The sequence below is a fragment of the Anguilla rostrata genome, chromosome 11 (assembly GCF_018555375.3).
Source record: "Anguilla rostrata isolate EN2019 chromosome 11, ASM1855537v3, whole genome shotgun sequence".
Lineage (NCBI taxonomy): Eukaryota > Metazoa > Chordata > Actinopteri > Anguilliformes > Anguillidae > Anguilla > Anguilla rostrata.
In genome coordinates, this window is record NC_057943.1 from 30,900,803 (window position 1) to 31,001,804 (window position 101,002).

Here is a 101,002-nt window from a genome sequence, read left to right on the forward strand (position 1 = left end):
GATGAAAATGGACACAGCACAGGCTGTGCAACATGTGTCAGTACTCCGTGAGCAATCCAATAGGGATTTGGGTGTGTAGGTCATGTGACCAAAAAGCTATTGAAATTCCTAACTTTGACATATTCATATAATATTGCATGAGATGAAAATGGACAGAGCAAAGGCTGTGCAACCTGTGTCCATTGTTTGTGAACAATTTAAAAGTGGTTTGAAGTTACCCATTTTAACTTACCCACTGTGCTACACTCCATAGGACGGAGTGCACAGTGTGTAAGGAACTGGGCTTGTAACCAAAAGGTCGTAGGTTCGATTCCCTGGTAAGGACACTGCCGTTGTACCCTTGAGCAAGGTACTTAACCGGAATTGCTTCAGTATATATCCAGCTGTATAAATGGATACAATGTAAAATGCTATGTAAAAGTTGTGTAAGTAGCTCTGGATAAGAGCATCTGCTAAATGCCTGTAATGTAATGTAATGTAATAAAGTTTCTAGGTCCTTTTGTCTAGGAGCTATTGAAATTGAAAGAATTTGTAATCTGTAATTTGTGGACGGTCCCTAACAACTTGCACTGACTAAACGGAAAGTAGGGAAGAGTCGGTGAAATAAGACGATACGAGACTGGGTGTCTGAATATCTGTCTGAATGTCTGTGTCTCTAAACCCCGGGACAAAGCGGGAAAGGGTCGGAGAGACGGGGTGTCCGAATATCTGTTGAATAGCCTATTCAACTTGAAACAAACTTCACCTCGGTCGACTTTCCGGTTTTCCACGCAGTGGATAATATGATGAGAATTCCTTGATAATTGTGTATTTCGTCCCATATTCACTGTACTGACGCAATAGCTGCGACTGGAGTAACACGGACTTGACGTGCGGAACACTGTGAGGTTTAAGGAAGCAGGGAATCAGTGGTCATAGCGACAAGTACCCCACAGTTGACAAGAAAGCTTTAATGGACCATATCGTCATCGGACTGGATTATAACCGTACTACTGATTCAGTCTTGTCCTGTATAAGCACATGGATATTAATGTACGATTTTTCTATTTGGTGACGAAACTGACCACGAATCCACATTGCTTGGTTTTTGGCGTTTTTTGTTAATGATAAAACCAAACATGCTTGTAATTCTGGAACAGGCTACCATAATAATGTGTTGTGCAATAATTCTTATTGAATAAATCTCTGAAGCTTATTACATCATTCATATTTAATTTTACGTGTACAGCTGAAATTATATAAGTGCAGCCTACGGCTAGGTAGTAATACATACGACCGACGATAAGCAAAATTTAGTTTATCGTAAGCGACTCCTTAGAATTCCTCAGGTTTCTTGCGCACATCGGTGAAGTTGTTAGTTTGGTACTTCCTTAAAGTTTTATCACCTAAATCTGTGCTTGTACCGCTCAGAATATACGTATCAGATGGCGGCGCCGTTGAGTATATCTCCGCTATATTTAATCTATCAAAACAAGAAATGGTTAATAGCCTAGACGACCCTCTTTGACCACACGACATATGTGTAGGAAACCGGTTATACGTGAAACGTGCAATCGTACCACGTCAGGTAATGCTCAGTGCTTGTTAACCACCTTAAACGCTCACTGCTGTTTTGTTACATTGTAGCGGAAAGAATGTCGGAAAGGGCCGATGATGACGTCAAACGGGAGCAGCGCAAAGCGACCAGGCAGTCAAGGCAGCAGCAGATCCAGCAGGGAGAGAGTGTCACAGCAATGGCGACTGTAGGGGAGCGCAGATCTCTGCCCAGTCCAGAAATACTGTTGGGACAGCCCTGGAGCAACTGGGTCGATGCTGCCAAACTCAACGGGAACGTCGGTGAGGAGTTAACATTTCAAAAGAATTAAATGACGTGTGTTGAGATTTACGGAAACGGAAGATCTCGACGTTTTTTTTCTCCATGCATGCAGTTTTGGAATATGAGGATTGCTACTAGTAGCACAGCTCCTGCAAGTGTAGCTAACTATTTATGTGGCTTTATCCGATCGCTTCTTTAGGTACAGAATCGGAGGAAAGTTTGAAAGAGTGCGGGAAAAATCGGGAAGCCATGCGGCTTTGCAGAGACGGTGAGTGCTTTTCATTGGGGAAGGTGTGTTTTGTTTTGGGGGATTTGCACAGCTAGACTTCGTGCACCGGCAGTTATCTGCGTTCCCTTTGAAGCAAGTGTATTTGGTGGATTTTCAGTTGCTAGGGTAAGGAGGCAGATCCAAATGTGTACACAAATGCAAAAATGTACACAGCATGGACAGTAATTGTATCTTGAGAAATGGTTGGTTTATTTTTTAACAAGAGTGAAATTGAACTGGGGCAAAGAAATGCGAAGTAGTTTTCGCAGCTATTAATTGTTGTACTGTTTACTTCATGGGAGGGGTAGATCATTATCAGATCATTATAAACACATAGGCTGTGCTGCTATGAACAGCTATTCATTTTACATCTGTAATGCACTTCTCAGAGTCATGTTGCTTTGCAAGTTTGCCTGTGTTCACTGTACAGCTTAATCAATCACCTTACTTTTACACAAGAAATACTTCATGACTTTTTTTGTATTTCTGGGAAATTTCAAAATATTTTCATACTTATGAGGCAAGTAATATTTTACTAATTTAATGACATCAGTTTTTTTCTTTTGTTGTAGCATGCCTAGTACCCTTGTTCCCAAGCAGCTTCTAAGCAACACAAGTGAACTGTAAAATGTTCAAAAGTTTTGGTGCAAATATTCGGTCTGTATTATTCAATAACATAATTCCTTTCACCAGCAGAAAATTAATGACTGCTGATGTGATAATATAAAGTATTAGAAATGCGTTTACTGGACAAACTGTAGCGTGAAAATTAAATATAAAAAGAACTGTTTTGATATTGAGGTGCCAGCTCTTTTCTTCGTGTAAGAATACTTAATTTAATTTACATTATTTCTTTGCATTATTTAATGTAGCCTTAAAATTAATAGTCTAATTATATCATAATTACTTTTTAAAATTTTGCACAATTCTTCATATGTTCTGTACAGTCCGATGTATGCATGCCTTGATCACTTTAAATGGTGCCTTGACAAAAACGTGCTGGTTTCAGCAATAATAAAGCCTATTTCAAAAACAATGAGCACATTACATTACTACAATTTGAGCATGCAACGGCGGCACTACTCCAGAGTGGTGCTGTAGCATAGTCAACACTGACGCACCTCAGGGACAAGGCGATGACAAGGAAGAAGAAACCTGTGCTGCTGTAAAGCTCATAGCTACGCATATTTAACAAGTCAGGAAAGCACGCCCTCAGCCAACCTAGGCTGTGAAGCCTCAGAAGTAAGCCTGAACTGTCTGCACTGTGAGGGCCGAAAATGAGGAATATCAGACATTTGAAGGCCGAATAATACTTCCCTGAGGTATGCTGAACCTCAATTAATGATTATAACTTTTCATATGAAAAGCAGACCTTGAAAATGTTAAACATTTTAGGCAAGTTTACAGCAGCTAAATATGTTGTATGTCTTTCCTCACGTATGAAGTAGATGGAGTGCCAAGCTCTAGAAATTTCCAAGTTGTGGTGGGATTATACGATCACCTGGACCGCAACGACTCTGAAATACGACTTTAGAACTTTGGAAATACAACTTTAAAATCTCGTAAACACACCTTTTAAATTATCGGAGTAATCTCACAAATACGACTTTACTGTAAAAACTCATATTTTCTATTTTAAAATCTTGGATATTGGGGGTGGGGGGGAATACTGTGGAATACCAGGGCATGTGCAAACGATACACAACAAGTAGTAGGGCCTATTAATTCTCACCAAAAATATATAAATGTCCTCTGTAGTTACAGTAGGATAAAACGGGAATAGTCAATTAAAGCTAAATTAAGCAAGTTAAGTGATGTACTATGAACAATCATGGCTGAACTCAGTAAAGAAAAGCATTTATGTAATTCCCATATGTGCCTATTGACTGGATAATTCAATATATAAAAAAAACACAGGTACTACATAAATAAATAGTGTTGTGGTGAATCTGTTTATTATAAATGTCTTGTTTCTAAATCAGTAGGTTTCACATCACTGTGTTATTCAGATTGCTCCTGGTGTATAATTATTGCATAGACAGCCAAACTTAGGGTCATTCGAAAATAAGGAAATGCAAATCTCCATGCAATTCTTTTTCTCCTGCTAAAGCAAAGGATTCTAACTCTAAAAGTGGGTGGGAATGGATTCCTCAGAATGTGTTCAGTATAAATGTGATGCGTTTCAGTTAATTCATTTGCCCTATGAATTGTGGCTAGGGTTTAACTACCATATAACTACATCCACCCTTATGTGTATATTGGGGATCACAAATTTCTCTTGTGAGGGAAAAGGATTCTAACACAGTAACGCTAGGGTGAAACGGCTTCCTCAGAATGTCTGCTACATGAATCATAGGAGCTTCAAGACCTCGCCCTAGGAATTGTGGCTTAGGTTTAACCCCTGTTCAGTTTTGGTTGAGATGGCCACCTTTGCCTGATTTTTGGCCAAGAAAAACTCTAACTTCTCTCTCCTTCTGCTTTTTTATACAAAATCACAGGCATAATAACATAAAAGAGGTAATAAAAGGCCAAGTCATATACAGCATGTTTGAAGTGGGAGCTGCTCATTATTTTACGCAGTAGCCTATTTATTTCTGGTTCTCTCCTCTCTGGTCAAGATTCCTTCTTGGCACTTATCAACTATATTAAACTACATTTAAATTGTTCTGCATTGCAAAGTATAAATTGTGTTTTGCTCTGCTTGGTATCTGTATGCATGTGCAGTTGTTTGTACATGAAGCTAAACAACTCCTTTCTGATTACTTGTCAAACAACATGTATATCTTGGAATAATTATGGAGGATCAGCATTGCATTCCCGTTCATCTGAGTCAGAGTGACATTTATTTACAAATTGATGAATGCTATGGCTGTGTCATCATTCAGAGAATGCAGAGTATACTTCTAGGCAGTGTTTCTAGAACTGCCGTTCTGCTGAAATTATTCACGGTTTCAGTTGATAACACATCGAGTTTCTATTTAATAGTTTTCAGAGAAGTTTAAAACTGCCATGTTATATTTTGCCTGTATTTTGATGAGGGTGATGTAAAAATATTTTTTGTTTTTGCTCCAGTTGTGAAAACTTCAAATTTTTCCTTGTAAACTGTGTGGATCTGTCATTGTTTACATGTACTTATTTGACTTCAAGTTAAATGAAAACTATGGAAATAAGGAAAGTTTGCACAAATTGCTTTCACTAACTTTGGAGTAGAATCCACAGCCATCTAAAAGGTGTAACGACCCTCAGTGGCATAATGTCTGTTCAGGTTGGTATACCAATTAGATTTTATTTATTTATTTATTTATTTATTTATTTATTTATTTATTTATTTATTTATTTATTTATTTGGCCTGCCTGGCATTTAAGAGATAATTGATGCCACAGGTAGATAACACCAAAACATTCAACATTCAAACATTAAAAATTGTTAACACTTTCTATGCCGTGTTCCTCTTGATGGATGCTGCTGGAGGCAAATAAAATTGGCCGATAAACTAGCTAAAAAGCAGCTTGGGGTGTGTTGTTAATTTATTAAATATATACTCCAGCATTGTAGAAGTCACAGCAGATTGCAAAGAAATGGGATGTATAAATATATTTGATTTGATTTTAAAATTTGCAGAATTTAGAATTTTTATTTTTGAGTTTTTTTTTTTTTTTGCATCCTCTAATGCCAACAATGCTCAAATTATAAAGCAAATATCTTGGAAGGTGGTGGTGAATTTTTTTAAAAGCCCATGAAAGTCCTTGACAATCGGTTAATGTTGGCAGGAATGGTTTGGGAGATAGACTAAGACTTGTTTCCTTGCATCCTTTGCAGTTTTTACCAAGTACAGTATATTGACTGAGAGCTGGGAGCACTGCGTATGCTTGTTTCAGCTTTGAATGAAGAACTGCATGCAAAGTGGGTATTAAGGGCCCCTTGCTATGTTTGTATGGGCTTTATTGTGTGCTCATGATGAAAGTGGAAGAGGTGACTCCACACTCTCCCACATAATGAAATAATTCAGCCAGCCTACCAAGTGATGCCGTCCAGATCTACCATTCTCACATTCACCCACATCTCCATAAGCAAAAAGGGTGCCAAGTTGACCTCCATTTCTTTGCTCACTTATTGATGTACATTCTTGATTGGTGAACAAAACATGTGCCTTCTAGAGCACTGGTGATCCCTCCTGATAGGACTCGTACACTGTTGTGGCGGTAGTTCATCGCTTGGTGCTTTTTGTCTTCGGTAATGAAAATAGCTGATCCCTGTTGCTAACACGGCTGCTCATCTTTTGTAACGTCAGTAGTGTATCCTTTTTGATAGCATTCCTGCTTGGCTTTTGTAATGACGAGCAGAATTGTCCTGAGTAATACGTTCTGTGAATATACTACTTCAGGATCAGTGATTATGTCTTCCACTTACTCAACAGTGTCAGAGTCATCTGAGTCACTGATAATTTGATTCGGAATTAAATATTTCAGTGCTGTCCATTTCTGTCATCCTTTCAACCAAATGCTGTCCATTTGTGTCATCTTGTCAACCCAAAGGTCTAATTGCAGAGCTGCTTCTGTTCTCCAAAATTACGTCACACATCAAAGAAGCAATTTTCCAGGGTGACTTCAGGTGTTTCTGTCAAGAGTGATCAGTTTGTCGAAGCCGTACTAAGAACAATTTCAGCTTAATGTAATGGAAAAACCTCGAGACTAAAAAGAATCGGGCCAATATCTTTGGGGGAAGCCGTTATGTGGTGCTTGCCCTTTAAGTATATTTCACTCGGCAGCAGAAAGCGCCATTAACGTGAGGCTGGGGATGGTCACGTCTGAATCATGACCCTGGTGTCTCGGCTCCCCTCGGAATGACTCAGAATAATGGTTTCCCTCAACTTCACCTCAGCTATGACTCACGGGCTCCTGTCTCGGAACACATGGAGGGTGCAGCCGCATCAGGACTCATCAGCATCACGGTTCCCCGACTAATTTAACTCTTTCAGACACTGGAATTCTCATTCTTCTTGAGTACTGCTTGTTACTGAGTGTAGTTCATTTATGTAATGTTGCTGTTTCTTGTTTTAAACGCTTGCCATTGTTACTATTTGGAATACTGTACAATTATTATTGCCTAAGCCACATTAGACTACTTGAATTGAATCCTTGATCATAGCTTTAAGGAAGTAGTAGTGGCAGTCAGACAAAGGAACTTTGATTGCATATGTATGGCTCTGTTCACAACAGTACAGTGCATCAGGTGGGAGTCAGAGGGAATCCAGGAAATCACATTAAATTCAATTAATGTATTGGAGACATCCACGTAAGATCATTCATGTAATGCATTAAATTTAATTTCTTTGTCTGAAACCCTCTGAATAGAAATTAAATGAACCCCCCTCCCTGCTGAGCGCTGAGTGAGACCTACCAATTCATAACCCTGTATACCTCTAGAAAGACTCATTATTTTTAATTGTGGGGATATTTACTGAAATTAATATGCTCTGAAGTCAGAGCATTGTATTGTTAGAGAAATTAGCATTTGAATCTTGACATAAATTGTACACCATACAATGTATGTGAAGTAAATTTCACTTCCTGGAAATGAAGAAACCCTTCATGGTTAAATGTATTTTGATATCACACAGTATATTAAGTAAAGCATTTCTGTGGTAGTACGCTGTCGGAAAGCACCTCCCGATACGTGTGCTGCATCAGGTCCTGGGAGGAGGGGCTGCTTACCCACTTCACTCACTAGTAGCGTAATTGTAGGATTCTTGATTGTGCAGTGAAACTGTGTCAAACAAATTTCATAATGACCTAAAACCACAAAATGCATGTCACCACCACAGCCCGTCTCATTTCTTTTTGTACGTGCGTACACACTCAAGGTTGTGAGCGTTAAGAACAATGGAAATTATTTTTAACGCTCTCAATAATGTTGACAGGCAGCGGTGTTATTTTGGGGCATATTTACTAATGATTTGCGGTGCTTTTATAGACATTAATGAGACAAAAAACATTTGTCCATATTTACTAAGGTGCCACACCAGAGGTTTGCACTGGTAAAATGAGAGAGTCCCTACATCCCAGGCATCCCTAAAATTTGGGATTGAGGGAGATTGGAGACAGAAGCATGCAGAAGTGATTGGCAATTTTTTATTTATTTAAGTTTTTCACCCTTTTTCCTGTGCCAAAGTAAGTCCAATTTAAAGTGATAGTTTACCCAAATGACCTAATTCTATAATAATTGCTAATGGGCAGTGGTTTCCATAAACTAGCCCTTCTGCTGCTACACTGCAGTTAATAATGGATAACTCCAATTCCACTATTAGCTATTAACTATTAACTATTTGCCAGCAGCCATACCTCCATGCGCTCTGCTCCTGCTGAATGGCTGAAGCTAAGCAGGTGTGGGCTTGGTTAGTACTTGGATCGGAGACCACCAGGAAATACTGAGTTGCTTCTGGAAGTGGTGTTGGTGGGCTAGCAGGGGGCAATCTTCCCTCTGGTCAAATAAACCCCAATGAGCAAGAGGAAACGAGAGTTGGTGCCCTGGGAGATCATGGACAGGGCTTCAGATTTGGAGATTAGGGACACTAGATGGTTTTGAAAACCCTTCTACATGTAGTGTCCTTTTGTCTTTTTCCTTTATTAACTTTAGTGCGTACGCACATTATCTGGTGTTTTCATTTACTATTACAATTATTCCGCATCTCTGTTACATTCATACTGACTAGGAGGTATGAATGTAACATTGGACTGCGTGTACATAATCCGACTGGATTACTGTATGGATGTAATTGAAACGCCTATTGACGACTGACTTGTCCGAGCTGTTTGAATTAAAATTTCATAGTACGGGGCTGAATATGTAATCGTAAATGCACAAAACCCAAAAACTTTGACATTTATAGAAAATCTCTCCTACATTAGCTGCGATTTCCTTCCATAAAGTTTTTCTCCTCGGTGGAACAACATAAATACCGGGAACTCGCTGAGGCTATGCTCATTTACATAACCAGTCTTAGTAAATACCGCGCTAAATTGAGAACATGCGGCGACGCGGAATTTTTCAGCCCTGACGGTAATATGCGGCATGCTTAGTAAATATGGCCCTTTGTCTCGTTCAATTTAGAAAGTAGTAAGTCTGGGATTCAGAAGTGTTCGAGTCCTGTTTTTCCCCATTATTTATTTTTTATGGGTTTAAAGCTGCTCATGAAGCTTTGATTCGGTTCCTGCTGTGCAGAGCTGTTTCAACCCCAAGAGTGTGGGTCACTGTGGACTTCTTTTCCGAGCATCAACAAGAAGCAAAAACCGAACGTTCTTTAAAGTGTTTAAAGCCTGCGAGCGTTACTTTCATTTTGCAGTGTCTTATTTCAAACAAATAATCAGCGCTTCCGCGTTGTTAAGTGACTGAAAACCCTCTACGATTTTTCAGAAGTTGCAAACATCTTCTGCTCTGATGTGTGGATGAGATTCATTTTGTTTGTCCTTTGTTGTAATCTCTTAATTAGCCTGTTTAATTAGCTCTATCTTTGAGACATAGTGTGACTGTACATTGTTTCTATCTGCTTTGTTTTTATCAGTTTTCTCCTTCACTTCTCTTCACTCAGTTTCGTCCTCTGTTGTATGTGACAGTGATGATTTTATATTTGATTCATTATTCATGTGTGAGTTAAGTGTTAATTTGGCAAACAGGCATTTACTGTGTTCTTCTGCATTGTCTATATTGTATTACCCAGAGCAACCTAGGACATAGGATGAGAGCATCTGCTAAATGAATGTGGTGTATAAACAGAAGGTTCCACTGCTTTGGACAAGGACGAAAATGTTTCACGGATATGAAAATTCCATGATTCAGATCTCACCAGTGCCAATTATGAGATAAGTGATGCGAGTCACGCACGTAATGTATGCAATGTTGCAAAAATGCGTGCTCCTGATTGACAACCCACCAAGCCAATTAATTTCATAATAAACTCTTAGTCCTTGTCAATTGTGAAATTTCAAATCTGGAATGTATCGTCACTCCCTCCCCCCCAAAAAACATTGAATCCACACAAATGTGACAGCTGTTGCTTGTAATCTCTGAAATATGGAAATCTAAGTAGCTACACGCATCCCTGTTTTGAAAACTGCAGTGAAGAATACTGAGTTTGTATTTCAGTTTGTACTTGATTGAATGGGGAACAGCCACAATTGTCCACTGTGAGGAAAAGAGTAGGTTCACAGTCATCCCCTGCCTACGCCTTGCTATATTTAAATGGCCTGCCTATTTATTCTGTCTAACTGTTCACCTTCATGGCTGATGCTTATGTACTGAGATAAGTTGAGAACTTCTGAGGTCATGCAAAAAATAAAACTGGGCATTAAATAACATTTGGCTCGGATTGACTGCTCTTTGAGTACAGAGAGATCCGTTTCTAACAACCCCAATCAACAGAGGCATGTACTGTACTGTGTAACTTTGTTGCATTGGCTTGCCAACTGAGCGTCCTTACAGTACTCAGGAACTCAGCTCACCCGTCACCCCAGGCCCATTTCACGCAGACTTCAGGCTGGCTGCTGTCGTAAAGGTGCGCGTGCTGACCCCTCCTCAGCGGGCATCGCATCGTTATTGGCCCGCTGAACTGCGCTGACCGCACGCAGCTGGCCTCGCTTCACATTCAGAGCCCCGCGTTCATAAAAACGTCTCAAGTAATTAAGACGTCTCGAGCGCTGATCTGGGGTCAGTTTTGCCGGTTTAGTTGGTAATGGAAAAGGTAAGGATATGGGCGTGGGAACCCTGATCCTAGGCCAGCCGCTCCTACTCTGAGACATTGTTTATAAAGGTTGTGTGCGATGCTGACATTGTAGCATCACACACGCTAGTTAATGCAGTCACTGCCGCCTGGGTGAACACATATAGTGTTACGTTTAACAGATCCCATAATTTCCAGAATTTCCACTATGCAAAGAAAATATTCAAATTTTATAGAAATGTTGATTGCATTTTTTACTGTTGCATAAATATGTTTTCAGTCGCTCAGAGACAAGCATATCGATGCAGTATAAAGTTTGTTGTGATACGCGGGCACAGTCAGGATTCGATGCTCACTGAAACACTTGGCAGGAGGACATACTCCCTCCTGAGTCATTTTCTGGGCTTTAAATGGAGGATGTGGTCCTTTATTTCAGCATTGGAATCATGCATGAAGATATAAGCGCACATAATGAACAGGCCACTCAAACCATCCGGACTCATAATTTACTTACAGACTGAAGGATGCCCAGCGACTGTTGTAGAAACACCTTTCAGAATACCTGTAGATTTTGGGAGGCCGTTCGCCTGTTGCTTGGACTTCCCTGGCCATACTGGTATTACACGTTTGTGTGAAGTGTCTTTAATGCTCGTGTGGTGTTGGAATCAGCCCTGGGTGAAAGCTATGTAGGTACAATGCTATTGCAATGGACCTACATTCTATACAGCTCTAAGAACAGGATTAACTTTTAATAAGCCCAGGAATGCTGGCTTGAGCAACCTACATATATTTCACATAGAGATCAGACAAAGATGAGCGCATGTAAATCACAGCAGTTCCTATTAGCCAGGCTGCTTGTTGACTTTATTGTGCCAGGAGTTTTTTCATAAACAGTGGGTAGCTGGTGTTCTGGGTGACTCATGGTTCGGTACGGAATCCAGACCGCATCCTCTGTGGCCGTCAGCCCCCCCACGGTGGGGAAAAAAGATGAATTTAGTGAAGCCCTCAGGGGGGAGGGACTTCTGTTGGTGGGATTGACTCGTCTCAGTGCGCACCAGCTCCCCCTGCTGGTTAATGGGACTCCCACAGTCTGCCTGCAAAAAGTGCACAGGAAGTGTCCTCCTCTGACTCAGGGTTTAACTGGAATTTGAGTAAGAAGAAGCAGCGATTTGACATTGCATGTTTCAGTGGAGGGCGTGTGCTTGTCTGCTCTCTCCCTGATTGACAAGGGGGTTTCACTGATGAGCAAGAAGACGCACAAAGTCAGTCAAAATGTAGAGAAGATAGGGGTAGAATTAACAGTAGTTAACTGCAGTTTGCTAATTTTGGGAGAGGTTGCGGTCCCCCAGGTGCTACCGAATGGCCTAATATATTACTATATTATTATATAGTACTATATTACCTGTATTTGTCTGACTGGTAGGAATTTTCAATAAGTTTATGTGTGGTGATCCACAGTGTGATTTTAAGTAGTAAGATTAGTTTAGAGGTTTGACTGCATCTCAAACAGTGTGGTACAGTGTTGTATGTACATGGTGCGCTTGCCGAACCTACCAGAAACCTGAAGTATTTGACTTTTGACAAATTAGAAATGGATGTTGAATACTCATATCCATAAATCTGGTCTATCCTATGTATCTACCTGTCTTTTAACATGTTTGCTGTGTTCTCTCTCCATGCAGACATGCCCATATTTGGACAGTGCCCAGCGCAAGACGACTTCTACCTGGTGATGTGCAGTTGCTGCAGTCAGGTGGTCAAACCACAGGCCTTTCAAGCACATTACGGTAAGCCAGAAGGAACATTTCTAATTTGCCCCAGCGCTGGCTAGCTCTTGTCCACCTTATTTTTTTTTTGGCAGAAACTAGGGTGCAGCCATGTTTATTGAATCAGCAGGATCATTTCTGGTTCTGCGCAGTTGCCAGTGGGAACGTGTTTTCTGTTAAACCAGACTGCTCACCACTAAGATTACTTGCTATTGCCCAAAAAGCAATGCATTCACAATGGGAATAGCTGAAGCTCAAACCAGTTATGCAAGATATTAGACAATGACACAAGCGGGTAAGATAATAATGATACTACAGGAGCCCTCATTGGCTGGATGCAGATATTGTTCAGTGCATAACAAACCCGTATGCCATGCCATGGCAAGGTGATGCTTCTTTTGGGTAAGAGCTGTTGGAAACTGTGCCGTGAGCTGAAAGTGGATTGGATGTTTGACTGGTGGTTCTCTCCCTTCACGGGACGTAACTTGTACACATCCGCCCAGCTTCTCAAATCTGGCTGTAACATACCATATGGATAGGTAGTTCGCTAGCTGGATAGGTGTAGATGGTGACGCTTATGTCTCTTAGCACTGCGTTGGCGCTTTTGAGGTTTTGCATAATTGCGCCATTGTTGCAGGGGCAGTAGGGAATATAATTAGAAATGTCCTTTTAGATTATTTCTGACTGCTGCCCACATTATACTCCCAGTCCTGAATCCCAAAGCTCCTCCAGACTGGCTGCTGGTAGATAATGTGGTGGTTAACAGCACAGGGCAGTGATAACCTGTACCTGTCCATAGGCCAATAGTGTGAATAATAATGCAAATGATCATTATTATTCTTATCTTTCATTATTATTCACAATCAAAATAACTTGTAAAACGTTGTTAATCTATACATACAAAAATGATGATAATGATAATAATGATGATGATTATTATTATAATATATTTTTATTATTATAAATTTTTTATGAGTAGTAGTAAGTGTAACAGTAGTATTAAAAAGCATTCCATTTTTTAAAATTATTTGAGTATCATACATATGTTCTGAATGAAGTTGCTTGTGTTTTGGATGGGTGTTTGTCATTATTAGCATGTGACCTCTCGTATAAACTGAGTCGATTCATTCCGCCGGGTCTTGACTCACGAATCGCAGTGATGGCAACACATAATCCTCTTCTGGCGGAGACGGACGAACCGTGTTTATATTTCCAACGCAAACAGAAACGCAATACGCACCCGGGCAAAGGCTCTCGTATGGATTGTGTTTGGCAATAGAAAGCCGCGCGTGTGATGTGCGTTACGGGACAGGAATGCGCTCCAGACACACGCCAGCAGGCAGGGGAGCGCCGGGACGGCCTTTGTCCCACATACCCGAAGGGAACGGCCGAATCGGAGCCGGGGGCCCGGGGGGAGTTCCGCGCCGTGGAGCTCGGCTGAGGGTCGTTCCGGCCCGTGACCCGCGAGCGTCCGGCCCCGGCGCGACACCCCCGCGTCTTCCGGGTGCTCTGCGGGATGTGGCGGGCGTGTGTGGTCTGATGAGCTTTCAACAGAGCCGACGCTTTAGCCGCCCAATAGGCTAGCGCCAAGGTTTTGGGTTTAGCGCGAGCTGATGCTGGTGGCCAGTGGAGGGTCTTGCACGAGCTGCGGAGGGTCTGTTGGAGGAGGCTGGGAGGCCAGCAGGGAGGGAGTTGCAGCGGTCCGGGTGGGAGATGATCAGTGGCAGGACTAAGAGCTGGGTTGAGAAGGTGGTGAGGAAGGGGCAGATTGCCTCAGTGTAGTACTATAAGAGTCTGCATGGCCAACAGATTGCCATAATGTTCTCAGAGAGGCCAGATTTGTTCTCCAATAGGGTTGCTGCAGCATCACGGTTTCACCACGGTAGGTCACAGTGAATGATCTGTCGGTTGCTGCACCATTGACATTTTTAGACAAGCACTTAACCGTCCAGGCCCATGATGCAGCTCACTTCCGCAGACACATTTTAGCTGGCACCACCTGCGCATGCGTCCCACAAAATGTTCCTCAAAGGTCGTTCGTGAATGAGTGAGTGAGTGACCACAATTTGCCATGCATAGCCCATGGCGGCAGTTCCTGCCCGCCCTGGGAAAAAAACGATTAAAATAAACCTCCATGGGTATATATGCTATACTTTTTTCCTGCTTCCATAACAGGTGATCTGTTCATAAGAGTTTTTATTTCATGTGGTGCACGAACGAATTATTTCTTTAACTATGCATTTATTCGACACGTATTCTACTTTTGAGGTCGGTAAAAACAGACCATGCCTACGTACTACGTAATTTTCTCTAGCGCGTCTGGGATATTCCATTATTTTTGTAGCTATAAGCTAATTGCTGGTTAAATTATAAGTTAACTGTATCGCCCGATTCCTTGGTACACCTGTTTAACAAGCTGATGACCACCATTTGCTTACAAATGATTTCTTTTGTTCTTCTTCTCCTAAGTATTTACTATCCCTATTGCAGCAGTAATCATCGCAGCCCTGTATGTGTTATCTGACAGGGTTGCCACTATAAATATAATTTTTCTTTCAGTTTTCACCACCCTCTTGTGTTCTTTGTAAATGTATTGTACTGTGATACTGTAAAACCGTGATATTTTTGGACACGCTGAAAATTTCACGCTGTGACACCCCTATTTTCCAGTACCTCTTTATAATTCCTGGTGGATGAAGAGGGTGACGCTGTGGTGCCATGTGGGATGAAGGGATAGCTCCAGCCGGTGGGAGGACTTAGCTGGGAGGAGAATCTCAAATTTAGCCGAGATGAGCTCGATGATTTGTCATCCAGCTTCAGATGTCTTGTAGGCAAGCTGAGAGTAACGTATCGGGGGGGGGGGGGGTGTAGTGTGTCATCAGCGTAGGAATGATAAGACGGGACATGGCAGGTGATGACATCCAAGTGCTAACAGAGCCCAGGCCTGCTCAGCTGCAGCAGCGTGACATCAGAAAAGTACAAGGCAGAATGACACATCAGACACATCGTGCAGAAGCTCAAATGTGACGGCTGGAAGTGTCCTTGGATCCGTCTGCCTGCTTTCTGATTGGCTGGGTTTGTAGCGGTGGATGCTAACAGGTTTCGGAGATTTCTGCAGAAATGAGGAACACTGTTTACAGTCAGAGCAGAATCTGACCTAAAGGCTTAAACCTTAAATCATTACTGGAGGCAGTCCCTGGGCACCAGTGGGCACATACCCTGGCACTGCCCTCTCAATGTGTGGTTTTGATAGTAAGCTGTGTAGACTCCTACTGGGTCGCTGTGTGAACGCTTCTTTATTTAGGGATGGATGATGCCCACGTCCCATCAGTAGCTTGTGCTGTACGTTTACCAAGTCAAAGCTAATTTCTTACTCTACTGTATAAAGTGTGTTGAGGGAAGTAGCACTGAGGTGCACTGAGACTTTGTGCATTTTGTGTTTGTGATGTTTTTCTGTGCGAGGACTGGTCGAGGACTGCTCATGTTTTTTTTTGAGCTGTATCCATTTGGTTTAAGTTATCCTATTACTGCCTCGTGTTCCTTCAGGAGCTTTTATGTAGTCCCCTGTTACTGAAACCATGGCACTTGAGGTCGAAGTACTGCTGGATTTCCACCATCCCTTTACCTGGGAGTCAGGTGTGAATACCTGTGGCCAATCAAATGCACTAATTGTTCAGTTGATTACCAGGGGGAAAAGTAAACCAGGGCCGGATTTGGATTTGAGGTCCAGATTTGAGTAGCCACGGTGTAGACCATTTCAAACCACTGTCTGTCAGTAGGGAACTCAGTCAAACAGGACTGCAGGTGAGTGACGGTTCCTTCTTGGAACATATGATTGTTTTGTTAAAGTTTTGAATATAAATTTTGTGTCCCCTTTGTAGTGTGTCTGACTGGTTCCCGAATATGTAAATATAATTAGGGTGTGGTAACACCCATTACCATGAATCTTGACAGAATAATATGCTGAAATCAACAGTATTAATGTATTGTACATATCTGGCATAACCAACAGCATGGCCTAAAAGTGAAGCAGTTGAAGTGGATGATGATTTTTACATTGTTAGGCATGCGTGTATTACTCATTAATATTAATTTGCATGACGCTACAGAAGGTTTTTCTTCCAGTTGGATTGCTGTATTATTTATAATATGATCTATGTTTATGGGGATCAGTGTAGTTTCGCCGTTCATATCATTGGCTCCTTGTCCTTCTCTATAGGCAAGCACAGGCATTCAGAGCAGTGCGTTTTATTGTTCTGTTTCATTGGTCCTTCGGGATTAGAATGTTGGCTTATTGAAAGAGTGTCAGGGCGAATCACCCATTAAAGCAGAGTTAGGAGGATATTTGAGTGCTTACTGAACTCTCATGTGTATTACCGGTTCTGGATATCGGGTTATATTTTTGCTGTTGAATTGGCATTGCACATAGGCCTGCAAATGCTGAAAAATAATCTCTCAGGTTTCCATATCCCAAATGAGCCTCAGACTATCGTTAATGTCGGAAAGGAGTTTGGCCCAACTCCACGAAAGAACGTTTCCAACGACTGGCGACGCAGCCGGATCGCCCCGGATGTTTCTGGGACGTTGTTTCCCGTGGGAAGAGTTTGGCCTGCACACGTGCGCGCTCGGCGGGAAACGGGAGGTCGTCCGGCCGGTAAAACGCTCTTCCCACCCGCCGTTACGTTCCCTCGGGCGGTCATTACCGACGGTTCCCCCAGGACGAGCGCCGCCCGCCTCACGGCTTCGTCCGGCAGGGCCCTGCGACGCTGCCATTTTAGAAAACTGACGTGCGCTAACTGGAGAGATCATTTAGGCGCACCTCAGCTAATTGGGATGCATAGTGTGCTCCTGAATTTTTCAACTGAGGTACACGTGTGCTTCTTGGAGAAAAAAATGTTAGCGTGGAGCCCCCTGTCCAAGATGCTGAAATGGGTTTAATTCTGCAGTGTATTTAAGTAGCATTTCGGTCTTCATCCCTGTGAATATGATTTCAAGGGCACCAAGCTGCTGTATAAAAAAGTGAGGAGCGGTTGATCTATAATTGGAGCTGGAGATTTCTGCAGATGAGGCCCAGAGGGCCGTCTGGGGCTCCTGTGAGCCTGGCGTCTCAGACTTGGAACAGCACGTACAGTCAAACACTTCCTTGTTGTCTTTTTAATTTTTATATCCCTTTGACGATGATGTCACATATATACGCATGTGTCGGCATAAGCGTGATTGCAGTGCGGTGGGACGGGGACCTTTTTCCTGAAGGACTAATGACGCCGAAGGGTGATATGCAAATTATTCACAAAATGTTTCTGTTTTATACAGTACCAGGAGCGTGCACGTGGGGGGATTTTGGCTCCTGTGTTGGTTCTCTGGCATACCAGGTCCTCTGGTGACACCTACTGTCCTGTCCGAGGATTACACGCTGCTACAGTTGTTGCAGTTGAAACCTTTGCTTTCTGCCATATCGCGTGCTGTAAGATGCTTACACGTTTATATTAGAATCTCTGGTATTGTTTGCTCACCTGTATAGAGAGCTGATGGATGTTCTACCAGGTGTATATGATTTAATAATTCAAATTCAATTCATGAGTGTAAAAAAAAAAAGAAAAAGTTATGCTGAATGCGATCTGTGGCTTGTATGAATATCAACACATTCTTTGAAAAGGCGTTGCTCTAAAAAAAACCTCAATAATAATATTGTTATGTGCATTAATGGGTTTTTTGCATGTTGGAGGCTGTGGAAATGAGCCTTTGGCAGGTCCAGACAGCGAAACTATCCAAATCAGCTCTCCAGTGGGCAGTTTAGATATATATATATATATATATAAATGTGTAAATAAATAAATAAATAGTTAATGCACAAAAAAATATCAGTTTCAGGAAAAAAATTAATATTACAGACTGTGACATCATTGATTAAAGAACAGAACAGGATTTTGTCAGACTTCCTCCCGGCGCATACCTTCACAGCTCTAATTAATGGGCTAGCAACACCGACATGCCAAGCTTCCCTGCGTGTGATTGGCCCGCCCACAGAGCCCATGAGTGTGCTGTCATGTTTCTCTCTCTCTCTCTTTGCCTTTCTCCAATTTTCAAGAGGGCTGTATTTTGCCAACAAAAAACCATATTCTAACAAGTTTTAATTGTTTGTTTCCCTTTTTTCTCAACTTCGATGTTCACCGAATATTTCTCTGTGCAGGAAAATCCTGTGTGTGTGCGTGTGCGCATGAATGTATGCATGCGTGTATGTGTGTGCGTGCGTGCGTGCGTGCGTGCGTGCGTGTGGTGTCCTTCAGTTTTCTCTCTACATCTCTTTCCTTTCTGTATTCCTCAAGCAGCTCACTCGCTATAAAGCTTCTCCCTGTGCTTCTCCCCTGTTGCGCTTGAAGCAGCCCTCTTCCTCTCGTCTGACCTTCATGTTAATAGCTACAAATTATATTAAATAAACGTATGTATGATTACATGCAATGATGTAAGATTCTCAATGAAATTACATTATCCACAGCTAACTGGATTATGTCCATTACCATAACTACTTTATATATTTCCGTAACAACCTCTTATATGACATGGGAATGAGTGATAAGCATTACGGTAATGATGACCTTGGCCTTAGCTAGCATAAATTGGTGGATGCAATGATGCCTCATTTGAAATCTTATCATTTTGGTTATATAACACTATCTTCTTTGTAAGTTATCAAAATAATGACTTTAAAAACATTTTTTTTTTTTAATCAAAGGTGTAAACTTGGCTGCAACCTCTTTTTGTTTCCTCTGATTGTGTCTCTTCTCTCCCTCTTTCTTCTCTAATGCCACGGATGCCTTTCGTCCATTTTCACGGTCTTTGTGCTGTAAGGATTTTGTCCAAAGCGTGTAAAACCCTTTGCCCAGAATGTTGTTTCAGGAGTGGTGCTTGTATGGATTTAGAGTGAGTTTTTTAAATGTTGTTCTCGTACAGTCAGGTAACAGAAAACTTTGAATTTGCTCTTCTTGCTCAAAAGTCAGTGGTCGGTAGAAGTCTGTTTTCATAGTAAAAAACGGGGAATGGAATTGGAATTGGATCCCATATAAATCTGCAGTGACCCGCCTCCCCTGGTGTGGCCTTTTGTTTAGATTCAAGATTATCCAACTGGGGACCCACTGTTTATGGTTGTTTTTGCTCTCCCCACTTTCCTTGACCAGAGAGAAGACACGGCTCGTCCAGCAAGCACCCGTCGGCCGCGTTCCCCGTGCCCACGTTGGTGTCCCGCCGCAACGGCTCTGCCCCCAACGCCAAAATACTCAAAACGGCCAAAGAGAAGCTGCCCGCACACCTCAGGGTGCTCCACCACAAACTGTAAGTGACCCACCCTCCCCTCCACCTCCACCCCCAACCCGCTGGCCTGGACTGGAGTGGTGACCCATGGGAAAACCCAGGAATGTGATTTCTTTACTGATTGGAAGTGTTACTTGCATTACTGCAGCCGTCTGTTTTTACAGACTGCTGTCATCGTGCAGCCATAAAGCTTTTCTGTAAGTTTTCTTTTTCAGTGGCCTGTCATCTTCGACTCTTTAAAAAACTGTTTGTTCTGGTCCTTTTTCAAATGAGACTTGGTTAATTTTCCCCTCACTGTATTCTTTACCAACTGTGATGGCGGAAAAGAGTTTTGATATCGCTAAGGCGCTAGCACATGGACCTTCAATGTTCATACACTTTCAGTCCATGAGGTTCTGCTGTGTTAGATGTGAGGGGCTTCTCCTGTGGATGGCCAGAGAGGGGATCCTCTTGGGGGCGATTTGATTGATATCTGGGCTCCCTCCCCAGCCTATCTCCGTCGGTGAAAGTGGAGAAGATCCCTCTGAAGGCGTCGGACGGCCACGCCCCCTCAGCCTCGATCGCCGTAAGCTCGTCGCTGAGGCCCAGCCTTAATTGCCCCTCCATACCAAAGGCCCCCCTCCTGCCCCCCGGGCACATCCCCAACGGGAAAACCCTCCACACCTCTCTGGAGAAGAAACAGGACAACGGCTCCGGCAGCAGGAGGCACCTGCACAAGAAACTGTCCGGTGAGCCGGCCTCTCGCTGTCTGCTGTTCTCACCCCTCCCCAGCCTCCATCAAACTCAAGCTTAAACTCAAACTCAAACTCAAATGTGCTTTAAATGTGCACCTATGCAATGTTTAAAATAAACATTTAGTAGGTGAAGTATATCTGGCGGAGGTAGCAGATATCAGCTCTGAGAACCCCAAACCCCTTTAATTTAATGCCTGTTTGGGTTTGTAGTTCAGCGCCCTCGATGTACTTGTTCTGGTTTGTTAGTTTTTCGTTTTTCTTGCTTCAGGTCCCTGTCTGTATTTCTGACAGGCTATCGGCTAGAAGGCTTCTGTCTTTGAATTAAATGCACTGTTATATGTAAAACAAGCAGCAATTGGAAATGATTTCACAGTGTCCTATTTTGCATGCAGCTGCCTATGTATGCACTGTTACTTATATTCCTCACCTCCTTTAAGCTGCTAAAGTCTGATCAGGTTCGCACTCACTTGTGAGAAGAGTCTTCCAATCTCCCAGGCATGTGCCAGTAGTTCATTACTTAGTATATCTGTTAGGACGAACTGAAATGAATCTATAAATGTGGTAATTCAAAATATTTCCCACAAAGAAATTGCCCATTCGTAACAATGGTTTAGTGTTACTGATTCATTTTTACAATATGTTTATTAATTTTATATTTATTTTTCACAAGCTAAGTAAATGCAATTGAATTGTTATGTGAATCTGAGTGTTTTGTGACTGAGGGTTTTCCTTTGCAACAGAGCGCGAATTCAATGCAGATTTCCACTGTGGAGTGTTGGACCTGACTACACGGAAGCCATGCACAAGATCACTGACATGCAAGGTGGGTGAAGTGGCCTCCTTCATACTCTGTGTGTTTGTGCTCAGTCTGTAAGGTGTGTGGTTGGATCCAGGTTTATTTTTGAGTGTGATTGATACCAAATATTTTTTATACTGAAACTGGAGTGTGATTCTATTTAAGCGTGAAAATTCTTCATTTACCCCTGAATAAGCAGACAGAAGTGACCCAGATGTGGGGAACCCCATTCTCAAGACATTTTTGTCTAAAAACTCTGCTGCTAGGCTTTTAACAAAAACCAAGAGGTATGACCATATCTAGGGCCTCATATTTTCTGGAAATCGGGATGGAATCACAGAGTCAGGGTTAAAAGCTAAAAGAACTTGCACATAAACGCGGAATGCTCGGAATTGTGAGGTTTTTTTGGTAAATTATTTCGCAAATAGCATTTTGTGCTGTTTGAGCAATGGGGATACCGTCTGCGTATGCCTGAGCGTGAATGAACATGCCTGTGCATCGTCATCCTCGGACGCAAAACAGACGTTTGCGAGAGGATTTTGTAGCGGCACGTGCTACAATCCAACATCCCACTGGAGAAGATGAAGCTGCTGCTCCCTTTCCTCCTGGATGGAATAAACTTGATATTTGCGATACTGATGGGGACTGCTTCCTCCACAGACGCATTCCTTAACCCAGCGGAGGGCGGTCCTGGGCCGGAGGAAACGCTTCGACGCGCTGTTGGCGGATCACAAGGGCCGAGCGAGGGAGAAGGAGCTGCAGTGCAGCGCCGACCCCTCTCGGCAGACCCCGCCTCTCAGGGACGCTAACCCTGCCCCCTGCCCCTCCCCCGTCTCCCACGGCAACAGCACCGCCGACGCCAAGCCTTCTGCGCCGAGCAAACCCAGACCTCACAATCCAAGTCTTCCACGGTGAGTGTTCCCCGCTGCGTGCTAATGTTCCTCGCTACCTGCTAGTCTTCCTCAACTCCACGCAAGTCTTCTTCACCAAGCTCTAATCGTCCTCACTGCCCCCTGGTCTTTCTTCCTACATACTAGACTTTGTCACTGCACACTAATCTTTCAGTGACTTCCCCTTTTCGTCTTCACTGTGTGCTAGCTGTGCGTGAGTCTTCCTCACTATGTCGGCTCTGCATTGAGTGTTTCACGTTAGGTAGGTTGAGTAGGTTTGGACTGACTGTGCAGCTTCTTCAATTGCCTCTTTCCTATTTCTGCCATTAACCTCAGGAACCTCAGGCAGTACTCCAAGTGCATGTATTCGAAATATATGTTACATATATGTATTTCATGTAATGGGTCAGGCCACTAATTTATCATGTGACCCACGGAGACTTAAACTTGTATTTCAGTCGTTCTCCTCCAGGGGTTCTTGCAGGCATCTGAATGGTACACTCAAATTAGTTATACAATTGTGGCTAATTGTGATGTTTTACAATTAGTTGACTTAACAGAGGGAGGGCAAAAGGCCGGGAGGTGAACAAGGATGGAATGGCAAATGTGCAAACTAGTAAAAGCATGTCTTTGAGCAAACAAGTGTAATCATGTCTGTCATACACTATGCCAAGTCACTAAAAGAATATAAAGATTGACCAACAATTAGAAATTAATACATTAATTAATCATGTCATTCAGCATTCAGTACTTAAGTGCACGTATTCCTTTGGGAATTAATTAATGGTGGGGCAGTGTCAACAACTACATTGCTTTGACAGTATGCACTTATGCATCAAATCAAAATTAAAGAACTGATCGAAGCAACTGACAGAATACCTGACTCAACAGATAGGGCAGAGAGTCATGTTTTGCATATTTTAACTGTGGGAAATTTGTCACAGCTGAGCTGAAAGTTTTATCGCCGATACACGGTCTCTTACTGTCGCAGTTTTTTTTATAATGTGTTATTAAAAAAAAAAAAAATTGCCACGTTTCAGTCCGCCAGCTCACGAACTCCTTAGGCTGTGAGGATCCCAAGCAAACGTGTGCAACGTGATAATTGAGTGCACGTGGTAAACCTCTCACTAGACTCAATTGCAAATCTCCACAGAAAGTGTTGGTTGTAAGGGGAATTACAAATTATATTCACTTGAAAAGGGCACTGCAGTGTCCCTGCACGAATTCTGGGAAACGGCTGAGGAGATTTTTCCGGATCTTTCTCAAAAGGCAAAATGATGCTTTCCATTGTAACTGCTGATGCAGAATGATACGTCTCTTCATATGGACGTGTTTTACGAAGCATGGCAACAAAAGAGAATCTTAAGCACCTGACCATTATCAAATTGAATTGCAGTTTACAATATATAGTTTTTTTTTTTTTGCTTAAGATAAATGACATTTTCCACTTTCATTTAACATATTTTTTTAAATTCCTCTGATCTAAACTACTTTATTATTAAGTAATAGTATTACAATCAGAACATTAAGTGATACTGCTTATTGAACTATTTCTGTGCTTGCTAATGGTTCAGTAAACAGTATTTTTAAGTAGCAATACTGTTTCTTGAACAATTTCTGTGCAGTTTTTATGGTTACATAAATATTCTCATTTTTAATGTGAGAATTTACCACAGCTTCAAACAAAAAGTAACATCCCTCTACAACGATTTCAGAATACTGCCACATGTCAAGGGTTGTAAAATGAATTGCACTGAATTTACCATCTGAATGCTGCTTGTAAAGATTACTGTAATATTCTGTGCCTAATTAGTGGTAATTCGTTTATCAGTGTAGATGATTGAAGTGGTGCCGTCAGTCAAATCTCTTGACACATGGTCTGACAGAAAGGCTGTCGAGCTCAGGTCTGTGGAGGACTGCAATACTGTACTTCTGAGAAAACAAGAACAGGCAAACTGGGGCTTTAGTAATCAGGTTATTCCGCCCATTTTGATTGTGGATTTTAGATGCATTTATCTGGCAGGTATCTTGAAATTTGTAAAAAAAAAAAAAAAAAAAAAAGCATTTTCGTGTGTGTTTTTTCATTCTTGGTTAGGCTGTGTGTCGCACCAATCATTCCTCGGCTTGGCTATCGTAATATGTTGTGTATGGAAACCAAAACGGCGCTTTGTTTAACAATCCTTTGAATCGCAGACCGAACAGCTATCCCGCACACCTAGGGGGGAACAGTCACACCCAGGAGGACCCCGCCCCGCTCCAGGAGTCTTCCCTCCAATCCGCACCCACCCCGGACGGGACGTCCCGTCTGTCCAGCGACGAGGGGGAGAATGAGGAGAGGGAGGAGGACTGCCACTATTCGGGCTACCACCCTCGGCCTGCTGCTGTAAGTCTGTCACTTGCTCTTTCCTGAGGGTAATAGGAATATATATATATATATATATATATATATATAATTTATTAATATAATAGGAACGTTTTAGTGAGTTTTGGAGGTCCTCACAGGACCCTTATTAGCTTGATTTGGAGCTGCAATCATGCACTTGATCATGACGTTTGGTGAAGGATGTGATTATAGCAGCCAAATCAACCCTGTAGTACTCTCATGTCAATCTACTGAAGCTAATCAAGAGTGGGCTTGGGTTGTCAGCAGTCATGGTTTAATCTAAGTGGGCCTATGATTTGGTAGTACGGTCAGCAGTCGTCTGGTTGAAGCTAAGCGATGCTGGGATTGGTTAGTGCTGTGAGCAGTCATGTGGCTGAGGCTAAGCAGGACTAGGATTGGTTAGTTCTGTCAGCAGTCATATGGCTGAAGTTAAGAAGGACTAGTTTTGGCTAATGCTGTCAGCAGTCATATGGCTGAAGCTAAGCAGGACTAGGATTGGTTAGTTCTGTTGGCTGAAGCTAAACAGGACTGGATTGGTTAGTACTGTCAGCAGTCATGTGGCTGAAAGTAAGCACTGCTAGGATTAGTTAGTACTTGGATGAGAGACCTCCTGGGAAATTATGTTGATTCTGGTACACGCTGATTTTTCTTTACGATTACTTGAGTACTCAAGCATTTTCTCCAGCTTTACACAGAACACCAGGACAGAAATAAGTGAATAAGCACCTGACAACTGTTTTTTCCAATTATTAACGGCCTTTAATAGACTGATATACTACAGATATTGTTTCATAAACATTCTATTTAGCTATTCCGGGAAACAAAGACATAAAGATAGACAAAGATTTAAGGTTGTGTTATACAATAAATGAAAAATAAGGGCCTATGAGATTATATATGTTAGCCAGCATGTTGCTTTGACTCTCTGGGATTGCCTCTCATTCCCTGCAGTCTAAGTGAAGGGCCTTTAAACTGTAACTTATCTGTTGAGAATGAATCAGTGGAGTTTATAGTACTCACAGGAAGTGCACTAATTGGGAACCTTTGTGTTAGTGTGGCCCGTGCGATGTGACTGTTTCCTGTTTTCAGTTCTGCACCTTCGGGAGCCGTCAGTTTGGGAGAAGCTGCTACATGTTCAGCCGACGATGGGATCGGGTTCGACACACCCTCAGCGCCATGGTAGAGAAGCACATCAGCTCTCAGATGTGGAAGTGAGTCCCCAGACATGAAGCATACTCTCATTCATCCAGACTGAATCTGCTGACATCACTTCCTGTGCGAATGTAGACGTGGAAAGGAAATTACATATTAATGCATAACAAATTTAGCTTTTTAACAGTTGTAAACATTTAGCAATTCATTTTGCCATTGGATATTTGTTGGATTCATATTTATCTCTCAAACTAATTTTTTACTCTGAATTCATATTGTAAAATTGGAAATCAAAGACAGGTAGTACTGCTATTTGGTGCTGTAGTGGTTGAATTTATCTCTGAGATCAAGTAGATCTTGAAGAAAGAAATCTCATGTAGCACTTTGGCCTTCACTTGTGCTCGTTATCAGTGAAGGTAAGTTGTGACATTTTTTAGCCTTTGAGCACTATCACCATGGCAACAGAACGACTTCCTATTAGCAGGCAGAGATCGACTGTTCAGAACAGAAGGCTGGCTTTTCTAAGTTAGCAGTATGATATGGTCACATCATTAATTTATAAGTTAATAATGTTATGATACATGCATACATATAGTTATGTAGTTGTTATAAGACCATGAAAATTATGATGGGGAGTTTTTCTGAAGCGTTTTAAATGGTTTTATTTTCCATAACTGTCCAAGACTGGGTAGTGTCACTGCCAGGTGCTTTGTCTTCTCCAGATTTTTCATGTCCGTATGAATCCTGCTGGTAGTTTTAAAGCTGTTATCCTTTCAGAGAGAGAATGTTGTCTGTGCTATCAGCTTCTTTTCCAGCTTTTTTTTTTTGTTACTTTACTCTCACACGCTGTGACAGATGGATCTAGCCAACCTGAATGGACACTTGAGTGGCACAGGTTTTCTGGGCCTTGAAATCCTGCCTATTGATTTGCTATTTCTGCTATTTCTAACAAGAAAATTGACGAGCCTCTCTTGAGTTCATTTGTCTCGGGTCTTGTAAGGGCAAAACATTTTTAAAAATAGATTCATATTCTAAAACGGAAAACCCACTGTGGTGAAATATGTACAGGACAGTTGTTTCTGGCTCTGTAGGAATTAAGCAAGATGTGCCACACAATGCAGTTTTTTCCCTTTGGAGGGCAGGCAGTAATCACTGTAAAGCTTGCCTAATTCCAAAAGTGTAAAAAGGATTACATTTCTTCTTGGTGACAGAGATCTCTAGCCAAATAGCATACACACCAGGGTGAGGCTGATTGGTTTGGGCTTTGCCATTCCCAAAGTCTTTTCATTCTCATTACTGTACTTTTAAAAATTTAAATCTACTCAAATGTACTACGTCAATTCAAACCGTTTCGAAGAAGGAACATCAGCAGTGAAAATTTCCCATTAAAAAAACAAAGCTAAAATAAAGAATCATCGATGAACTAACAATGGAAAATTCAGCCTGTGAACACCAATACAATAAGTATACTCATGAATAGCACAGCATTTGGGGAAATTCGTTGAATGGCTGTTTTCTACATCCTTTCCAAGAGGGGCACCCCTAATTCCTTTGGTAACAATTTCCACTACCTTTTTTGATTTAAAAAAATGCACTAGCTTCACTGGACTTGATGTCTAAATGCCTTAATATGCTGCAAAACAATCATTAATTTGTTCCGTTTCTGGTGCTGCAGTGGTGGCTGGCAATGAAAAAAAATGAATAATATGAAACATGACTTTTCAAAACCTTTTATAGCTTTTTTTATTTTCCAGAACCCATTTAGGCCTGGAAATATCACTGTCAATTTCAGTGACTTTTTTTATATCTGTATGAACTTTGCTGGCTTGAGAGTGAAAAGCCTCAGACAGCACTGGCCTTTCATTAACAGCCAGCTTGTTTTCCAGGAAAATCCCGCCCGCTACGCAGAACTCCACGCACTCGATGCCCCACAGAACGAACGCAAACTCGCTGGCCCCGCCCCACCCGAGCACCAGCGGGGGCGGGTTCCTCCCACCCGCCCCCCAGCCGCTGCCTTCATCCCCCTACTCTCAGTCCCTGGACAGCCGGGCGGTGCTCTCGTACGGGACGACCCTGAGCGCGCGGCCGGACCGCCCCCCCTACAACAGCGCCCAGCCCCGCCCGGGCCCCTCCTGGACCCAGGTCCCTTCCCTGGCCTCCAGCAGGCCCCTGAAGACCAGGCCCAGCGCGAAGCCCTTCAGACCCAGGGAGCCGCCGCCCGCCAACTCTACCGCCAGCCTGGGCGTGGCCAAGAAGAGGAAGAGCAGCTCGCCCACGCACCCCACCGAATCCTCCTCATCATCCACCTCCTCCTCTTCCTTCGTTTCACCAGTGCCGAGGAAGAACTGCGCTCTGAACCCCAGGGGCCCGGGGAGCGCCCGCCCCCTCTCGCTCATGGCCCCACCCCCCCATGCCGGGGTCCACCATGGCCCGGGGCTTGGCTCCGCCCTCAGCCTCAGGCTCGACCAATCGGGGAGGGGCCCTCCAATGGGCAGTCCCGCGGAACCAATCAAGCGCATGAGCGTGGTGATGAACAGCAGCGACTCCACCCTCTCTCTGGGGCCCTTCGTGGCGCACGCGCCTGTGGACAGCCTCGAGGGGAAGAGGCGCAAGGGGCCAGGGGCCCCGGGCCCCGGGAGGCCCCTCAAAATGGCCAAGCTCCCCACACTCAACAACGTCCATGGCAAGCACAGCCGAAGCATTCCAGGGTCACAGGGGCTTCCCAACAATGCCATTTTACAGCAGGTGGGCCTTCATACCCGTCGTAACAGCTGTGCTGATGAAACATGAAAAAGCATGACCGTGTAGTGTCATGTGGTCCTGAGACTAAGGAGTTGAATGAATGAATGAATCATTGCATTTATATAGCTCTTTTTCCGAACGCTCAAAATGCTTTACAGTGATGAGTACGAACTCACCTCACCTGTCACCAATGTGCAGCACCCACCTGGGTGATGCACAGCAGCCATTTTGCACCAGAACTCTCTCCACACATTAGCTAAGGTGGAGAGAGAGAGAACAGCCTCCAGCCAGGCCCCTGAAGACGTTAAAATTATTCAACACTCAAACACAACTAAACATTTTTTGTTTAATTCACAAGGTTCTTACAGTACCTACTATAGGGGAATTTGGTATCAGTCTCTTGGTGACGGATTTACATTCTCATCAATCAGCAGTGCAAATGTTTAGTTGGCTGTCCGTCAGAAGTGAACTTGTGAGGAATGTCTACATGGAACACACAATATCAGACCCCACCAGCTTATATAGGGGCGACATAGCTCAGGAGGTAAGACCGATTGTCTGGCAGTCGGAGGGTTGCCGGTTCAAACCCCGCCCTGTGCATGTCGAAGTGTCCTTGAGCAGACACTAACCTAACTGCTCTGGCAAATGAGGCATCAATGTAAGCGCTTGGATAAAGCGCTATAATCAGTCATTTACCATTACCATTTATAAATAATGTTCAGATATTACATACTTTTCATCAAAAGGAAATTCTGTTTTCCGGCTTATAAATTTGTGAAAAGTACATTTACCTTAATTAACACTTTTTAAATGGAAGAAAAAAGGGTCTTTAACCTCTGCTCTTCATTTCCTCCAGCCAAAGGCTCGTCCCTGACAGGGGGTTGTGTGGTTTCCCACAATTCCGGCCAAATGACCGCACTGGTTCTCCCTGCTACTCCAAACCAGAGGAGGCCTTGCCTTGCTGTCCCATGATCCTCAGGGGCAGAGACCTGTCGGGACAGAGTTGGTAACCGCGGAATTCCCCGAACAAAGCCATTCACGTCCACGGCCGGGCAGGTTGCCTTGACAACGGAGACACTACACGTGGGGTCGTCGTCGCCCTTGTCGCAGTAGACTGGATCGGCTGGCTGGTCTTCCTTTAGAAGGGGATTGTGTTGTGTGACCTTGCACAGAAGGTGTAATGGTACAGACTACGAGGCCAGGCAAATACACACGTGCGCGCGTGCGCACACACACGCACACGCACAGACACACTATCACACTGGTGATGAAACACTACCTTCCTTGTAGCACGGACGCAGAATCACAGAATCTGTGTTTTAGCAGGTCAGGTTCTGCCGAGCTGAGATTTTAAAGAGGCTCAACCATCACTTGAACTCAAGCCTTAGAAAACTGGCTCAAACTAACAGCTAATTCCCCATTTTCTACTGGGTCTTACGGTTTAAGCATATTTTATTGCTTAACTTCAACTATGAATCTATGAGTGTCTGTTTGTCTAAGAACACCAAGCTGACTACAGCAGGTTTTTAGGTCAAGTTATGAAGTTTTAACTAGCACCTGTCTGAATTAACACCTGTTCAAAGGTTTTCTGAGACCTGTGGTGTTTTAAGGGATGTTGTGAGACGGATCTAGAGTGATTATATAAGGGCATATGTAGTAGGAGAAAATGAAAGCCATCAATGTAGAATTTTAGATTCCACATGAGTTTTATGCCTTTGATAGTGATGAGTTGCAGTGCTTATTCCATCAAACACACACACTCACTGTAACACACACATACTCACTCACTGACACACACAGGCACACACGCTCCCTCACCATAGCACGTGCACACAAACACACATACACACGCTGACGCACGCACACTCTCACTCACCATAACACACACATATACACACACACAGCTCTGAAGACCAAACCAAACTTTTGAAATAATGAACATAGGACCACATTTGCTGTTTAATTATTTTCTGTTCTGAGAGAAGCCCTTTCTTGGCTTGTCTTTACAAACTCTGCCTAACGGTGAATGTCAGATCAAATAAATATGAATATAGGTACATTTTTTTTTAACTAGCTAAAATTAATTGAAGGCCATTGATTTGCTATAGATTGTGTCATCTGGAAACCAACGCCACCCTTATCGACTACCAGATATATTACTGTGAATAGTATTGCCTAAACAAAACACTATTTTGTACACAGATTATGCAAGTTTGTTTAGCTTTTGTTCCTTGCAGCAGGTGATGTGTAATGACTGCTGTGGACAGGTCAGGAATACATGCATATGACCAGTTCAGCTATACCACATGTTTTTGCGATCCAATCAAAAGCTATTGCCAGTAATTAATCTCAGTTATTACAATGCCCTCCAAGATACCTCTGTCATACCTTTGACAATGATGAGCAAAGAAGGCTGTAAAATAGAAAATACAAGTGATTTTATGCAAAATGTACATAGGGTAAGGAAAATTATTTTAAAATAATACAATTCCTCAGAAAAAAAATATTGTGCCGAACAAATAATATCTTCTCCCTAAAAGATGTCACAATTATTCATGCCCTACTAATTATTTGAAATAAAATCCAACAAAAATAAATCTGCATTCATATGCTGCTTTTGACTGTTAACCAGAATTCTTAAGGAACTGTATTGTAGCCTCCTGTTTTCCTGGGGTATGAAAATGAGGTAACACATGTAAACCTCATGTGTCATCACCATGTGGAAAGAGGAACATCGTTCAGCAAGATAGCGAGTTTGAGAATACTTTAAAAATGACCAAAAAAAAGACCTTAAAAAACCACAAAAAGACACTTTTGCAATGGCCATGTCAGAAACCAGACTTGAATGCAATATAAAAAATTGTGGTTTTAATTGAAGAGGTCAGTCCATAGAGCACTGACTGATAGATCTGAAGGATCCTGAAATATTCTGTATGGAGGAATGGTCAAATACACCCCCTCCCCCCAAATATGTTCACCAGTCTCATCAAATAAAATCCTGTAGAAGATGACTCATTAGGGACAGTCCACAATGTACTGAAAACAGGAGTGTGAATATTTCTGACAATTTATTGGAAATAAATTCATCATTTCAGAAGTGATAGTTTGGTTGTTAAAGTAGAATATATTTCAAATGTAAGAAGATAAATATATCTCAATACTTTGATAAATTATTTTATACTGGCTTTGCTTCTCGTTCATCATTATCAATGGTGTGAATAATTTTGGAGGGCACTGTATTTGAGAATTAAATATGGGAAGAAATAGTGTGATATGAGAAAGGTATGAGAAAGGTGCGTGGATATGTGGATTTCTGAATTTCTGAACTCATAAGCAACAACTGAGAGATTCATGTAGATTCCATATTTTCCTATTTTATGACAGTCTGTGCTCAAAATGTCTCAGTCCACACTTGCCAAGTAATAATAAATAACTCTTATTGTCTCAGTGGGTCATCAATCACCTAAATAGATTTTTTAGCTTTCTTGTGCAGTCACTCATCGATGATGTCATAATCAGTACCGGTGAGCTCTGAAATGAGGAAATCCGCATATCTGCTGAACTCTTATTTTTGATGAAATTACCAGTAGATAGTTGTTTACCATGTTTACCATTTTAAGGAATATTAATTTCAGTGCTGAGTGCGACTACTGTTCGCTACTAAGTGCGACTAATTACCCTCTATTGTCAGTCACGGAAAAACAAAAGTATCCAAAACATGTTTTCTTGGAAAAATACCTGCAAAACATGTCCCCTCAGTCAGTCCGAGTATAGTTATGGTGGCTGCACATCGTTAATGGATATGAACGCCACTTTCAAACTTCACTTGTCTTTTGACCTGAAACCCAGACCGAATTCACATTTGGTTTTGTCGTTCAGCATGTTGCTCTCCGGTGGCTGTTGCTGTAGAAATTGTGAATCATTTGCCAAATAATACCAAGAATACAACCCTCTCCCATTCCCCTGTGAGGAGTCGAGTGTTAGGGCGGTCCATAGTGCTGAAAGGCGAGGCAGGCAATACCGTGTAAAACTCTTAATCTTAAGTCTTAATTAGTGAGTCTTAATAAGAACTGACCTTGGGATAAGTCCACTTCTTCCTCCACTTGAAACATATTTTGAGGACTGTTGAATTTGAAACATTAGTGGCAAACTTTTAAGGTGGAACCAAAGTTCAGGGGCAGGTATGATCCTGCTTCTCTTGTCATTTCTGTAGATTTTTCACCCCCTATTGATGTCAGGCAGTCAATGTAGCCACAAAGAGTCAGATTTCTACCCGTTATTTTGGCATTTTCTTCTGTGTATTACGAAATATTGAAATTTCCCTATTTCAGATGACATATTTTGTTAAAAATTTACATATTTAAATATGTATTTTTGCACAGGCATTCTTTTATATCCATGTTTGGTACAATTGATCATATGTATTTATTTACTAAAAATTAGTAAGTTAAATTACTTTTACTGAGTGGTTCACTGCCAGTAATGCAATATACCTACTTAAAAAAACTGATGGGCTGTCTCAGGTCCTTTAAAAGTGAAGCGTTGTCTTCGAGGTGCAACCAATGAAAAATGAACATGTTAAATGGGGGATGTCCCTGCAGCATGCCTGCGGTTGATTGGTCCTTTTAGACCAAAAAAGCAAAGCCACGTCAAAGCAAAGAATGTCAGAGCTGACCCAGTCACTGGATTTTCTGGCCTGGCCCAAGTATACCATTCATACTGCTGGTCTGTTAACATTTCATAAGCTCAACACTTGACTTTTAAAGTTGTAGGGAGCAGGGAAATTCCTAAAATGAACAATAAGTCATCTGCAGTACAGCTGTTCACATCGTGGTTGCCAAACCTTTGTGTTATAACACTGCTTTTTTTTAGGGTTTTTATTTTTGCTGCTTCTACAATAATTGAAAAAAGAAAGTGCCTAACAATACTTTCACACTGACTGTTTAAGTATAGCTTCTGTCTTCTTCTTCTGGGAGCTCGCTTTCTCACATCTGTTTCTGGGTCTTTACTGTAGAATTAAACACAGTGTTAGCCAGTTTCAGTGACTCCAGCATAGAGGACCTGCTCTTGAAAACCTGAAGTGAATTTTTACTTTTTTTATCTTATATTTTATTTTATTGTGGGTCCTGGTCGATCAGTCAAATTAACTACTGTTGTATTGTAACTCAGCCCCCACAAGCCCACACCCCTCCCCCAAAAATGAAAATGTGTTATGTACTGAACCTGTGTGTTCGTGCATTGAACAACAGCCCACAGTGGAAAGACTCATTTACCTTTAACAATCTTGAAAATTCTGCCAGTGTTTCAGTGATAGAACTACACAGAGACTTAATTTAGCACTATGAACATGTAATGTGAATTTATGACAGAAAGCAGCTCGTAAGGGAATTGTTCTAAATGCAAAACCCAGCTTATAATTGTGTATAGTTGATTTTTGTATACATAATCAAATGCATTGGATCAGCTGGACTTGTGTTGGCTGCTACTTAATTCATGAACAAATGTCATAGGATAGAGATTTTAAAATATTTAAAATGAGATTGTATAGTCTATTTGTTTTGTATCAGGTTTCTGTAAATAATAATACAATTATTTATACTGTTATTTATACATTAAAAAAAAAAAAAAAAAAACAGCTTGGTTTACTTTTTCTGAAATTGTGGCCAAAACGTTGGGGCACATTATTCACATGGGAACTTTGTATCCTAAATAACTAATTTAGAATAACATTAGAATAAAAATATTAAGATTTTAAAAAATGACATCCAGAAATTCATATGAGATATGAGACATTAAATTTACACATTCTTAACCTTTAAGGATCTTTGTTGAGCTTTCACCCTGGAGGGATGGTATGCATGCTGGCTTTTGATTCCATAATTATCTGCCAATTCACTCATACATTTGATCACAGTAAAGTGTTCATATACTATAGGGAGAGAAGTACAGTATACCCTTCAACTGTCATTTATGAGCTTATAAAGAACTTCAGATAAAATGCCAGATCAAGTAAATGATTGTGCTAATCCTGAAAATCTTTATAATCGCGGTGGGGTGAATCGCATAGGTGCCTGCACCTTCTCACCTCTTCAGCCAGTCTCTCTTCAAATGTCCACTCCATGTCCATTTTATGTATTCCGCATCACCGCGTGTTTCCGGTGCCACATGAAATGCATGTTGATGTGAAACAGTTTCATACCGAGCCATGATTTGTGTGACACAGGTACGCGTACGCTAGGCACGCGCGGTCACAAAAATTGAGCTTCGCGCGGACATGCCAAGGCGGACGTACACTGAGGTCCGCTATTTCGTCATTTTGACCGCGCGGACCCCAGCAGAGTCCGGTCCGTGTATGCTACGTCTGGACCATGAATTGGCCTTTAGCCTACTTGAGCACCTGCCTGTGTGCAGCAGTCACTGGGTCCCTGTATGCAAAGAAATGCACGCTTATGAAGGTCTGATAGCGATCTCCAATCTGACAAGCTTATGCAACCTGTATGGGCGTTTCCACCTGTGAAAATAAAGAATAATATTTACACCACCAGGCAAACCAGAAATTAATATTTTAACGGCTCAATGGTACGCTATAGTAGGTAGCCTTTTCTTCCCCTCTTGCTACAATTATATTTGTACTTACTATAATTTCGCAACCGACCAGTATTAAGTATAGCCGACTGAAGCTGCAAACATTGCATTTAAACAATTTGTGGACATTCTAGATTTAAATAATATAGATATCATTCTATATTGATTTCTAAATATGTGCAGCTGAAAGTGCAAACTAGGAAGATCTAACCGAAAATGAAAGTAAATTTTGATTCTTCCTGGTCTTTCAGATCGTCTTGGTGTCGTTTACCTGAAAGGGGAATCGGTGGAGCTAGCATAACATTCGGAAAAGCAAAATGGTATGCATCAGCCACTTTTAATATCTAGCGTATGTCGCTTAGATTTAAACAATCGACTGGAATAAACTGTTGGCTAACCTGCCAATGGCAGCCTGCTCCTACCTGTATATGGCTATCAAAACTATCATTTGAATTTCAGTTTGTTTTCCACTGTTGCAGCAAATGTAGGCTAAAATGTTAAAAGTAAAAATCATCTGAATACTTGGATCGATTTGAAATTTAACCACATGAATTTATTCCGTAACTGATCTACAGGTATTGTGCACGTTTCCTAAATCGCTGTCGTGCTCGCCTCTGTTACTCAAATATTGTTTTTTTTTCATGACTCAGCCAGCCTTGTGTTCTGTGTAGGCCGGCAGGTTGATGGAAACTTTAGTTCCTTTTGGCGAGCCGCATCTTTTGACTCCGTTCGTTCAATTATAAATATTTGAAATGTCAGATACGTGTCTTTTAAGCGCTTCTAACAATTCTGCAATTCTGAAAAGATCAAGATTATCAAATGACATGGTCGTGAACTCTCAACATAACATCTCATGCAAATGATGTAGCCTATGTCACAAACAACATTATTACTTAACACAAATGCTAAATGCATCTATGAATAACATTAGGTTTCATACGAAATTATATGAGAAGTTGTTGTCAACGTTGTTGGACAAATATTTCAAAAGTACCAAGATTACATTACATATAGGCTAAAATGCAGTCTGTATTTGGACAGTGAGACAGTCCGTGTTTGGCTCTGTACTCCAGCATCTTGGATGCACTGCATTGTCTGGCTAAAAGAATATGAGGATAAAGTGCAGTCTGTAATTTCCAGGTATTTACATCCCTATCGAGTGAACAATGTAAGAATTGCAGTTCTTTTTTATAGATAGTCCCGATTTGCGAGGATTTATAGGGTACTGAATATTAGACCTTTATGGAGTGGTTGATCTTTGCAGGAAGAGAGAAGTCCTTTTAGAAGACCCAGAAGTCTGTCACTCCAAAGAAACCCTTTGAAGCCAAGGTAGGTTCAAGTGGGGCATTCATATGAGATGTCTAACTTGTAAGCAATCTCTTGTGTTTATTATTATGACAGCTCCTATATGGTTAAATATATATATATATATATATATATATATATCAATTTATATACTTTTGAAGTATTATTCTTCACGTGGACACTCGGCTAATTATCACGGTTATATTCACTGATTAAATATCAGTTGTTCCTAAATATTTGTGTTTATTGTTTATTTTTTATTTGGGACAGAGCCCAATTAAAAACATGAATGATTACGTTAATTAGAATGGGTTTTCTACTTGCTGCATCTATTTTCAGTAATCCTGCCTCCAGATTGAAGCCAAATGTCACGGGTTCCTCATTTAAATTTTAGCTTAATGAAGACTGCTTTCTGAAGAGTATTTATGCATGTGTGTTTGCATGTGTATGTTTGTGTGTGCTTTATATGTGTGTATATGTGTGTGTTTGTGTGGTTCGTGTGTGTGTTATTTATGATTTTCCAGATTTATGAATAATGAAATGTTTTTAAGGAGGTCAAGCACCAGTTTCAGTTTCCAGAGATATCACACTACTGAAAGTTATCCCAGAAGGCACCCTACAGGCTTATATCTGCGCCCCCTATCGAACCACTATGATGATGTGAGAAACCACAGCAAACATTCTCCTGGGTCATCAAAGGGACACAAAGGTATGCTAGGTTCCAACATTGTTCTGAGAAATATATTTTAGTACTCCAGGGGTGGACAACACCATTCCTAGATGGCCGTTGATGTCTGTTCTAGCTAACTACTCTGGCTTAATTTTCTAAATTACTATAAACACCAGTGCTGGTTCACTGCTATATCAGTCTAGAGTGAAAAAAAATATATGATTGGGCTTAGGTAAATAATTGAGAGCAGAAGTTAGCACAAAATCTTAAAACTGTTCAGCCATCCTTGTGCATCCTTATGCCTATACAGTGTCTCGATCTGAGTAAAGTCAATGTGAGGGCATGTCTGACCACCAGATGGCAATCTTGTTCAGTCTTGTAACATTGATGAGGTAAACGGAGTAGATGCATTTACAGTGGCCCACTCCTCACCAATATAGCCATATGCATTAAAATAAACCAAAATGTTTAATTTTAGTAGCATATGGGTAATTCCATGCCAGATGAGACCAAAAGACCCACATTTTACCAAAATGAAATTGAATTTAAGAATGAAAATTAAAATGATGGTTTGTCAGACCAAAAAAAAGGAAAGAAAGAAAAATTAGTGACATAGACTTTTCTACAAAAATACTGAAAACAGTTAATATTACCAAATTAATGACTGTGAATGTTACATATGGTAGAACTGTGTTATATAAAGGAAGTCGTTTATGAATTGTTAATCATTCTTTAATACCTTAGGCCTTTTATGAATTTTTATTTGTGAGCAACCTATTCAGCAAATATCATCAGTTCGTGGAGTTCATCCATCAAGAAGTCCATTATTCGGAAGCTGAATCATTATAATTGCCTTAATTGTATCAACAAAAAAAATCTAACTGTAGCAAACGATTATATTTTCCCACTGATACACCGTGGATAATTTATTCTATGGAGTATTTGGAATTTGAACATCATTTTCTGGCCATGTGAGCGGTGTTCTCACAGGGAACTGTGTACTCTGAGCTCTGAACAGGTTTTTGTGTGTTTTTCCGAGATGTGTGAGAGTGACTCACTGCTTGTGTGAGAGAGCTGGGCCTGAACACTGCAGCATATAATGAACCATAACAATTCTATTCCCACGCATCAGAACGCTGCTTTCAAAAACCTCACCAGGCAGATTTTATAAACTCTACCCCATGATTTCCCTTAAAGGAGCATATTTTATTTTCTGCAGATCATTTTCTTACTGACTAGGGAATGATCTGATGTTTGGAGGCGCCTTTGAAAATGAAACAAACTAGCTGCTAACCATTGTGATTATTGTCGTACAATTTGTGCACGTCATACACACGTCCCCCGAAATGCAAGTTTTTCATTTATCCATGTCTTGGAAGTTACTTGCTATTGATGATCTGTCTGTTATTTTGTGCATTTTTCAGATGCTCCAGGGTCAGCTCACCGCACAGACAGAGAGAGGGAAATAAAACCTCTTTCCGTCATGGTAGGCTTCGATTTCCTTCAGATAAAAACACACAAGATTGTACCATGCAATATAGCACTGTGCAGTACTGTAACACAGTACATTGGTCTGCCACAAACGGTTTTTGTGAATTGCTGGTTTGACATGCAGCATTCACTTTCACTGAGTTGACGTGATTGGTTAGAAATGATTTATGTCATGTCCTGAAAAGGGGGTGGGTATATCAGATTACAGATTTGTGTCCCATGAACATAAATGTCATGCTGCTCCAGATGTTGGCAAACTAATTTTTATATGAGAATCAGTGATACAGCTTTGCAAGAACCTGTATTGGATATCGTGTTTTTTTATTTCTTTATATTTTCGTGTCATTTATAACTGTGCACATGGATCTGTGCGTTATGGGTCTGTAGCAAAATAAAAGTATGTTCATCATCATGAAGGCATAAAGTGGACTTTCATTTGAAATATGTGCATATATGGGAAATTCTGATTATTGACAATTAAATGGGGTTGTGCTTATAGCAAAATAATGAGCGATATTCACCAGTCAGGACCCATTCTGTGCGAACGGAATGTTCAGTTGAGAACAGGCGTTGCCATTGAAACAACGTTCCAAGCACATGCTTTGCAAGATACGCTTGTGAAATAAAATAGCTAATTTTGAAATAATATAATCTTTTTTTTTTGGGAAACGCTTAACAGAGCTAAACAGAGATGGAAAGTGGTTCACAGGTATTAGGTTGCATGTCACATGTATTCTGAAATGGACCCCTGAACGGCACCGCTTCCAGCAGGTTTATAACAGAGAGCCACAGGCTTAGCATGTGAGGCTGCTTGCAGTGAGTCATTTTCTCCCCTGCGCACCACCCACAGATCTCTCAGGAAAGGGAGAATGCCTCCAGCAGAGGGCTCCCATCTTCCGTAACGAGGGCCGCGGCTCGAAATCGAGCCATTCAGCAGAAGAGGAGGGAAATCGAGGAGGTGGGTACCAGCACAATCACCACAGAGCAAGAAAGCAATTTTCCAGCAAGGAAAAAAAAAAAACATCTTACTCAGTTCATTTATAACAGAAAAAAAGAATATAGATCATTGATTCTCATTTCTCTGGCGGCCATTTTCTCCAGGATATTGTGGTTTTTTTGTTTTGTTTGTTGTTCATTAAGAGCTGTGCTTTGTGCTTGTCTTTGCGAGGAAAACAAATTGGTTCTCTTAGTTTTTCTCATGGTAAGATAAGATCAAGGAAAATGAGTCCAGTATGTTCTTAGGATAATATTTATCCGATTTTGTTTTCTTAACGGTGGGTAGAGTAGGTTTTTTTTACCGAGTTGGGCGTAGCGAGTGGGATGGAAAAGTCTGGAAGCCTAGTGTACTGCTGCCCACCACTGATCGGCAATATGCCCAGCAGGCCATAAGCACACTGAGTTATGCTACAAAACATCCAGCCAGTCAGGCTTGATTCCACTATTACAAAAAGACTACCGTTTAGTACAGCTGGTCACAAATCTAAAATATAAACATTTTGCTGCTGGTCTGGCTACCTGTTAATCCATTAGATTGTGAATATCAGTCATTCTATTAGCTTTTCCTATGATGCAATATTACTAGGGCTGTCAACGGTAAATGCCTTAACTTAAATTCGTTTTGAATGATTACCTGTTTTTAAACATATGGGCGGTTCTATGACCAGATTTACCTTCTGCCATCCTGTCTTAAACTGTTGTAAGGTAAACCTGACCATGGGTATGCTCAGATGGATCTGTCACTGAGAAAAACATCCTCCAGAATCTGTTGTGACCCTGGCATGCAGCTTGTAGATGAGTTGGGTACTCTGACAGCAATGACCGAAGGTCTAGGTCAATGTACTGTCACGGTATCAGCTGAAGCAGATTCAGTAGCACTAGAGACAAAAAATAAAATTAGAAAGGTTCCTTTTGTTATAAAATGCTTTTGTATGGCTCACTTGATAAAGCTAAAGTCATATGGACTTTATGTCAAGGAGGGTTTGGATATCACAGAAATACTTTGAGTTTGTACTGACCTGTACGTTACCCTCGCAAGATACAGTTGTTTCATGTATACACAGTGCCGTCAGATGCCAGAATTCACTGGGGGGACCAATCAGTTTTTTTTTTTTTTTCCCAAAGGCATTTTCCTCTGGCTGAAGTTTTAATGCATTTAAAAAACATAATTTTATGTTGATTTTAAAAATTAAAGGCTATTTTATATGGAAAATATAAGTTTGGGTAAGCATTTGGATGTCCAATCGTTTGTGCATACCACAGCTATTTTACAGTGAAAAGAAACTGTTTTACACAAACAAACAAGCTCACGTTGGACTCTTTCAGGCAGACTGATCTCTTGCCTGCGTAACCCATTTATTTATCAACTGTCCATCACAGCAAAAGATAGATGTGCTGCTTGAACAACATGGCTGCTTTGTTCTGTCTGTCATCATTATCCAACACCATAATCTTTACCCTAGCTGCTAGGGCCTAGCACTTTGTCCTCAGCTTTGTTTTTGCAAGCCTTCCAGAATCCTCTGTCAACTGTACTGGCTCTGTAGACTACAGAGAACTGTTGTGTTTTTTGTTTTCAATTTGGACATTCATTTTAGTCAAACAGAAATTTTAATTTAGCTGCCGTTTCATAGATGTTATACGTGAACTTAGCTTTGATTTAGAGATGATATTTAGAATGAATAGAATGGTATTTACAACTCGATTTTCCAGCCGGCACTTAGCATGTGGCGAACCGTGTTTTTATCATGGATTTTGACGCGCCGAAGCCTGTTTGGCAATTTGGTGACTCACCATGCACCGAAGTGGGAGGAGAGGCGCTGCTGGGAGTGTGCCAGCCAATGCGGTACCTCAGTTCACTTCAGTGATTAAGTGATTTGTTTCAATAATTCAGCTTTAATGTGACTTTCATTTGGCACTGCATTTTGTGCAGTGCCTTATCCTGATATAGCAGACCATTTTGAAGAAGACCATTTTTCTCATCGTGATCCTCGGTCCTTTAGTATATACTTCAAGACTAATAACGGTCATTTGCTAAAGCATACTTCACATTCATCTTTGCTCTCTGTGAGCTTAGCTGTAGTCTGCGGTGTGAAAAGAAGCAGCTGGTGACACCGTGTGTTTTGGAGGAGAGCGATGGATGTGTACACTGTCTTGAATCGGCAGCGGGGTTCCCGTATGAACGCGGCTGCTTCGGATGCACATCATTGGACGTTCCAAATTAGGGTGGAAATTGGATATGTTCAGCCCCACATTGCATGCCAATTTTATTTTTATTTTTTAAACTGCCAATTTAATTTGCATTCCATTTTGAAACGGCTGCTGATGCTGTGAGTGCACTGACAACATTACAAGGTGGGAAGGGGTATCATAAAAAAAAGATGTGAATCATCCTGGCTTGTTTGTGCTTACATCCAGTCCAATCTTACTTACTTACTTACTGTACTTAAAGCAATATATAATGCTGAGAAAAATTTCGTTCCAATGTGAGATCAATCGTGATTAAGAAGTGCAATCTATTGTCAGCACTAAGAAATACACACAGCACATATTTAATATTTAAGCATAATTTCTGTTTAGTCTTTTATTTTTCATTCTTGTTTAATTAGCATGGAGTTGAAAAAGTCTGAGCAGCATGAGATTGGAACTGAAAGATATGTTTGAATAAAGGTATTTCAGGTTTATAAAAGGAGGGAAGGCTGACACTATCAAAATAATACATGCTATGAGTTCAGAAGGTACAGAAGTTAATGTTCTTAAGGAGAGCAACAATCCATAGTATGCGTAATTCTGTGCTTGATAAGATAGGATAGCACCCATAGGATTTAGACAAATGACTCCTGATGCAAAGCACTCCACAGCAGTTTAATTAGAAATATTTTTGTAAATCAGCATTCCTGCTGCTTCTCTATTATCAGCTATTTCAAAATAAATCATTCATACATGTGCAGCTACTTTTCCTCTGTGAATTCGAAAATTGGACATCTCCAATTTGATGTTCCCAAATTTTGAAATGTATCTTGAATTTCATGCACTCACTACCTTGTTTCCCTTGTTGCGAAGCAAATGTTTGTGATGCCTATGATATGTTAGAGAAACACTTGGTCTGAATTGTATTACAATGCAAAACAGATTTATTTTCAAATATCTAAATCAGAAGCACCTTTTGTAATTAATGCAGTGTGGTGAATTTTTATCGTGATATGATGGCACAATACAAACCTTTCAACAGACTCGTTGCACTACCTGAAGTTTCCAGAAACATTTTAAATGTAAACACTGTTGGCTCATCAGAGATTCACTATTCTTCCTGGTTCCATTCCTTGGAGCTCCAATGGAGAAATAAAGTGTTTCATTGTTTAAGCATGACATGCAGCTCTAGCAGGCGAGAGCATTGTGCAGCATTTTATTTTTCCTGATATTGAAGGGCAGGCCTTTTTTGCACCTCTTACAACATCTCCATGGTTACTGCAGGCAGAAGAGGCCATTAGCAAGCAATCTGGCATCAGGCAGCCTGCAGCAGGCAGAACATAAATGTCTAACTGTAGCACTATCACTGAAACACTGTAGCGTTGTCTAAATCTGTTACACTGTCTAAACCATTGTAATATTGTAACACTGCAACAGTCTATAACAGTAACATTAATAATAACATAGGCACACTGTCTAACACTACAATGCCATAGAATTATCTAAAACTGTAATACTCTGACACTGCAATCAGCAGCACTGTCTTAATACTGCAACGCTGTAGCGTCTAAAATTGTACCACTAACGCTGTAACTTTGAAAAACTCTGCAACGTACAGCAATGTGTAACACTGCCTAATATTCCAAAACTGTAACAACAACAATGAATAATAATAATGATGCATTTTTATTTATCAGGCACCTCTCCGAATACTCAAGGTCACCTTACTGGTATTAAAAATGGGAATAATATAAATATGAACAGACATGGCATCGCTAGTTAGTTACAAATAACACATACTGTACAATTACAGACAGCATATAGTCAGACAAATGAGGATGTCTATGTCCTGTTTAGGTGAATCCTAGTGGGAAGAGGCCAGTTTCCAGATGTTTCTTAAAAATGGAGAGTGTCTCAGCATTACAGAAGTGGGGAGAGAGTGAGTACCAGAGTTTGGGTGCTGTACAGGAGAAAGTTCGATCACCAAGAATGGAATGGTGGGATAAGAGGATAGTTGAAAGACTTGCAGAGGAGGAGCAGAGTGAGTGGGTGAATAGGTCAGGAGAAGGTCAATCAGGTAATAAAGCTGGAACTAAACCATAAAGTGCATTGTAGGTCAGCAGGAGGGTTTTGAATTGTATCCGATATTTTCCTGGCAGCCAGTGCAGTTAATCATTTTGAGATATATCATCGTGTGATTTTGTGTGGGTCAATCTTTGCTGCTACATTTTGGATTATTTGAAGTTTGCTGATTGATATGATTGGAATACCAGGGAGAATGGCCAGTAATCCAGCCGAGATGTAACAAAGGCATGAATTAGAGTTTCTGTGGTGGCGTAAGGTAGGATGGGCCTGAGTTTTCATATGAAGAAGGGAGAACTGGTGACATATTTTATGTGAGGTTCAAATGAGAGTGTAGTCAAGGATGGTTACCAAGGAACACAAAAAATCAAATCCGCTGTCAAGGAAACATTGAATAGAGCACATTCTAGGTTTCGAAAACCAAGGAACACATTCAAGAAATTTGTAGCGAAAAAACATCTGAACTAAAAAATTTCCAAAACTAAAACCAAACTTGCCAGAGTGTATGAGGCCTCAGTGACAGCAGTAAAGTCAGTTCTGTGGTTCCTAATAGACATGTATTGCTGCCTGTCAGAGAGGTAAGATTAAAATCAAGCAAGAGCAAGATGGATGATACCAAGGCTAGCCATGCACTCAAGCAAAATGTGACAGGGTGTGTCAAGTGCAGCACTCAAATGCGTTAGCACTAAGATATTTAAGATCCTGTTGTCAGCTGCATGGAGAAGATCATTGGCCTCTTTGACTAAAGCTGTCTCAATGCTATGTTTTTCACTGAAACCAGATTGGATAGGTTGAAGTGGTTGATTTGTGGAAAGGTATTCGTGAAATTGAACAGCTACTATTTGCTCCAGTGTTTTGGCTCAAATTTGAAATGGGTCTGGAGTTGTGTAGGTTTCGAAGGTCAGCACCTTTTTGAGAATTGGTGTGACTGCTGCCACCTTCAGACTGCTAGGTGGAGTGCCACAGGTGACAGAGTAGTTGATAATAACCAGCAACAGAGAAGAGGGATCAGGGAGGCAAACATTGACCAGTGAGGTGGGCATTGGCTGGCTCAAGCTGACATGTGGAGGTCCTAGATTTAGAGATGACTTCAGATAAATTAGAATCCTTGACATGGAGGAACTGAGCTAGCTCTGAAGTGAGGAAGAAGGACATCAGGTTCAGTTCTAGAAAAGGGGAGCTGTAAAATTGTCACACTGTCTAACACTGCAACAATGCAGCGCTATCAGAAACTGTAAGACTTATGAATATTCAGCGTTAAAAACTGATGACTTGGTTGACATTGGTCAGCCAATTAAACCTTGGGCTCTAGGTCGGCCCTGGAAAGGAACAGGTTCACTGAGGTTTTGGTAACTGCACTGTGGCAGTGTTCTATATTACGGCATTGCATTATATTGTAATATTGAATCGGACTGCATTGCATACGCTGTGTCATATGTGAGTGTGGTGCTTTACATTTGGCGTGAAATGCACCAGCTGAAGGGAGGCTTAGCAGACTGTGATAATTCCAGAGAGGCTTACAAAAGCTTCACAATTAACATGATAGCGACAGCAGAGAAAATCCGTTGACATCCCCATTCGCGGGAGTTTATGTGTTAAAATAATTAGAAGGAATCTGCTTCCCTTTGCTGTCCCCTCTGTATGAGGATTACATGTGATTAAGGCTATCACCACCACAGCATGTGCCTCTCCCTGGGGACACGAGAGGCATGGCGGAACATTAGGATGAGGCTAACTGTAGCATTTCTTCAGGTTATGTGAAACAGAAAGGTTATATGAAGGTTAAAACATTTGTGCTGAAGGTGACAGGGACTTGGCAAACACCTTGATCAGTGTAAACTTAGCAAACTTAGTGTGTTAGCATGCACGCATGCATGTAGACGTGCATATGAATGTGTGTACGATGTTTGCATGCGTGTGTGGTTGTGTGCTTGTAAGTGCATGTTTGCATGTGTGTGTATGTGTGTATATGAGTGTACAGTGTATGTACTGTACATGTGCGTCCATGCTTGTGCATGCATTGTGCTATTGCATGTATGTGCATGTTTCATGGTGCTCCACTTGAGTATGAATTAAAGGTCAGATATTATATTGCATGAGCAGCAGATGTAAAGTCTTGTATGGGGGCTATAGTGCTGACTGAGGCTAATCCTGCCTGTGCTAATTGAACACACGATGGACGGCCAACGAGTCAGCAACTCTTCCTCCCTCATGCATCGGTGTGGCAGGTGTGCCATCAGTCAAGTTGCGGCTTGGCGGGGCATGCCCCATACCTATACAGCACCTTGAGTGTGGTACTTTTTAAGGTTTCCTACTGAAATAACCACAATGACTACAGACTCTCAGCCCTTAAGAACATTAACTTCTGTGCCTTCCGACCTCATGTAAAAACACAGAACTCTGATATAACTTTGCACGTCCACACAATAAAACCCCAAACTTGGGTTATTTCGCATTTCCTCCTTTTTCCTGCCGATTTCGGCATCACAGATGCTGGAGTCCCACAATCAATAATTTCCCCCCTGGACATTTTGGTACACCTGCCAATAGCAACATCTGATCAAAGTTGTCTGATGAAAGTAGCCATTAGCAAATTATGATTGACACTGCAGTTCCCAAATCCCTGCTTAGAAACGGTTGCTATGTACAACTTCCTCCGACATCTAGCTCCAACACTGTTTGCAACATCATTGTAGCTGATATTGGAGAAAAAGTTACAAAGCTTCTTCTGGAGGTGTTGTTGGGGTGTTGTGTATGTGTCATCTTCAAGTGACACAAAGTTTGAATGACTGCATTCTCTTCAGATGGTAAGATGAAACACAGGGTCATGTTACATAAAATAATTTAGGAAACATTGGGTTGCCTTGCTTTGGAATAGTATGCTGGTGGTATGTACTGTATGCCATTGAAGCAATAAAAGACCCTCGGAACCATGTCTACAACCATCAGTGGATGTTTGGGGTTGTGTAGCAACATCTGGAGTTGGTGATTTGGTTTGGAACGGCATGAATGCATCATGAATGCTGATAAATACAAACAAATCTTAACATGTCATGCAATAGCCTCTGGACAATGTTTGATTGGGAGAAAATTCATTCTACAGCAAGATTATGACTCCTAAGCAGGCTGCTAAGAAGATCAAGCTGCTGGTGTTCTTAGAACAATGGACTGGCCACCCCATAATTTAATGTGTTCGGGGTATACTTGAATCGAGAGAAGCCGAAAATGCAACAAACTTTTAAAACTGAGCTGGACTCACTAAATACTGAAATATTTAATATTGTACATATTGTACTGTATTGGAGATTTTTGTGTAATTTTGTGTTAAATATATGCTTGCTGCATTATTTCCCGACACTGAAAAAAGCAAGGATGGTCTCTTTTGCACAGTACTATACTACATTTCCAAAAGGTTTTATGGGCACTGATTGTGACACCATAAGTGCCTCCCACAAACTCACCAAAATATATACCTTGCTCTGTGCACAGAGGCATTGTCATGCTGAAACAGTTCACTAGAATGTCAAATTGTCTGCTGTAGCGTAACCTTCTCTGGAAGTAAGGGGCCTCGCCCAAAGCATGGATAACAGTTATACGGTTGGCACTGTATATACATAGCATTAGGTCACAAACTCTCATTTGTATGCACAGTTACATATGTACCCAGGTGCTTCCTAATTGTACGTGTGTGTGCGTGTGTGCACCTGTGTGGGTGTATGTGTATGTGTATGTGTGTGTGTGTGTGTGCATCTGTGTGTGTGCTTATTTCTTCAGGTGTACAAGCAGGACTGTAACACAGTGGGCATTGTAGTGAAAATGCTGATAGATAAGGACCCGTCTCTGGAATGGCTGATCCAAGCGTCGCTGCAGGAGAACCTGAGAGAGATCGGCCTACGCTGTGTGGAAGCCATGGAGCGCTTTATCCAGGACTACGACTCCCAAGATTCCTGCACTGCAACCTCTCAACAGTACTGAAACCTGTATTTTCTTCTCTGTGGCTATCAAAGAGTATGACTCCCAAGATTGCCCTCATATGGGACGAGATTTATTTATTTTATTATTATTTTTTTATTTATTTATCAGGAAATACTGACATCGTTTGATAAATTACTCTGATTTGCTTGGGTATGTCATGCGATAGCAGGAGACAATGTTCAACAAACAAACGAAATGCTAGTGGCCTCAGAGAAATTTAGGATTTGAAAAATATTTTTAAAATATTCTCATTAAACAAGAAATAATTCACCACCCCTGCGATCAGCCCAGTTTACAAAACCGGCAGTCTGACTGTGTGTCCAGCCTCGTGCGGTTAAGGTCGTTCTTTCTGGTGGAAATCGTACCTGAAAATTTTGCCTGTCATTCTAACTTTTCCCGAAAGAGATTCTCTGTCCTTGGTAAATCTCAGGCTGTATATTTTATCTGGTTTTATATATAAGAATTGGCTTCTCGTTACATTATGTCATAAGATGCCCTCATGGCCGTCTTAGTTTTAAATGCATTCATCCACACTCAACACAAAAAACGAAGTAAAAATAAATAGTAAATATAATCACAGGTTTATGTATCAGCTGTACAGTGCAACTTTGGAAAAAACTGGCCTTTATATCCTGTGGTGTTCTCTTCATTTCAGATCTAAGATCGGAAAAGGTGAAACACCTAGATGAAAGGTGTCCATTTCCTGATCTGCTGCCTCCTTCCAAAAGAAGCAATGGATCCTTTAATTAAATGTCATCAACACAACAAAACACAAGATTGAAGTCTTAATTTGGTTATTTACATTGCGTGAGATATTTGGCCTGGTCTTCAGACAGTTCCCCTGAAACATGCTCATGCAAAAGCATTTTGACAACAGGGATAAAGGACTGGAGGGCCAGATTTACTAAGACCAATAGCACGTGCAAAACCTATAAGCACGCGCAAAACCGATAACATCGCCGATGATTGGTCGTGGTATTTGTTTTGCATCGGTCATTGGCTGTGTTATTAGTTTTGCATGCGCTAAAAGGTATGAAATTCCAAGTTTGCCTGTTAGCCATTTTGTATATAAATACCTCTTCTGACCACTGGACAACTCTATAAACTTCAAATCATCCATTCTATGAAATTTCCATGGAGAGGAGTCAATAAGTTATTTTTATTGAAATACTTTTTAAAGTTTTAACACAACACCAGATCAGCACACAGACGTGCATGCATATCTATTACTACACTAATATGGTACATGACTACAGTGTATGGTACATTATATTAATACAAAATATAAAAATATGTGGGGCCTCATTTGCACAATATTTACATTAATACATCAACTTACCGGATTTACATACAGTTTACAGAGTTTAATTTGACGGTAACTTCCAGAACCAAGAACAATGCATTAATCCAGAACTATACAGAACTTTACAGTGCTTCACTGGGAAAAGGAAAGTCGCTAGCATCCACAGCCTAACAGAACAAGTACATAATGCAAAAAGCAGGGAAATACCTGCTCATAACCAGTGATATAAGGAGATGACAGCAAACAGTACAACAAAAGGCTTTATTTGTCTACTGATGCAGGTAAATCAGTGTCCATCCGATGTTCATCTGGTGCGCAACCACATGGTCAGCCTCAGCCAATGGCAGATATCCTGAAAGAGGAGCCCGTATATGGGTGTCTTCCACCATGTTGCCATTCACTCTGTCATTGGAAGTGCATTCATTTTTTTTTGTTGTTGTTGTTTGCCACTCATTAACAGGATGCAAGAGCTCCAGGAGACATAATACTCTCAAGAAAAGGTATATAGTAATACACAGTACATATGCAGAACATTTGTTGCCGCCAATGGTCACCACACTGTACACCACACACTGCAGACTTTACAACATTAAAAAATGTTCCACGTTTCAAGTTAGAATGAAATTAACTTTGCAAATGTTTACAAGGGCCTGTTTGATGTTGCCGTTATCCCAGGGAGCCCTTTAATCCATTTCAGATCAAAAAGTCATTGGCCGACAAGATGGTTTTTGAAGTTAACTAAAGTTTCAAAAGTCTGCAAAAAACTGTCATTTTATGTAATTTCACACAGTAACATTCTAATATTTTTTTTTTTCATGAAAATGGGTCATTCTTTTTTCATCATCTACTCTCATGCACTTTTTGATCTGAACTGGACTTCAGTTATAATTTGGCACTATGAAATGATGCAGTTCTTGCTCTTCCTGTGCTTGCGGCTGCTCAGCGGAGCCCCGCCCATCCCTGAGGCCCCGTACTTGTGCAGGAGCTCCTCATTGGTCAGGTAGCAAAGCTGGACGGGGCGGGGGATAGGTTGGCCCAGGAAGTAGCCCTCGTTGTCAGATTCCGAGGAGGAGGAGCAGGTGGAGCACCAGTCAGCTTTGTCCTCGCGGTCGTCCAGGAAGGCCCCCAGGCGGCGGCCCACGGGGTTCTGCAGGGAGAGGTCGGAGGTCGTCCGCGGGCAGGGCCGGTAGAACTCCCGGCGGAACCCGCCGCTGCCTCCCGGGGGGTGGGGGTGGTACTGCAGCTGGGTGAAGTCGTGGTCGTGCCGCTCGGCTGCCAGGTGCAGGGCGTTGTCGGAGCGCGATCGGCGGGAATGGCGGGACAAGCGGCGGCGGTGGTGTCGGGGGTGCGGCGCCCCGAGGGCCTCAGCTCGGCGCCGCGTTCTCTCGCTGGTGGGGGCCATTCGCATGTCGCCATGGCAACCCGCGGAGGCACCCTCGAACGCGAAGCCCTGAGGGGAGCCGCGGTAACCCAGCGGGTACTGCAGCCGGACCGGGACCTCCAGGCCCGGGTACCGCCGGCCCGAGCTCAAGCTCTGCAGCGACTCCGTGCTCCGGAACGGGACCGAGGAGTCCAGGGTTCCCATGGGGCTCCTCTCGGACACGTTCACACCTGAGTCTTTGCTCAAATCCGGCATGGAAAACCGTGACAAATGCTCCTGCCTCTTACCACCTCCATCCATCGATGTGCCTGAAAGAGTTATCATAAAAGGACAAGGCTATGTCAAACATCACATAATCAAATGATTACATTTTTTTCCTGTAGCAGAACGTTACTGCCTGTTAACATGTTATTGGGGTCATTAAAAAACCTTTCATCTGAAAGAAAATGCAATTTTCAGGGACAGTGAACAAACCTTTTCTCCCCATTTACTAATACCGAATTATGGATAAATAAAGAGTACTTGTTTCATATTTCAAAACCCCACATGACTAAGCACAGTACAGAACAGTCTTTGGGGAGCTGAAAATTCTATTATTTTGAAGAGGCAAGGATTTTTCGCAACACTGGCATCAGAAATACAAGAGTCAAATAAAGCTGAAAGACCTTGCAAAATTCCACTAGTCAAATGTGTGGTTGTAAACTAACACTTGTCATTAAGTGTCACAAGCATGCAATCATATTTTTATTTATTAATAAATAGTATTTTTTTAAGTGAATTTACCTGTTGCATTGGATAGAGCAAGAGACTCCATCGAGCCCCTTGGCGTTTGTTCCAGGGGGCTTAGTTGCTCGGGGAAACTAAGACCACTGATGGGGTTCCTGGTTCTGCCCAGCTGGGGCCCGGCATCTCTGTGGAACCCATGCAGACTGATGCTCCTTTTCCCTGAGAATCCGTTGCTAGAGGTCTCGTTGAAGCTCATCTGCATTTTGAGCTTGGGAGGGCCGAAGTCTTCTGGGCTACGGCGGATCCAGTTGTCGTTAAATGACTGCCCCTTGAAGGCAGCCATGGAGGTCCTCTTGGTCTCGCTGGGCTCCTTGGCCCAAGAGCCAGGGCGAGGCGGACCCTGGCTGGAGCGGTTTGCGGCGGTCGGCGGGGTGGGGCTGTAGGCCGTCCGGACGCTGCACTGGCTGAGGAGCTGCAGGGGCGTGGGCGAGGTTTCCAGCTGGTCGCGGGGCGGGCCCAGGCTCATGCGGTCCATCTGCAGCGACAGCGGGTCGGCGTCGCCGGGGAAGTGGTCGGGCGCCGCCGACAGCGCCGCCTCCAGCTCGTTCCCGCCGTTGCCCCTGGAGCGGCCGCTCTGGAAGGCGGAGTCCGAGGAGTCGGAGTCGGCAGGCTCCTCCCCCATGCTGCAGGAGCGCGAGCAGAAGATCTGGCCTTGCTTGGGCAGGAAGGGACGCCCCAGGAGGGACCGCTTACAGCACGCGCAGCAGAAACACTCCTCGCTCGCGTGCCAGTGCTGACCGTCATACGTCATCTGACCCTGGTCAATACCTGCAACGCAGGTAGATACCTGGTCAATACCTCTAGCACAATGCAGTCAGGTTCAGTAACATGATCAATACTTAGAATACAACAGGTCTGGCCCATGCAGCTCCACAGAAACTTCAAACTATATGTGCCAATTTATTTATTCTATTTGAGCATCATTTCCCACAAAAAATCTAAATAAACAGACCTTGTCAGTCAGACCTTGCTTTTTTGATGTTGGATAATAAGAACATTCTCATTATGTTTCGATAAATAAAATACTGGACTGTACATTCCTGTCAGATGACTCATGGTAATGAATGTATAATGGAGGCATACAAGATGATAAATTGCTTTGAGCTTGTTTTGCTGTGGTGCAGCAAATCTTCCATCCTTTAAAAAATATATTTTCTTCTGGGTTAGTTTTTTCATCAATATTGCACATGATATTCCAGATTTATGTGCCAAACACAGCTGGCTCCAGCTAATAAAAACATTCTGCCAGTGCTTCATGACGGATTTATTAAACAAAGGAGGCTGCATTCACACACATCTTTATTTTTAATGTGTTTAATCAGCATTCTGAATGTCAAAAGCATAAAGTGTGGTGTTGTGGCTTAAGGAGGCAGGACCCAAGGCACAAAGCTGGTATTTAAAAGAAGCTGCAAATTTTATTGTGAAGCCATACGTGAAAGCACACACCAACAAAATAAGCGAAAAACAACACTGACAAATCAAAACCAGACCAAATAAGGCAAATGCTAGCTTTGGACCTACAGGCCCTGATACTGGCACCACAAGGCGACCAGTATACTTTTAAATACTCTCCTGCCACAATAGAGCCACACCTAGCCACCATGACGGTCTCCCGAAAATGAACACCTATCGCCCTTATAAGGGGTAAGAATCCCTATCCCACCCCATGGCACAATCCATGTGTGGGCAATTTTAGGGAAAACCTAATATAATACCATTAACATAAACAACAATGACAATAATAATGTCCCGCAATAACTATTGCAGGACATTATTAATACACATGCACCTTCTACCCTCAGACAGAAAATGCAACGCATTTCAGTATTTTCATATTTATACTTAGATAATTTACGAATACAAAAACGTAATTCATAAACACAATGCTGTCTCTGAAACAATCCCCCACTCAGAATGATAGATTGCTAGTAGCTATGCGGGCCCAAGAAGAAAGGAAAACCCAGAACAAAGCACGCAGTTTCCCCCCAAAATATATTATTCCCCACCGCTGCTAAATTCACTACTATTTGGATTATACAAGCAATAGTGGCCATGCATTATTCGATGGTGAAAGGAAACTGGCATTTTAGACACAATCAATGCCTGCAAAGGCACAAGACACAATCTGTTTCACATTTTATACAATGTCCTACCCATATAATACAAAACGTGAAGCGGGAACATTATTGCAGAGCACGTGTGAATGGAAAAATGTGCATGAGAGTACTGTGCATGGGACGATATATACATTAATACATTTTGTGTTAAGAATACAAAATTTTCCTTGAAAACTACATTGCTCTTAAAAAAGTTGTCTTTGGTATTTTACTCAGATTCAAACATTGTCTCTTATTCTGAGGCCCAATTAGAGTATTTTTGAGGCATAAACCATGCTGTGTAGCAAAATGTATATAAACCATAGATTAAATATAGTGTTATGTCACTCAGGTTAAGAAGTTTGCAAATTGCTGGAGGTTGGCATCAGCCTGGACTCGCAATGAACTGTCCATCGGTCTTTTTACCAGAAACAGAAATGACAGTAGGCTAAACCCCAGATCAATGCTCATTAAATGCTTATTAATTTCCAGCCATTGCCACGAGAAACTTAAGTGTATATTTGGCACTCACACTGCAAACTGTCTCTGTAATTACTTCAGAATGCTAAGAATGGCATCTCCTCCTCTGAGCAGACAAGGTCAGAGATGACTGTTGAGAATCGCTCTCTGTCTGGGCCGGTAAGATGCTTGGCTTTAATATGATTATGCACGGAAGCTGTTGCAGTCATACATTTTAGTGCCATGGCACACAACTTTCACATTACAGTTCTCATTGTTAGCACTGGGGTTGTCACTTTTTTGTTTGATGATCAAATTTGTTTGAATCTCAGGAAAATGGAGAATTTTTAATATGTACTTAAGGGTTAAAACTACCGTTGCCTAGACAAAATAAGGAGCCCAGTGGCACTCTGCACTTATCCATGTGGTGCTCATGGCAGGGCTCAATATCAAAGAGACCAATAACAACAAGCCATGTTATTGTTTTGTCAGCAGGGTATACCAATAGGCAGAGTAAAGTTCATGTGTGGGTCATGCTATCTGCATAGCCTGCAGGCTATAAATGTCAAATAAAGAAACTTAGGAAAAGTGTAATTCCACTGCAACTGCATCATTTGGACACATAACATGTTTTATGCCACTGGGGACAAAACAATAACCAAAGAGAAAGTCTCCTAGAAAGTATGCAAATGGCAACTGCCTTACTAATGCTCCAAATACTGACATTTTTTCCCCTCTAAAAGAAATTGGTCAGTTCAATTTAGTGTAAGCCGTGCCATTGTTGTGAATTAATGATGGACTTCTTTGGTTTGAGTAACAGTTGATCTACTGAGTCATTTATTGCTGTGAACGGCCTCATTAACATTGCTATGATTTTACCTAGTCGTATTTTGTTTAATAAAACTGCAAGATACTGTTGTCATTATTTCTTATTAATGCATAGTGCGTTTAAGCTATTTAGCTTTAATGGTAAATTAAACCTATGCCATAATAATTATACATTTAGGCAATGTTTTATTGAAATTATCCAAGTTTAAAAATTCAAACACTTAAACATTTGGACATTAAACCTCTAGTACTGTTTTTTTCCCAATGTGGCCCATTTGAAAGTGACACATTAACAAAAACTGCTCTAATCTTTCTCAGTGCTTTCAGATGTTTGAGAGCACTATGTGTCATATGAGGTAATGATGCCCCTCACCTATTTGTTGGCCACAGGCATCGCAGTACTCTGCAAACAGAGACTGGAAGCAGTCACAGCAGTAGGGCCGGCCTTCCTTCATGATGTAGCGCTGGCCCCCCAGCACTGTCTCGCACTCGAAGCAGCAGAAGTGCTTCATGTGCCAGTGCCGGCCCTCTGCTTCTGTGCATTCGTCTGCAAAAATGATCTGGAGGGAAAAAGACCACCAGTCAGTGCATGCAGTGACATCAGTGTGGGAGGAGTTATGCAGTCACTGTATGCAGTGAAAGCAGTGTGCGTACAGCTACGCAGTCAGTACAAGCAAAAAAAGCAGTGTAGATAGAGTTATAGTCACTGTATGCAGTGAAAGCATTTTGGGTAGAGCTATGCAGTCACTGTGCACAGTGAAATCATTTTGGGTAGAGTTATGCAGTCATTGTACACAGTGAAAGCATTTTGGGTAGAGTTATGCAGTCACTGTACACAGTGAAATCAGTTTGGGTGGAGTTATATAGTACAGTCACAGTACACAGTGAAAGCAGTTTGGGTGGAGTTATACAGTCACTGTAGTATGTAGTGAAAGCAGCGTGGGCAGAGAACATCTGTTCACCTCGTCACAGGCGGAGCAGCGAGGCTTGAGGCGCTCGGCGTGGTGGCGGCCGCAGTAGATCTTCCCGTCCTGGTAGAAGTAGATGAGGTCCACCAGCAGCTCGTCGCACATGCTGCACACAAAGCAGTGCGGGTGCCAGCACATTCCGTGCCCAGCGCGGGATGCGAACACCGCGATGTCTCCCCCGTTGATCTGGCCTCCGCACTGCCAGAGACAGGACACATCATTTCCCCCTTAAAATGGAGCCTCTCACTTCTGCATAACCTTCCCATGATCCTCACCTCACACAACCTCATTAAAATCAAATAACTTTATGGGCTAAAGCCTCCTGCCTGGTCAGTCTCCTTCCTGCTCACATCCTACTGGTCAAGGAGGTCTGCCGGCACCTGAAATTGCACACCTGACTGATGACATCACTGAGGCCCAGTCACTGTTACTAAGCATTGCCTAATGTCACCCTGAGCGGTGATAATTAAGTACTCTTCTGTCAGTTATAATAAGCTGCCAGTTTGCTTCCCCAAAATGCCTTGACTCCGGGTGAATATCGAGGAATTTACTTATCAATGTCAGTGGCACAGTGGAACATAAGAAATTTGTGCTTTGTGAAAATCAATTCATCTAGGGTCAATGGCTTCTCCACTTTGACACTCTCCCAACAAAATTATATTTTCACGTTGGCTAATGTTAACTATTTAACCTTATCATTGTTAGCTAGCTGGCAGGCACTAACTACCACATACACATATTACATTATAGGTTTTATGGTCCAATTACTTCCTTTACATTTCACTCACAACAACTGGCTCCATATAGTTCCTTGTCAGTCTCCACTGTGTTGCTGTGTATTTTAAGAAGCACAGCAAATTATCAGTGCCTTATGTTGAAAAAGCACTCATTCTCATTCTTTTTTTCTGGTGAGTTCTGTGCTCAGATTCCACACATGCTTTTAGTAAGATTTATCACTCTTGGCTTGGTGGGCTGTCAATCACATGAATAGGTTTCTGCTGAAATGTCCAGGTTAAGAAAGAGAGTATTTAATGACAGGCCACAGTTACACAGTATGACTGATTTCAGTAGTGTATAATGTTGACTAGGATGCCGACGAGGCTGAAACATGGCAATCACTATTTTGTTTTTTAGAAAATATAAGCCACCTTTTTTGATGAAACCACTTACCAGCAGCTTGATTTCAAACCATACTTCATGACCTCAAAAGTCCTCTCATACAATCCCTGAACCATAATGTGCGCAGACAAACTGAACACTTTTTGTACTGTGCACTTGGTGTATTGGATGGGCAATTCTAAGTATAAGATGAAACATCCTTCATTTTTTTGAAATAAGCTCTGCATATATTCCCACAGATAAATTTGGGGCAAGGGCTCTGTCCAACAGATGGAAGCCAAGCAATCTGGGGCAAGGCCTACTAGTCAAGTAGGCACACACACCTGGGTTGCATTAATTAATCAGCCCAGGGCTTAAAAGTGTGCATCTTTCCTCAGTAGGTGTCTGAAACCGGGGAAACTCTGCACAGAGAGAGAGCAAAACCAAGAGGAAGAGATAAATACGAGAGAAAGCAAAATGTTTCTGAAAAGTTTCTGTAGTGTTTTTGTTTCATTTGTCTTCCTCATTTTAGTCAATTATTTTACCAGTGTAACAATCCCCACAGACACACCAACCAGTGGAAGTATTAGAGTGGGGAAGGAACATGTGTAGTCTTACCTGGTGCTATTAACACAATTAATTGAATGTTATCTCAGATATTTGACTCAAAAATAATGCTTTAACCTTTCCTCAGTGCTAAGAACTGTGCAGAGAAGGAGACTGCTATAGCCTCTTTCTACCAATAGTGGGGCTCTATACGAAATAAGGATCGCTATCTATCTTAGTAGACATGGACATCCCTCTGGCTTGTATAGCATACAAGGATACAATGGGCATCTAGTGTATAGGCGAGTGACTATGGGTAGATGTATACTGTTTAGAGTCAAAGAGAAATGAGAGGTTAAAGTGAATGCAATTTATTATGCAGTATGTTCAATAATGGCAATATGCAATGGTGCAAAAGGTGTGTATAGTGAAATGGCTATACGTGAATGGAACACAGGAGGTTGTATGGACGAGTCTCCTTGAACCATTCCACTTTTCCGTTTATACACCCAAAGATCAAAGAAAACTCCAAATCATCAAAGAAAGACATAATTGGCAGTAACAACAAAGGTCCCTGTGTTATCTCTGTACACCCATCAAAACACATTAACCATTTGTAGTGCAGCTGGCTGGTGACTCATTTGCATTACTGTACCCACTGTTCCCTTTTGAATGGTGCTCTAAGATCTTAATTCAGCACTCACCATCAATAACACCAACTTGTTCCCCATGACATTGGCTTTCCAACAACACCAAACACAATTACACTGTTTTGTGGAACGGTAATGTAATGTTATGTCAGCTCAGTAGTTTTGGGAGTATTCCACTAAGGTGGTAGAATGATTGCAATAGTGCTAATGGGGTAATAGTACTGTCTCTTTATCAAACCTTTCTGATTCCCAGCCAGCACTGCAAACACAGTCTGTTCTTCTTTGGGGGTGTGATAAGGGGCACACTTCTGTAAACCACCCTACACCTCTGCCAAATTTTACCATACCATATTTGATTTTTTTGTTCAAAAACTTGCTCTCTCAATAAACCACCAGTGAAAACCAGAATTACCGCATTTTCCTGTGTCCAGCCATTCTGACGCTCCTAAGGGTGGTCACCCGGTGTGCAACTAGATACCAACCAGATACTCCATGCTCAACACTGATAGTTCTCTCTCCCTTTTGATGATGTCAAAACATTCCAATTTGAGACGTCTTATGGAAATTAATTTAGGGCCGTGTCCAAGTACAATGCAGTTGTAATGAAAAATCATGTTACCTCTTGTACTCATCAAGAAGAAGGGATGGAAATGATTGGCACTCTGGCTAGCCTATAATAAAATCAGAGGTTTCTGACATGACGCTGCCCTAAAGGGTTCCCATACTGCGGAGGAGTTACCTTCTCACAGACAGCTCCAGTCATGGTCAGGGGGAAGGGTCTAATGTTGCCCCGCCCCAGGTTCTCCCTCTTGCGCTGGTTACTGAAGAGCTTCAATTCCCTCTTCTCCTCATCGTCCAGAGTGTTACAGTACCGCACCTGCAGTAGCACATGGCCATCCTCACCATCACCATCATAATCATCATAATCATTACCAACAGAGGTTTAATGGTACATTTATACCGTCAACAACATCAACTTGCATAATCATCATCATCATCAACCTGCATTATCAAGACCAGTCTAATCATCATTAGAATTTGAGTGGTGGCTCATAAAGTAGGGGTCTTTAACCAAATTTATCTATTTCAGAGCTCAATTCACATATTTCTGTGGCTTTTGGGAGGTAAAAAAACCCCATTACATTTATGAACCAGATCAATATGCAGCTAACCAGAAGGTCAAAGAAATAATAAATACAATTTTCACAATGATTAAGCATCTGCATTTTATTTGGATTAAAAAATTATCTTGATTATCCCCATGTGATAGCTAATTACAGCCAATAGCAAAATTAAATGAACATGAACAGAAATTAACATTAATCAAGTTAATCTACCTAGCTAGCTAACTTTAACCTTCATCTCATTACGTAACTAATCTATCCAGTAAAACATTAATTTAAACAAGAAAATTAAACCCTCTGAGATTTCGTTCTCGTTCAACAGCTTGGAAACAACAACAGCTAGCGCTTGGCAATGAAGCTCAAACAGTACATTATGGTGAGTCAATGGTATCAAAGCTTAAAGTTCCAGAAGCAAAAAATACATGCATACTAAGGGCCCTATTTTTACAGTTGAGGCGCTGCAAAACACTAGTGGTAATGCAAGGTGCTGGCAAATTGGGGAGAGTCCAACTCAATTTAGGTAATTTTTATGACCTCAGGCATTAGCGCAACTGCAGTGTAGTCATAAAAGAGGTTGGTTCAATAAGAATAAATTGACTGTGGGCGTGGTGGGGGTTTGATTTCATCATTACCAATCAGTTCGGCCCGTTTCTTTCGATTTAAAAAACACTGCGTTAGCGCAGAGGCCAACTGCTAATTTTGTCATGGCCGAAGAGCAAGCACACTATGAAAGGCTCGATTACAAGCATCTCCATGAAACATTACTCGAGATTTCAAAAGCACACATTAAGACTGAATATTTTTAATTTCATATTTATTTTCCCCCTCAAAATATATTTTCCATTTATATGCCAGTGCTAAACTGCAATATATGGTTCTCGTGAACATTTTCGCAGGGTGAATATTCCCAGAATGGCCAGGAGCAGGAGGCAGCTGGCAGAGACAGCCTCCAGTCGGCTGCTCCATCGTACTGCTGCTGCCACTGTTTCAACTTGGCAGGCATCGCATTTTGCAGGCATCGCACTTGCCAGGAGGGGGAAGAAGATAGCGCATTAGCTAGAATTTTCTATAGCTTTTTTGTTTCTCTGCTGTCAATTTTTTTGTTTAATGCCATAGATTAATGTACACTCACTAAGGAAACAGGTCTGCAGCCAACCAGGCCCTGCTCTCTTGTGGACTCTGTGCCTCTGTAATCTCCATCACGATTGTCAAATGCAACACTGACTCTCTCCACATGAAAGTCTTGTCCTCTCTTAGGTCTGCGTCACATCAAAGGCATATGGCTATGTAGTGTAGAACACAGCATGCCGCTAAGAATACAGAGAGCTGTATTGTAATGTACCAGCCAACCTATGCAAACATCTGAAGTGCATTGTTAACATTCCAAAGATTCACTCAATCATTGACCTAGCCCTGACAAATGTATTGTTGTTGGCGTGCACTGGGCTCAAGTAGCCTTGATGTCAAGCAATGCGTATCTACAGTACACTATTTGATGGGTGTAGAGCCAGTCTTGCACCTTCCTTGCATCTCTCATACAACTAGCTTACACTGTTAACTCCATACTGATGCACTGCCTAAATAGCCTAAATTAGACTGCATAACAAAATAGAGCTTGCATTTCAAATATTTAAACTGAAACAAGAAAAATATTCCCTACAGCTGTGTTGTGTTCACGGTGCATTCATAATGCTATAAAAATGCACAATGCATCACTGTTTGAGTTAAAACCTGGTCTGAGCTGGTTTACGTGGAAATGCATTATTCAAGACCAAACTTGCTACACAAATGCGTTTACTGCAGACGTACCAAACCTGGAAGCAGGCAAAGAATATTCAGCCTGCACATGAAAATAGCAATTCCGCTAGTGCCCAGCCAGGTTTGTGCTTACATTGTCACCAAAATAGAGCCCTACAGTGCCATTTGAGTAACATATTGAGTAGCAGGTTTCTAAATTGAAACAAATCATCGTCATCAGCATCGTCATCATCACAAATTACGTGCAATACTCCAACAAATAGGCTTTATTAATCATCATGATAACCTGCTTCATCTTCATCATCACAATGTGTGCACAACTTTGCAGGATACTTGATGGAGATGGAGGCTGAAGGAGGCAGGGTCATACAGAGGTGGAGGGTGAGAGGGCGGGGTCTCATGGAGATGGAAGGTGAGAGGGTGGGGTCACATCAAGGTGGAGGGGGAGAGGGCGGGGTCAACAGAGAGAAGGAGGGTAGCAGGGTCACATGGAGATGGAAGGTGAGAGGTGGGTCCATCAGGTGGAGGGGAGAGGGCGGGGTCACAGAGAGAGGGGTAGCAGGGTCACATGGAGATGGAAGGTGAGAGGGTGGGGTCACATCAAGGTGGAGGGGGAGAGGGCGGGGTCAACAGAGAGAAGGAGGGTAGCAGGGTCACATGGAGATGGAAGGTGAGAGGGTGGGGTCACATCAAGGTGGAGGGGGAGAGGGCGGGGTCAACAGAGAGAAGAAGGGTAGCAGGGTCACATGGAGATGGAGGTTGAGAGTAAAGGTCTGCATCAGGGCGGGATTCATAATTTCCGGGGTAGCGGGAGATATTTAGAGTACTGCGGGTGGGAGCGGGCAGTCAGTAAAAAAGCTAAGTCAGCAAGGTCCCAAACTTATTTCGTAATTAATTCATATAAAAATGTACGAAGCTATGCTTTGACCATCTAAAGGATTAGATAAAGGACATTCATTCATGGATTCCCCAGAACGATGCATTCTCACACTTACTTTTCAGCCAATGAATTAAAGGCACGCGTGACTCAGGCGGCCAGTTATCGCTCGGTTATATGCCACTCACTTCACTCGCTTTAGTTTAATCAAAGTCATCCATTGTCATTGCTGAGTATGCCTACCTCAAGCGTACAATGATGAGTAGCCCCATACAGTTACCAAAATTCCAAAGGGAAAGTCTGACCTTTGAAAATACTTTTCTATTGTTGTCAATAGTGATAGAAAGCAACTTTGACAAATGTTCCAACACAAAAGTGCTAACATAGCCTACAGTGGTCTTAAGTCGGGCATATCGGGAATCAAATGGACTATTATAAATGGTCAAGCTAAACTGTGTTTCAAATGACCAGACCCATTGCAGTTGCCTGATACTAGAAAAAAGAAAGCCTCGTTAAAAAAATAAATAAAAATTAGTTGTATAGCAGGCTAGTATGAGCATGTCAAAATTCTAAATAATAGAATTTAAAAATTATCATACGAGCCTGCTATACATACATCCTCAATTAACTTTGGCTGTTTTAAAACATGTAGAGGTCCGTTTTTTATAGCCTATCGAGGTCTGTTTTTATTTGTACACCAGATAGCCTGTTTTCTTTCGTTTAATAGGCAATAGCCTAATACATTATGCTGAATAAAGGAATTTTCATGTTTGAAATAATGTCGTATTAGGCTCAGTTGGTATGTAGAATAGAACCATGTTATCGGAATGACTGCGAATAGATTTTATAGGGCAGGAATGATTAAGGCTATGGGCGGACGTTAGAGTAAGTGGCGCGGGTGAGAGCAAAATTTAATGTTGCAGTTTTGGGCGGGTGTGGGATGTGAAAAACAGTCTCGCGTAGACCTCTGTGGGAGAGCGTGGGGTCACAAGGAAATGGAGGGTGAGAAGGCGGGGTCACATGGGAATGACAGGGCAGGGGAGTCACTCACCTCATTATCATGGGGGGGCAGCTGGTGCAGAAGCTGCTTGATTCGGTGCTTCTCTCCTGGGCTGTTCACATATGGAACCTTGTCCTCTGGGAGCGAGTTATAATACTGATGGACCTTAGAGGGAGCAGGGGGGTAAGTACAGGTTTTAACAACAAAAACACATCCTCCCTATGTGATGGCAGATGGTTCTTTGACATTCCAGAAGTTATTCCGAACAATTATCCTCATCATCCGGTACACTGCCAAAAGCTGGCGCGAATGGAATTATTTTGGATTCTGTTGGTTTTCAAATGCAACAGACCATTGTAATTCTGAATGCAGAGCCCAGCCTGATCACTGATATTATTTATGGATTTCCATTATGGAGTTATTTGAATCTGGTCTTTCTCAGAATACAGAATTCAAGTGATTGCTTTGTTTTCCAAATCAAATACCTCACATAATAAAAAATAGTTAAAATGAAATGTTAAATGTCTGACATTCAGATGATACAAAATTAAAATTTCAGTCTTCCTGATCATTCTCATAGTGTTTTTTGGCTGAGACACTTTCCCAATCTTTGGGTCCTGTGAATTATTTCTGCAGAGGTAAGATGGTCTCTGCAAAGCAGCAACTGGAGAACTGTAAGCCGTTCATGGTGCCCCAGCAACGGCTGTTGCTAAGCAGAAACACTTACTAAATTAAGAGGTGAGATTTTGCTTGATGTAAAAAAAAGAAAGAAAAGAAAACAGGCTAAGGAAAGAAGTAGCTCGAACAGAGATCCCCAGAAAGATGTTATAAACCACAGAGTCATGGATGACCCTGGATAACTATGTACCCTGGGCTTACTCCTGACCACAAAATGGTTCTCCGAAACCCAGAAACCTCTGTAAGTCACTAGGCTAATGAGTATACTGTGTGTAATGTGGGAAATGCAGTCTGACGTTCACATTCTAGTACAGAATAACCTGATGTGCCCCTTCATTTTGTATGCATGCACACTGCTGGGCTGAAATGTGTTCTAGTTTTTCCAAGCTGGCTTCCATATTTCACACTTACTGAGTAGGCTGCTATATTACGCTGTATGCAATGTTCTTGCCTCCTGTAACACTGGCTTTGTATATGTCTATAAGGAATGGCCCCAAACACAAAAAACTCATTGGAAAACCTAGTGTTGAGATTTATGAACATGACATGAAACATCAACTATGCTTCATGATAATAAATTAGAGAGAAAATGCCCAAAGGCCTCTGTGTTCCACAGATCTCCAGCAAACTGACAGCTCTGAAATAAGTGTAATCAGGACCCGATCCTGGCCTTTACTGGAAAGCAGGCTGTAAGCACATTGCAATAATATAATTTTATACATGCAGATTTTTCAATTTCAGCAAAATAGTTTTTTTTTAAAACAGCCCACAAAAATAGATAGCTATGACGTCAATGGTAAAAGGGAAGAAAACACATGCGTGCATACACATACACATACACATACACATACACATACACACACACAGTGGCAGACACTGAAACATTCATTTTACCAAAGAAAACAGCACAGGCAAGAAAACAGGAGTGAACGCCACAGTAGCTTATAAAAGACAGCACGTTAGCATTTCGAGTGCTATTGAGACAAAAGCCCATTCCACTCGGTCGCACAATTCGCCTCTGCAGTAATTGAGACCTCCGCATCCAACCAGAGGCTAGGTCTTCAAAATAAAAGTCATAATTCATGGCTGATTGGGAGCGAGTATTATGTGATCTCGCTGTATCCCGGCAACACGCCTCATGCAGGGTCATTAAGGTGCGGATTATTGGCTGGGACTTCAACACAGGAGCTGATGAAAGCTCTTTAACAGAGCTGCCGGCTCTGACATCTACAGGCAATAGGATATTAATCAGTAAAAACTCCAAACCATAACCAAAAAAATTATGTTTACCCTTGTTGAGAGTATGAGAGGCCTGACAGGAACTCTCATTGAATGGGTGCTCTCTCTAAAAATGAAAAAGGACTTGAGGGTTTGGGAGGCCACATTTTCCAAATTCACAGATAATAAAGATTCTTGTTTTTGCTGCACTTCAAAATGCTTTAAAATAAAGAGGCTGACACCTCCAGAAATCCTGGTATCTTTGAATACTTGCATACTTCAGTGACTCTGCTTTTGTCATGGTATGGTTTATTTCTGAATCCAAAGCATATGGTACAGTTTCAACCACAAGACAAGAGAAAACTAATCAAATTAGTTTCTTATAGTCATACAGTACATTCAACAAATCTTCTCTGGTTAACATACTGTAGATATACAGCAACATAAACATATGTTTAAACATATAAACATACAGTATGTTAACCGGAGAAGATTTGTTGGATGTACTGTATGATTCAAATAAACTAATGTGATTAGTTTACTTATGTCTTGTGGTTGCAACTGTACCATACATTTTGGAAAAATACAGACACACAGGACACCAAATTTGGTCATAAATCTTGGATAGAAACATACACATAGTTGTCTTTACAGCCAGGCATACGTGAGAGTGAGGAAGGTACTGTGAAATCTGGGAAATTTTAGAAAGGCTAGGAATGCACAGTAAAATGTTGGGTACCTGTTCAGGTTTCAGTCCGGGGGGCACCCAGGCGTACTCCTCCAGGGCGCAACCAGAGTCGTCGTCAGAGGTGGAGTTCCTCTGGAAGTCGTACATCAGCTTGCTGACAGTTTTCTCCATCTCCCGGGGCATCACCCCCGCTGCATGCTCCACCCGCGGGCACTTACGATGGAGACAGATCCTCCTGCAGGGGGGACAGACAGGCCCGGCTTCACCTCATCTATCCATACTCAGGCTAACTCGGCTGACTGCTTGGACACAGAGTAGCCCTATCTCTTCTGCCCCCTAGGGGTGTAGGCAGTCCCACCCACAGAATGGGGACAAAGCATAGATCCACAGTTCAAACTCAGCACCGGCAACAGACTCTTTTCTGGGCAACAACACCACTCATTCCCATTTTCAGTGCTCTAGACAGTAAAACAAAAGGATTCCCCTTATGGCAATCACTTATTATACCCTAAACCCCATCATAAATCTTATTTTTAATAATTTCTAGTTATGTTGCCTCATTTATCTTTGCATGAAAAATCACATACTCTCTCAGCTTTCTGAACAACGCCTCAGATCACCTAATAAATCATTTAGAAATAAAGTTTTAAATGTCCATATGTAAAGCATTTACATTGTACTTATTTTCAGTGTGTCCAGTACTTTAAATTACACCCATTCATATCGCAATCATGAATTTCAAAGCTGTTGTGTGCTTTAATATAGTAAGCTGCTAACAAGTTGCTATATTGGGACTACAACAAAAGGTTGCATGTCCGCGAACATCATGACACAATGGGGTTAAGGGGTAACCTTTATGAGAAATGCTGCTCATCTTCTTATCCAACTATTTTAATTGTATTTGAAATTTTTTTACAAAAATGTAATCTATGTTACTTGATACAGTAACTAATAGTACTGAGTTGGAAATAAAAATAATCTATTGGCCATAAAAAAAAGTGCAATGCATTGTGGTTTAATAAATGTACAACTATTTTAAAATTTAATTTAACTTAAATTTCTTTTATATTTGGAAATGTCATTTTTGGATCTCCCAAATCACATTTGGGTCTCTCAAATCGCATGTGAGCCATCATCTTGCTTAAACCAGTGGTTCTCAATGCCTAGTTCTGGAAAACTGATGGCTTTTGATGGATTCCATTTCACTAAGCAGTTACAGTAAGTGATCAATTAAAGCTGTTAAACGAATGGATATCATCTCACACACCAGGACCAGGTTTGAGTACTACAGGCTTAAGAGTCAGTCTAACACAGTGATCTTCGATCCTAATCCTGGAGAGCCACAGGGTTTCCTGGTATTTGTTGTTATTCAGTACTTGAGTAGCACATGACTGAGGATCACTGGTCTAACAGGTTACTGTGTGCTACTACTGGCTTTATGATAGATTTCAGCTGCTTTATGCTTGAGGATATTTCAGCCTAATTATGCAAGTGCATGCACTCAGTGATACTTTCATTGTTCCAAATTATGGGTAGAAACGGCAGCTCCCACAGAAACTGAATGGGTTTATTATACCTTCATACCAATATGTGACAAGTGATGAAAATCAGCAACCACAGTGGGACTTCAAATGAAGTTACCAACCTCCATATAAAAGCCTATCTGCACTGGAGTGTAAAGGTCCATCCTAATGGCAGAAACGAACAGGAGCTCTATGGCATCCTGGAAAAGGTCAGTCCCTTGGGAGACCACACAGCTGTACCAGTACTGCACAGGGTATAACTACTGCACTGTTACATGACTGACAGGAGAAGATGTTTTCTGCCTTTTACAAGTAAGAACTGTGGACGATGATTCAGACGGTAAACAGGTCACCATAAAAGCTGAGTCATCAACTCCCCCTTTCCCTTCCACTTATTATATAGTGCCTTCACCGCTTTTAAAAGGAAACTGCATGAGTAATCCTGCCAGGGATTCAAAATTAGTCTGTACATAACCCTAAATGAATTCAATAGGAATTCAATTCACACTGAATTCAATAGGATAGTGGCATTGGCACTAAAATGACCTTGGGTTACCCAAAATGCACAGTGGGCGGAGGCAGAATAAGCTGGGGAGGCAAGCCGTGGGAACAGGATCAGGGCGGGTACATGGGTAAACCCAGAGTCCAGACACAGATTCTTTAGACTCAACAGATACTCAGCTCCTGATAAAGGTTTGCCTGAGGACTGCAGGATAGCTCTGGATCAGCTGACTTGTAAGTTTTAAATGGGACGTTCCTGCTTACTAAGCTGCCTGCTTATTAAAAATAAATAAATAATGAAGCCCCGGTTACTCCCTGGTACCCCTAAGGAAGAACATGTACTAGTACAAGTGAAATAGGGAGAAATACATTTTTCATTTAGTTTTTTGCATTATCCGATACCCCTCCATACACATAACATTGCTTGTATCTCAAAAAGTACCAAAGATCCCACTCAAAGATTTATACAATACAGGTTACAGAACAATGTATCCAAGGACACTTCTGAAATAATCATAGTTGTACTTTGCTAAATCAGTAAATTACTGTATAAAAGTAAATCTCAGACCCTCAAATACCCAATTTAAAACATTCCATAAAACAACACCAAGATGCTATGGCTACAATGAATTGTTCTTGAAGGAGATATCAACAGGGCCAAAAATGGCCACAAAAGGATGCAAGTTTCTCTAAAGACCTTTGATATATTTCTGGTAATCAGGTGATTTACTCACAAATTACCCAAGGCTGATTACAAGATTAATTCTTGAGCACAAGATTAATTATTATATTATAAATACAAAAAAAAACAATTGTATGATATTAAGTGTTTTTTATTATGCTGTGGTTTGGGTATTTTAAGCTATTATACTGCCAACTGCTGTAAGATTTGGTACTGATCTTTCAATACTTTGTTCACGATATCATCAACAAAATTTACATAAAAGTTTTTTTTTTCCAACAATCAGCTGTAGCAGAAAACCTGTTCAAAGTCACTTAACCAGCATTGACTGAACCTTAGGCACCGTAGGGGCATCATGGAATGATGCACAGGCATCTGCAAGGGCATGTCAGAATTGAATATATTAAATATAGCTGTGTAAGGAACAAGATGTTGTTGCTGAGGTGGAATAGCAAGCTAAGTTACCCAGCGAATGCAATGTTGTGTCAATAAAGGGTACGTAGAGAAATATCATCACCAAGGTTCCTTGGATGAAATAGTATTACTTCATTCTCAGAGGAAATTAAATTGCACTGGAAATTTGTTAGAAGGCTTGATGACAAACTGACACAGTTGCCACATAGCAATAGTTTGCTAACCTGGCAACCCAGACAGCAAACACTAGTTACCATTCTGACACATTACTACACTATACTGCCTTATACCATATTTATATAGCACTTTTTCTCAAACCTCAAAGCATTTTTTACAGTGAAGAGGGGGAAACTCACCTCAGCCACCACCCTTGTGTATCTGAAATACTGTAGAACCTCAGAGATACAAATATCAGAGTTACAGACTGACCAGTCAAGCTAACTTCCACAGTAGCATTATCTTTATCCACAATAATATTATTCATATTTAAATAATGTCAGTGACTAGTCTGATTTAAAACCAATATAATCATCAAGATAAATATTTTATCTTGAACAGATAAAATGCCCCAGTAATATCCAAAGCACTGAACAGTATGTGCAGTAATGGCAAAAGCTTCATTCACAAAACTGATTGCTGTAGAACTTCATTCAAAAACATTCAAAATCTGTTTAAATGCTGCGCACATTACCTTATCTTGTTAAAAAAAAACCCTAGTTGCAAACACTGAGAAAGACTACATCTGAGAATCGAATAGGCTGGAAGTTTCATATTCATATATTTCCAGATCACTAACCATGGTGGATCTCCTTCCATTCACTTCTAGGCTATATCATTTTTTTTTTTTTTTTGATTTTCTGTTGAATATTGTCAAAATCACTGCTCCCTTTACAAACAAGACACCTCTGCCTTTTCTCATAGGATTACATTTCAATTACTTTTCTGCCAGGGAAATATGAAAATTAAAACGGCTTTCCTTAAATATATTAGCAGCCTATAAATATATCTTGTACTGGTACAGAAAGTTAGACGCCTGCGGTAATAGTACAGTGCATTGTACGTCACAGCAGACTATACAAACTAACATTTTTTTAACATTTAAATAAATTCCATTTTACTTGTATATCACTTTTTTACACACTGGAATACTGTCACAAAGACAGAGGAAAACAGGGCCTGAACATTGAGTTATGACATTAAATAGACCTGGGTTGTCTTTTGTTCATGCGGCTGACTAACCTATGCTAATTTTTATTTTTTTTAAATATATTTTTGAGTAGGTTCCACATTAAACCATTGAAAGTGCTAATTTTACATTTTAATTTATTAGTAATAAAAACAAGCATGCTGTTTAAAATTAGGTTTTATGTCATTTGCAACAGGAAACGGGAAGTTTGAGAACATATTTATTGCAGCTTCAGATGGTTAAAGAGGGCACTGGGAGGTGGATGTTAAGTGTAGGATATGTGCCATCAGGCTACGCGCTGCTCTAAATTAGAACAAGAGATACACAACGCTTCAGCATCACACCAGCAGTTAAAAAACAAAGGCCTAAATTTGTCAGCAAGCGGGGGTGGTGATGCAGATGGGGGAAAAAACTTGTGCGTTTAAAAAATAAAACTTTATTAGTTCATAAAACTGTAATTAAACATGAATATACCAACTTAAATTAAACATGTCCTACCAATTTTTTTCCACCAAATGCATCTATGTGACATTAATGTTAGAGAATAAGCTTTTCTCACCAATTCTTGAGCCAACTGGCAAATACACCATCTTTTTTTTTGAAAATCTTTATAGGTAACTGGAACATTTCTTTGGCAAACAGCACCATATAAGTATTTCAACAAGCTTAAAACAACACTTTTCGTGTTGGCTAATGGATGGGGTATATTGTAGCATTTTATTTTAAAACATTTTTAAAATTCCCAGTTAAAAATAATTCCCTCTGTGAAACACCAACCAACAAAGGATTATTTGCTCTCTACACTGCATTACCATACATAACCTTTCAATTTACTGTACCTGTCAGACCTGACTACCATGCTGAGATTATGCCTGTACTCCTGCTGAAAAGCTGCAGCTCACTGTCTTCAGTATAAACCCCGGGAAACTGGGTAGAAATAGCCAATAGCATTACATAAATAAAGCCAAGTGAATCCATCTCCTTATGCAGGCTCTCTACAGGAGTCCTGCAAGGCCTATCCCTCAACAAGTCTCACCCTGCTCCAGAGATATGAAAATAAAAGGCCGGAGGGCCGCAGTGTCTGCTGGTTTTTCAGCTCTTCAGAGCTTAATTTAAGTAACTGGCTGACTAAAGAGTCAAAACAAATGTTTCTATGGACTGAACCGGCTGCTGATAGAAAGGGAACCACGCAGATCTGCAGGCACCGCGGCCCTCCAGGACTGGCGTTTGATATCCCTGCACTACGCAGCATCTCCAGCCTCAGTCATCTCCTGTCCTGTCATCGCTGCGCTGGCTTTCCTCAGCTCTTTCTCTCCTTTCCCCCCGCTGAGTCACACATCTACGCATGGATCATGGCACGTCTCAGTGAAATATCTGTGTGGGTGAGCAGCGACCATCTGAAGCTCAAGCTCTCTGAAAACAGCTTTACGTGCCAAGCCGATGCACTGTTCTCCCAGAATCTCACCATTGCACTTCCAGGACATAATCTCACTTCCAGGACCTCTCCGTCCCGCTTCCACGACCTTTCCGTCTCCCTTGCAGAACCTCTCCATTGTCTTGGATGGCTTCACACAGACAGCAGCCAAGAGTGCTTAAGATCTTCTGTGTCATTATCGGTGACCAGTTCTCTTTCTCCAAGAACAGCGCGTCAGTGACCTGAGCCTGCGGGCTCTTCCTCTACAGCAGGGCTGACAAACTCAAGTCCTGGAGTACTGCAGTGCATGCCTGCTTTTGCCAGGTTTCCTTTCCATCAGCAGTCAATTTATGCCTCGGAAATGAGGCGTGCAATCTCTTTAGTTAATTAATAGGTCACTTAAATTAATCACTTACTGTAAATCCTGATACACTGCCAACTTTGGCCCTCCAGCACTGGAGTCAGACGCCCCTGCCCTCCAACATCTAATTCTTTACCACCTGAGTGCACTGTTGCCACTGAACTCCTTGTCCAGGTTCTTTTTTATCTAGTATACTACAATTGCTCCCAACATGCACCACTAAACCACGCCAACTCATCCAGAACATGGCCACTCTCCTTCCTCACCAGGACTTCACTGTGATCTTATACCTCTGGCCTCAGCCTCAGTCTGGCCTCTTTTCAACCCTAGCCCAACAGTGTGGGATTCAGCTGCCTGTGACAGTCAGGACAGGACAGTAGCATCCTCTTCATCCTCAAGCTCAGACTGAAAGCCCACCTCTACACAGATCCTAACCACCTGGACCATTCACAGCAGCTTTGACACTTAATATCTTACTTAGTTTTTTACTGGCATTATGGTTCATTTTGGGACTGTTACTGACTCATCTGCTCAGTTGACTGTAATTTTCCTGTTAATTTGCACTTCATGTTGTTTGCCATAATGGCTTTGGAAGTCACATAAAACATAATCCTAAAATTAGTCTTCAGCCATTAAAAAAATGTACCGTATTTATGATCTGTCATCGAAAAATAAGTAGGCCTACATTAAGAACAAATTCTGCCATTTTTAGGTTATTTTCCGGTAAAGTAGCATGTGTCTACAGCTCATGAGAAATGTGTGAGGCTCTATGATATACGCTGTTTGTTCTGGGCAGGCTGACGATAAAAAAATCTATTTCCTTTATATTTTGCATCAACTTCACAGCCTCCTTTGTACTTTGCAGCTTCAGTGTGGGCGTACATGAGAGCAGCTTCTTATTTATGTAGAATCCAACATGAGAGATTTTTCGACGAGGCATCTACACAGTAAAATGTCCAGTGTTAATTCAACTCCAACAGAGTTTATGCAATAGGAGCCACATGTACACTTCATTGAACACAAAATTTGACTGCGTAGTGCTCAGCCGGACATTTTTTTAATTCTTTCCTCAAGATTGTCTTTATTCTGCAGTATTCAGTATTCTGAAATACCAGTTTCAATGTTTCCTGCTATAATTCACTGCACTGTATTCACATGAAAGAAAATCCTTCTGATCATGCCCTGGATGGTGTTTGTGTTCCAGCACTATAATTTACAGGCCTGCTTCACCAACAGCCCTCTCTAGTAATGCACATGATCTGTATTCCATAGAATGGACCATCAGAGCATTTTGTTCAGTGATACCAGTGTTTATCTTTTCCTCCGAAATGTCGCCCCCCTCAAAGTGGGGATGCAGTTACTTAAATTAGTTGTTAGTCCACTGCTAGTTTGTTCAAGTGCCAATCCAGAGGCCTTTTTATGAAGCCAGGATAGTCAATACACAATGAGTGGTTCGGTTGTAAACTGTCACTCCAAACGCACAAGCACAGTGGGGTTTACAGACATCAAACACATAGGCTACTGACGCTCGTGCGCGCCCGAGGCGTCCCCAAAATAAGAACTAGAATAAAAACATGGATTTCGCACACGTAGCGGCTTCCAATTGTCATCCACAATATCCCCTTCTCTCAGTATAAAGTGGGCTTCGAAACATCATTCTTGTAACGTATACTGGCGCGTTCATTTAATCTATTGCACGAGTCAACGAATAACAGCAACCCGCGCAGTTTTTAATCAATACAACTCAATTGCGAAAACATATGTTCCTTGCTTGCAGTCCATTTAATCTTTCAAACGTATATTTTCACTCTACTCAACCACATCAAATCATACGACATAGAAAACTATTACACAATCGAAACACAAATCTTGAAAAACAAACATGCAGAACGCCGCGCATATCTACGTCGTACGTAATTTACCTTCAAAATAGATTTTTAAAGCTTGACTTATCCCATCTGCCAATGTTAGTTTTTTACAATGCTGTCCATTTTCACATCGCCTCCGTAGCATCGCAACCACCACGACGCATCTCACTCCAGTTCTGTCGTCCGTGTGGCACCGCAAGCTGTAGTTTACCTCCCTAGACGGAAAAAATAAGCCCTCTCTCTACATCACTCTCACAACCCAGGATAGACTATTACCTAACAACGAATTGGAGCCTGTTGTTTCTTCCTCTCTGTCCCGTAAGATATCTGATGATTTGAGGTACAAATGGTGCAGACGTTTACCTTTATTCCCTTATTTGAATAAAACTACGTTACATCTGATATTTTCCCCAGGTGCAAAAATCAAAAAGAATAGTAACGAGCCAAGTCACCTGTCAAGTGTCCGCTCGTTTTTATTCGCTTACTGCTGACACAGGGTCCGTATCCGCTGATAATATTTAGCAGTGATGTCAATAAAATACTTCTAACATAATTTTCACTGTTAACAAAAGGACTGCGCTGTAGGAACAGTACAGAGAGTTCGGAGCGAATCAGGCTAACCAAACGGCTGAATACTGGCTACAACTGTACCATCACGGTACTGAATAAAGTAGGCGAACCCCACTCATTACGACGTTGATTAAAATACTCATACAACAAGGGGAGCTTAATCTATATTTGTGATGTAGTCGTATTATGGTCATATTTGAAGTGTAAATTGTATTTCGTACATGGCTGTCATAATTGCACTCCACTCTTAACGGACAGATGTCGTTCTCTTACTCACGACATTTAATACAACCTATGGCACGCGCTTAGTGCGGCAGAGGAGTTACCACAAAACTGGAACAACCTCGGAACGACCCTATACATTCAGTGGAATAGTCCACAAAGAGCATTGTCCACATACAGTAGCCTACATTCACCCAGACTTGGCAAGAGTAAAAGTTCCCAAACTGTCTTTTATTTACACGCGCTGTCATGTAGCTCTGCACTTTGCCGAAGCAATCATCTGTCTTCTTTAAATGCATCTGCCTGTTATCTGAGCTATACTGGCTGGGACCCCTGCTGTTATATATACATTCCCGCACTCTTGCCATCAGCCCTGTGCCTCTCAATGTCCTGTTGCGCTACGCTTAACTGAACAAGGAGCTCAATGTTTAATGTGAGCACTCACCTATCACAGTCTACAGGCCACCCAGTACTCCAGGAAGGCCAGTGAATATTTTACATCATACAGACCACATAGTACTGCCTGATAGCAGCCACTATTTCACATGCAGTAGTAGAGCCAGTGAATATTTTACACTCTGCAGGCCACACTGTAGCACAGAATATCCAGTGACTATTTTACATCCAACAGGGCACACAGCAACACAGGATAGCTTTCACAGATTTCAGAGGCCTGGAGCATGGCAAGAGGGAACTAATGCATTTTTCAACAGACCCCAAGAACATTGCACTTTTCTGCTGGCAAATCAGGTAAATAGTGAGCCTTTTCTGCAGTTCTATCTCAAGCAGGGTATTGAAAGTCAAGTGAATTTCAGGTAAGATGGAAACTGGACAAGAGAACCCAAGACAGTCATCCTTCATTGCTCACTTTTAACAGACTGGAAGGATGATCTGTATACATCTAAATAGCAAGCTACCAAATACCTAATTCATCCTCTCACCAGTGGTTGACAGCGACACAATGAAAATTTTCATGAATCTCAGAAACATAGCACCTAGACATACAGTATGTCACTAGACAAGGAAAAACTCACAGCCATGTATCTGGGAAACTGTGGAAGAAAACAAGATTTCAAAGTGTTATCATATAAAGTGTTGTTATTATTACATAAAGTGTTATTTATTCCTCATGTTTTATGTTTTACTTAGTGATCAACAATGTATTTCTACACTGGCACTGTTGCTATGCCACCCACACCCACAGCTAGAGACCATTTCCCACACTACAACCTGCGCACTGAACAGAGAGGCACATCTCTCACCCATGGTAACTGATAACCTGGCTGCTGACATCGTCCAAACTGTGGACTTGAGTTAGCAATATACAGGCGCTGATGTGGCCAAAAATTAGCTAGCTATCAAGCAATGTTATCTAACCAGACAGCTCCGTAAATTATCTGTCCCCATTTTGTAAGCAAATTTCCAGCAAGCCACTGTTAGATAGCTACCTTTGAAATACTTTTTTCAGATGGAAAAAGAGAGTACTTCAGTAACTTGATTTACAGAAGTGCCAAGCACTGCACTAAATACAACTGCTAAATACAATTAGGCAGCTAGCTACAGAACTGAACTAAAGCAAGCTTAATGTGATTAAATTGATCCGGACAAAGTTTAAATAGCAGACTTACTTCCTTTGCCCTGCTGTGTTCCTTTACAAGGAGCTTCGAGAGATAAATGCTAATTAACATTCACATTTTATACAGCTTTTTTGTCCAGCATCAGTGCCCTATCACTAAAGGATGGGCTCAGGTAGCATGAAGGGCCTCATGCCTCAGCTCATCCTAAATGCAAAAAGGCTTTATCTCATAAACGCTGCTTCCTTTTCATGCACTGTATGGATAATATCAGTGACAGTCACACTCACGTTGTGAAAATGTCTTTTTTAAGTCAACACTTGCTCAAAATTCACATGCAAACGTTCGTTATATTCGATAGAGACCAAGGTTTACTTTTAACTGCACATGCTGCATTAAATAGCACCAGCGTTCAGCGCTTGTTGACGTATATGACAGTATCCTCGCCCCTTTCTGACAGTAAATCTAAGCATGTGAATGTACAAGACGTCGTTGAGCCTTTGAGAGTGAAATGATGACTAATGAATGCCTACAGTGTTCAAGGCATTTGTCACCAAGTGTGACAAGATTTGATCGCACAACAATGGAATTCAGTGTTTAACAAGTCGGCTGATAGACAAAGGAAATAATAGAGACTTCATAAAACAGAAGAAAAGGGATAAAATGGTTTAGCAGATGAGACACATATAGTCTAAAATATTCATATTATATTAACATCTATCTTAATTTTAGAGGTAAGACCTATGTTTACTCTATTTCTTAATGAGGAGAATAGGTCACCAAAGCCATCTAAGCTCTCAATTTACATTTATTTACAGAATGGAGACGCTCCTTTTGTGACCTGGTAAAGATCCTGGCAAATCACCATTTGGAGACTTTCTTTTCTCACATGGTGAAAAGTCCAGCAAATCACCATTCTTTAATGAGTTCCCCTTAGATTCCTCTTGAATTGCACCAATGAAGAGGTAAACAGATGCTGATCTAGTGAGGCTTGCCAATGACAATATTGACACCTGCTTCTTTTTTTTCTTTGTCTGTAAGAGGTCCCTGTTGTAGAATGATTGGGTGGGTGTTAATAGATGCATAGGACATGTCTGTCTATAACTTCCTAATCTTTGCCAAGGATTCCAAATGAGACACACACAAATGCTTACAGAAACACACATAAACAAACACACACATGCAAATGTACAAACACATGCTTACACAAATGCATGCAAGGAAGTCAGTTCTCCAATTAAACCAAGTCCACTAAGGATGTGAATTGGTGTGAAGTCATTGAAATGTTAATTAGCAACAGTACTAAGCTAGGGTTGTCAGAATTTGTGAAAACTGGACAATAACACACACAGCTGGTAGCTTTATTGCGAATTAGGTGGGGAGGTGTCGGGACCAATGACAGATGAGCAGACGGGAGTGGGGAGGTGGTGAATGGTGGTTGGTTATGCTTGCTATGGCTATGACCAAAAGTATCTGGACACCCCTTGGTCTCTTGCTGTTTCTCATGGATTGGGCTAGGCCACATTGTTCCAGTGAAGGAAAATGTTAATTCTATGGCCTACAATGACATTCTAGACAAATCTGTGATTCCTAAACAGTTTGGAGAAGGCCCTATCCAGTTTCAGCATGACAGTGCTCCCTGACATACAGCATGGTCCATGTTGAGAACGGTGTGGAAGAACTTGGCCTGCGCAGAGCCCTGACCTCAACCCCATCCAACACCTTTGGGATCAATTTGAAAGCCAATGGCAAGCCAGGCCTAATCGCCAAATCAGTGCCCCACCTTACTAATGGTCTTAGATTAATGGAAGCAAATCCTTCCATACATACTCCAACATCTAGTATAAAGCCTTCCCAGAAGAGTGGAGGTTATTATAGCAGCAAAGGGTGGACCAACTCCATATTAATGCCCATAATTTTGGATGAGATGTTGGATGTCAGGTGTCCAAATACATTTGGCCATGTGGTGTAAGTAATGGAAGGGATCATGGACCAGGGAGTGGGTCAGATGGCAATTCATTATTAACTAACGGTACATTTTTAAAATCCATTTCTCAGAACAGAGATTTATTGTCCGGTCAGGACTACAAACCTGTACAAATTATTTGAAAAGAGGATATTCTGGTTGAAAACTGGGCATCTGGCAACCCTGTGCTAAAATACTGTGCCACAATATTCCTAGTTGTAACAGGGATACATCATTTGGTCCATTTCCAATTCCTCAATGTACTAAAGCTGTTATATGCAATTTGTTGTATTCTGTTGTGACCATTGGATTCTGGAAGGCATGTCCCATGAAGTTGAATCTCGCAGTCATCCCAGACCAAAACACTTAAAGACTTAAAATCATGGCTGACAGTGGTTACATTCCCCGTGCCTGTGGTGGTTACTACTTTTGCTGAGTGAGTTACTGAAGACATTTCTCTCTCTCTCACTCTCTCCATTTCTCTCTATCACTCTCTCTCCCATCAGGTTTTTCTATTTGTCTTTTACAGTCAAGTAGCTTTATATGGGTAGCTATGTTTAATATATCTGCATTAACTTCAGTGGTGTCAAGCCAAAGGAATGATCGCTGAAATGCAACAACTAGCAATGTTTTGTTAAATATAGCAGTATGAATGAATAGGCTGAATAATTTCAGTCAATCTATGTGTTTATCTATTTATCCTCTCTCACTCTTCTCCCTATCTCTCTTCTTTTTCTATTCGTCAGTACACTCGGTCACCATGGCATCTGTCTGAGCAAGTATCCACGGTAACCTTCTCTACCTCCTTTAACAAGACGTGTGTGATCAATACAAGATGGCTGGTGGAAGAATGCTTATTTGTCATTAGCTTTACCGGCAGACTTGCAACAAACATTAAAAATATGTATAACTTTTCCACCTGAGCAGATTATGCAAATTTAAGCCCCTTAAGAGATTCAGTCCAGCCTCAAGCACTTTGCTTTTAGCTTCTCAATATCAATATCATAACTGAAATTAAATCAATCAAATCCCCATTATAATTAAAAAACAGTCACAGTTAGTGATCCTATTAAAAGAAAAAAAAAAATATATATATATATATATATATATAAGAAATGCATTTTTATGACTTTTTAAGAATTAAAAACACTAAAAGACATTTTAAAATATAAAACATTATTATTATTATTATTAGTATTATTATTATTATTATTATAGAAGAAGTTCTTAGAGTTTGCATAATATATGTGTTAGCAGTTTGTAAATAATCCATGCTAGTATTTTTTTAAAATCTTGGATATATGCCACTGGGGTCTGTTGGCATGTTTTCTTTAGGTTATTGTAACTTTTTTAGTACTACATCATTCTGTACCTCAGTATCCTCCAGCTGTTCCAAGATTTCAGTGTTGATGTTTGTTTGACTTACACCAACAAACAAAAAATAGTTACCATTAAAATGGAACACTGATAAAGGTGAATGGAAGGAAGTGGGAATTATTATTTTTAAATATAATTCAAGTATTGCCAAACATGGTATTTGTATTCGGCACCATCCCTAGTACTTCCTTTTTCTTATTTGTCTACATCCTTTGTATTTTTTCAGATTATACATTTGAAATATATCAGGAAGTCCTGTTCTTGAGTGTGGGTATTCATTTATGTTCTTTCATGTTTAATACCCACACTCAAGAACAAGACTTTCTGATACATTTCAAATGTATAATCTGAAAAAAGACATGGACAAATAAGAAGACAGTAAATACTAGGGATGGTGCTGAATACAAATACCATATTCGGCAACACTCGAACAATGTGTCCTCTCTGAAAGTTTTCTCCTCTGGAATTTTGCTGATATTGTTCTGATTTGAATCTGTTTTTCCCACCTCTTTGATGTGATTTGCTCAGAAGTCAGCACCAAGTTTCTCAATTTGACGCACACACACACCTGCAGAGAGACAGCGAGTGAGAGTTTCCCTTAACATTAGGCCAGTGTGACACCATGGGGCTTTGGGGACTTTAAAATTAAAACAGCACCTTCAATGCTATATCCTCCTCCTCCTTCCACGACTTTCATGAATATTTGTATTAAAATAACTGCGTTTAAAAAAATTCCAGACACGAAACAACAGGTGCTTTTACTCAAATGCAAATGTGTAATTGTCTACAATATTCAACAACTAAATAATGGCGGTTCGAAAAAATTTCCTATCAAATTAATTCCGCATGTATAATCACACAAAATTCATTCACTGCAATCATGTGAAGAAGTTGATAAAGCCTTTAGGGTGGGGTGGGGATGAACAATTGTAAACACCAGTATAGAAATGACAGGCGTAGAACTTCGCAGAGATAATGCCACCAACATATTTTCAGGCTTTTTCTGAAACTGAGACTTTGAATAAACTGAATATAGCAGCTATATGATAACTCTGTGAAATGTACTCAATCTAATCAAACATTTCAATCAAAATATGTTTTTTCTGGGTACAACTTTATGGGGGGGGGGGGGTGAGGGTTTAACAGTTTCCAATATTGGGGAGGGGGCATGCCATTGTATGTCATTGTAAAACTATGGCTTTAATGCTTTTATATCTCAACAATTGCAGCGTCAGTGATTATGATGGTAAAAATCAGGGATTTTTGGCATTTTATACAGCTTCCTTGTTAAACTCCACCCACTTCCAGTTTATGCCATGCCTACTTCTGGTTTTTATCCAAATACAAATACAGACAAAAAAAATTTGGTTCAACAAATACAGATACAAATACAAATAGTGGCATCTTCCTCTATCCCTAGTAAATGTATCCCAAAAAATACAATAAAAAGTTCAACAAACTACAGTGACATGACTACGCCTCCACAAACAATTTTACATGCTGGAATGCAAACCCCCCCCCCCCCCCCTCGGCTGGCACCTAGATCACAAGGTAGTTGTCATGGAGAAGACGAGATCATGGACACAAATACACATAGAGATGCACATACACAAACACACACATCTACACACACAAAATGGACATATACACATGCAAGCGTGCACACACACACCCATACAAACACACACAGAAAATTGACAAACATACTTGCAAGCGCACACACACAAAAGAACAAACAGACATACAAGCACACACAAAGAAATGAACGAACACAAATATAAGCACACAGCACACATGCGCAAACACACAAGCACATACACATACATACACACAGATGAACAAACACACACATATAGTAGACATGCTCACTCTCCCAAACCTGCATCACATGAGCTGTTTCTCTTTTTGCCTCTTGTGACATTTACTTGATATGCTAATTGTTGGGGTACTGTTAAAGTGATCTAACACACACACAGACACGCACACACACATACGCACACACACCTTCCTACAGCAGAGATTTGAGCTGAGCTGAACTGAAAAGCAATAATTAAGTGGTGATAAAGTTCTGGAGTGTGGGATGTTGTGACGTACTATTAAATGCTTTCTGTAAATGCTCTCAAATGACAGAGGAATAAGTGATTTTTTAAATAAATCAGAATGCTTCTACATGTCTAACAGCTTTGGCTCTTGTCAAAGGTTTCTATAAAATCCTTGTGGTAGCAGAAGAATTTGGATGAAAACGTAATGCCGAGACCACACAGTTCATCACAATAAAACAGGCCATTACAAAATGTTTGAGCTGGGTTCCCAAATCTTTATCTGAGAAGAGGCCCTGTGGGTGCAGGTTTTGTTGCCAATCGCAACACCAGATTCAAGTAATGAACCAATCATGACTTTGATTAGTCGATTCAGGTGCCTCATGTCTGAATTCAGATAAAATTGGGGAGCCCTGTGTAAAGTGTTGTTCTCATGATGGATTTCACCCTGACTTCGATTTCCTTCCTTTGGCTGGTGACTCATAGCTTATAGATAATTTGTGTGAAAAATTCTCGAACCATTTGCTTGCGGGTGGAATACTTAATCATGGCACTTTATTATTCACGCCTGGCAACGGAAGTGTCTCTGTTGCTATGCTTTGGCATCTGTTGCTCCTACCATCTACTTCACAGAGAACATTAGTGAATGCTGACGTTCACACAGCCATGCTAAGCACTGGTGGTTCATGCAGTAAGTACTCACTATGCACTAACATGTACAGTACACACACACAAGCACACATATATTAGGTATATGTTCTGAAATGTATATGTATACTTTATGTTATGTGGATTCTGTATGATCTGTGTGTGTGTGTGTGTGCATGTGTGTTTTACAGAAACAGCTTTGGGCCCAGTTCAAATCTATATCAGGCTTCTCGGTATCAAACATTCCAGACTGGCCACTGAGCCAGAACAGGCCATGGAGAGTTAAGGATTTTGTGCAAATACTAGTGGGAAGGGATCTCTGCTATTTAAATCCAGAAGACAATTTTACGTACAGCAATGTAATAAAAGATGACAAATTCAGAATAAATGCTAATTCTGAGATCTGACAAAGACTAGTTCCCTTTGAATGGGATTAACGGATGAGCGGTCCACTGACAGCAGTTTGAGCATTAAGCTTCCAGGAAATCGAACAAAAATTCACCAATGCATGTTTTTGTATTCTTTTCTGTACTGGGGACAATGCGCAAGCAGTAGCTTTTCAATGAAATAAGGCGTGTGAACATTGGCCAGAGCAGGAACCAGGAATGGATTAGGCCATCTGGTATGCATTTGCAGGTGATTACTGAAAACAGGAGAACCTGTTCTCACGTATTTTCCTGTTTGTTCCATCACTAACCTAGACAGTGAGCCAGACTGGGACAGAGCCCAGAAAACCATCTCTGTCCCTGACAAACATCTTCACTCTCTCGCAATTATCTGCTGCAAATCACCACTTTGCAGAGAAAGGTGAAATGTGGCATCCCCTTAGCCAGCAGACTGCGCAGACCCTGGACATCCTGTGTTGACGACTGCAGCTCGTTATATCACTGGCTCTGAAACTACTTGTGTAACTGTGAAATGTCAAAGCAGTGACGTCAAACTCAAATCCTGCAGAGCCGCAATGTGTAGCGTTTTTTGTGTTTTCCTTTTCAAACAGCAAAAAATTTTGGCTTCATGTAACATCTTTAGCCAAACAGTAGCTTAAATTACTCAATAAGGTGCTGAAACAAAATCCAGATACTGTGGCCCAGCATGGCTTTTTACGTTTGAGGTCCCTGAGTTAAATGACATATTGACATACTGTAATGAAAACCTGTTTCATATTCTATACTCTCTCTACCTAAAGCAGTGTGCTTGGCTGCAAATAGAGCTCTAACCAGCAAATAGCAACTTGCTGACTAACACGTCAGTGCAAAGCCATGCCAGAAACACTCGTAGCTTTGCGCCTATATTTTTAGCTAAAAGACAGCAGTGAATTCTGGAGTGCAAGTGAATAATGTGTTCAAAAGGTCCCAGATGAGCAAAAAATGACGGTTCTATGGTATGCCAATAGTAATTTTTCCAATTCCCATATAGTGGTCATAGTTCATGACTTCTTGTTTGAAAAGAGTGTGACAGATTTGGGTTATGAGAAATGCATGATGGGTAGGGAGGCTGGATGGTGGGTGAGGGCCTAGCTGGTGATTAAATACTGTAGCTGAGGCGGTAACATCATTTCAAGGGATCTCTCAACCCAGTTTCTGCTCAGTGTCTTTCATTACGAGTAAAGCAGTCACTCCTGAACCCAGCAGGATACGGGCAGTCAGAATTCAGTGCTGTAATTGTGCCCAAATGGAAACCGCTGAGGGAAAGAGAGTCACACGAGCAGGCTCGATACGTGCCTCAATAGCTCAGAAATGGGCCTTTATTTGCCTGCACAGCTTGTAAGTGCATACCTGTATAGATACACCTAACTTACTACTATATGGTACTACCAGACATGGCAAAGTAACATTTTTTTGGAAAGGCACGTTTTAATCATGCATTACCTGCTTGCCATCAATTACCTTTTCCGGTGCTCTTGTGTGCCTGCTGCTAACATGACAGCGATGCTGAGTGAAGGCTAGCTTGTCCCCGAAGCTGAGATTATCAGACCCCCACTTCGCCTGCCAAGCTCAAGCAGGGAGGGAAATTAGTCCTGTCCTTCAGCGTAGCACTTCACAAGCATGTGCACAAACACGTGAACGCATTCAAGGCCAAAGACAATTAGCTTTACGCTAACGTGAACTTCGGCTCTCTGCGAGGGGGATGATGGGAAGGTGAAAACACCTGCGATTTGAAAGCGTGCGACGCAGGGTAAGACAGAAAAATACAGGAAGTGCTACATTTCACAGCTTTGTCTATATTGCACTCTCTTTTTTCCGCATTAAACGGCTTTTGTTTCTGAAATGTATTGAGCACGGGCTAAATAAACGGAAAATTCCACATATTTAGACCTGTTGGAAACTTCCAGGTGCCATACATACTGGAAGGGGGGCCACTGTGCAGGCATTCTTATGGGGATAAGCAAGGTCCTTTCCTATTAGTGCATTTTCAATCAATATTTGAATGTAAACCACAATCAGCAGATCACAACTTGGCAAAAATGTGTGATTTTTAACTCTGCTTTCACAGATTTTCACAGCATTCAACATCTCTTCCCACCAATTTACATATAGATGTCTATAGATGTACTTGTTACCTGTGAGAATTTGATGCTTGTTTCACGACAGGATCAGAATAAGCAACATCCAAAGGCCTCACATTCAAAGGTAGGTCAGTATGATGTAAATTATGCAAAAATATTTCAACTTAATGATGCGCAAAAACTTAAACAGTTCTACCTTAATGGATCAGGAGTCGGACTGGGCACAAAGGATAATCCTTTGTTCAAGATGGACTCATCGTGAGTCGTTAAATCATGCACAGTGAAATTGAAGATCAGCTGGTTGTCCTTTTTTCGCTCGCCCATGTTTAACAGCTTGTTCTTTTATCCTGATTCTATTCTCTCTCGCTTACTTTTCCCCCCCTGTGCGGTGGTGGATGGCGTTGTCAAGCCCACATAGTTACCTTCTCCTGTCCTAAAAAATCTGACTCCGAATCAATGGAAATTCGGAAGTACTGGATCCAAGTCTATATGTCAGCCCATGAGAATGTAATTGTTTAAGATTTTGGGTATTTGTCTTCAGACAGGGGTCCCTCTTTATAATCCAAGGTATCCCTCTTAATTGTCTTTATTTTGACCCTATGGAGCTCATGTAGATATTTATCTAAAGAAGATCTGATTTAAGATAATCCTCATCCTAATCTGCACATACTGCTCTCAATTTTATTTCTAGGTATATATGCACAATTGCATGTATATGCATTGATCTTATATGTGATCTTTGGTACCTAATTGCTTTATGGAATAATTAATTGATAATAGCCTTTAATTGAATTTGTTGTCATTGCATTACTCATGTAACTGATTTACATACATGTATGCAATGCTCTTGTAGAAGATAAAGCTTGTATTTGTAGACCCTTTTTTTGGTTTTTGGCACTGACCGAAACATTTGCAGCTCTATTTATTTGTTTATTTTTGTAAATATGCATTTCGGCACTTTTATTTTGCACTATATGCTTGATTAAAATGAAGTTCTTTTTTGCTAGCTCAGCTTTTTAAACCTTTTTCTAACGGACTTATGCTGATTTTCAGTGGTATGCAAGTTTCCTATTTGACGCTCTGATACAATTGAGTTTGATGACAGAGGGTATTTTTGAGAAAAACTAAAAAATACATGGCAGATCGCATATTTTCATGACAACCGTAATTGGTCAAAACATGTAAGAAATACATAGATACAAGGTGGGCCCGCAGCAGTGGGATCAGTGGCCAAAATTCACTGGGGGGAGCTGGGGGCATGCATATAAATTATTTATTTATTTATTTATTTTTTTAATCCATCGCTAAAGATATATGAGCTGCTTGAACAGTTAAGAGAGGAGAGTTTCTTTAGCATAACTAGAATCACGTACTGCTACTAAATAGCAGCTGTGACAGTGGGGCTTAACATTATACAGGATCAGCCAGGAGCAACACGAGAGTTCACAGCTGATGACGATATTATATCTGAACGACAGAGGATCTCAGAAATGGTTGACAACTGAGTGCGTGTTGTGGCTCACTCCAATGACATGGGTAAGATCTCTGTGATAAGACAACCTAAGGCAGGGTTGTTTTTCAAGGCTTATCGCATTAACAAAAAACAAGAAGTTTATGCTTGGCCCCAAGGCTTGTGACTTAAAAATGTTGCCAGGATCTGGCGCTGCTCTGTATGTTCTTATGTATTTATTTTTTAGACTGAAGGAAATATGAACCGGAAAATGCATTCCCCCAACAAATTCACCCCCTGAACACTGTCTTCCGGTGTTTTCCATCCCAATGAAAGCACTGGTCCCCAGACCCTATATTTCAAACATATCTCAGAGTAGAAGTGCTGAGCTAGAATCAGTTTTGCCTTTTAGACAGGATAAATGGACAAGACAGGATAAATCTGATCCTAGATCGGCACTCCTACAGAGATGCTTTATAAATATGGGATTAGGACTGAGTTTATGAACCACTGTCATCAGGGACATTCGGAGCTCTACTAGTTCTCCTGACAGGAAGTGTACAGATGGTCACCCCAGTCTGTGCCTCAAACACACTGCACACTGCATACATCACCATCCCTGAACCCTTCAAATTGAATAATTCATTTTGCTTTCATTACTTTGGCCTTATTATTTTACACAAGCTCTAGTTTTATGGCTAAAAAACTTTTACAAAGTTAATACACAATTATTTGACAGGCCTTAGGCTGGATCCCATGCTGGCTTTCCAAAAGATGCAGCATAACACATAGAACAATAATAACCTTACTACAGCTGACAACTGCTACTGTCTTGCATACTTCATGCTGAAATGCCATAAATAATATATGTGATTTAATTTAAAAATACTGAAATTATTGACTAAGAAGTGTCAGGTAGGCCACGGTACACAAGAAAGCACCATTGTTTTTTGTTTTATTATGCCACTTCCTTGGAAAGTTGCACCCAGCTTAATTGACCTAGCAAGCACTTATAGAGGGAGAGGGGTATTTACAGTTGTCAATGGAAGGAGTAAGCCATTTACATTTAACACTCACTTTATATCAGTGAAGGTACAAAGAAAGAATGTATATTCTATACTGAGGAACTTTAAAATATGTAATTGCCACTATGTTCATACTTTGACTGGTTCATAACACTGAAGTCGATATCTCTGCGGTTTGATAGGACAAATTACGATGTTTACAAATAAATACCATGGAAGCACTTCCATGTAGATAACTGGCTTCCGGTTTGATATCATCAGTAGCTGTATCAATGGGCTATATACCTTACAGAACTGTATAAGAACTAGAAAGGAAACGTGCTCACATGGTTCCATTCAACTCAAGATGGCTGCCACAGCCCCGAAATAGTTTTACTGATGTGCTCTGCTGCCCTGCATTTCCCGAGAGTGTCGTACAAATTCATTAAACTCGCTCCAGTATGAATTAGGCATCAAAAGCTCACACTAAAAAAATTTCCTGGATCAAAAATATTTCTAGGCTGAACTGATAACAGCAAAACATGACAAAAAGTAAATAATCAGATTGCGTTGATTAGGCGCACTGATCTCTGATTAGTTAAGAACAAACCAATGAGGGTCACGCAACGACTGTAGTAGCATCATAGCTTCATCATGTGATGAGGCCTAGCCCTATTGTAGCTTCAGTTTCAGTTTCCAAACCACCAAGCTACATAAGTTACCTTTTCAACAACCTGCAGCTAAATAGCTACTAAATGTTAGTTGACAGATTTGGTAATGTGTTGTTATCTTGTGCATAAAAATAAAATGGTTTTTGATGCTTTTATGTGTGTAATATTTCTCGGGACAGATTTCACATCTTAAGTCAATTTTTGTTGAACTATGTAGCACAACGATGAAAAATATTGTATCGATATCAGCTTATTCATTTCATGAGAGTACAGCATCTAGCCTGTTGTCTAAATAGGTTAAGCCTGCTTTGTTCACCAATGTAATGGTGAGGCACGTAGCGTAAATGTTAAACACCTAAACAGCTCGTTAACTAAGCAAGTTAACCAATAGCTAACTAAACAATATGTCTGTCACTGTTCTTTTTCTCTGTCTTTGCGACGGCACATAGAAAACTAATCTTCAGAATGTAACAGTCTTGGCCTGTTTCTGCAATTTCAATTGAAATAGCTACAGTCTGTGGGTTTCGCTCTACCAGGAATACGTGTGTGTCAGTCAAAATGGCTTCAATTTCACGACTTTACCATCGACAACTCAGCAGTTTCATTCATAGCGCTTTCTGCATGCAAGTGGGAGGCTTTGTTGTGATGATATCACAGGAAAAAGTACTATTTTATATGTACAGGTGGAACCCCCCTCTCCAGGGACCCCCCCCTGGCTGGATGATCAGGTGCCAATGGACTGCATGCCACAGCATGTCTTCCTCCGACTCAACTCCATGAAAGCATGGCTGTGTGCTTTGGCGTGAAAAGAAGCAGGCTGGAGACACCACGTGTTTCAGAGGAGAATCGCAGATGTCTTCACTCTCCCAGACTGGCAGCTCATCTCCTCGAGGAATATCATTTGGGGAAAGGCTTAATTTCCATGATAACCAGATCAGGACTGAGCACTTAATCAATCCACTCTAGAGACCACAAAAGCCACCAAGTTAATGTGATTTACATGTGCGTATGGAACTGGCAGGGCTGTTGAGCATTGTGTGGAAACTTGCCTCTGCGGGCAGAGCAGACCACAAATAAATGTCTGATTAAGAAATTCTTTGGAAATTTTATTTTATTTTTTTCATCTGCATCACTCCTTGGATGTCATGTTTAGAAATGCTGTACATTTTTAGAGAACCAATGTAGTCTTTCATGCACTTTCAATCATGAAAACACAGTGAAAAGGGTAATTATCGAATCAGTCAGGAAAGGAACATAAAAGAAAGATAGAGAGGGGATGGGGAGGGTCTTGTTTTAGTCTGCTATTCCTTTTTGGCAACATCACATTTCTTACAGTATGTCTTCCAGTATGTAGGCACAGATGACAAAAGACCAGCTACCTTCTGGTCTTTTTTCATCACAAAATATGAATAAAATAATGGACAACTGTAGCCAGTTCAAGTTTGAAGAAAGAAGGTGAGTGAAAGAAAGAGACCGACTCTTAACATCAAAGTCAAATCATTCCAGTAAAGGGTAAATGCGTGGTTTGCACACCCAGCAAAACACACAAAATCAGACATGGCCACAAAGACACCCCTCACCCCCTCATGGTAATCTCACATTCCTCCTCATCAGCCATGTGATATACACCCCCAATGCGCCATGTTCTGCAAAGAGAGAAATGGAGAGAGAGTGTAGCTTAATTACACCCCCAGTATCAGAAGTGGAGTGGCTTGGCAGTGCTCCCTCTCCCTCCCACTCTTTCGTTCCCTGCCTCCGCTGCTGTCCCAGTTTCTGCAGGCAACTGAGATTTAGGTCCTTTATACTCATACATGGGTTTAAACCCTTGAAGTCCAATTGCCGTGAAATTAGACACATGCACCTTACAATGACATTGTCCTAAATTATTGCTTTTATCTGTCGTTGATTCAGGGTACAGCGATATAACATGTATACCATTGTAAAGCTTAGACCCTTCACACTTTGATACAAAAAACACTGTCTTGATTGGTAAAGCTAGCGATTACAAAAGAAATGGCTAGCCTGTCCCCTTCTCCAAAGGAGGGTTGAAATAGACACCCCAGGTTGATGTAAATTGTATTTTATAATCCAATAACTGTCCACAACAAGTCCAAGAACTGCTAATACTACAGTGATGGTTTTTACATTGCCAAAATCCCCCTCAAAGCCATAAGCTATCAATTCACTCTTTGTACATAGGCTAGGAATAGTCATTATTTCATTTCATTCATGAATGTAATTTTCAAACTTGAAAAGTGCCATTTTTCTAAGAAAGCAACTTCATACCTTACAGTGAAAAATATTTGTCACTTTCCAGTGCCAAGCAAATTACCTGAAAGCAAGAAACTTCTAAATACTAACTAAATACTAAACCATTTTTGTATTCCTTTGTTGTTTTTCTGAACAAATATGCCCTGTATGTTTACTGAATTAGATTCCCATAGGATCAGAGGATTTAGTAATTTTGGTGCAAATGTGCTCTTTATTTCAAGCTTTAAACCATGTCACACTTCTGACTCTCAAACTCCAGTCCTGGAGGGCTACTTTGTCTGCTGATTTATGGTGTTCTTTAGCAATTAAGGGGTCAATTTAAATCACTGGCCGAGGGCATAGAAGCAGCATTTGACTAAATAATATATCTGACAGCATCTAAGTTTGTTCTACTTTAAAAGGGGATTAAAGTAGTGTTTCATCTAAGAACAACAACCCCTCAGGTTCAAGGTACAATCTCCTAAGAAATATGAATGCACAATTATCACCACAGCAACAGCTTCTGTTTATACCCACATTTTTTCAGCAAACACAGCTTTGCCACCTCAAAATTAATTAATTCATTAACTGAGTAACATTTATCAAACATGTCAATATTTATTTATTGATGACTTTGTCAGCATAGTTTCTACTCATTGCCAAAACCTACACATGAAAAACTCACTTTTTGTATGTCACACTGGATAAGAACATCTGCTGAATGGCCCAATGCAAATGATTACTTGTTTGAAAACATTCCCTTTTTTCTCCACAGCCTGTTTTTCTCAGAATTATCCCACCAACAAGAATAAATAATTTTCCCAAATGCTGATATTAGATTGGTGAAAAGACAGAAATGAACAGTTGAAAAACATGCCTCTCTTCTCTAAGTTCTTTTAACTGTGAACTAAAAATAAGAGCGAGGTCCTTCAAAGATGGCTTCGTCTGCATTGACTACTGAAAGGGAGACATATATTTAAATGAAATGCTTCGTGTTTTATATGTTCATAACCGCAAGATGGAGCTCGATGAAATGAACACATTCAAGATGTTATTCTTGTTAAAAAGCCAGAGGTATAGTCTCAGACTGACATCTGTATCTCCTTAAATGGCTAATTGGCTGTATTCAGTTCTGTGGAGAGATAAGTCGGCAGTAAGTACTGTGGTCCGCTGTTTGGAACAGTAATGAGTCACACTGGAATTAAATAACTGCGGGAAAAAGAACTGAAGCCCAGTCAATTTAATTTCCATTGTTGTCAGCACAAAATTGAACATACTGTACATGCATCCATCCATTCTCAGTCTAACCCACTTATTCCTTTCCTGGTCAGAGTCGTGGGGGGCTCGAGTCTATCCTAGCATGCATTGGGGAAAAGGCAGGAATGTACCCTGGACAGGTTTCCAATCCATCACAGGGTGCACACACCATTCACTCACACACGCATACAGGCAATTCAGAGTCTCCATTTAGCTAACCTGCATGTCTTTGGACTGTGGAAGGAAACCAGAGTACCCGGAGAAAATCCACACAGACAATTTCTGTAGAGCAACACTAATATTAATACAAGAAGCATCATTTGGGTTAAAATTTTGACAGAATTTACATAAGGTGAAAGCAGACAGTAAACCCCTATTTACACTCATATTAAATAATATTTAGTGCCAATATTATTCATACGTGTTTCACAATTCACGCCTGTTTTTTGGCCCACAAAACATAATTCATATGTGTTTTATGCACTGGAGAACTACAAATCCTGTTTATCAGATCGCAAACTACAAATTACAAACTAAAAACTCAAGCTGTGGACATAGAAAAATACAAATAATTCTGGCACAATTCTTCCATGTACGATAGGGAAACAAGCCACACGTGTATGCACCAATCAAAATGAAGGTATATACAGCCAGTCAGTGGAAGAGTAGCTCATAACCACTCTGTGAGAGCAGCAAAGCATTAAATAATCCCAAAGAATAAGGTAACCACTTTTTTCTGCACTTTCATCTTACCTTTACACAATCGCTAGCTACTAGCGATACTAAATCAAGTTTATTTGTGTAACACATTTAGCAAAACCTTTGTCACTATATACTTTACAGCAGTGGTCTCCAACCCTGGTCCTGGAGAGCTACAGGGTCTGCTGGTTTTCATAGTGACTCTGCACTTCATGAATCAATTAGAGTTGATTACACTGTTAACTCAACACACCTGGTGTCTTGGGTCTCAATTGGGTGCTGATTTTAAGGTGAAAACAAAAACCAGCAGACCCTGTAGCTCTCCAGGACCAGGGTTGGAGACCACTGCTTTACAGTATACCTGGCCTAGCCCTCACAAAAGTACACCTTGAGTGACAGGGGAAAGGAAAAACGCCCTATGTGGGGAAGGACAAAACCTTAGGAGGAATCAAACTTAAGAGAGGAAGCACATCCTTTGGCCGGCTCAGCGTGTGAGTTCATAGTGAACAACAGGCCCGATCAGACAGTTAACACTCCATTTAATTTGGTTGCTAGACTGATGAAGGGGTGCAGGACTGGTTGAGTGCAGGTTCAGTAGATTGTGGTCCAGGGGCAATATGCAGGCTGGAACAGAGGGGGCTGCAGAATGCTTGGGACCCAGGGCAGGTGCCCCACCGGTGAGGGAGGGGGACAAGGGCAAAAACGGGCAATTAGGGGAAGACCGATGGGAAGCAAGCAGGGGCACAGATGGGACATTTGGCAACAGGTGTCCCCGTAAGCTGTCCCCGTCATGCATTGCCATACGCTGTCAGTTCAACAGCAGATCATTTGCATAGCTGATTAATGCATAAAATCTAAAATAGTAACCAAATGAAAGAAAGCATACATTTCATTTGCAGACTCAAATGTTTAAGATTATACAGTCACATTTTTATGAAATTGCGTTCCCAGCAATTGTTGCTGCTGTTCAAGTGTGGCCCAGACATGCATTGCTTTTCACTGTCAGTTCACCACCAGCTCATTTGCATGGCTGATTACGGCAAAAAAATTTGAATTGTTACCAAAAGAAAGGGTAATCTGTAGACCCAGTCACTTCTGTGAAATCACATTCCCAGCAGTTGTTGCTGCTACTGATTTAGGTACTGGTACCGTTTAAAAGTATCATTTAAACACCGGTGTTGTCAAAAACGATACAATAGATAATCCTTAATTAATGCTATAGAACAGAGGCAATACATTTTTCATTAGATATTACCGAAATCTCTGATATTACTCACCTACGTGTCCGCCATTCTATCAGCTTGCATCCAGTTTCCTGCTCCCTATCGCTTTGCTGCTCTCACTGATTGGTTATGAGCAACTGTTTCCCAGATTGGCTGTGAATACCTTCATTTTGATTGGTGCATAAATGTGTAGTCTTTTTGTCATACATGGAAAAACAGTTCCAAAAGGATCTGTATTTTTGTGTGTCCACAGCTTGAGATTTGTAGTTTGAAAAACAGGATTTGTAGTTTTGCGATGCCAGTTCCACAACCATTATACCATATTGCCGGCTACAGTGACTAGCCATCCCATTTTCAATGTCTTTTGGGACCAAAAATATATCATGCAAGATTTCTAAATTCCTAAAATTGTTAGGTTATTCTCATTCTGTAGACTGCATATAAGCAAACAAATAGTCTAGTATTTGTCTAGTTCATAACTCTATGAGTAAAAGCAGTGGGGAAAAAAATAAGTGCTCTTTTGCTGGGGTGCCTGCAGGTTTCTATGTAATTGCATGCGCGTCTAGGGGGTGGGGTTTAGAAACGGACATTCTGGTCCAGACCTGTAAAATTAATTTCAAAACCGAACATTCCTCTCCAAAATCAGGCATCTGCTAACCCTACCCCCACCACTACACACATACACAACACAGCTTGTTTCATGAAACAGAACAAGTTGATATGATGTTAAATCTTCGCTTCTCTTTTAGATCAAACTCATGCAGCACTGCCTCACTGTCTATTTTGATGTCATGGTGGATGTTCAGTAAAGCAAGTCAATTAAATCATTTGTCAGTCGTTGTACTCCATAAGTATTGAAGCATATCCACGCCAAAATTCAAATGAAAATGTAAATCAGCAATTACATTTATTTTTCATCCGATGTGTGCAAAAACCATGATATAATTCAAATTAAAATGGAAAAGTCCGCTGTGTGTTTTCAAGTTAATGTACGTAAAGTCCATTTTATATTCCATTTCATCTCACTCTCTACGACACAACTCTGTCATAATTTAAATGAAAATGAAAAACCACATTTGAAATAAGTTTCTTGTTGTAACCACATTATCTATGACAAAAATTAATTTGTAATTAATTTCATTTTCATGTTATTGTGGCACACGGGTGACGTAAATCAAAAGCAACGGCATTGCTTCCGTTTGCATTATCATTTTTTGGGTGCTCATGCAAAAACGCTGCCAAAATTGAAATAGCAAATTCTATCCATCCTTTGCATTTTCATTTTCAATTAGAATTTTGGCAGGATATTTGTGTGACCGCACAAAATAATAAGCAATGCCACTGCATTTGATTTATGTCACCCTTGTACCACAAAAACATGAAATTGAAATGATAAATGGCCAACTGAATTATTTCATTTTTGTCATGGATAATGTGGTTATAATAATAAACTGCCTTTTCTATTTTAGATGTATATTATGGCAGGTTTTTGCCATAGAAGGCAAGAAAAATTGAATATAAGATAGACTTTGCATTTAAAGGTAGACTATGTTGGATTTTTTACTTCAAAATACTACGAAATAACTATGCTAGCACATCTATGATGCACTGGCAATCTATGTCTTTACTTAGTTTTGCCAAATTCATGCACCTTTTACCTGTATTTGTTATTCTAAAATGTGTTTGGGATGTTTCTGGGCGTGGCACTCTTTTCTGTGTGTGGAGGGGCAGGCGTGGCAACAAGCAGATAGGATTTGTTCAAGAACTAGAGTCAACCTTGGAGTTGGCCTGTTTTCTGTTGGACCTGTATAAGTAACGTTTAGCTTGCTAGTTACATTAGGCAGCTCGAGGCCCAAGGTTGAGTAGCTTTTGAAACAAATTTTGTTCTCTCGTCACGATTTCCAAAACGACGCACACTAACTGCATACTGAAGGACTGTTGAAACAACTACAGAACACAGGTCAGATAAGGTAACTACAATTTGCATGAAATACCCATTATCCATAGCCATGAACATATACATATTATGTTGTATTTGAGAAAATAAAGAAGCTAATATTTGGATAGGATACAAATAATTTCATGAAAAAAACATTCACTTTACAAGTATGTTAGCTAACTATGATAGACCGATGACCTGCTAATGCTACTTATTCCACAAATGATTCTGTGTTTACATCCCAATTCTAACTAAAATACCGAACGAGGAAAAACGAAATAGCTGGACTACGGAGTAGCTATCATACGATGTTCCCACACACTACACTCAGTTTAAAGATCGTTATAACACTGCCAAATTACTGTTATCATCTATATGAAATCATAAATGTTGCTAAAATGCTATTTTAAATATCTCTGACCACCTCATCTCTTTGCTTGACATTTTGCGCTCGAGGGTGTGTTCTCAACGGAGGTGAGGGTGGGGTTGAGGATCCTACATAGTATACCTTTAATTTTTTTAATTGTAAGATACATTACATACATTAATATGAAAATGCAAACCAGACTTAGAATTATGTCATGGTTCTTGAGCACATCAAATGAAAATGCCACATGAAAATGCAACAGTGTAGTATAATGGGTAAAGAACTGGTCTTGTAACCTAAAGGTCACAGGTTCGATTCCTGGGTAGGACACTGCTGTTGTATATAAAAATATAAAATAACTATTTGTATGCATTCATACTGATAATTTCAGTAAATATCGCTGTAAAATGGAAGCAAGTAAGTGTGCAAGTCCTGCATATAAGATGTCGCTAAATGCTGTTGTAATCAAGTATTCGATTGCAGTTAACTTTAATTTTGGTGCAGATATGCTTCCATATGTAAGTAGGCTTATATCTTCAAAGGATGCAAACTATGGTACATTCCGCAGAGGCAGTAGTTTTGGAGGAAAACTTGCACTGCTAGCCAACACTGCTGATGAACCCCTCTAACTTACTCCTTTTGTAGACAAATTGCTGTCATCAGCAAGCTATGTAGTCTTACAAATACATCTGCTTGTAAATGCCTTCTGTTTTAAAACACAAATAAGCTGGTTTGCAACAAAAGAAGAAGAATATTTTCTGGTTAAAAATCTGACCTAATGTTATAGCGTAATTCAGACAAAGTAGTTATGACCTCTCATGTTTTAGCCTGGAATGATGTTGGGCCTGACTAGCTAGCATTGTCATGTAACACACGTAAATGCTACGAGTGACTGGCAAGGTTAACCTAATCAAGGCAACACATAAACCAGAAGCCACACAGTTTCTTAAACAGGAGGCAAAAAGCATGACTTTGTATGACTACTGTACATGGCTTGCCGACAACACAGCATAAGCTAAAAGACAAAGACTGCGTAAACCAAAGGTGTAAATTTACCTGAGAACAACGTCTAACTAATTCTCCAGGCACAGACTTTCACAGGCATGCATAGGAACAACCAGAGTGTGTTGCCAAACAGTGTGTCAGTCTTATAACACATCAGAATAAGACAACGGCATTATCCAAATGACTACATATTTTCAGAGGATAGAGGGTTCTCTACAGGACTGACACAACCCGCTCCTCAACAGACCTGACTCTTCATTTGGACACACAAGCATCAGGTTCTTCATCTATTCTGCCTACCACACAAATCATCCACCCACTCTATCATTTACCCTCAACATTTTCAACTGAGACTCTTCATCACCCACTCATACTCCTAAACACTCAACTCTGACTCTTCATGATTCACGCATGTCCTTCATTGCTGTAAGACTCCCGAAGCTGATAGGAAAAGGGATGAGGCAAAATGTACATAGTCAGTGTTATTTATTACCACAGAAGTCAGTTCAGACAAAATATGTATGAATCCCATAAAGGGGCAGTCCCTCAGGGCATTTATATAATTCACTTGTATTTACATTAAGCACTCGCAAATCATTACTTGTTAAGCTTCCTTAATAAGGTTAATAAGGTTAGTTTTATTACTTCTGAGAAAGCCTTGGCACAATTCCTTCACCACACCCAGGCCCCCTTTATCTCGATTATAGTAGAGGCTGTGACTTTCAGAAGCATCCTAACAAAAAGCATCAAGGATTCAGAAAGAATGCATTCTTCCAGCTTCCCTGTGAATATATAAACAGGCTCAGATGGACAATAAAGATGGAGGGTAGTGTGTTGTACTGGCATAAGGCAAATGATGCTCCAGAGATGCTGGATAGATGGAAGCAACAAACTCATTAGATGGTACAGCACTATTAGTATAGGAATTAAAATAATGCCGAACACTGAAGTAGTATGGAGAGAGGACTATGTGTTTCCTGTCCATTGTAATCAGGATGGCAGAAATGGCAGGTCCTCCTCCTGTTTCTTACACTAAAGCTCACGTCACCAGCTACCTGAGTGTGTTTAAATCACCTGCTCTGAAACTGTACTCTGTATTCAGTACACTCCCAATCTCACTGTCTCACACACATGCATACAGTAGATACAATTAGGCACACACACACCCATGCTAGTACTGGGTAGGACAGAAATGGTTAGGACAGAACAGTCTGAATTCTTAGAGCCACTTATTCACCAAGGTGCTGGAAACATTCCTTTGGGATTTTGGTCCATGCTGACTTGATAATATCACGTAGCTCCTGCAGATTTTTCAGCTTCACATTCATGCTGCAAACCTCTCATTTCAACTCATTCCAAAGTTCCTCTGTTGGATTAAGATCTGGGGAGTGTGTACGCCATTGGAGCCAACTGAAGTTACTGTCATGTTTGTGGAACCAGCTTGACAAAATTCATGCTTTATGACATGATGCATTGTCCTCCTGGAAGTATCCATTTGAAAAATGGGAGACTGTGGTCATGAAGAGATGCAAATGGTCAGCGACCATGCTTTGGTGTGCTGTTGCATTCCGATTATAAAGAGGTATTATGGTATTAAGAGGCCGAATGTGTGCCAAGAAAACATTCCTCACACCAGTACACCACCAGCACCAGCCTGCTCAAGGCAAGAAGGATCTATGAATCCATGCTGTTTAGGCCAAATTCTGACCCTACATTCAGCATGTTTCAGCAGAATTGAGATTCATCAGGCCGGGTGACGTTTTTACAGTCTTCAATAGTCCAGCTTTGGTGATCACATGCCCACTGCAGCCTCATCTTCCTGTTCTTAGCTGACAGGAGTGGAACCTGGCATGGTCTTCTGTAGCTGCAGCCCATCTGCTTCGATGTGTTGTGCATTCAGAGCTGTATTTCTGCACACCTCTGTTGTAAACAGCTGTTATTTGACATTTGTGGCCTTTCTGTTAGCTTGAACAAGTCTGCCCGTTCTCCTCTGACCTCTCATTAACGATGTGTTTTCCCCACAGAACTGCTGCTCACTGGATGTTTTTTATTTTTATTTTTGTTGTTTACCGCATGTAAACTCTAGAGACTGCAGTGCATGAATGTCCCAGAAGGGCAGCTGTGTTCAGAGATGCTGGAACCTCCACATCTAGTACCATCATACCACAGTCAATGTCGCTTAGATCATGCGTGATCTTGCCCATTCTAATGTTTTTTTGAACAACAACTAAACCTCTTCACCATGTCTGCATGCTTTATATATTGAGCTGTTATATATATCGAGCAGGTGCACCTAATAAAGAGGCCAGTGAGTATATGTATATTACACACACACACACACACACACACACACACACATTTAGACATGTAAACACTGGCAGACCCATGCACACGCACCCACTCATATAGACACATCACACACACATAGGCAAACACACCCATACAGACATGTAAATACAAGCAAACCCTTGCACGCACATCCAGTCATATAGACACACTATGCACACATGCACAGCAGCACACACACACACACACACACACACAGACCCACAAACACACCCATGTGGCAATGTAAAATACAGGAAAACCCACACACACAAACACGCGCACACACAGACACGGCGCGCGCGCACAAGCACACACACCCAACGTGTCATGCGTCTTCTCTGAGGCAGTATGAAAACCACAGTGACAGCCACGCATTCCAACATTTCACAGCCCATGAGAAGGCAGCTTAGCTCCTGTTAGAAACTTTTTTTTTTTTTGTACAAATGCTGCAGAACAAGATCACAGGGATTATGTCATTGAACAAGCCGAGTGAACCCATATCCCCTCTGAAAGACCAACAGAGACAGCACCACAAAGCAAGTCTTAGGGAAGAGAGAGATACCCTTAGCTGAGACTACACTGCGCAATTGTGCTGCCACCTTACAAAGCCTTATGAAAATGTATGACACTCACCTTAGTCTCTCCTCTGTATTAAATCACAAGAGGACCCTCACAGGAAAAGCACTGCAGTTCAGTGAAGATCTGGAGGAAGACACTTTCAGCACCTTCTCAGTTATGCAATTTTCCTCCTTGCTCACGTGGAGAGAGGAGAGAGGAGCTGACTGTGGAACGGTAAACTCTATATAGTGCTGCTATTTCTCCCCTTGCCTTCTGGAGCACAGGCAGCAGGGGACGGAAAAAAAAAGCGTGAGTTAGTGTGGCGAGGTTAGGTCACCGTGCGCACTTCTGAAAGCCAGGCAGAAAGCCTCTTCTCCTGCAGAGAAAACAACTCCCACACCATCTTCGCCCGCCCCCGTCAGTGAACTGAAATGAGTCATCAGCTCCCAGCCAATCGCTTCCCAGCTGGCAGGCTGATTAAAATCACAAGGGTTTTACACGGTATTCTGTATCTGTAGTTACTTTGCTGTAAAGAACAGAGAGTAGACCAAAAGACTGTAGCAGAAAGAAAAGCTCTGTGAATGGAGAGAAATTTGGTTTATGTACAGCATCTAGACTGTATATGTTGTGTCTGTAAATTTGTGATCCTCCCCAAAACTGAATTACTACTGCACTGTCAGCATCCCCCCTTCTGTACCAGCTGTTCGCAACTCAAAATTCACCATCATCTGGTGGCTTCAGTTCCAGAAATTCAATTGCTCAAAGTTTACAATACAATATTTACTGATTCATTAAAAAGATCTTTTTTGGACCCACTGATTTCCATTCCACTTAGACGTTTCATAATGTCACATTTCATCTTTGACATTCCTCCATTATACAGCAGCACCAGGTAATGACCGACATTGTCAAACAAGGTTTGACTTTAAGGGCCCTATTTTCCGGAATCAATGTCGAGTGGCGTATGGGACCAGTCAGTGGCCCGGCCCGTAGGCACACTGGGCATGGCTAGTGAATGTCGGTATTTTTTGCGACCAGAGGCAAAGAGTGCGCAGTTCAAGGCATGGGCACAGGTGGAAAATGGGCTGGATTGTGCTGAATATATTATTAGGGGAAGTGTTAACACTGGATTCATTTATAACCAATCAAATTACCTCTTTTCATTCCCTTTACGAACTGTGTGTTTTGCGCAGGGCGTACTGCCAATTACCATAGTCTACGACTGCAATGGACGATGAGGACAAGGATATTCTAATCACATTCCTCACAAGATGTTCTTTTGCAGAAGGTACAGAGTTCGGCTGTCACTTTTTTCAAAAAATGAGTTTGAACAAATCTCATAAATAAGAGAAATTCATTTGAATTTGTTTGAAATTTCTTTTCTTAAAACTTCTATCTGTGGCCTCTCTTCTGTTGAGCCATTTTTGTCTGTAAAATGTATTTTAAAGTTATCTTCTTGACCACGAGTGGTAATGCCATTCTGCGAATGTCAGTAATTTAAAATAAAGTAGATGGCAAGAACATTGCCATTTTATGCAGAAAAATACTGGAAACTGGACAATACAAATTCAAGCGGGTTACAATATAATCTCCAACAGTAAGATACATTAGACTGCTCAATTATGTTGGTATGAACCTAATACATAGAGGAAGGTGTAATGATTATTACTTGTTCAACACAAATGCTAATTATTTCTTCATTTTTGTTTTATATTGATATTACATTTATTACATATGACATTTATCATGCCAACAAGACAAGATTGTTGCAAAATATTGCATTAATTGTCAATGTAAAATGTCAATGTTTGTAAATGCAGTCTATCCATAATTTGTGCCAGTACAGTCACTATCATTTTAACTACAGTCACTTACTGTAAAATGAAAAGATTGTTCAAGTTGTGTTTATTGTCATTTTTCTCATTACTGATGGTTGTAAGTGAAAGAATGAAATACAGTATCTCAGGGACCACAGTATAAGAACAGCCATAAACAATTAAAACAGGAATGAATATTACAAAAAAGAAAAAAACACAATGAACAATGAATGCAAAGTACTATGCATTTTTTCTACTTATG

General features: G+C 41.0%; 2 protein-coding genes across 6 annotated transcripts; one reads left to right on the forward strand and one right to left on the reverse strand.

Moving 5' to 3' along the window:
• Positions 1-587: 587 nt before the first annotated feature.
• LOC135234592 (ataxin-7-like) lies at positions 588-35,478 on the forward strand. 3 transcript variants are annotated; one of them, XM_064299346.1, is made up of 13 exons: positions 588-1,032; positions 1,627-1,836; positions 2,016-2,084; positions 12,484-12,588; positions 19,743-19,896; positions 20,365-20,603; positions 21,350-21,432; positions 22,066-22,316; positions 24,489-24,678; positions 25,768-25,889; positions 27,717-28,575; positions 29,429-35,027; positions 35,409-35,478. In XM_064299346.1, the coding sequence occupies exons 2-12, from the start codon at positions 1,635-1,637 to the stop codon at positions 29,444-29,446; spliced, it is 2,292 nt and encodes a 763-aa protein (XP_064155416.1). In that variant the 5' UTR covers positions 588-1,032; positions 1,627-1,634; the 3' UTR covers positions 29,447-35,027; positions 35,409-35,478. The 3 variants fall into 3 exon arrangements, with proteins under 3 accessions (XP_064155416.1, XP_064155415.1, XP_064155417.1); XM_064299345.1 differs by having other exon boundaries at positions 588-1,836; XM_064299347.1 differs by having other exon boundaries at positions 588-1,836; positions 29,429-29,755.
• Positions 35,479-49,000: 13,522 nt separating this feature from the next.
• Positions 49,001-99,315, reverse strand: LOC135234591 (prickle-like protein 2). Of its 3 annotated transcripts, none has more exons than XM_064299343.1 (8): positions 98,999-99,315; positions 65,373-65,556; positions 62,789-62,902; positions 58,718-58,855; positions 55,679-55,882; positions 55,090-55,276; positions 51,331-52,101; positions 49,001-50,855 (listed from the first exon to the last, which is right to left on the reverse strand). In XM_064299343.1, exons 2-8 carry the CDS (start codon positions 65,502-65,504, stop codon positions 50,062-50,064), a joined length of 2,340 nt encoding a protein of 779 aa, XP_064155413.1. In that variant the 5' UTR covers positions 65,505-65,556; positions 98,999-99,315; the 3' UTR covers positions 49,001-50,061. The 3 variants fall into 3 exon arrangements, with proteins under 3 accessions (XP_064155413.1, XP_064155414.1, XP_064155412.1); XM_064299344.1 differs by lacking the exon at positions 98,999-99,315 and adding an exon at positions 73,723-73,900; XM_064299342.1 differs by lacking the exon at positions 98,999-99,315 and adding an exon at positions 73,325-73,686.
• Positions 99,316-101,002: the final 1,687 nt, after the last annotated feature.

Bases quoted from the DNA above. Each gene is read 5' to 3' on its own strand.
- LOC135234592 (XM_064299345.1), top strand. From the start codon at position 1,635: ATGTCGGAAAGGGCCGATGATGACGTCAAACGGGAGCAGCGCAAAGCG. The intron at 12,589-19,742 runs GTAAGCCAGAAG...TTCCTTGACCAG, and splicing joins GGCCTTTCAAGCACATTACG to AGAGAAGACACGGCTCGTCC. The intron at 21,433-22,065 runs GTGGGTGAAGTG...CTTCCTCCACAG, and splicing joins CAAGATCACTGACATGCAAG to ACGCATTCCTTAACCCAGCG.
- LOC135234591 (XM_064299343.1), bottom strand. From the start codon at position 65,504: ATGCCCCGGGAGATGGAGAAAACTGTCAGCAAGCTGATGTACGACTTC. The intron at 58,856-62,788 runs GTGAGTGACTCC...GTGCTACTGCAG, and splicing joins TGCCCCCCCATGATAATGAG to GTGCGGTACTGTAACACTCT. The intron at 55,883-58,717 runs GTAACTCCTCCG...TGTCTCTGGCAG, and splicing joins CTGGAGCTGTCTGTGAGAAG to TGCGGAGGCCAGATCAACGG.